The sequence below is a fragment of the Ranitomeya variabilis genome, chromosome 7 (genome assembly GCF_051348905.1).
Source record: "Ranitomeya variabilis isolate aRanVar5 chromosome 7, aRanVar5.hap1, whole genome shotgun sequence".
Taxonomy (NCBI): domain Eukaryota; kingdom Metazoa; phylum Chordata; class Amphibia; order Anura; family Dendrobatidae; genus Ranitomeya; species Ranitomeya variabilis.
Window position 1 is genome coordinate 182,882,576 of NC_135238.1, and position 141,822 is coordinate 183,024,397.

Consider the following 141,822-nt stretch of genomic DNA (forward strand, 5'->3'; position numbering starts at 1 on the left):
GGTAAACTGTGAACCAGGCCGAAAGAAGCAAGGCCATGCTTGTCTCTGTCAGTGGATAATGGGGTGCTGGATTTTGCAGAAATGACCATAATTAAGGCGTTTCCATTGTCCATCTATTGTAGGTGTAAAATGAGCCATATGAAAAGAAATCCCCACTCCTGCCATAACCGTTTTGAGTGGGTGCCACTGGCAGGGACCATCTCCAAGTGGCCCCCTGACAATTATCGCCCAACATCCTATGGGAAACGATGGTCACGCCAGTCCTTTGGTTACAGCTACGCACCCCTCCATCTGGAGCATCTTGGAAGCTGCATGTGCAGTGTAGGGACTTGATCGTACCCTCAAAAATTAGAGAAGGGGTGGCCCTTCTGGGCCCTTTTGACAGATTTTTGAGGATTCCTCTCTAGGCCGCACAGCAAAGCTCTGAAAACACCCTACAATTGCAGCCAGTTTACAACTCCAGTCATTTGGCATTGAATGTGGCACTGTGCTTCCAAGCTAATTAGGTGAACTATTGCTAGGCCCAGCATGTGTCATTTGCACTCCAAAAACACATCACCCCCTCTGCTATGGCGAGCAAAAGTATTTTACTGCACGGACCTCAACCCCGTTTCTAAAAGTGCAAAAAAGTCTCCCCTTCCCCACGAAGCCCCCCTCAGCACTGTCTCTCTGGAATCCCAAATCTCAGCCGGTCGAGGGGGGTCTTAACATTTGTGGGAGAGTCTGTGCTCCCACCACCTGAAATATCTAGTGCCTATGTCAGTCAACCACGGAGATATAAGCGTTTATCTCACTATGAGGAATCCCATTCATTTAGGACTTTGAAATATTTTTACCACTCGCAGAGTTAGATCCGGGTAAGAAACGGCTAGGTCCCACGTTTCTTACCCAGAAAATGACATTTTCTTTGTAGGGGGGAGTTCACGGTCCCGGCCTCGTTTCTCTGGAACCACAAGTCGCAGCGATGCGCTTTTGGTGTCTTTTTAAAGGGCAGACCCTGGGCTTTCTTCCACGAAAAGAACTTGTGCGCAGGACCTACGACCGCCGAGCGGTGACCCCCAGAGTTTTGGCATGTTTTTTCTCATAGACATGCATTGGGAGCGATTTGATGGGGGGTCCCTGTTTGGGGCCAATATCTCTGGAATCCCAAGTCTCAGCCGGTCGAGAGGGGTCTTAACATTTGTGGGAGAGTCTGTGCTCCCACCACCTGAAATATCTAGTGCCTATGTCAGTCAACCACGGAGATATAAGCGTTTATCTCCCTATGAGGAATCCCATTCATTTAGGACTTTGAAATATTTTTACCACTTGCAGAGTTAGATCCGGGTAAGAAACGGCTAGGTCCCACGTTTCTTACCCAGAAAATGACATTTTCTTTGTAGGGGGGAGTTCACGGTCCCGGCCTCGTTTCTCCGGAACCACAAGTCGCAGCGATGCGCTTTTGGTGTCTTTTTAAAGGGCAGACCCTGGGCTTTCTTCCACGAAAAGAACTTGTGCGCAGGACCTACGACCGCCGAGCGGTGACCCCCAGAGTTTTGGCATGTTTTTTCTCATAGACATGCATTGGGAGCGATTTGATGGGGGGTCCCTGTTTGGGGCCAATATCTCTGGAATCCCAAGTCTCAGCCGGTCGAGGGGGGTCTTAACATTTGTGGGAGAGTCTGTGCTCCCACCACCTGAAATATCTAGTGCCTATGTCAGTCAACCACGGAGAAATAAGCGTTTGTCTCCCTATGAGGAATCCCATTAATTTAGGACTTTGAAATATTTTTACCACTCGCAGAGTGAGATCCGGGTAAGAAACGGCTAGGTCCCACGTTTCTTACCCAGAAAATGACATTTTCTTTGTAGGGGGGAGTTCACGGTCAAGGCCTCGTTTCTCCGGAACCACAAGTCGCAGCTATGCGCTTTTGGTGTCTTTTTAAAGGGCAGACCCTGGGCTTTCTTCCACGAAAAGAACTTGTGCGCAGGACCTACGACCGCCGAGCGGTGACCCCCAGAGTTTTGGCATGTTTTTTCTCATAGACATGCATTGGGAGCGATTTGATGGGGGGTCCCTGTTTGGGGCCAATATCTCTGGAATCCCAAGTCTCAGCCGGTCGATAGGGGTCTTAACATTTGTGGGAGAGTCTGTGCTCCCACCACCTGAAATATCTAGTGCCTATGTCAGTCAACCACGGAGATATAAGCGTTTATCTCCCTATGAGGAATCCCATTCATTTAGGACTTTGAAATATTTTTACCACTCGCAGAGTTAGATCCGGGTAAGAAACGGCTAGGCCCCACGTTTCTTACCCAGAAAACGACATTTTCTTTGAAGGGGGGAGTTCACGGTCCCAGCCTCATTTCTCCGGAACCACAAGTCGCAGCGATGAGCTTTTGGTGTCTTTTTAAAGGGCAGACCCTGGGCTTTCTTCCACGAAAAGAACTTGTGCGCAGGACCTACGTCCGCTGAGCGGTGACCCTTGAAGTTTTGGCATCTTTTTTCTCATAGACATGCATTGGGAGCGATTTGATGGGGGGTCCCTGTTTGGGGCCAATATCTCTGGAATCCCAAGTCTCAGCCGGTCGAGGGGGTCTTAACATTTGTGGGAGAGTCTGTGCTCCCACTACCTGAAATATCTAGTGCATATGTCAGTCAACCACAGAGAAATAAGCGTTTGTCTCCCTATGAGGAATCCCATTCATTTAGGACTTTGAAATATTTTTACCACTTGCAGAGTTAGATCCGGGTAAGAAACGGCTAGGTCCCACGTTTCTTACCCAGAAAATGACATTTTCTTTGTAGGGGGGAGTTCACGGTCCCGGCCTCATTTCTCCGGAACCACAAGTCGCAGCGATGCGCTTTTGGTGTCTTTTTAAAGGGCAGACCCTGGGCTTTCTTCCACGAAAAGAACTTGTGCGCAGGACCTACGTCCGCCGAGCGGTGACCCCCAGAGTTTTGGCATGTTTTTTTCTCATAGACATGCATTGGGAGCGATTTGATGGGGGGTCCCTGTTTGGGGCCAATATCTCTGGAATCCCAAGTCTCAGCCGGTCGAGGGGGGTCTTAACATTTGTGGGAGAGTCTGTGCTCCCACCACCTGAAATATCTAGTGCCTATGTCAGTCAACCACGGAGATATAAGCGTTTATCTCCCTATGAGGAATGCCATTCATTTAGGACTTTGAAATATTTTTACCACTCGCAGAGTGAGATCCGGGTAAGAAACGGCTAGGTCCCACGTTTCTTACCCAAAAAACAGCCGTGTCATTTTCATTGAAGGGGAGCTCACGATCCTGGCCTCGTTTCTCCGGAACCACAAGTCGCAGCGACGCGCTTTTGGTGTCTTTATAAAGGGCAGACCCTGGGCTTTCTTCCACGAAAAGAACTTGTGCGCAGGACCTACGACCGCCGAGCGGTGACCCCCAGAGTTTTGGCATGTTTTTTCTCATAGACATGCATTGGGAGCGATTTGATGGGGGGTCCCTGTTTGGGGCCAATATCTCTGGAATCCCAAGTCTCAGCCGGTCGAGGGGGGTCTTAACATTTGTGGGAGAGTCTGTGCTCCCACCACCTGAAATATCTAGCGCCTATGTCAGTCAACCACGGAGATATAAGCGTTTATCTCCCTATGAGGAATCCCATTCATTTAGGACTTTGAAATATTTTTACCACTCGCAGAGTTAGATCCGGGTAAGAAACGGCTAGGCCCCACGTTTCTTACCCAGAAAACGACATTTTCTTTGAAGGGGGCAGTTCACGGTCCCGGCCTCATTTCTCCGGAACCACAAGTCGCAGCGATGAGCTTTTGGTGTCTTTTTAAAGGGCAGACCCTGGGCTTTCTTCCACGAAAAGAATTTGTGCGCAGGACCTACGTCCGCCGAGCGGTGACCCTTGAAGTTTTGGCATCTTTTTTCTCATAGACATGCATTGGGAGCGATTTGATGGGGGGTCCCTGTTTGGTGCCAATATCTCTGGAATCCCAAGTCTCAGCCGGTCGAGGGGGTCTTAACATTTGTGGGAGAGTCTGTGCTCCCACTACCTGAAATATCTAGTGCATATGTCAGTCAACCACAGAGAAATAAGCGTTTGTCTCCCTATGAGGAATCCCATTCATTTAGGACTTTGAAATATTTTTACTACTCGCAGAGTGAGATCCGGGTAAGAAACGGCTAGGTCCCATGTTTCTTACCCAGAAAACGACATTTTCTTTGAAGGGGGGAGCTCACGATCCCGGCCTCGTTTCTCCGGAACCACAAGTCGCAGCGATGTGCTTTTGGTGTCTTTATAAAGGGCAGACCCTGGGCTTTCTTCCACAAAAAAAAACTTGTGCGCAGGTCCTACGACCGCCGAGGGGTGACCCCCAGAGTTTTGGCATGTTTTTTCTCATAGACATGCATTGGGAGCGATTTGATGGGGGGGGTCCCTGTTTGGGGCCAATATCTCTGGAATCCCAAATCTCAGCCGGTCGAGGGGGGTCTTATCATTTGTGGGAGAGTCTGTGCTCCCACTACCTGAAATATCTAGTGCATATGTCAGTCAACCACAGAGAAATAAGCGTTTGTCTCCCTATGAGGAATCCCATTCATTTAGGACTTTGAAATATTTTTACTACTCGCAGAGTGAGATCCGGGTAAGAAACGGCTAGGTCCCACGTTTCTTACCCAGAAAACGACATTTTCTTTGAAGGGGGGAGCTCACGATCCCGGCCTCGTTTCTCCGGAACCACAAGTCACAGCGATGTGCTTTTGGTGTCTTTATAAAGGGCAGACCCTGGGCTTTCTTCCACGAAAACAACTTGTGCGCAGGACCTACGACCGCCGAGGGGTGACCCCCAGAGTTTTGGCATGTTTTTTCTCATAGACATGCATTGTGAGCGATTTGATGGGGGGTCCCAGTTTGGGGCCAATATCTCTGGAATCCCAAATCTCAGCCGGTCGAGGGGTGTCTTAACATTTGTGGGAGAGTCTGTGCTCCCAACACCTGAAATATCTAGTGCATATGTCAGTCAACCACGGAGAAATAAGCGTTTGTCTCCCTATGAGGAATCCCGTCCATTTAGGACTTTGAAATATTTTTACCACTCGCAGAGTGAGATCCGGGTAAGACACGGCTAGGTCCCACGTTTCTTACCCAAAAAACATCCGTGTCATTGTCATTGAAACGGAGCTCACGCTCCCGGCCTCGTTTCTCCGGAACCACAAGTCGCAGCGGTGCGCTTTTGGTATATTTTTAAAGGGCAGACCATGGGCTTTCTTCCACGAAAAGAACTTGTGCGCAGGTCCTACGCCGCCGAGCGGTGACCCTCGGAGTTTTGGCATGTTTTTTCTCATAGACATACATTGGGAGTGATTTGATGGGGGGGTCCCTGTTTGGGGCCAATACCTCTGGATTCCCAAGTCTCAGCCGGTCGAGGGGGGTCTTTCCATTTGTGGGAGAGTCTGTGCTCCCACCACCTCAAATATCTAGTGCCTATGTCAGTCAACCACGGCAATATAAGCGCTTGTCTCCCTATGAGGAATCCCAATCATTTAGGACTTAGATTTTTTTTCACCCTCGTTTAAAGCCGAGTAACAAAATGGTGTAGGGGGAATGAGATTTCTCTTATTGTTGATAAATGTGTTTTTTTTTGCACCTGATTGTGTGAGTTCTATTTTATTACATCACTATGAAGGTCACTGCCCACTTATAAAGCACTGAAATTGAGAAAATTAGATATGCACGGTCCCCGAATTCCTTAGCTTAGGTATTGTTGTCACTGATAGAGGGTAGGCCTGATAAAGGTGAGGTGGATTTTTAGTCTGGTGCTGGTTCTGGCCAGGATGCAAATTGCAAAGCTGTACAAACAACGGTTTATCTCCAAGAGCAGGCCAAGGCAACATATATCACTATTCTGAAAGCTCAATATGATGAAGGTGATTGTTTTTATTTATGTAATCAAGCTTGATGAGGTAACCATAAAGCCAGCATGACCCCAGGTAGACAGTAGACTCCTGTTGACAATGCAGAAACATATATGGTGCAACTTCTTAAACGTCAGCATGATTATATATTTTTGTAAAGCTGTGTATTGGACATCACAATTACATATATCCAGCAATTATGGTAAACTGTGAACCAGGCCGAAAGAAGCAAGGCCATGCTTGTCTCTGTCGGTGGATAATGGGGTGCTGGATTTTGCAGAAATGACCATAATTAAGGCGTTTCCATTGTCCATCTATTATAGGTGTAAAATGAGCCATGTGAAAAGAAATCTCCACTCCTACCATAACCTTTTTGAGTGAGTACCACTGGCAGGGACCATCTCCAAGTGGCCCCCCGACAATTATCGCCCAACATCCTATGGGAAACGATGGTCATGCCAGTCCTTTGGTTACAGCTACGCACCCCTCCATCTGGAGCATCTTGGAAGCTGCATGTGCAGTGTAGGGACTTGATTGTACCCTCAAAAATTAGAGTAGGGGTGGCCCTTCTGGGCCCTTTTGACAGATTTTTGAGGATTCCTCTCTAGGCCGCACAGTAAAGCTCTGAAAACACCCTACAATTGCAGCCAGTTTACAACTCCAGTCATTTGGCATTGAATGTGGCACTGTGCTTTCAAGCTGATTAGGTGAACTATTGCAAGCCCCAGCATATGCCATTTGCTCTCAAAAAACACATCACCCCCTCTGCTATGGCCAGCAAAAGTATTTTACTGCACGGACCTCAACCCCGTTTCTAAAAGTGCAAAAAAGTCTACCCTTCCCCACGAAGCCCCCTCAGCACTGTCTCTCTGGAATCCCAAATCTCAGCCGGTCGAGGGGGGTCTTAACATTTGTGGGAGAGTCTGTGCTCCCACCACCTGAAATATCTAGTGCCTATGTCAGTCAACCACGAAGAAATAAGCGTTTGTCTCCCTATGAGGAATCCCATTCATTTAGGACTTTGAAATATTTTTACCACTCGCAGAGTGAGATCCGGGTAAGAGATGGCTAGGTCCCACGTTTCTTACCCAGAAAACAACATTTTCTTTGAAGGGGGGAGTTCACGGTCCCGGCCTCGTTTCTCCGGAACCACAAGTCGCAGCGACACGCTTTTGATGTCTTTATAAAGGGCAGACCCTGCGCTTTCTTCCATGAAAATAACTTGTGCGCAGGGCCTACGTCCGCCGAGCGGTGACCCCCAGAGTTTTGGCATGTTTTTTCTCATAGACATGCATTGGGAGCGATTTGATGGGGGGTCCCTGTTTGGGGCCAATATCTCTGGAATCCCAAGTCTCAGCCGGTCGAGGGGGGTCTTAACATTTGTGGGAGAGTCTGTGCTCCCACCACCTGAAATATCTAGTGCCTATGTCAGTCAACCACGGAGATATAAGCGTTTATCTCCCTATGAGGAATCCCATTCATTTAGGACTTTGAAATATTTTTACCACTTGCAGAGTTAGATCCGGGTAAGAAACGGCTAGGTCCCACGTTTCTTACCCAGAAAACAACATTTTCTTTGAAGGGGGGAGTTCACGGTCCCGGCCTCATTTCTCCGGAACCACAAGTCGCAGCGATGCGCTTTTGGTGTCTTTTTAAAGGGCAGACCCTGGGCTTTCCGCCACGAAAATAACTTGTGCGCAGGACCTAAGACCGCCGAGCGGTGACCCCCAGAGTTTTGGCATGTTTTTTCTCATAGACATGCATTGGGAGCGATTTGATGGGGGGGTCCCGGTTTGGGGCCAATATCTCTGCAATCCCAAGTCTCAGCCAGTCGAGGGGGGTCTTAACATTTGTGGGAGAGTCTGTGCTCCCACCACCTGAAATATCAAGTGCCTATGTCAGTCAACCACGGAGAAATAAGCGTATGTCTCCCTATGAGGAATCCCATTCATTTAGGACTTTGAAATATTTTTACCACTCGCAGAGTCAGATCCGGGTAAGAAACGGCTAGGTCCCACGTTTCTTACCCAGAAAACAGCCGTGTCATTTTCATTGAAGGGGAGCTCACGATCCTGGCCTCGTTTCTCCGGAACCACAAGTCGCAGCGACGCGCTTTTAGTGTCTTTATAAAGGGCAGACCCTGGGCTTTCTTCCACGAAAAGAACTTGTGCGCAGGACCTACGACCGCCGAGCGGTGACCCCCAGAGTTTTGGCATGTTTTTTCTCATAGACATGCATTGGGAGCGATTTGATGGGGGGTCCCTGTTTGGGGCCAATATCTCTGGAATCCCAAGTCTCAGCCGGTCGAGGGGGGTCTTAACATTTGTGGGAGAGTCTGTGCTCCCACCACCTGAAATATCTAGTGCCTATGTCAGTCAACCACGGAGATATAAGCGTTTATCTCCCTATGAGGAATCCCATTCATTTAGGACTTTGAAATATTTTTACCACTTGCAGAGTTAGATTCGGGTAAGAAACGGCTAGGTCCCACGTTTCTTACCCAGAAAATGACATTTTCTTTGTAGGGGGGAGTTCACGGTCCCGGCCTCATTTCTCCGGAACCACAAGTCGCAGCGATGCGCTTTTGGTGTCGTTTTAAAGGGCAGACCCTGGGCTTTATTCCACGAAAAGAACTTGTGCGCAGGACCTACGTCCGCCGAGCGGTGACCCTTGAAGTTTTGGCATGTTTTTTCTCATAGACATGCATTGGGAGCGATTTGATGGGGGGTCCCTGTTTGGGGCCAATATCTCTGGAATCCCAAGTCTCAGCCGGTCGAGGGGGGTCTTAACATTTGTGGGAGAGTCTGTGCTCCCACCACCTGAAATATCTAGTGCCTATGTCAGTCAACCACGGAGAAATAAGCGTTTGTCTCCCTATGAGGAATCCCATTCATTTAGGACTTTGAAATATTTTTACCACTCGCAGAGTTAGATCCGGGTAAGAAACGGCTAGGTCCCACGTTTCTTACCCAGAAAATGACATTTTCTTTGTAGGGGGGAGTTCACGGTCCCGGACTCATTTCTCCGGAACCACAAGTCGCAGCAATGCGCTTTTGGTGTCTTTTTAAAGGGCAGACCCTGGGCTTTCTTCCACGAAAAGAATTTGTGCGCAGGACCTACGTCCACCAAGCAGTGACCCTTGGAGTTTTGGCATCTTTTTTCTCATAGACATGCATTGGGAGCGATTTGATGGGGGGGGTCCCTGTTTGGGGCCAATATCTCTGGAATCCCAAGTCTCAGCCAGTCGAGAGGGGTCTTAACATTTGTGGGAGAGTCTGTGCTCCCACCACCTGAAATATCTAGTGCCTATGTCAGTCAACCACGGAGATATAAGCGTTTATCTCCCTATGAGGAATCCCATTCATTTAGGACTTTGAAATATTTTTACCACTCGCAGAGTTAGATCCGGGTAAGAAACGGCTAGGTCCCACGTTTCTTACCCAGAAAATGACATTTTCTTTGTAGGGGGGAGTTCACGGTCCCGGCCTCATTTCTCCGGAACCACAAGTCGCAGCGATGCGCTTTTGGTGTCTTTTTAAAGGGCAGACCCTGGGCTTTCTTCCACGAAAAGAACTTGTGCGCAGGACCTACATCCACCGAGCGGTGACCCCCAGAGTTTTGGCATGTTTTTTCTCATAGACATGCATTGGGAGCGATTTGATGGGGGGTCCCTGTTTGGGGCCAATATCTCTGGAATCCCAAGTCTCAGCCGGTCTAGGGGGGTCTTAACCCCTTCATGACCCAGCCTATTTTGACCTTAATGACCTGGCTGTTTTTTGCAATTCTGACCAGTGTCCCTTTATGAGGTAATAACTTACGTGGTACTGTAAACGTGATGGAAAACTGCTACGAATCTGCAGCGACCAATCCGCTGCGGATCCGCAGCCAAATCTGCACCATGTGCACATAGCCTAATTCTAACCCTAATTCCAACCCTAGCCCTAATTCTAACCCTAACTCTAACACTAATTGTAATCCTAATCCTAATTCTAACCCTAATTCTAACCCTAACCCTAAGTGCAACCCTATCCCTAAGTGCAACCCTAAGTGCAGCCCTAAGTGCAGCCCTATCCCTAAGTGCAGCCCTATCCCTAAGTGCAGCCCTATCCCTAAGTGCAACACTAAGTGCAACCCTATCCCTAAGTGCAACCCTATCCCTAAGTACAACCCTAAGTGCAACCCTATCCCTAAGTGCAACCCTAAGTGCAACCCTATCCCTAAGTGCAACCCTAAGTGCATCCCTAAGTGCAACACTATCCCTAAGTGCAACCCTATCCCTAAGTGCAACCCTAAGTGCAACCTTAAGTGCAACCCTAAGTGCAACCCTAGGTGCAACCCTAAGTGCATCCCTAAGTGCAACCCTATCCCTAAGTGCAACCCTAAGTGCATCCCTAAGTGCATCCCTAAGTGCAACCCTAAGTGCATCCCTAAGTGCATCCCTAAGTGCAACCCTATCCCTAAGTGCAACCCTAAGTGCAACCCTATCCCTAAGTGCAACCCTAAGTACAACCGTAAAAGCAACCCTATCCCTAAGTGCAACCCTAAGTGCATCCCTAAGTGCAACACTATCCCTAAGTGCAACCCTAAGTGCAACCCTAAGTGCATCCCTAAAAGCATCCCTAAGTGCATCCCTAAGTGCAACCCTAAGTGCATCCCTAAGTGCAACCCTATCCCTAAGTGCAACCCTAAGTGCAACCCTAAGTGCAACCCTAAGTGCAACCCTAAGTGCATCCCTAAGTGCAACCTTAAGTGCAACCCTAAGTGCAACCCTAAGTGCATCCCTAAGTACAACACTAAGAGCAACCCTAAGTGCATCCCTAAGTGCAACCCTATCCCTAAGTGCAACCCTAAGTGCAACCCTAAGTGCATCCCTAAGTGCATCCCTAAGTGCATCCCTAAGTGCAACCCTATCCCTAAGTGCAACCCTATCCCTAAGTGCAACCCTAAGTGCAACCGTAAGTGCAACCCTATCCCTAAGTGCAACCCTAAGTGCATCCCTAAGTGCAACACTATCCCTAAGTGCAACACTATCCCTAAGTGCAACCCTAAGTGCAACCCTAAGTGCATCCCTAAAAGCATCCCTAAGTGCATCCCTAAGTGCAACCCTAAGTGCATCCCTAAGTGCAACCCTATCCCTAAGTGCAACCCTAAGTGCAACCCTAAGTGCATCCCTAAGTGCATCCCTAAGTGCAACCCTAAGTGCATCCTTAAGTGCATCCCTAAGTGCATCCCTTAGTGCAACCCTATCCCTAAGTGCAACCCTATCCCTAAGTGCAACCCTAAGTGCAACCGTAAGTGCAACCCTATCCCTAAGTGCAACCCTAAGTGCATCCCTAAGTGCAACACTATCCCTAAGTTCAACCCTAAGTGCAACCATAAGTGCATTCCTAAGTGCATCCCTAAGTGCATCCCTAAGTGCAACCCTAAGTGCATACATAAGTGCAACCCTAAGTGCAACCCTAACCCTACCCCTACACCCTAACCCTACCCCTAACCCTACCCCTAATCCTAACAGAAAAACAAAAATAAATTTATTTTCAGTATTTTATTATTGGCCCTACCTATGGGGGTGATAAGGGGGGGGGGGTTATTTACTATTTTTTTTTATTTTGATCGCTGTGATAGAACCTATCGCAGCGATCAAAATGTGCAAAGAACGAATCTGCCGGCTGGCAGATTCGGCCGGCGCAGTGCGCATGCGCCCGCCATTTTCCAAGATGGCGGCGCCCATGCGAGAAGACCGAGGACACCGGGAGGGACACCGGGACTAGGAAAGTATGGGGGGGTGCGATCGGACAGCGGGGGGGGGGCAGAGGGGAGGGCGGGGGAGGGTCCGATGGGAGAGGAAGGCGCTTAGGACAGGACGGAGGGGTACGGAACACTGACGGTGGGGTGGGCAGATCGGGGTCTCCAGCCATGGCAGATGCTATTGCAGCATCGGCCATGGTTGGATTGTAATATTTCACCATTTTCATAGGTGAAATATTACAAATTGCTCTGATTGGCTGTTGCACTTTCAAAAGCCAATCAGAGCGATCGTAGCCACGGGGGGGCGAAGCCACCCCCCTGGGCTAAAGTACCACTCCCCCTGTCCCTGCGTGTCGGGTGAAATTGGAGTTAAACCTTTCACCCGGCCTGCAGGGACGCGATCATTCTGTGACACAGCATATGCGTCACAGGTCGGATTGGCACCGACTTTCATGACGCATACGCTGTGTCACAGGTCAGGAAGGGGTTAATGATGCCCTATGTCGGGCTGCCCAGTGCTAACTATAATGCATCCTGCAAGTTTGATGATTTTTTACTCTGGAGCTGGATTTTCTTCTTACTTACTTAGCAGAGGACGTTGGGCGGTGATGTTTTCCTTGCTCGGATGTTTCTGTGGACTTTTATGGATTTGCTGATGGGGGTGAGCTGAAACACAACTTTCTTTACTGTTCATAATAATTACGCTACATTGAACTTAATAGAGAAAATGTTTTATTGACAAATTGTTTCAGACAATGGTAAAAGGGGTTAACGGAGTTTTCCCACGAATAAAGTTAATTTTAATCAATAGATTTTGGAATAGTAATAATAATAATAATAATAATAATAATAATTTCCACAATTGGATGTGTTTATAAAGCTGTGATAAGGCCAGCTTTTTGCATGTCACACTGGTCACTGCTGCATTTTGTTATATAGTCTACGCACTAGCTGTCCAGCCAAGGAAGATCTGCTCCTTCCCCAAATTGATTTCTTCTGACTCCATAGTCAAACAGCAGCTCTGTCCCTGGCTTGATATCTTTTAAAGCTGCAAAGAGGATTACCGGGTCCTTGCCGTCAAGGCATCTAGCTTCTGGTTTTAGATTGTTCATTTTTGCAGAATGATTTATAATTCTCCCAAAAGTAGATGGCCGATTTTGGTGCACTGGCAAGGCTCCTCAGTTGCATTAATGCACATCCACTTCTGTTGGAACTGAAAAAAGTACATATAACAGTCTCCATCATTAATTGTCTTTTGAACCTCTTCTGCTGCCTTTGCGTCCATGAGAACTCCGTGGTAATCGCACACAATGTCTCCCTTTTTAAACCCATGAGTTGTCATTAGCTTCCTGCCGCCCCTCTTGTGGTCCGCTGTAATCACCAGTCCTCTCCATTCCTGCGATGTAACCATATCTATAATGTACTTGCTGTCATCGGCTTCTTTTCTAGATTCGGGCTTCTTCCAAGCTTGGCTGACATGGTCTAGTCGTGGGAGGTTATTTTTCCACCCCTGACTTTCTATATAGGCTGCCACCTCATCCTTTTTAGGCCTATGCCTGAAGTGCCCTGCAAGGGGAAAAAAAATTGCATTACATTATTAATAACACATTTGTGCAGACTGGCCTACCGCCTCAACGCATTAACCTAACTATCCCTGTGTGGCCCATTCACAAACCGTAAACCATAACCAGGTTCCTCGCATCATGTTCTCATACACTTTATGCAGTTAATACTCTGTGTCTGTACTGTACTTAGGCTGATAACTGGTTCATGCAGCTTTACATGAACACCCGAGCCTTACACTATGGCCGGTCCAAATAACTAAAGCAATTGTTACCATCCACCTCTCATGTCTCCCCTTTTCCTATAGATTGTAAGCTTGTGAGCAGCAGGGCCCTCACTCCTCCTGGTATCTGTTTTCATCTGTGGTTATTGTTATGCTTTAATGTCTATTGTCTGTACAAGTGCCCTCTATAATGTAAAGTGCTGCAGAATATGTCGGGGCTATATAAATAAAATTATTATTATTATTATTAAGGTTGCTTTGACAAGGCTGCAGTTTTCCAAGACACCCTTTCCTGGTTTTATGCAGACATATAATTACCATTAAAATGAATATATCAGAACTCACCTGCAACATCTGCAACTCTTAGTTGATATTGGCTCCTCCTCCACTTTTCCTGGCAATACTTTGCATTATTCTTGGTTATGCCTTTACATATGCTTAACTTTGGAACAGTGTTATTCAAAAGAACAGGACATATTTCAATCAATTTCTGATAGCAGCTCTCTTTTTCCCAGCTGCCAGATGCCTCATTGCCAGATTCCTCACTGCTAGATTCCTCGCTGCTAGATTCTTCGTTGCTGTCTTTTTCCTCTGTTGTGCTCCTCTTTCTCTTCACCACTGGAGATCTATGAAGTTAAGGACAAGTAATTTACCATAAACTCACTACGTTGGTGTCCAAGTTGACCATGTGTCCAAAAATTGGTTACCAATCGTGTATTTTAGTCCATAATTACTTAAAGGAGGAACTCCAGTGAAAACAAGTTATCCCCTATCCGTATCTTTCAGATCCCCGTTCTGGTGATTGGTGGGGGTCCCAGTGGCAGGAAAACCACCAATCAGCAAGTTGTGCCCTATCAAGTTAAGGGCTAACTTGTCTCCACCGGAGTTCCACTTTACATGTAGTGCAATGAAACATGGCATGTGAGGCTGCCTGCAGAGAAGGTTAGGGCTCTTACCCTGCCGTTTCAGTTTCTTGTTCGGTATCTTCGTTAACCGTGATCAATATGAGCATTCCGCTCACCAAGTATGGCAAATCTTTTTTCACACTTTTCCTTTTGCGATATTGCACATACCCCCTCACATTTTCCCTTTTGGCCTTTGGAAGTTCATCCAGCGCCCACCTGTCAAACGCATCCATTGCAGCCTTCCAGGACAGTTGGGGCAGTTGATAACTGAGGGAAAACAGGAATTTTGTATTGGTAAATGCATGGTAGATCCTACAGTAAAAAGCAGATTGTTATTCCCACCGCTGGCATACCTTGAAAAAAGCCGACCCAAGTCTCTGCTTGAGTTCTTTATAGGTTGGCCTTTGGTGGACAAAAGGAACTGGGGCACCGTTTCTTTTGTCATTTTTTGCAGGTTTGGCCTTATGTGCATAAAATATACTTGGAAATTCTGTGAAAATTAAGACATCGTGTTAAAGGGGTACTCCGGTCATGGTAGAGCATTGCTTCCTCTTTGCAGGAACAGCACTCCGTCTGATCTGCAGTTGTGTGGTATTACAAATTAGTGCTATTGACCTCAATAGGGTTAAGCTGCAAATATAACACATACTCACAAATCAGAAGGGGCACTGTTTTTAGAAGGAGGCAAACAATACGGTGCTCTATATAATTTATATAACTTTAAAAAGCCTCACCTGCTCATCCTCATCATCCAATATAATTAGATCCTCCTCTGTTTTTATGATACACAGCCTCTGTCCATCTGACATCTCATAGGGCTGCCTCTCAAGCCATTCTTTGGTCTAGAAGACAAGGTAGATAACAAATGGCATAAGGGTCCCAATACACAGACTATCAGGTGATTTGCTGTCCCCGATGGCTGTTAAGTGCCGTGAGTGATAAGTTTGCCGGGAGCCTTTACACATGGCGACTTAGCGGTAGTGAGATCACATAAAATCCAAAAACTGCATACTCACCGGCCTACTATGTCCTGGTCATTCTCCATCCAACCTCCACACCTTCTGTTCAGTCACCCATCCCTCTGTCACCACCAGCAGCTGTGATTTTCTTCTTCTTGAGGGAATCTCAAACTTCTTAGCTGCATTGAAGTCACATGATCAGGGTGTGCGTGTGATGTCACACTCCTACATTGATCACGTGACTGTAAATTAGCTGTAAAGTCTGAAAGTGCCACAAGGAGAGGAAGATCCCAGTGGCTGCCGGTGACCCTAAGGGATGGGGGACTGAACAGAAGATTCAGCAGGTGGATGGAGGGTGCGAGTATGCCCACTTCCTACAGAAGCTCCACGTAATGGCATAGTGGTTTAGAGACCTCTTATATCATTACACGGAGCAAGTTTCCAATGGGCAGCGACGATTTTTCAGCCATTATAAAAATCTTACCTTCAGGTTTTGGGGAACAGATGGTTTACGGAGGTGTTTGAGGATGAGCAGTGCCTCCAGATAATACACAGCCAGGGTTTGGTGCCTTTCACTCAGCTGTATCCCCGAGCTTGCCTGCTCAAAGATGGTTTTTACTTGGGGTTTTGCCAGTTGGAGGACCTTCTGACATGAGATGAAGGTAGGGGGTTCATGTTTCAAACTGTGGGTGATAAAAAAGTAGGCATGGAAGTATAAAGTTTGTTTTCAAGGAAGGAGTAGAGGAGCTTAAGTAAAACTACCATGGCAGCATTAATCACTGAAAATTATAACTACTGTTAAGTTCAATATCTAAAGCAAATCTCTATAGGAAACATTAAGTCTAGACCTTATGTGATAATCTATGTGACTTTCCCATCTCTCCGATGCATTTCCTACCAACATCATTGTATACGCTCAGAGCATAGCTGTGCTATTAGCGTGCTACTTACGGCCTTTTTCTGCTCTTAGCGGCCTTCTGGTTTGCCTTCCGCTCTATTTTCTTTAACCCTTCTAAAAATGGACCAACAGCTGTTTTACTTTCTTCATCGAGTTTGTTTGGGCAGTCCTCTGATGATAAAAAGCAAATAAACTGCTTTATATGCCCAAGGTATTTTTTTATTGTATTTCCAGTTGTGTCTGAAACCAAAAACTTGTTGAAATATTCCTCGCTCTTTTCAAAACTTTTAAGAAAGTTGGCAGACACATCACTTGGGTCCAAATAGAATAAAAATTTTGCGACATGGTCCATCTGTGAATAAACATAAATATCCATTAGTGTATACATGTCAAACACGAGGCCCCTTTCACACCTGTGAATGCGCTACCCACAAATTTGCTCCGCACTCAACTGTGAATGCTGTGTGAATTTGCTGGTGCAGTTTTTATTCACATGTACTTGTGACTATGTGGAGAATATTATACAGCTTTTGTCTATAATTGTGCCATTTCCCACCATTATCAGACATGCGCAATAACCTATTCACAAGTGCATGCTTGCCAATACATTTTTGATAGTGTGAATGGACCCATTGAAATCGAGGAGTCCTTCACGCGTATGAATTCAGACGCAGCAAATTTGCTTTGAAATTCAGAAGTGTGAAAAGTTCTGTAGGTAAAATCTGCTGTGGCCTCCAATAAAATGACTTTAGGCCCCGTCTCACATAGCGAGATCGCTAGCGAGATCGCTGCTGAGTCACAAGTTTTGTGACGCAACAGCGACCTCAGTAGCGATCTCGCTAAGTGTGACACGTACCAGCGATCAGGCCCCTGCTGCGAGATCGCTGGTCGTGTCGGAATGGCCTGGACCTTTTTTTGGTCGTTGAGGTCCCGCTGACATCGCTGAATCGGTGTGTGTGACACCGATCCAGCGATGTCTTCACTGGTAACCAGGGTAAACATCGGGTTACTAAGCGCAGGGCCGCGCTTAGTAACCCGATGTTTACCCTGGTTACCAGTGTAAATGTAAAAAAGAAAAAACAGTACATACTCACCATCTGTTGCCCGTCAGGTCCCTTGGCGTCTGCTTCCTGCTCTGACTGCCGCCGTAAAGTGAGAGCACAGCAGTGACTTCACTGCTGTGCTCTCACTGTACGGCGGCTCAGTCAGAGCAGGAAGCAGACGGCAAGGGACCTGACGGGCAACGGATGGTGAGTATGTAGTGTTTGTTTTTTTTGGTAACCAGGGTAAACATCGGGTTACTAAGCGCGGCCCTGCGCTTAGTAACCCGATGTTTACCCTGGTTACCCGGGTGCTGCAGGGGGACTTCGGCATCGTTGAAGACAGTTTCAACGATGCCGAAGTCGTTCCCCTGATCGTTGGTCGCTGGAGAGAGCGGTCTGTGTGACAGCTCCCCAGCGACCACACAGCGACACAACAGCGACGCTGCAGCGATCAGCATCGTTGTCTGTATCGCTGCAGCGTCGCTGTGTGAGACGGGGCCTTTTGACATACCTGCATTAGGGTTTGAATGTGTAAATAAACTATCAAACACAGGTAGACTAATAGAAAACTACACTTACCATCGCACTGATGCTTGCCTGACCAAACTCCTTACTCAAAAAGTTTCCGAAGCTTTGCAAGAGGGGGTGATCCAAATTATGTTTTTTATAGACCCCAGCAATAGCCAGTCTCCTACGCTGTGGGGTGTCGGAGCTCGGCCTGAAATGTTAGGGCACATGTTACAACCAGCAGAACACCTATTAATATTCATGTGGCTACAATTAACATACTAGTAAATTAAACTTACGCAGCGTCTTCAGCAACATCCTCATCACAGATGCCCTCTGCATCACTTGGTAGCCTAAAGAGATGTTGAAAATTGCAAATCATTCATTTGTGCATACATACACGTGTTTGGCAGCATATCATGCGTTAAAGCAATTTCAATAACTTTTCATTCAGATTGTTTTATGTAACAAAAAAAGCACACTATTGTTTTAAAGTCAGGGAAAAAGGGATTGAGTTTTTGCACATACGGCCATTATTCCACAACTAACGGCTCAGGAATATATCAGCCGTGTGAAATCAGCTTAAGGCCGGTTTCATAGGTCAGTGTCTCCGGTACGTGTAGAGACAGTTTTCACGTACCGGAGACACACGTAGACCCACTCAAATGAATGGGTCTATGCACATGTCTGCGTGTTTTCACAGACCGTGTGTCCGTGTTGAAAACACATAGACATGTCCGTTTTTCTCTGTCAGCATGGTCCGCAAAGCGTCCCGCACACGTGCACACGTAAAACAGTGTGCCCTCTCCTCCGTGTGCACGTGCCTCCACAGGAGAGACAGCACTACAGTGAGCGCTGTCCCCTGCCTGTGGTGCTGAAGCCGTCATTCATCCCTTCTCCCGTGCTCGGCCGAGAGAAGCGCGAGCAGGAGAGAAGGGATGAAAGATCAAGTTTCTTCTTCTTCTTCTTCTGTTTTATTTTTTTTTTTTTAATTAAAGTTCAGGTTCCCCTAACAGGTTTCTGTCCATCCTCTGTTTAAAGGCTTCCATTGAAAGAGGACTCACTACCTGCCATCAATTAAGTCTTCAAATAAATGCTGAATCAGAAAAATGTGGCACTTCTGGTATTGGTTGGGTTCTCTGGTAGGCACCAAATCCCTGAACAATAAAAATTGTAGCCAAGCACTCCACGGGTGATTAATATAAGACTTTATTGATAGCAGTCAAGTGTCAGATTCCAGTGAAAAACCAGTGTACGGGCATTTCTTGCATAGCGGTGGATGCCGCTGCTGCTTGCACGCCATTATCACAGGCTGTATTTTTCTAGGCACGATAATACTATTAAGACTGATGAAGGTCAAAGTTTACTGACCAAAACGTTTTGTAATTTTTTTTTTCCCACTGGATTCTGACACTTGACTGCTATCAATAAAATCTTAAATTATTCACCTATTTGAGTTCCTGGTTACAATGTTTAAATAAATGCTGGACATTCATATATTGAATAACATAGATTTCTTACCTTTCTGATGGCTTATCTGAGACGATACAGCCACGGTGTTCCAGAAAATCCACCAAAAATGACTGGGGATCTAAAAATCTGCTCTTCTTAAAATCAAGAGCGTCAAAAGATACAGTGCTCAATGAAGTGAGCAGCTTATATCTATTTTGCTTAGCCTCGTCCATGTAATTATCCAGCTCCTCTGATGAAGCAGTTTTTCTGCAAACCCGGTGGAGGTGATCCCGCAAATGTCTCTGAAGTTTAAAACAAAACTTGCAGAGCAGCTTGTTGATCTCCATCTTCCAGTAGATGCAAAAAAAATATTTGGTACAGCTGAATAATAGCAAGATGCTCCTTCAAGACCTGTAGCAAAGTGCCATATACGATAGCTGCTTATATGGAAACCTTCCACCCTCCACTCCTGTGCAAGATAAGGAACTGACTCACCTAACAGTCTGGGGCCACAAAATAATCTCTCTTAATTGCTGGGGGTCACCGTAACAGAGACAGACCCTAATCAGAGGACAATAAAACATTCACACTCCTTATCTGTGAACTGCTCCAGTATTTATGTCCACAAAAGTTTGTCCCCCTCTCCCACAATGATAGCTCTGCTTCAGGTCACTTGTCTTATCCATTGCATTATCTTTCTGCTATGTTGTGTATGCATACTGTATGTGATTCTTCATATTTTGTGTTATTCTATGCCTAATAATAATAATTAAGGCTGATGAAGAGACCTGTGTAGTCTCGAAAGCTTGCAATTTGTTACCATCTTTTCAGTTAGCCATTAAAAGGTATCAACCACTGAAGACTCAATTCTAAGGGTAAGTTCACACAGGGCGTTTTTGCTGCGTTTTTATATGAATTTTCAGATGATTTTTACAGTACCAGCAAAGCCTATGAGATTTCTGAAATCTCATGCACACACATTGGTTTTTTGTTTGATCAGTATTTTGTGCTTTGCTGCGTTTTTTTGGACATAGAGCATGTCACTTCTTTCAGCGTTTTTGCTGAGTTTTTTCCACCCAATGACTTGAATGGGTGTTGAAAAAAAGGCAGCAAAAACGCAGGTATCATTATTTGCTGCTGAAAATCCAAGGACATTAGCATGGACAAAGAGAAAAAAACGCACCAAAGACGCATCAAATACGGAACAAAAGCGCACCAAAACCCACATTTTTGAAGCAGCTTCTTTCCTGCCAAGATGATCAGGTTTTGCTGCAGAAAAAAAAAAAGCTGCAAAAACGTCCTGTGTCAACTTACCCTAAATGTTTCTGTACATTCAACAAAGCAGAAGATTTGAGAAAGGTGCCTTTCCCCCACACCAGGCTTTCTATAGAAATTGACAAGTGCCTCTGGTTGCAACAATGTTATATCACTAAATTGAAAAGATGATAAATTTAACAAAAATGAAAGCACTGCTGAGCAAGAGATTTCAAGTTTGTTTATTTAACCCCTGCAACATGTTGCCTTCATAGTAAAAACCTGCTGGCAGAGTACCTTTAAACAATGATATCTCCGTGACTGACCTACTCAGAAACTAAAGCCCCCGTCTCACATAGCGAGATCGCTAGCGAGATCGCTGCTGAGTCACAAGTTTTGTGACGCAACAGCGACCTCAGTAGCGATCTCGCTATGTGTGACAAATACTTTATTGTCTGCTTGATTCAATATCATTTCTTGTTCTATTTCTTTAAGGGGTGTGGTCTTAAACTTGAGTTACAGCACTGGCCATCCAGAGGAGGAAGCGGAGGTGAGAATTTGCCTATGGGGCATGTCTTCACTTGCTTTCACACTGCCCTTGAGGAAAGATGGCTGGGAGACAAAATGTAAGTGCATAAATCACTAACCCAGTTTTGATGTCTATTTGAAGGGCAGACCCTGGGCTTTCTTCCCCTAAAAGGGCTCGTTTTCAGTACTTACCAGTTACCACCACAGAGCCGTGACCCCACAGTTTGGGCATGTTTTTTCTCATAGACATGCATTGGAAGCTTTTGAATGGGGGGGGGGTCCCTGTTTTGGGCAAATCTCTCTGGAACCCCAAGTCGCAGCAGGGTGATGGGGGTCTTAAAATTTGTGGGAGACTCTGTACTCTAACCCTGTTAAAGACCTTGTGGCTGTGTGCATCAGCCACGGAGATATAATTGTGTAGCTCGCTATGAAGAATCCCATTCATTTAGGACTTATATGTTGATGAGCATGCTTCCTATAACTTATAGCACGGTTTACGGAGAGGCTTCACAATGGCACATGCTCTGATTGATGTACAATTCGAATTGACTCAGATTCCTTGTCCTTATTAAGATGTCTATTTTTTCTAGGATTCTGCAGAGTCTAATTATGACTTGTGTTGTGAGGAAGAGGTGTTTACCATCCAGGTAATGTCCTGCCCACATATTTATCCACGTTCCCATTTGTTCTCTATCCTCAATCACATTACTCTTTCTGTAGGTTACAAGTCGGCGTGTCTTCAGAATTCTGACAATAATAATCCATGCCCTGGAAAATCAGGATGAAGCAAGACAGATGTAAGTGTGGGTGCAGAGTCCTGTGAAAGTCCTTTTACAAGGGAGGATTTATCATGCTATCACCCACATCTAGCACCTCGATTGTCAATGAGATTTTAGCATCAGGCGCCTTTACACACAACCATTAAGCAACTGTCGCTCAGTAGTTGGTGATGAGCCACTAGTGTTCCAATTGTGCACAGCCACACACCGGACACTAAACGATGGTCCCTCACATCATGCAGGGTTGTTTTGTTCGACTGAGTTCATGCTCCGGCCAATATTTAATTAGCACTGTGAGGAGGTTTGTACCACACTCCGGTATATGACAGTTCACCACATATCATGTCCCGGAGCGTTGAAAGTGTTAAACACCTGAATGCTGCCACTGCTGCCCGAGGCTTCCTGCAGTACATCAGGACCTTTAAGGCCAGGATCACACATGCGAGAAATACGTCCGAGTGTTGCATGGTAATACCCAGCATTGCTGCAGTCACTCAGGAGCGGAGCGTGCGGCTCCACGTATTGCTATGCAGTCGCACTCTCCGCTCCTGAGTGACGGCGGCAATGCCGGGCATTACCATGCAAGACTCGGACGTATTTCTCACATGTGTGATTCTGGCCTAACACTCAGAAATCAGTTGATCTCCAACATCATTGAAGGTCCTGCAGGAAGCCTTGTTGAGCAGCGGTGTCGTTCAGGTGACTAAAGCCACCCTTTAATTAAAATTAAAAAAAAATAAAAAAAATGTGACCATGAACACTGAGCAACTTCTAGATCAGCCATCTTGGGCAGTAATACATGGATTTTGCTCTGAAGGTACACTGCGCCGAATACATTAAAGTTGTTCACTGACGGGCGGCAGGAGGTGGTAAGAGAGGTAATGAAGAAAACCAGTTGGCCAAAACCTTGCACATCTCCACAGCCAGGCTGTCTGCACTAGACCCTTCTGATTGCAGGCTCTGAGGCTCCCGGATAACAAAGGAGATAAGAGTTGGTGTGTGGAAACATTGCTGTGCAGAGGGGTAGACATTACATTTTTATAACATAAAATGGACAAATGCCACATAGCAAATTTTTGTACACCCCTCAACTCTTATCTCCATTGCCATCTTCTATTGTGATCTGACTCACAGCCTATAAGCATCTTCAATTATAGTATATGATGTATAATATTTTAGGAGGTGACAATGTCGCCGAGGTGCCATACCAGACACAATCACTATGCAGAATGCTGCACTGGGCAATATTGATCACATTTTTCTTTTCTCCCCAGCTTGGATACAGTTTCGCAAAGTGGGAATGATGAAGATGAAGAAATGCAGCTATGCGATCGCTGTAAAGCAGAGGAATAAGAGCAAATATATTTTTATTATGTTTGCTTCTCTAAATAAAATGTAGTTTGCTTTGGTTTTGTGCCCTTTTCTATACTATAGTGGTGATATATAAATATAATAAGTCCATATGGGTCAGCATGTGGCATTACAAAGTAAAGTAAACATAATATTTGCTGCAGTATATAGTACGATGTAAACCGATAAAGGTCCTTAGTGATGAGGTGACCAGAGGTTACTGAATGCTATTGTAGCCATGGTGTCCGATGAGGTTATTCTCATATGTGATGTCCTCGTCACATACCTGAAAAAGGAGATGAAAGTAGAGTGGTCCTGAATAATGTGACAGTGCATGCACTAAGGCTCATGCCTGGTCTTTCAGGCAACTCACTGGCAGCTATGTGATTCCAGCTAAAGTACTGAATGCCTAGTGGGGAGTGAGAGGTGCTATAAGGACAGAGCACCAGGAGGCCGTGAGTACAAAAATGGTGGCCTTACACATCCCAATACCATTAAGCGAGTCTTCTGCAGCACATATCTGGGGAGTTGCGGTAGATCTGTGACCATCTGTATGATGTACAGCAGCTTTCTGGCGTTCTCTGGGTGATTGCTGCACTTGGAGTGTGTCCCTATCATTGAGATGCAGGAGATGCCAATGCAGATGTGTTACATGTCTGGTGTAAGTTTATGGTCAAAAAAACAAACATCTTCTGTAGCCCACACACAACTACAACACAGTCAACCTAAATAACACTTTATTGAATTCAAAAGAAAGCTCAAACAGTTACAAATAATAATTTAAATAAGAGTATGTTTGCTCAGGCAAGTAATCCAGTGACACGGGATGTGCCTTATATATAACAGCTCAGATTCCTGTCCATAGTCACTTTGGCTCTGATGCCAACACTTCAGTTTTTTTTTCTCATCATTGCTGTTACGCCCTAGGCCTGCTTAGCAATTCTTTTAGTATAATAACAACAACATTATGTAATATAAATATATATATATATATATATAAATAATAGTTACGCTTTAACAATACAAACATGTAGAATAAAAACCATTAGTTTATTAAACAAAAACATTATAGAACAGAAAAATGCACATTGTTTAAACAACTAAATTTAACCTGCAAAAAAAGTCAGAATAGACTCAATTAAATGTTAATTCTAGTACTAGAAAAACAGCTGCCTCCTTACAAAAAACTGCCACTTCTGAACTGGCGTTAAATGTAGTCATGATGCTCAGCTCCAGTGAACTCAATAGAGCCGAGACCCAATGCCACACATTTCAGGAAGCTGTTTTTCTATTACTAGAATACCCACCAAAAACACAACCAAAACTGAACTTTAACTTTACAGTCGCTTCAGCATGACCACAGGGTTCATCCTCCAATCTGTCCTCTGCGATGTCCTTGGTTCTTCAGTCCTTTGAAGGAAAAATGAATAATGATATTACAACTGAAATACATGCATTAAAAAAAAAAACAACACACTTCTAGCATACTGGCACTTAGCCAAAATGCAATAATACTTAACACAAATGCTGCAAAGTGTCACTATGCTTTAGGTTTTTCAGAAACGTGTCCTGGCTATCACATTAAAGGGGAGCTCCGGGGGCAGGACTTTTTTTTCCAATGTAGCCCCCTATCCATAAGATAGGGGACAACTAACTGATCTGTGTGGGTCCTGCTGCTGGCACCTGCACCGATCATCAGCACTAGGCACATACATGACAGAGCTAGGAGCAGGAGCTGTGATCTCCGGCTTATCCTGTGATGTGCATGGGTCTACCATTATTTTCTATGAATACACGTCAATCTTGCATGGACAGTGCGAGTCCCAGCAGCGGGACCTGCGCCAATCAGCTAGTTATCCCCTATCCTATGAAATGAATAGGACTCAAGTCTGAAAAAAATATCCCACCTCCGAAGTTCCCCTTTCAGGGAACACACACACACCAGTTTGAGAGGCGAGTTTGACACTGCAGCCAATGTTCTCCTATGGAATGTTGAAATGACATAAAGGTGCACTTTTCAACGTTCCATACAATACAATTATCTGCAGTTTCAAACTCAGTGGCATGTGTAGCTGGTCTCTATAACTGCAGTGAGAATGTAATATAAATAGAAGTGTTCAATAATTACCTTGATGAGCTCCTTTCCCTTAACTGCTTCTGCCTCGATCGAGTTTCCATGTGAAAAGAAGGTATATGTGCCCTAAAATGAATACAATAGTATTAAAGCTGATAATGAGTGCATCCATTAGCTTACAAAAAAAAGGGGGGCGAAGCCAGCGCTGCTTATGGTCAGAACGCAGTACATAAAGTGCACATGTAGGTATTCATTTCTAACTGTATTTCAAAAACAGACATTTGGCAAACAATTGATCAATTCTTTGAGCCATCCGGCCACGTCAAGGCATACTCATAATGGGGCAGTCCTACTCTACGTATTTTATCTAAAAGCAAGACCGTATTAAGTGCAATCTGTACCTGAAGCATTACTGAGTAACTCCCATGGTGCCAGAAGGGGCAAGTACAGATAAAGGTTGACTAGGTCCAGATTGACATTTCAGGTCCAACCCACACCCCAGCACCACAGATAAAGCATGAGACAGGCCAAGGCACAGGTGCACAATCAAACAGAGCCTGGGGCAGGGCAGGGATGCTGCATGTGTGTACAGCAGCCTAGGTCAATCATAATGAACACAGAGAATGGCGCACATGGCCCAGCGCGCACGGCAACAGTGGTGGTCAACCACTAACCAATGTCTAGGCAAAAAAAAAGGGGGGGGGGGGAGAAGCCAGCGCTGCTTATGGTCAGAACGCAGTAATGGCACAGCGAATATAAAACACGTAGAGTAGGACTGCCCCATTATGAGAATGCCGTGACGTGGCGGGGTGGCTCAAAGAATTGATCAATTGTTTGCTAAATGTCTCTTTCTGAAATACAGTTAGAAATCAATATGTGCGTGTGCACTTTATGTACTGCGTTCCAGCCATAAGCAGCGCTGGCTTCTCCCCCCTTTTTTTTGCCATCTTTTAGCTTGGTACCATGGTACTGGAGTAAAGGTATATTCACCTTGCACTCGAATACTCTTCTTCATCACTATCAGAGTCAGCTGTCTGGTCTCTTCTTCCACTGCTGCTCTGTTCTGCAGCCCTTTAGGGGGAGTCGAGAAAAAAAAAACATTAGCGTTTGTCAAGTTTATTTCAAAGCAGGTATTATTTCCATTTCACAATAAAATACCTGGAGGTGCTGGCTGTGGGTTCTTGACTCTCCTCCCGTGCTTCCTTCAGTATGTTATAGGCATGGCAAATGTCATCCATGTTCTTCTCCCTATAGCTCCTGTCCGCTGTTATATTGGAATGTGCCAAATACCTGGCGACTAGACGTTGTTGCACATCTGTACATCTCGAGTTAGTCCAGGTTTCTAGCAGCTTCCTCACCATCTGGCTGGTGACTAGGGGGAGTTTATACCTTTAAAAAATAAATAAATAAATACAAACATATGACACTACATGTAGAGACTAAGATGCATGACTTTTAATAATCTTACTTCCTGTGGAAACGGTTCATATCGTTTGTTACGTTGTAAACCGCATGCCCTGTAGTCGACACAAAAAAAGGATCGTCCGGATTTTCGGTACTGCTCAGTACTGGTCGCACATATGTGAAATACACATTGAACCACTTGAAAGGCAAAAAAATAGAATTATGATGTGACTGAAAAACTCACATTCCAACTTTGCAGTAAGGAGACTGAGAAATCCTACCTCTTCTTCGGTTGGAGTCAATACAAAGCATGCCACTTGTTGTGTTGACGTCTTGTGTTCTTTGACCCCGATGACCACAAAGTTGTCTCCTTTATACTGATGTGCAACCCTCTCCTTCCACTCAGAAACCTACGAGTCAGGAGATGGGCAAGTTGAACAACAAGTGTCACTAAAGGCTACTTTCACACTAGCGTCGTACGACGCACGACGCAATGCGTCGTGCCGACGTACCGACGCATACTGTGAACAAAAAGGACAACAGGGGCAGCGGATGCAGTTTTTCAACGCATCTGCTGCCCCATTGTGAATTATGGGAGGAGGGGGCGGAGTTCCGGCAGCGCATGCGCAGTCGGAAATGGCGGACACGACGCACAAAAAAAGTTAAATGTAACTTTTTTTGTGCCGACGGTCCGCCAAAACAAGACGTGTGGCAATGCGTCGCTAATGCAACCCTATGGAGAAAAAACGCATCCTGTGGGCAACTTTGCAGGAGGCGTTTTTCTCCAAATTGACGCATTGCGACGTGCGTCGTACAACGAACAGGACAAGCTAGAGGAGGTGGTTACTTACACTCATGTGTTGCACTACTCCTGGTCTTTGTCCGTGCTTCAGCACTAGGAGGCACTCCAGGTAATTGAGGATTTGCAGTTGCTGTTCTTTCACTTTGCTCCCTGCACAAACCTTTCTGAGACACTTCAAAAAATCCCGTTTGGCGACATCCAGAATTTTTTGAGCCTCCGCTGCGGTCATTGTTAAAGTATTCAATGCTTTATATCTAAGAAAAAATTAAAACATATGAAGTGAGTTCATCTGAAAACCCGGAGGGGGATTAAGTATTTATTGTTAGGAAATATACACAAGTCATAATAGCTCATAACTCACCTTTTGCCAACAACCTCCTTTGAAATCCCTTTGGACAGCCTAGCCTGGATCTCTTTTGTCACCCCTTTGAATATTTTAAAGGCATCATATAATTCCCTGTTCTCATGTGCCAGATTGGTTGCCCTGAGTTGATGTTGTATGAATCTCTTCAGATGCTTTAAGTAGTTAAATATTGTCTGAGATGTTAGCTTCAAATCTTGTAGCTTGTTAAAAAAATCGACAGCCCTCTGGATGTTTAGCACAAAATTCAGGGTCACCTGCTCTGGGTCCATAAAGTACAGGAATCTGGCAACATTCTCTACTTCTTGCTTGTAATTTTGAACACGCAAGGTATTTTTTAAATGATCAGCAAACCTTTGCAAGATCGGATGAGTTAGAGAATGACGCTTATAAAGTCCTGCAGTCTTTATCTTTTTCCTGACATCCGTTGACCATTTTGTCTGCAGAATTCTATAATTTTGGAGGAAAGAACAGCAAGCAAACGTTGAGATATTTTAGAAACCATAAGAAGCCATGAAAATATATTACCCATAAACTAACTTCTGTGTTTGCGAATCCAAGGTACTGGGTCCCTCTTCATCCTCATTTTCCATTGCTGACGAGTCATCAGTTTCTTCTGCGAGATGCCCAGGTGCTTGTCCCGGGTCCGCACAGGTAGGTATGTCCGCAGAGGTAGGTATGTCCGCAGACACATCTTCGGAAGCCTCGACTTGATCAGCAATGTTGCTGTCACAGGATTGGCTGGAAGAGATTGTTAGCAGTTTATCATTTACAAGACATTAGAAGATGAAATAAAAAAGAATAAAAAAAAACTTGGGCACGTATCTTTCCTGTGTACATACACTGCAACAGGCACCAGGGGTGAGAGAATCAACATGCACAGCTGCATAAAGCTAAGAAAATCCCCCCCACCCCCAATTTATATACTCTGACCTCTCGCCAATCTCTCCGACTTGGATACTTCCGATACGCTCGTCGGTCTCCAATCTGTCATCAAAGTCTTCAGGATCCATAGGGGGTGGAGATCCCGCCACACCGTAGGGACTGACAGTTGGCGACTGATGGAGCATGCTGTAAAATGATAAACACACACTAAGACACATATACTTCCTGTGTATATACACCACAACAGGTACCAGGGGTGAGTGAGGCCAAGAGCACATATATATATATATATATATATATATATATATATATATATATATATATATATATATATATATATATATATATATATATATATATATATATATATATATATATATATATATATATATATATATATATATATATATTTATATATATTCTAACCTCAAGCTCTCTTGGAAATTGCGTTCTCTATCCATAGGGGCTGGAGATCCCTCCGTAGGTGCTTGCTCAGCACTGGTGGAAGGTGTCTGTGTCTCCACATCTCGGACAGTCCTGTAAATTATAAAAAGCCAATTGATTAGCAGACAAGTAGATATTCGAGGCATAGGTTGACAAAAGGGGAACATACCTTGGCTTGTTTAACACAAGGAATCCTCTATTCTCCAGAAAGGGAACCACATTCTCTAAGGACCCAAGAGACATTATGTCTTCATACTTGATGGTCCCTCCCTTGGATGCAATTTTCATCAGGTTCTGCCTCGCGGTTGCCAAAGTAGCTTTTCGCTGGTCATCCGTGTCAAACTTACCACACCGCCGCCTGAGATGTTTGGCGAGTATGGTTGTTACTCTGTGGCAGTTGGGACAGGTCATGGGCATCCTAGACAACCTATTAAACAAGAAATGCAAGGGTTGTAATGCAGTGTTGGAATTATAAAGGCTAAGTTACATTTGTGATGTGAATTTGCACCTTAACATTTGGTCTGAATTTACAGTCTACTAATGGCCACTCCTTCACTCTACCCAGGTCAAGGCACTCTCCATCTCCTCCTTCATAGCTGATCATGTGACCAGCAGCGCCAGGACTCGTGGAAAGTGCGGCAGCAGCAACATGTCCCCCTGCCCCTTGTTACAGAGTCCCTGATTCCTGCCTGCCCCTTCTGAGAGACAGCAGAGGTCCCTCCTGAGTATTTATACTTTTCTTTGCATTCACCTTTAATAGACATACATGTACCAGAACAGATGAGACCTACAAATTTGGATTAGAATTGCGATTACGGCCCTGCTTCTCCAGAACCGCAAGTCGCAGCAACCCAAGCCATAACAGTAAATTGGCTCCCTATGTAGAATGGCAGGAATTTGAAATTCTTACACCCTGAGTAATAAATGTGAGGAATGGGAGGCAACTACCCTGACTAGCTACAATATGTGGTTCCAGAGAAATTGACCCAAAACAGTGACACCACATACCAAAACACTTTCCAATGTTTCACCTTTAAAAGGGATTTTTCATCAGGTTTTTGCTACCTCATCTGAGAGCAGCATAATGTAGGCAGAGAGACTCTGAATTCAATGAGAAATCACTCAGATTGGCAGCTACGGCCGTTCTGACACAACTAAAGTTTTTATAAACAGAAAAGAAGCAGAATTGAAGAGCTGTCCCTCCCCCACATCAGGCTCTTAATAGAGAGATTTTTAGTGCAGACACAAGCACCTCTGGTCAGACACTTAAATCACTGTCAATAGCTGTAAGATAAAGATAACAAAAACACACATTGTAGAGAGACAGTGAGATCGGAAGTTTTCCAACCCCTGCAGCATGCTGCCTTCAGGTTACATGGCAAACACCTGCTAACAGTGTCCCTTCTGAGAGATGGCAGAGCTCCCTCTTGACAGACAGCGGATGTCACTCCTGACTACCTATAGTTTACTTTGCATTCACCTTTAGGCTATGTGCACATGTTGCATATTTGGGTGCAGAATTTTCTGCACAAAATCTGCATCTCCTGGCAGAAAACACAAGGGCAGATTTGATACGTTTTTCTTGCAGATTTGATGCGTTTTTTACCCCTGCAGATTTCTATGATGGAATGGGTGCAGAAACGCTGCAGAACTGCACAAAAGAAGTGACATGGTCCTTGATTTGAATCTGCTGCGTTTTCAGTGCAGATTTTTCCGCACCATTAGCACCACATTTTGTTTTGCCATTGATTTACATTGTACTGTAAATCACTGCAAGTGATTTATAGTACAATGTAAATCAAGGGCAAAAAAAAAAATGCTGTGCTAATGGTGCAGAAAAATGTGCACGGAAAACGCAGCAGATTCAAAAAAGGACCATGTCACTTATTTTGTGCCGTTTTGCACCCATTCCATTATAGAAATCTGCAGGGGGAAAAAAAGGAAGAAATCCGGACAAAAATCTGCAACGTGTGCATATACCAAAAAAGGCGCAGATTCTGACCTGCGTTTTCTGCCAAGAAATGAAGAACCTGCACAGAAAATTCCACAGTCAAATCTACAAAGTGTGCACATACCCTAAGACATACATTGATGTGTGCCAGAACAGAGTGTTTTCACACCACATGTGGACCCAGCCCAACACAAAAAAACTGTGATCACAGGAGAAAGTGGAAACAACTCATGCACAACTCATTAGGAAGATAAACATTGCTGGGGGTTTGCAATATACTTACTCTCTTGCTGATGAAGATGCCATTGTATCCACGTGTGTCAAGGCTTGAATGAGCTGCTTGTAAACTTCTCACAAAAAGGAACAAGTTCTAAAAATCTAGTGTGTACAAGCCTTTTTATTGCCCCCCATCTAGACTCCTCCCTCCAAGGAATCTCAGATTAGAAGTAGGCTGTGATTGGTTAATGACACATAAGGGCATGTTCTAGAAGAATCTATTCCATACAAGCTTTATCATTGGTCCCCCATTTATACTCCTCCCTTCAATGAATTAAAGGTGAAATGCTACATTGAATGGAGAATGACAAAAATTATGCAGAAACCAAGCATGCCGTTGTTTTCCTGGTGAAATTCTCTATACGATTGACATATCACACGCTTGGGGGTAAAAAAAAATTATACCCCCGTTCCTTGTCAAAATGGCCGACATTTTCACATTTTTGCTGGATAGCTCCGCAGCCTAAGCGCACAGCTATTAGCCATTTTAGGGGTTGAAAGCCAAGGAAATTCCCCAGATTTTAAGACCCGTTACGCCCGGCTGCGACTTGGAATTTCGGCATGTTTTTCTTATAGACAGCCATTAGATATCTCTGTGGCGGTGGCAAGCAGCCACAAGATCTTTCAGAGGGTTGAGAGCACAGAGTCTCCCCAACATTTTTCAAGCCCCCTCTTTTCCCTGGCACTTAGTTAGCAGAGAATAGTGTTCATTTTGCATGAAATGAAAATGAAATGCTGCATTGAATGGAGAACGACGAACATTATGCAGAAAACAAGCATGCCGTTATTTTTCTGGTGAAATTCTCTATAGGATTGACATATCACACGCTTGGGGGAAAAAAAAAAATACTCCCCGTTCCTTGCCAAAATGGCCGACATTTTCACATTTTTGCTGGATAGCTCCGCAGACTAAGCGCACAGCTATTAGCCATTTTAGGGGTTGAAAGCCAAGGAAATTCCCCAGATTTTAAGACCTGTTTCGCCCGGCTATGACGTGAAATTTTGTTTTTCTTATAGACAGCCATTAGATATTGATCGTATCTCCGTGGCGGTGGCACGCAGCCACAAGATCTTTCAGAGGGTGAGAGCACAGAGTCTCCCCAACATTTTATGACCCCCTTTTTTCCCTGGCACTTAGCAGGGAATAGCATTCATTTTGCTTGAAATGAAATCAAAATGCTACATTGAATGGAGAACGACAAACATTATGCAGAAAACAAGCATGCCGTTGTTTTCCTGGTGAAATTCTCTATACGATTGACATATCACACGCTTGGGGGTAAAAAAAAATTATACCCCCGTTCCTTGTCAAAATGGCCGACATTTTCACATTTTTGCTGGATAGCTCCGCAGCCTAAGCGCACAGCTATTAGCCATTTTAGGGGTTGAAAGCCAAGGAAATTCCCCAGATTTTAAGACCCGTTACGCCCGGCTGCGACTTGGAATTTCGGCATGTTTTTCTTATAGACAGCCATTAGATATCTCTGTGGCGGTGGCAAGCAGCCACAAGATCTTTCAGAGGGTTGAGAGCACAGAGTCTCCCCAACATTTTTCAAGCCCCCTCTTTTCCCTGGCACTTAGTTAGCAGAGAATAGTGTTCATTTTGCATGAAATGAAAATGAAATGCTGCATTGAATGGAGAACGACGAACATTATGCAGAAAACAAGCATGCCGTTATTTTTCTGGTGAAATTCTCTATACGATTGACATATCACACGCTTGGGGAAAAAAAAAAAATACTCCCCGTTCCTTGCCAAAATGGCCGACATTTTCACATTTTTGCTGGATAGCTCCGCAGACTAAGCGCACAGCTATTAGCCATTTTAGGGGTTGAAAGCCAAGGAAATTCCCCAGATTTTAAGACCTGTTTCGCCCGGCTATGACGTGAAATTTTGTTTTTCTTATAGACAGCCATTAGATATTGATCGTATCTCCGTGGCGGTGGCACGCAGCCACAAGATCTTTCAGAGGGTGAGAGCACAGAGTCTCCCCAACATTTTATGACCCCCTTTTTTCCCTGGCACTTAGCAGGGAATAGCATTCATTTTGCTTGAAATGAAATCAAAATGCTACATTGAATGGAGAACGACAAACATTATGCAGAAAACAAGCATGCCGTTGTTTTCCTGGTGAAATTCTCTATACGATTGACATATCACACGCTTGGGGGTAAAAAAAAATTATACCCCCGTTCCTTGTCAAAATGGCCGACATTTTCACATTTTTGCTGGATAGCTCCGCAGCCTAAGCGCACAGCTATTAGCCATTTTAGGGGTTGAAAGCCAAGGAAATTCCCCAGATTTTAAGACCCGTTACGCCCGGCTGCGACTTGGAATTTCGGCATGTTTTTCTTATAGACAGCCATTAGATATCTCTGTGGCGGTGGCAAGCAGCCACAAGATCTTTCAGAGGGTTGAGAGCACAGAGTCTCCCCAACATTTTTCAAGCCCCCTCTTTTCCCTGGCACTTAGTTAGCAGAGAATAGTGTTCATTTTGCATGAAATGAAAATGAAATGCTGCATTGAATGGAGAACGACGAACATTATGCAGAAAACAAGCATGCCGTTATTTTTCTGGTGAAATTCTCTATACGATTGACATATCACATGCTTGGGGGAAAAAAATTATACCCCCAAGTTCCCTGTCAAAATGGCCGACATTTTCATATTTTTTCCACAGCCTAAGCGCACAGACACTAGACATTTTAGGGGTTGAAAGCCAAGGAAGACCCTGGGCTCTCTTCCCCTTAAAGGGCTAGCGTGCAGGACCTACAAACACAGAGCGGTGACCCCCGGAGTTTTGGCATGTGTTTCTCATAGGCACGCATTTGAATCTTTTGGATGCATTGGTCCCTGTTTGGGGCCAATGTCTCTGGAATCCCAAGTCTCAGCTTGTCAAGGGGGGTCTTAAAATTTGTGGGAGAGTCTGTGCTCTCACCCTCTGAAAGATCTAGTGTCTGTATGCCACTGCCATGGAGATACGATCAATTTGCTCCCTATGAGGAATTCCATTCATTTAGGACTTTTTTTTCACCCTCGTTTAAAGTCGAGTAATAAAGTGGAGTAGGGGGAATGAGATTTTTGTTATGGTTCATGAATGTGTTTTTTTGCACCTGATTGTGTAAGTTCTATGTTATTACATTGCTATAAAGGTCACTGACCACTTTTAACGTACTAAAATTGAGAAAATTAGATGTGCACGGCCCCTGAATTCCTTAGCCTAGACATTGTCACTGATAGACGGTGTGCCTGGTAAAGGTGAGGTGGATTTTTAGTCTGGTGCTGAATCTGGCCAGGATGCATATTGCAAAGCTGTACAAACAATGGTTTATCTCCAAGAGCAGGCTAAGGCACCATATATCACTATTCTGAAAGCTCCACCTGATGAAGGTGATAGTTTTTGCTTATGTAATCAAGTTTGATAAGGGAACCATGAAGCCAGCATGACTAGTGACCCCAGGTAGACAGTAGACTCCTGTTGACAATGCAGAACCATATTTGATGTAACTTCTTAAATGCCAGCATGATTATATATTTTTGTAAAGCTGTGTATTGGACATCACAATTACATATATCCAGCAATTATGGTAAACTGTGAACCAGGCCGAAAGAAGCCTGGCCATGCTTGTCTCTGTCGGTGGATAATGGGGTGCTGGATTTTGCAGAAATGACCATAATTAAGGCGTTTCCATTGTCCATCTATTGTAGGTGTAAAATGAGCCATATGAAAAGAAATCCCCACTCCTGCCATAACCGTTTTGAGTGGGTACCATTGGCAGGGACCATCTCCAAGTGGCCCCCCGACAATTATCGCCCAACATCCTATGGGAAACGATGGTCACGCCAGTCCTTTGGTTACAGCTACGCACCCCTCCATCTGGAGCATCTTGGAAGCTGCATGTGCAGTGTAGGGACTTGATCGTACCCTCAAAAATTAGAGAAGGGGTGGCCCTTCTGGGCCCTTTTGACAGATTTTTGAGGATTCCTCTCTAGGCCGCACAGCAAAGCTCTGAAAACACCCTACAATTGCAGCCATTTTACAACTCCAGTCATTTGGCATTGAATGTGGCACTGTGCTTCCAAGCTAATTAGGTGAACTATTGCTAGGCCCAGCATGTGCCATTTGCACTCCAAAATACATCACCCCCTCTGCTATGGCCAGCAAAAGTATTTTACTGCACGGACCTCAACCCCGTTTCTAAAAGTGCAAAAAAGTCTCCCCTTCCCCACGAAGCCCCCCTCAGCACTGTCTCTCTGGAATCCCAAGTCTCAGCCGGTCGAGGGGGGTCTTAACATTTGTGGGAGAGTCTGTGCTCCCACCACCTGAAATATCTAGTGCCTATGTCAGTCAACCACGGAGATATAAGCGTTTGTCTCCCTATGAGGAATCCCATTCATTTAGGACTTTGAAATATTTTTACCACTCGCAGAGTTAGATCCGGGTAAGAAACGGCTAGGTCCCACGTTTCTTACCCAGAAAACGACATTTTCTTTGAAGGGGGGAGTTCACGGTCCCGGCCTCGTTTCTCCGGAACCACAAGTCACAGCAACGCGCTTTTGGTGTCTTTATAAAGGGCAGACCCTGGGCTTTCTTCCACAAAAATAACTTGTGCGCAGGACCTACGACCGCCGAGCTGTGACCCCCGGAGTTTTGGCATGTTTTTTCTCATAGACATGCATTGGAAGCGATTTGATGGGGGGGTCCCTGTTTGGGGCCAATATCTCTGGAATCCCAAGTCTCAGCCGGTCGAGGGGGGTCTTAACATTTGTGGGAGAGTCTGTGCTCCCACCACCTGAAATATCTAGTGCCTATGTCAGTCAACCACGGAGATATAAGCGTTTATCTCCCTATGAGGAATCCTATTCATTTAGGACTTTTTTTTCACCCTCGTTTAAAGTCGAGTAATAAAGTGGAGTAGGGGGAATGAGATTTTTGTTATGGTTCATTAATGTGTTTTTTTGCACCTGATTGTGTGAATTCTATGTTATTACATTGCTATAAAGGTCACTGACCACTTTTAATGTACTGAAATTGAGAAAATTAGATGTGCACGGCCCCTGAATTCCTTAGCCTAGGCATTGTCACTGATAGACGGTGTGCCTGATAAAGGTGAGGTGGATTTTTAGTCTGGTGCTGAATCTGGCCAGGATGCATATTGCAAAGCTGTACAAACAATGGTTTATCTCCAAGAGCAGGCTAAGGCACCATATATCACTATTCTGAAAGCTCCACCTGATGAAGGTGATAGATTTTGTTTATGTAATCAAGTTTGATGAGGTAACCATGAAGCCAGCATGACTAGTGACCCCAGGTAGACAGTAGACTCCTGTTGACAATGCAGAAACATATATGGTGTAACTTCTTAAATGCCAGCATGATTATATATTTTTGTAAAGCTGTGTATTGGGCATCACAATTACATATATCCAGCAATTATGGTAAACTGTGAACCAGGCCGAAAGAAGCAAGGCCATGCTTGTCTCTGTCGGTGGATAATGGGGTGCTGGATTTTGCAGAAATGACCATAATTAAGGCGTTTCAATTGTCCATCTATCATAGGTGTAAAATGAGCCATATGAAAAGAAATCCCCACTCCTGCCATAACCGTTTTGAGTGGGTACCATTGGCAGGGACCATCTCCAAGTGGCCCCCTGACAATTATCGCCCAACATCCTATGGGAAACGATGGTCATGCCAGTCCTTTGGTTACAGCTACGCACCCCTCCATCTGGAGCATCTTGGAAGCTGCATGTGCAGTGTAGGGACTTGATCGTACCCTCAAAAATTAGAGAAGGGGGGGCCCTTCTGGGCCCTTTTGACAGATTTTTGAGGATTCCTCTCTAGGCCGCACAGCAAAGCTATGAAAAAACCCTACAATTGCAGCCAGTTTACAACTGCAGTCATTTGGCATTGAATGTGGCACTGTGCTTCCAAGCTGATTAGGTGAACTATTGCAAGCCCCAGCATGTGCCATTTGCAATCAAAAAACACATCACCCCCTCTGCTATGGCCAGCAAAAGTATTTTACTGCACGGACCTCAACCCCGTTTCTAAAAGTGCAAAAAAGTCTCCCCTTCCCCACGAAGCCCCCCTCAGCACTGTCTCTCTGGAATCCCAAGTCTCAGCCGGTCGAGGGGGGTCTTAACATTTGTGGGAGAGTCTGTGCTCCCACCACCTGAAATATCTAGTGCCTATGTCAGTCAACCACGGAGATATAAGCGTTTATCTCCCTATGAGGAATCCCATTCATTTAGGACTTTGAAATATTTTTACCACTTGCAGACTTAGATCCGGGTAAGAAACGGCTAGGTCCCACGTTTCTTACCCAGAAAATGACATTTTCTTTTTAGGGGGGAGTTCACGGTCCCGGCCTCATTTCTCCGGAACCACAAGTCGCAGCGATGCGCTTTTGGTGTCCTTTTAAAGGGCAGACCCTGGGCTTTCTTCCACGAAAAGAACTTGTGCGCAGGACCTATGACCGCCGAGCGGTGACCCCCAGAGTTTTGGCATGTTTTTTCTCATAGACATGCATTGGGAGCGATTTGATGGGGGGTCCCTGTTTGGGGCCAATATCTCTGGAATCCCAAGTCTCAGCCGGTCGAGGGGGGTCTTAACATTTGTGGGAGAGTCTGTGCTCCCACCACCTGAAATATCTAGTGCCTATGTCAGTCAACCACGGAGAAATAAGCGTTTGTCTCCCTATGAGGAATCCCATTCATTTAGGACTTTGGAATATTTTTACCACTCGCAGAGTGAGATCCGGGTAAGAAACGGCTAGGTCCCACGTTTCTTACCCAGAAAATGACATTTTCTTTGAAGGGGGGAGTTCACGGTCCCGGCCTCATTTCTCCCGAACCACAAGTCACAGCAACGCGCTTTTGGTGTCTTTTTAAAGTGCAGACCATGGGCTTTCTTCCATGAAAACAACTTGTGCACAGGACCTACGACCGCCGAGCGGTGACCCCCAGAGTTTTGGCATGTTTTTTTCTCATAGACATGCATTGGGAGCGATTTGGTGGGGGGGGGCCCTGTTTGGGGCCAATGTCTCTGGATTCCCAAGTCTCAGCCGGTCGAGGGGGTCTTAACATTTGTGGGAGAGTCTGTGCTCCCACCACCTCAAATATCTAGTGCCTATGTCAGTCAACCACGGGGATATAAGCGCTTGTCTCCCTATGAGGAACCCCAATCATTTAGGACTTTGATTTTTTTTCACCCTCGTTTAAAGCCGAGTAATAAAATGGAATAGGGGGAATGAGATTTCTCTTATTGTTGATAAATGTGTTTTTTTTGCACCTGATTGTGTAAGTTCTATGTTATTACATTGCTATAAAGGTCACGGACCACTTTTAACGTACTGAAATTGAGAAAATTAGATGTGCATGGCCCCTGAATTCCTTAGCCTAGGCATTGTCACTGATAGACGGTGTGCCTGGTAAAGGTGAGGTGGATTTTTAGTCTGGTGCTGAATCTGGCCAGGATGCAAATTGCAAAGCTGTACAAACAATGGTTTATCTCCAAGAGCAGGCTAAAGGTACCTTCACACGAAACGACATTATAACGATATCGCTAGCGATCCGTGACGTTGCAGCGTCCTCGCTAGCGATATCGTTTCGTTTGACACGCAGCAGCGATCAGGATCCTGCTGTGATGTCGCTGGTCGCTGAATAAAGTCCAGAACTTTATTTGGTCGTCCGATCGCTGTGTATCGTTGTGTTTGAAAGCAAAAGCAACGATACCAGCGATATTTTACACTGGTAACCAGGGTAAACATCGGGTTACTAAGCGCAGGGCCGCGCTTAGTTACCCGATGTTTACCCTGGTTACTAGCGTAAAATGTAAAAAAAACAAACAGCACATACTCACATTGCGTCCCCTGCAGTCTGCTTCCTCCTCTGACTCAGCGCCGCAAAGTGAAAGTGAAAGCAGCACAGCGGTGACGTCACCGCTCTGCTCTCACTGTACGGCGCTCAGTCAGTCAGGAAGTGGATGCAGGGGGACGTGAATGTAAGTATGTGCTGTTTGTTTTTTTTAGATTTTACGCTGGTAACCAGGGTAAACATCGGGTTACTAAGCGCGGCCCTGCGCTTAGTTACCCGATGTTTACCCTGGTTACCAGGGGACCTCGGCATAGTTGATCGCTGGAGAGCGGTCTGTGTGACAGCTCTCCAGCGACCAAACAGCGACGCTGCAGCGATCGACATCGTTGTCGCTATCGCTGCAGCGTCGCTTCGTGTGAAGGTACCTTAAGGCACCATATATCACTATTCTGAAAGCTCCACCTGATGAAGGTGATAGTTTTTGCTTATGTAATCAAGTTTGATAAGGGAACCATGAAGCCAGCATGACTAGTGACCCCAGGTAGACAGTAGACTCCTGTTGACAATGCAGAACCATATTTGATGTAACTTCTTAAATGCCAGCATGATTATATATTTTTGTAAAGCTGTGTATTGGACATCACAATTACATATATCCAGCAATTATGGTAAACTGTGAACCAGGCCGAAAGAAGCAAGGCCATGCTTGTCTCTGTCGGTGGATAATGGGGTGCTGGATTTTGCAGAAATGACCATAATTAAGGCTTTTCCATTGTCCATCTATTGTAGGTGTAAAATGAGCCATATGAAAAGAAATCCCCACTCCTGCCATAACCGTTTTGAGTGGGTGCCACTGGCAGGGACCATCTCCAAGTGGCCCCCCGACAATTATCGCCCAACATCCTATGGGAAACGATGGTCACGCCAGTCCTTTGGTTACAGCTACGCACCCCTCCATCTGGAGCATCTTGGAAGCTGCATGTGCAGTGTAGGGACTTGATCGTACCCTCAAAAATTAGAGAAGGGGTGGCCCTTCTGGGCCCTTTTGACAGATTTTTGAGGATTCCTCTCTAGGCCGCACAGCAAAGCTCTGAAAACACCCTACAATTGCAGCCAGTTTACAACTCCAGTCATTTGACATTGAATGTGGCACTGTGCTTCCAAGCTAATTAGGTGAACTATTGCAAGCCCCAGCATATGCCATTTGCACTCCAAAAACACATCACCCCCTCTGCTATGGCCAGCAAAAGTATTTTACTGCACGGACCTCAACCCCGTTTCTAAAAGTGCAAAAAAGTCTCCCCTTCCCCACGAAGCCCCCCTCAGCACTGTCTCTCTGGAATCCCAAATCTCAGCCGGTCGAGGGGGGTCTTAACATTTGTGGGAGAGTCTGTGCTCCCACCACCTGAAATATCTAGTGCCTATGTCAGTCAACCACGGAGAAATAAGCGTTTGTCTCCCTATGAGGAATCCCATTCATTTAGGACTTTGAAATATTTTTACCACTCGCAGAGTTAGATCCGGGTAAGAAACGGCTAGGTCCCACGTTTCTTACCCAGAAAACAACATTTTCTTTGAAGGGGGGAGTTCACGGTCCCGGCCTCATTTCTCCGGAACCACAAGTCGCAGTGACACGCTTTTGGTGTCTTTATAAAGGGCAGACCCTGGGCTTTCTTCCACAAAAATAACTTGTGCGCAGGACCTACGACCGCCTAGCGGTGACCCCCAGAGTTTTGGCATGTTTTTTCTCATAGACATGCATTGGGAGCGATTTGATGGGGGGTCCCTGTTTGGGGCCAATATCTCTGGAATCCCAAATCTCAGCCGGTCGAGGGGGGTCTTAACATTTGTGGGAGAGTCTGTGCTCCCACCACCTGAAATATCAAGTGCCTATGTCAGTCAACCAGGGAGAAATAAGCGTATGTCTCCCTATGAGGAATCCCATTCATTTAGGACTTTGAAATATTTTTACCACTCGCAGAGTGAGATCCGGGTAAGAAACGGCTAGGTCCCACGTTTCTTACCCAAAAAACAGCCGTGTCATTTTCATTGAAGGGGAGCTCACGATCCTGGCCTCGTTTCTCCGGAACCACAAGTCGCAGCGATGCGCTTTTGGTGTCTTTATAAAGGGCAGACCCTGGGCTTTCTTCCACGAAAATAACTTGTGCGCAGGACCTACGACCGCCGAGCGGTGACCCCCAGAGTTTTGGCATGTTTTTTCTCATAGACATGCATTGGGAGCAATTTGATGGGGGGTCCCTGTTTGGGGCCAATATCTCTGGAATCCCAAGTCTCAGCCGGTCGAGGGGGGTCTTAACATTTGTGGGAGAGTCTGTGCTCCCACCACCTGAAATATCTAGTGCCTATGTCAGTCAACCACGGAGATATAAGCGTTTATCTCCCTATGAGGAATCCCATTCATTTAGGACTTTGAAATATTTTTACCACTTGCAGAGTTAGATCCGGGTAAGAGACGGCTAGGTCCCACGTTTCTTACCCAGAAAACGACATTTTCTTTGAAGGGGGAGCCAACGGTCCCGGCCTCGTTTCCCTGGAACGACAAGTCGCAGCAACGCACTTTTGGTGTCTTTTTAAAGGGCAGACCCTGGGCTTTCTTCCACGAAAAGAATTTGTGCGCAGGAACTACGTCCGCCAAGCAGTGACCCTTGGAGTTTTGGCATCTTTTTTCTCATAGACATGCATTGGGAGCGATTTGATGGGGGGGTCCCTGTTTGGGGCCAATATCTCTGGAATCCCAAGTCTCAGCCAGTCGAGAGGGGTCTTAACATTTGTGGGAGAGTCTGTGCTCCCACCACCTGAAATATCTAGTGCCTATGTCAGTCAACCACGGAGATATAAGCGTTTATCTCCCTATGAGGAATCCCATTCATTTAGGACTTTGAAATATTTTTACCACTCGCAGAGTTAGATCCGGGTAAGAAACGGCTAGGTCCCACGTTTCTTACCCAGAAAACGACATTTTCTTTGAAGGGGGAGCCAACGGTCCCGGCCTCGTTTCCCTGGAACGACAAGTCGCAGCAACGCACTTTTGGTGTCTTTTTAAAGGGCAGACCCTGGGCTTTCTTCCCGAAAAGGGCTGGAGGAGGGTGTCAAGGGCTGGAGGTGGCTGTCAAGGGCTGGAGGTGGCTTTCAATGGGCTGGAGGAGGCTGTCAGGGGATGGAAGAGGATGTCAGGACATGGAAGAGGCTGTCAGGACATGGAAGAGGCTGTCAGGACATGGAAGAGGCTATCTGGGGATGGAAGAGGCTATCTGGGGATGGAAGAGGCTATCTGGGGATGGAAGAGGCTATCTGGGGATGGAAGAGGCTATCTGGGGATGGAAGAGGCTGTCAGGGGCAGCAGCAGGCTGTCTGGGGATGGAGGAGGCTGTCAGGGGCAGGAGGAGGCTGTCAGGGGATGGAGGAGGCTGTCTGGGGATGGAGGAGGCTGTCTGGGGATGGAGGAGGCTGTCTGGGGATGGAGGAGGCTGTCAGGGGCAAGAGGAGGCTGTCAGGGGCAGGAGGAGGCTGTCAGGGGCAGGAGGAGGCTGTCTGGGGCAGGAGGAGGCGCTCAGGGGCAAGAGGAGGCTGTCTGGGAATGGAGGAGGCTGTCTGGGGATGGAGGAGGCTGTCTGGGGATGGAGGAGGCTGTCTGGGGATGGAGGAGGCTGTCAGACGCTACATATGGCAAATGCAAGGTAAACCCGATTCCCGTCCCACCTGTGGGACTCCGGTCCCTCTTGCGGGACGAAACTCGGGTTTACCTTGCATTTGTCATAAGTAGTGTCTCAGAGGCTGGAGAGGGTGTCAGGGGCAGGAGGAGGCTGTCAGGGGCAGGAGGAGGCTGTCAGGGGCAGGAGGAGGCTGTCAGGGGCAGGAGAAGGCTGTCAGGGCATGGAGGAGGCTGTCAGGGGAAGGAGGAGGCTGTCAGGGGAAGGAGGAGGACGTCAGGGGCAAGAGGAGGCTGTCTGGGGATGGAGGAGGCTGTCTGGGGATGGAGGAGGCTGTCTGGGGATGGAGGAGGCTGTCTGGGGATGGAGGAGGCTGTCAGGGGCAGGAGGAGGCTGTCAGGGGCAGGAGGAGGCTGTCTGGGGATGGAGGAGGCTGTCTGGGGATGGAGGAGGCTGTCTGGGGATGGAGGAGGCTGTCTGGGGATGGAGGAGGCTGTCAGGGGCAGGAGGAGGCTGTCAGGGGCAGGAGGAGGCTGTCATGGGCAGGAGGAGGCTGTCAGGGCATGGAGGAGGCTGTCAGGGGAAGGAGGAGGCTGTCAGGGGCAGGAGGAGGCTGTCAGGGGCAAGAGGAGGCTGTCTGGGGCAGGAGGAGGCTCTCAGGGGCAAGAGGAGGCTGTCTGGGGATGGAGGAGGCTGTCTGGGGATGGAGGAGGCTGTCTGGGGATGGAGGAGGCTGTCAGACGCTACATATGGCAAATGCAAGGTAAACCCGATTCCCGTCCCACCTGTGGGACTCCGGTCCCTCTTGCGGGACGAAACTCGGGTTTACCTTGCATTTGTCATAAGTAGTGTCTCAGAGGCTGGAGAGGGTGTCAGGGGCAGGAGGAGGCTGTCAGGGGCAGGAAGAGGCTGTCAGGGGCAGGAAGAGGCTGTCAGGGGCAGGAGGAGGCTGTCAGGGGCAGGAGGAGGCTGTCTGGGGATGGAGGAGGCTGTCTGGGGATGGAGGAGGATGTCTGGGGATGGAAGAGGCTGTCTGGGGATGGAGGAGGCTGTCTGGGGACGGAGGAGGCTGTCTGGGGACGGAGGAGGCTGTCTGGGGACGGAGGAGGCTGTCTGGGGACGGAGGAGGCTGTCTGGGGACGGAGGAGGCTGTCTGGGGACGGAGGAGGCTGTCTGGGGACGGAGGAGGCTGTCTGGGGATGGAGGAGGCTGTCTAGGGATGGAGGAGGCTGTCAGGGGAAGGAGGAGGCTGTCAGGGGCAGGAGGAGGCTGTCTGGGGATGGAGGAGGCTGTCTGGGGATGGAGGAGGCTGTCTGGGGATGGAGGAGGCTGTCTGGGGATGGAGGAGGCTGTCAGGGCATGGAGGAGGCTGTCAGGGGAAGGAGGAGGCTGTCAGGGGCAGGAGGAGGCTGTCAGGGGCAGGAGGAGGCTGTCAGGGGCAGGAGGAGGCTGTCTGGGGATGGAGGAGGCTGTCAGGGGATGGAGGAGGCTGTCAGGGGATGGAGGAGGCTGTCTGGGGATGGAGGAGGCTGTCTGGGGATGGAGGAGGCTGTCAGCGGCTGGAGGAGGCTGTCAGACGCTACATATGGCAAATGCAAGGTAAACCCGATTCCCGTCCCACCTGTGGGACTCCGGTCCCTCTTGCGGGACGAAACTCGGGTTTACCTTGCATTTGTCATAAGTAGTGTCTCAGAGGCTGGAGAGGGTGTCAGGGGCAGGAGGAGGCTGTCAGGGGCAGGAGGAGGCTGTCATGGGCAGGAGGAGGCTGTCAGGGGCAGGAGGAGGCTGTCAGGGGCAGGAGGAGGCTGTCTGGGGCAGGAGGAGGCTGTCTGGGGCAGGAGCAGGCTGTCAGGGGCAGGAGCAGGCTGTCAGGGGCAGGAGCAGGCTGTCAGGGGCAGGAGCAGGCTGTCAGGGGCAGGAGCAGGCTGTCAGGGGCAGGAGCAGGCTGTCTGGGGATGGAGGAGGCTGTCAGGGGCAGGAGGAGGCTGTCTGGGGATGGAGGAGGTTGTCTGGGGATGGAGGAGGCTGTCAGGGGCAGGAGGAGGCTGTCAGGGGCAGGAGGAGGCTGTCAGGGGAAGGAGGAGGCTGTCAGGGGCAGGAGGAGGCTGTCAGGGGCAGGAGGAGGCTGTCAGGGGAAGGAGGAGGCTGTCAGGGGAAGGAGGAGGCTGTCAGGGGAAGGAGGAGGCTGTCTGGGGATGGAGGAGGCTGTCTGGGGATGGAGGAGGCTGTCTGGGGATGGAGGAGGCTGTCAGGGGAAGGAGGAGGCTGTCAGGGGCAGGAGGAGGCTGTCTGGGGATGGAGGAGGCTGTCTGGGGATGGAGGAGGCTGTCTGGGGATGGAGGAGGCTGTCTGGGGATGGAGGAGGCTGTCTGGGGATGGAGGAGGCTGTCTGGGGATGGAGGAGGCTGTCTGGGGATGGAGGAGGCTGTCTGGGGATGGAGGAGGCTGTCTGGGGATGGAGGAGGCTGTCTGGGGATGGAGGAGGCTGTCTGGGGATGGAGGAGGCTGTCTGGGGATGGAGGAGGCTGTCATGGGCAGGAGGAGGCTGTCATGGGCAGGAGGAGGCTGTCATGGGCAGGAGGAGGCTGTCAGGGCATGGAGGAGGCTGTCAGGGGAAGGAGGAGGCTGTCAGGGGCAGGAGGAGGCTGTCAGGGGCAAGAAGAGGCTGTCTGGGGCAGGAGGAGGCTCTCGGGCAAGAGGAGGCTGTCTGGGGATGGAGGAGGCTGTCTGGGGATGGAGGAGGCTGTCTGGGGATGGAGGAGGCTGTCTGGGGATGGAGGAGGCTGTCTGGGGATGGAGGAGGCTGTCTGGGGATGGAGGAGGCTGTCTGGGGATGGAGGAGGCTGTCAGGGCATGGAGGAGGCTGTCAGGGGATGGAGGAGGCTGTCTGGGGATGGAGGAGGCTGTCAGCGGCTGGAGGAGGCTGTCAGACGCTACATATGGCAAATGCAAGGTAAACCCGATTCCCGTCCCACCTGTGGGACTCCGGTCCCTCTTGCGGGACGAAACTCGGGTTTACCTTGCATTTGTCATAAGTAGTGTCTCAGAGGCTGGAGAGGGTGTCAGGGGCAGGAGGAGGCTGTCAGGGGCAGGAGGAGGCTGTCAGGGGCAGGAGGAGGCTGTCTGGGGCAGGAGGAGGCTGTCAGGGGAAGGAGCAGGCTGTCAGGGGCAGGAGGAGGCTGTCTGGGGATGGAGGAGGCTGTCTGGGGACGGAGGAGGCTGTCTGGGGACGGAGGAGGCTGTCTGGGGACGGAGGAGGCTGTCTGGGGACGGAGGAGGCTGTCTGGGGACGGAGGAGGCTGTCTGGGGACGGAGGAGGCTGTCTGGGGACGGAGGAGGCTGTCTGGGGACGGAGGAGGCTGTCTGGGGATGGAGGAAGCTGTCTGGGGATGGAGGAGGCTGTCAGGGGATGGAGGAGGCTGTCTGGGGATGGAGGAGGCTGTCAGGGGCAGGAGGAGGCTGTCAGGGGCAGGAGGAGGCTGTCTGGGGATGGAGGAGGCTGTCAGGGGCAGGAGGAGGCTGTCTGGGGATGGATGAAGCTGTCTGGGGATGGAGGAGGCTGTCTGGGGATGGAGGAGGCTGTCTGGGGATGGAGGAGGCTGTCTGGGGATGGAGGAGGCTGTCTGGGGATGGAGGAGGCTGTCTGGGGATGGAGGAGGCTGTCTGGGGATGGAGGAGGCTGTCAGGGGCAGGAGGAGGCTGTCAGGGGCAGCAGGAGGCTGTCTGGGGATGGATGAAGCTGTCTGGGGATGGAGGAGGCTGTCTGGGGATGGAGGAGGCTGTCTGGGGATGGAGGAGGCTGTCTGGGGATGGAGGAGGCTGTCAGGGCATGGAGGAGGCTGTCAGGGCATGGAGGAGGCTGTCAGGGGCAGGAGGAGGCTGTCAGGGGCAGGAGGAGGCTGTCTGGGGATGGAGGAGGCTGTCAGGGGATGGAGGAGGCTGTCAGGGGATGGAGGAGGCTGTCTGGGGATGGAGGAGGCTGTCTGGGGATGGAGGAGGCTGTCAGCGGCTGGAGGAGGCTGTCAGACGCTACATATGGCAAATGCAAGGTAAACCCGATTCCCGTCCCACCTGTGGGACTCCGGTCCCTCTTGCGGGACGAAACTCGGGTTTACCTTGCATTTGTCATAAGTAGTGTCTCAGAGGCTGGAGAGGGTGTCAGGGGCAGGAGGAGGCTGTCAGGGGCAGGAGGAGGCTGTCAGGGGCAGGAGGAGGCTGTCAGGGGCAGGAGGAGGCTGTCTGGGGCAGGAGGAGGCTGTCTGGGGCAGGAGGAGGCTGTCAGGGGCAGGAGCAGGCTGTCAGGGGCAGGAGCAGGCTGTCAGGGGCAGGAGCAGGCTGTCAGGGGCAGGAGCAGGCTGTCAGGGGCAGGAGCAGGCTGTCAGGGGCAGGAGCAGGCTGTCTGGGGATGGAGGAGGCTGTCAGGGGCAGGAGGAGGCTGTCTGGGGATGGAGGAGGCTGTCTGGGGATGGAGGAGGCTGTCATGGGCAGGAGGAGGATGTCATGGGCAGGAGGAGGCTGTCATGGGCAGGAGGAGGCTGTCAGGGCATGGAGGAGGCTGTCAGGGGCAGGAGGAGGCTGTCATGGGCAGGAGGAGGCTGTCAGGGGCAGGAGGAGGCTGTCAGGGGCAGGAGGAGGCTGTCAGGGGCAGGAGGAGGCTCTCAGGGGCAAGAGGAGGCTGTCTGGGGATGGAGGAGGCTGTCTGGGGATGGAGGAGGCTGTCTGGGGATGGAGGAGGCTGTCTGGGGATGGAGGAAGCTGTCTGGGGATGGAGGAGGCTGTCTGGGGATGGAGGAGGCTGTCTGGGGATGGAGGAGGCTGTCAGGGCATGGAGGAGGCTGTCAGGGCATGGAGGAGGCTGTCAGGGGCAGGAGGAGGCTGTCTGGGGATGGAGGAGGCTGTCTGGGGATGGAGGAGGCTGTCTGGGGATGGAGGAGGCTGTCAGGGGCAAGAGGAGGCTGTCTGGGGATGGAGGAGGTTGTCTGGGGATGGAGGAGGCTGTCAGGGGCAGGAGGAGGCTGTCAGGGGAAGGAGGAGGCTGTCAGGGGCAGGAGGAGGCTGTCAGGGGAAGGAGGAGGCTGTCAGGGGAAGGAGGAGGCTGTCTGGGGATGGAGGAGGCTGTCTGGGGATGGAGGAGGCTGTCTGGGGATGGAGGAGGCTGTCAGGGCATGGAGGAGGCTGTCAGGGGAAGGAGGAGGCTGTCAGGGGCAGGAGGAGGCTGTCTGGGGATGGAGGAGGCTGTCTGGGGATGGAGGAGGCTGTCTGGGGATGGAGGAGGTTGTCTGGGGATGGAGGAGGCTGTCTGGGGATGGAGGAGGCTGTCTGGGGATGGAGGAGGCTGTCTGGGGATGGAGGAGGCTGTCATGGGCAGGAGGAGGCTGTCATGGGCAGGAGGAGGCTGTCATGGGCAGGAGGAGGCTGTCATGGGCAGGAGGAGGCTGTCAGGGCATGGAGGAGGCTGTCAGGGGAAGGAGGAGGCTGTCAGGGGCAGGAGGAGGCTGTCAGGGGCAAGAAGAGGCTGTCTGGGGCAGGAGGAGGCTCTCGGGCAAGAGGAGGCTGTCTGGGGATGGAGGAGGCTGTCTGGGGATGGAGGAGGCTGTCAGTGGCTGGAGGAGGCTGTCAGACGCTACATATGGCAAATGCAAGGTAAACCCGATTCCCGTCCCACCTGTGGGACTCCGGTCCCTCTTGCGGGACGAAACTCGGGTTTACCTTGCATTTGTCATAAGTAGTGTCTCAGAGGCTGGAGAGGGTGTCAGGGGCAGGAGGAGGCTGTCAGGGGCAGGAGGAGGCTGTCAGGGGCAGGAGGAGGCTGTCAGGGGCAGGAGGAGGCTGTCAGGGGCAGGAGGAGGCTGTCAGGGGCAGGAGGAGGCTGTCAGGGGCAGGAGGAGGCTGTCAGGGGCAGGAGGAGACTGTCAGGGGCAGGAGCAGGCTGTCAGGGGCAGGAGCAGGCTGTCTGGGGATGGAGGAGGCTGTCAGGGGCAGGAGGACACTGTCAGGGGCAGGAGGACGCTGTCTGGGGATGGAGGAGGCTGTCTGGGGATGGAGGAGGCTGTCTGGGGATGGAGGAGGCTGTCTGGGGATGGAGGAGGCTGTCTGGGGATGGAGGAGGCTGTCTGGGGATGGAGGAGGCTGTCTGGGGATGGAGGAGGCTGTCATGGGCAGGAGGAGGCTGTCATGGGCAGGAGGAGGCTGTCAGGGCATGGAGGAAGCTGTCAGGGGAAGGAGGAGGCTGTCAGGGGCAGGAGGAGGCTGTCAGGGGCAAGATGCGGCTGTCTGGGGCAGGAGGAGGCTCTCAGGGGCAAGAGGAGGCTGTATGGGGATGGAGGAGGCTGTCTGGGGATGGAGGAGGCTGTCTGGGGATGGAGGAGGCTGTCTGGGGATGGAGGAGGCTGTCAGACGCTACATATGGCAAATGCAAGGTAAACCCGATTCCCGTCCCACCTGTGGGACTCCGGTCCCTCTTGCGGGACGAAACTCGGGTTTACCTTGCATTTGTCATAAGTAGTGTCTCAGAGGCTGGAGAGGGTGTCAGGGGCAGGAGGAGGCTGTCAGGGGCAGGAGGAGGCTGTCAGGGGCAGGAGGAGGCTGTCTGGGGCAGGAGGAGGCTGTCTGGGGCAGGAGGAGGCTGTCTGGGGCAGGAGGAGGCTGTCTGGGGCAGGAGGAGGCTGTCTGGGGCAGGAGCAGGCTGTCTGGGGCAGGAGCAGGCTGTCTGGGGCAGGAGCAGGCTGTCAGGGGCAGGAGCAGGCTGTCAGGGGCAGGAGGAGGCTGTCAGGGGCAGGAGGAGGCTGTCAGGGGATGGAGGAGGCTGTATGGGGATGGAGGAGGCTGTCTGGGGATGGAGGAGGCTGTCTGGGGATGGAGGAGGCTGTCAGGGGCAGGAGGAGGCTGTCAGGGGCAGGAGGAGGCTGTCTGGGGCAGGAGGAGGCTGTCAGGGGCAGGAGGAGGCTGTCAGGGGCAGGAGGAGGCTGTCAGGGGCAGCAGCAGGCTGTCTGGGGATGGAGGAGGCTGTCAGGGGATGGAGGAGGCTGTCAGGGGCAAGAGGAGGCTGTCAGGGGATGGAGGAGGCTGTCTGGGGATGGAGGAGGCTGTCTGGGGATGGAGGAGGCTGTCTGGGGATGGAGGAGGCTGTCTGGGGATGGAGGAGGCTGTCTGGGGATGGAGGAGGCTGTCAGGGGCAGGAGGAGGCTGTCTGGGGATGGAGGAGGCTGTCAGGGCATGGAGGAGGCTGTCAGGGGAAGGAGGACGCTGTCAGGGGAAGGAGGAGGCTGTCAGGGGCAAGAGGAGGCTGTCAGGGGCAAGAGGAGGCTGTCAGGGGCAAGAGGAGGCTGTCTGGGGATGGAGGAGGCTGTCTGGGGATGGAGGAGGCTGTCTGGGGATGGAGGAGGCTGTCTGGGGATGGAGGAGGCTGTCAGGGGCAGGAGCAGGCTGTCTGGGGATGGAGGAGGCTGTCTGGGGATGGAGGAGGCTGTCTGGGGATGGAGGAGGCTGTCTGGGGATGGAGGAGGCTGTCTGGGGATGGAGGAGGCTGTCAGGGGCAGGAGGAGGCTGTCTGGGGATGGAGGAGGCTGTCTGGGGATGGAGGAGGCTGTCAGGGGCAGGAGGAGGCTGTCTGGGGCAGGAGGAGGCTGTCTGGGGATGGAGGAGGCTGTCTGGGGATGGAGGAGGCTGTCGGGGGCAGGAGGAGGCTGTCATGGGCAGGAGGAGGCTGTCATGGGCAGGAGGAGGCTGTCGGGGCATGGAGGAGGCTGTCTGGGGATGGAGGAGGCTGTCAGCGGCTGGAGGAGGCTGTCAGACGCTACATATGGCAAATGCAAGGTAAACCCGATTCCCGTCCCACCTGTGGGACTCCGGTCCCTCTTGCGGGACGAAACTCGGGTTTACCTTGCATTTGTCATAAGTAGTGTCTCAGAGGCTGGAGAGGCTGTCAGGGGCAGGAGGAGGCTGTCAGGGGCAGGAGGAGGCTGTCTGGGGCAGGAGGAGGCTGTCTGGGGCAGGAGGAGGCTGTCAGGGGCAGGAGGAGGCTGTCTGGGGATGGAGGAGGCTGTCTGGGGATGGAGGAGGCTGTCTGGGGATGGAGGAGGCTGTCAGGGGAAGGAGGAGGCTGTCAGGGGCAGGAGGAGGCTGTCAGGGGCAGGAGGAGGCTGTCAGGGGCAGGAGGAGGCTGTCAGGGGATGGAGGAGGCTGTCTGGGGATGGAGGAGGCTGTCTGGGGATGGAGGAGGCTGTCTGGGGATGGAGGAGGCTGTCTGGGGATGGAGGAGGCTGTCTGGGGATGGAGGAGGCTGTCTGGGGATGGAGGAGGCTGTCAGGGGAAGGAGGAGGCTGTCAGGGGCAGGAGGAGGCTGTCAGGGGCAAGAGGAGGCTGTCTGGGGATGGAGGAGGCTGTCTGGGGATGGAGGAGGCTGTCTGGGGATGGAGGAGGCTGTCTGGGGATGGAGGAGGCTGTCTGGGGATGGAGGAGGCTGTCTGGGGATGGAGGAGGCTGTCTGGGGATGGAGGAGGCTGTCTGGGGATGGAGGAGGCTGTCTGGGGATGGAGGAGGCTGTCTGGGGATGGAGGAGGCTGTCAGGGGCAGGAGGAGGCTGTCAGGGGCAGGAGGAGGCTGTCATGGGCAGGAGGAGGCTGTCATGGGCAGGAGGAGGCTGTCATGGGCAGGAGGAGGCTGTCAGGGCATGGAGGAGGCTGTCTGGGCATGGAGGAGGCTGTCTGGGCATGGAGGAGGCTGTCTGGGCATGGAGGAGGCTGTCTGGGCATGGAGGAGGCTGTCTGGGCATGGAGGAGGCTGTCTGGGGATGGAGGAGGCTGTCTGGGGATGGAGGAGGCTGTCTGGGGATGGAGGAGGCTGTCTGGGGATGGAGGAGGCTGTCTGGGGATGGAGGAGGCTGTCAGGGGCAAGAGGAGGCTGTCAGGGGCAAGAGGAGGCTGTCAGGGGCAAGAGGAGGCTGTCAGGGGCAGGAGGAGGCTGTCAGGGGCAGGAGGAGGCTGTCAGGGGCAGGAGGAGGCTGTCTGGGGCAGGAGGAGGCTGTCTGGGGCAGGAGGAGGCTGTCTGGGGCAGGAGGAGGCTGTCTGGGGCAGGAGGAGGCTGTCTGGGGCAGGAGGAGGCTGTCTGGGGCAGGAGGAGGCTGTCTGGGGCAGGAGGAGGCTGTCAGGGGCAGGAGGAGGCTGTCAGGGGCAGGAGGAGGCTGTCAGGGGCAGGAGGAGGCTGTCAGGGGCAGGAGCAGGCTGTCAGGGGCAGGAGCAGGCTGTCTGGGGATGGAGGAGGCTGTCTGGGGCAGGAGGAGGCTGTCTGGGGCAGGAGGAGGCTGTCAGGGGCAGGAGCAGGCTGTCAGGGGCAGGAGGAGGCTGTCAGGGGCAGGAGGAGGCTGTCAGGGGCAGGAGGAGGCTGTCTGGGGCAGGAGGAGGCTGTCAGGGGAAGGAGGAGGCTGTCAGGGCATGGAGGAAGCTGTCAGGGGAAGGAGGAGGCTGTCAGGGGCAGGAGGAGGCTGTCAGGGGCAAGATGAGGCTGTCTGGGGCAGGAGGAGGCTCTCAGGGGCAAGAGGAGGCTGTATGGGGATGGAGGAGGCTGTCTGGGGATGGAGGAGGCTGTCTGGGGATGGAGGAGGCTGTCAGTGGCTGGAGGAGGCTGTCAGACGCTACATATGGCAAATGCAAGGTAAACCCGATTCCCGTCCCACCTGTGGGACTCCGGTCCCTCTTGCGGGACGAAACTCGGGTTTACCTTGCATTTGTCATAAGTAGTGTCTCAGAGGCTGGAGAGGGTGTCAGGGGCAGGAGGAGGCTGTCAGGGGCAGGAGGAGGCTGTCAGGGGCAGGAGGAGGCTGTCTGGGGATGGAGGAGGCTGTCAGGGGCAGGAGGAGGCTGTCTGGGGATGGAGGAGGCTGTCTGGGGATGGAGGAGGCTGTCTGGGGATGGAGGAGGCTGTCTGGGGATGGAGGAGGCTGTCTGGGGATGGAGGAGGCTGTCAGGGGAAGGAGGAGGCTGTCAGGGCATGGAGGAAGCTGTCAGGGGAAGGAGGAGGCTGTCTGGGGCAGGAGGAGGCTGTCAGGGGCAGGAGGAGGCTGTCTGGGGATGGAGGAGGCTGTCTGGGGATGGAGGAGGCTGTCTGGGGATGGAGGAGGCTGTCTGGGGATGGAGGAGGCTGTCAGTGGCTGGAGGAGGCTGTCAGGGGCAGGAGGAGGCTGTCAGGGGCAGGAGGAGGCTGTCAGGGGCAGGAGGAGGCTGTCAGGGGCAGGAGGAGGCTGTCAGGGGCAGGAGGAGGCTGTCAGGGGCAGGAGGAGGCTGTCTGGGGCAGGAGCAGGCTGTCAGGGGCAGGAGCAGGCTGTCAGGGGCAGGAGCAGGCTGTCTGGGGATGGATGAGGCTGTCTGGGGCAGGAGGAGGCTGTCTGGGGCAGGAGGAGGCTGTCAGGGGCAGGAGCAGGCTGTCAGGGGCAGGAGGAGGCTGTCAGGGGCAGGAGGAGGCTGTCAGGGGCAGGAGGAGGCTGTCAGGGGCAGGAGGAGGCTGTCTGGGGCAGGAGGAGGCTGTCAGGGGAAGGAGCAGGCTGTCAGGGGCAGGAGCAGGCTGTCAGGGGCAGGAGGAGGCTGTCTGGGGATGGAGGAGGCTGTCTGGGGATGGAGGAGGCTGTCTGGGGATGGAGGAGGCTGTCTGGGGATGGAGGAGGCTGTCTGGGGATGGAGGAGGCTGTCTGGGGATGGAGGAGGCTGTCTGGGGATGGAGGAGGCTGTCATGGGCAGGAGGAGGCTGTCAGGGCATGGAGGAAGCTGTCAGGGGAAGGAGGAGGCTGTCAGCGGCAGGAGGAGGCTGTCAGGGGCAAGATGAGGCTGTCTGGGGATGGAGGAGGCTGTCAGGGGCAGGAGGAGGCTGTCTGGGGATGGAGGAGGCTGTCTGGGGATGGAGGAGGCTGTCTGGGGATGGAGGAGGCTGTCTGGGGATGGAGGAGGCTGTCTGGGGATGGAGGAGGCTGTCTGGGGATGGAGGAGGCTGTCTGGGGATGGAGGAGGCTGTCAGGGGCAGGAGGAGGCTGTCAGGGGCAGGAGGAGGCTGTCATGGGCAGGAGGAGGCTGTCATGGGCAGGAGGAGGCTGTCATGGGCAGGAGGAGGCTGTCAGGGCATGGAGGAGGCTGTCTGGGCATGGAGGAGGCTGTCTGGGCATGGAGGAGGCTGTCTGGGCATGGAGGAGGCTGTCTGGGCATGGAGGAGGCTGTCTGGGCATGGAGGAGGCTGTCTGGGGCAGGAGGAGGCTGTCAGGGGCAGGAGGAGGCTGTCAGGGGCAGGAGGAGGCTGTCAGGGGCAGGAGGAGGCTGTCTGGGGATGGAGGAGGCTGTCTGGGGATGGAGGAGGCTGTCTGGGGATGGAGGAGGCTGTCTGGGGATGGAGGAGGCTGTCTGGGGATGGAGGAGGCTGTCAGGGGAAGGAGGAGGCTGTCAGGGGAAGGAGGAGGCTGTCAGGGGCAGGAGGAGGCTGTCAGGGGCAGGAGGAGGCTGTCAGGGGCAGGAGGAGGCTGTCAGGGGCAGGAGGAGGCTGTCTGGGGATGGAGGAGGCTGTCTGGGGATGGAGGAGGCTGTCTGGGGATGGAGGAGGCTGTCTGGGGATGGAGGAGGCTGTCTGGGGATGGAGGAGGCTGTCTGGGGATGGAGGAGGCTGTCTGGGGATGGAGGAGGCTGTCAGGGGAAGGAGGAGGCTGTCAGGGGCAAGAGGAGGCTGTCAGGGGCAAGAGGAGGCTGTCTGGGGATGGAGGAGGCTGTCTGGGGATGGAGGAGGCTGTCTGGGGATGGAGGAGGCTGTCTGGGGATGGAGGAGGCTGTCTGGGGATGGAGGAGGCTGTCTGGGGATGGAGGAGGCTGTCTGGGGATGGAGGAGGCTGTCTGGGGATGGAGGAGGCTGTCTGGGGATGGAGGAGGCTGTCTGGGGATGGAGGAGGCTGTCTGGGGATGGAGGAGGCTGTCTGGGGATGGAGGAGGCTGTCTGGGGATGGAGGAGGCTGTCTGGGGATGGAGGAGGCTGTCTGGGGATGGAGGAGGCTGTCTGGGGATGGAGGAGGCTGTCAGGGGCAGGAGGAGGCTGTCAGGGGCAGGAGGAGGCTGTCATGGGCAGGAGGAGGCTGTCATGGGCAGGAGGAGGCTGTCATGGGCAGGAGGAGGCTGTCATGGGCAGGAGGAGGCTGTCATGGGCAGGAGGAGGCTGTCAGGGCATGGAGGAGGCTGTCTGGGGATGGAGGAGGCTGTCTGGGGATGGAGGAGGCTGTCTGGGGATGGAGGAGGCTGTCTGGGGATGGAGGAGGCTGTCTGGGGATGGAGGAGGCTGTCAGGGGCAGGAGGAGGCTGTCAGGGGCAGGAGGAGGCTGTCATGGGCAGGAGGAGGCTGTCATGGGCAGGAGGAGGCTGTCATGGGCAGGAGGAGGCTGTCATGGGCAGGAGGAGGCTGTCATGGGCAGGAGGAGGCTGTCAGGGCATGGAGGAGGCTGTCAGGGCATGGAGGAGGCTGTCTGGGCATGGAGGAGGCTGTCTGGGCATGGAGGAGGCTGTCTGGGCATGGAGGAGGCTGTCTGGGCATGGAGGAGGCTGTCTGGGCATGGAGGAGGCTGTCTGGGCATGGAGGAGGCTGTCTGGGGCAGGAGGAGGCTGTCCGGGGATGGAGGAGGCTGTCCGGGGATGGAGGAGGCTGTCTGGGGATGGAGGAGGCTGTCTGGGGATGGAGGAGGCTGTCAGGGGCAAGAGGAGGCTGTCAGGGGCAAGAGGAGGCTGTCAGGGGCAAGAGGAGGATGTCAGGGGCAAGAGGAGGCTGTCAGGGGCAAGAGGAGGCTGTCTGGGGATGGAGGAGGCTGTCTGGGGATGGAGGAGGCTGTCTGGGGATGGAGGAGGCTGTCTGGGGATGGAGGAGGCTGTCTGGGGATGGAGGAGGCTGTCTGGGGATGGAGGAGGCTGTCTGGGGATGGAGGAGGCTGTCTGGGGATGGAGGAGGCTGTCTGGGGATGGAGGAGGCTGTCTGGGGATGGAGGAGGCTGTCTGGGGATGGAGGAGGCTGTCTGGGGATGGAGGAGGCTGTCTGGGGATGGAGGAGGCTGTCTGGGGATGGAGGAGGCTGTCTGGGGATGGAGGAGGCTGTCTGGGGATGGAGGAGGCTGTCTGGGGATGGAGGAGGCTGTCATGGGCAGGAGGAGGCTGTCAGGGCATGGAGGAAGCTGTCAGGGGAAGGAGGAGGCTGTCAGGGGCAGGAGGAGGCTGTCAGGGGCAAGATGAGGCTGTCTGGGGCAGGAGGAGGCTCTCAGAGGCAAGAGGAGGCTGTATGGGGATGGAGGAGGCTGTCTGGGGATGGAGGAGGCTGTCTGGGGATGGAGGAGGCTGTCAGTGGCTGGAGGAGGCTGTCAGACGCTACATATGGCAAATGCAAGGTAAACCCGATTCCCGTCCCACCTGTGGGACTCCGGTCCCTCTTGCGGGACGAAACTCGGGTTTACCTTGCATTTGTCATAAGTAGTGTCTCAGAGGCTGGAGAGGGTGTCAGGGGCAGGAGGAGGCTGTCAGGGGCAGGAGGAGGCTGTCAGGGGCAGGAGGAGGCTGTCAGGGGCAGGAGGAGGCTGTCAGGGGCAGGAGGAGGCTGTCTGGGGCAGGAGGAGGCTGTCTGGGGCAGGAGGAGGCTGTCTGGGGCAGGAGGAGGCTGTCAGGGGCAGGAGGAGGCTGTCAGGGGCAGGAGGAGGCTGTCAGGGGCAGGAGGAGGCTGTCAGGGGCAGGAGCAGGCTGTCAGGGGCAGGAGCAGGCTGTCAGGGGCAGGAGGAGGCTGTCAGGGGCAGGATGAGGCTGTCTGGGGCAGGAGGAGGCTGTCAGGGGAAGGAGGAGGCTGTCAGGGCATGGAGGAAGCTGTCAGGGGAAGGAGGAGGCTGTCAGGGGCAGGAGGAGGCTGTCAGGGGCAAGATGAGGCTGTCTGGGGCAGGAGGAGGCTCTCAGAGGCAAGAGGAGGCTGTATGGGGATGGAGGAGGCTGTCTGGGGATGGAGGAGGCTGTCTGGGGATGGAGGAGGCTGTCAGCGGCTGGAGGAGGCTGTCAGGGGCAGGAGGAGGCTGTCAGGGGCAGGAGGAGGCTGTCAGGGGCAGGAGGAGGCTGTCAGGGGCAGGAGGATGCTGTCAGGGGCAGGAGGAGGCTGTCAGGGGCAGGAGGAGGCTGTCAGGGGCAGGAGGAGGCTGTCAGGGGCAGGAGCAGGCTGTCAGGGGCAGGAGGAGGCTGTCAGGGGCAGGAGGAGGCTGTCAGGGGCAGGAGGAGGCTGTCTGGGGCAGGAGGAGGCTGTCAGGGGCAGGAGCAGGCTGTCAGGGGCAGGAGCAGGCTGTCTGGGGATGGACGAGGCTTTCTGGGGCAGGAGGAGGCTGTCTGGGGCAGGAGGAGGCTGTCAGGGGCAGGAGCAGGCTGTCAGGGGCAGGAGGAGGCTGTCAGGGGCAGGAGGAGGCTGTCAGGGGCAGGAGGAGGCTGTCAGGGGCAGGAGGAGGCTGTCTGGGGCAGGAGGAGGCTGTCAGGGGAAGGAGCAGGCTGTCAGGGGCAGGAGGAGGCTGTCTGGGGATGGAGGAGGCTGTCTGGGGATGGAGGAGGCTGTCTGGGGATGGAGGAGGCTGTCTGGGGATGGAGGAGGCTGTCAGGGGAAGGAGGAGGCTGTCTGGGGATGGAGGAGGCTGTCAGGGGCAGGAGGAGGCTGTCAGGGGCAGGAGGAGGCTGTCAGGGGCAGGAGGAGGCTGTCAGGGGCAGGAGCAGGCTGTCAGGGGCAGGAGGAGGCTGTCAGGGGCAGGAGGAGGCTGTCAGGGGCAGGAGGAGGCTGTCTGGGGCAGGAGGAGGCTGTCAGGGGCAGGAGCAGGCTGTCAGGGGCAGGAGCAGGCTGTCTGGGGATGGACGAGGCTGTCTGGGGCAGGAGGAGGCTGTCTGGGGATGGAGGAGGCTGTCTGGGGATGGAGGAGGCTGTCTGGGGATGGAGGAGGCTGTCTGGGGATGGAGGAGGCTGTCTGGGGATGGAGGAGGCTGTCTGGGGATGGAGGAGGCTGTCTGGGGATGGAGGAGGCTGTCTGGGGATGGAGGAGGCTGTCATGGGCAGGAGGAGGCTGTCATGGGCAGGAGGAGGCTGTCAGGGCATGGAGGAAGCTGTCAGGGGAAGGAGGAGGCTGTCAGGGGCAGGAGGAGGCTGTCAGGGGCAAGATGAGGCTGTCTGGGGCAGGAGGAGGCTCTCAGGGGCAAAAGGAGGCTGTATGGGGATGGAGGAGGCTGTCTGGGGATGGAGGAGGCTGTCTGGGGATGGAGGAGGCTGTCAGTGGCTGGAGGAGGCTGTCAGACGCTACATATGGCAAATGCAAGGTAAACCCGATTCCCGTCCCACCTGTGGGACTCCGGTCCCTCTTGCGGGACGAAACTCGGGTTTACCTTGCATTTGTCATAAGTAGTGTCTCAGAGGCTGGAGAGGGTGTCAGGGGCAGGAGGAGGCTGTCAGGGGCAGGAGGAGGCTGTCAGGGGCAGGAGGAGGCTGTCAGGGGCAGGAGCAGGCTGTCAGGGGCAGGAGGAGGCTGTCAGGGGCAGGAGGAGGCTGTCTGGGGATGGAGGAGGCTGTCAGGGGCAGGAGGAGGCTGTCAGGGGCAGGAGGAAGCTGTCAGGGGAAGGAGGAGGCTGTCAGGGCATGGAGGAAGCTGTCAGGGGAAGGAGGAGGCTGTCAGGGGCAGGAGGAGGCTGTCAGGGGCAAGATAAGGCTGTCTGGGGCAGGAGGAGGCTGTATGGGGATGGAGGAGGCTGTCTGGGGATGGAGGAGGCTGTCTGGGGATGGAGGAGGCTGTCAGTGGCTGGAGGAGGCTTTCAGGGGCAGGAGGAGGCTGTCAGGGGCAGGAGGAGGCTGTCAGGGGCAGGAGGAGGCTGTCAGGGGCAGGAGGATGCTGTCAGGGGCAGGAGGAGGCTGTCAGGGGCAGGAGGAGGCTGTCAGGGGCAGGAGGAGGCTGTCAGGGGCAGGAGCAGGCTGTCAGGGGCAGGAGGAGGCTGTCAGGGGCAGGAGGAGGCTGTCAGGGGCAGGAGGAGGCTGTCTGGGGCAGGAGGAGGCTGTCAGGGGCAGGAGCAGGCTGTCAGGGGCAGGAGCAGGCTGTCTGGGGATGGACGAGGCTGTCTGGGGCAGGAGGAGGCTGTCTGGGGATGGAGGAGGCTGTCAGGGGCAGGAGGAGGCTGTCAGGGGCAGGAGCAGGCTGTCAGGGGCAGGAGGAGGCTGTCAGGGGCAGGAGGAGGCTGTCAGGGGCAGGAGGAGGCTGTCTGGGGCAGGAGGAGGCTGTCAGGGGAAGGAGCAGGCTGTCAGGGGCAGGAGGAGGCTGTCTGGGGATGGAGGAGGCTGTCTGGGGATGGAGGAGGCTGTCTGGGGATGGAGGAGGCTGTCTGGGGATGGAGGAGGCTGTCTGGGGATGGAGGAGGCTGTCTGGGGATGGAGGAGGCTGTCTGGGGATGGAGGAGGCTGTCTCGGGATGGAGGAGGCTGTCTCGGGATGGAGGAGGCTGTCTGGGGATGGAGGAGGCTGTCTGGGGATGGAGGAGGCTGTCTGGGGATGGAGGAGGCTGTCAGGGGAAGGAGGAGGCTGTCAGGGGCAGGAGGAGGCTGTCAGGGGCAAGAGGAGGCTGTCTGGGGATGGAGGAGGCTGTCTGGGGATGGAGGAGGCTGTCTGGGGATGGAGGAGGCTGTCTGGGGATGGAGGAGGCTGTCTGGGGATGGATGAGGCTGTCTGGGGATGGAGGAGGCTGTCTGGGGATGGAGGAGGCTGTCAGGGGAAGGAGGAGGCTGTCTGGGGATGGAGGAGGCTGTCTGGGGATGGAGGAGGCTGTCAGGGGCAAGAGGAGGCTGTCAGGGGCAAGAGGAGGCTGTCAGGGGCAAGAGGAGGCTGTCAGGGGCAAGAGGAGGCTGTCAGGGGCAAGAGGAGGCTGTCTGGGGATGGAGGAGGCTGTCTGGGGATGGAGGAGGCTGTCTGGGGATGGAGGAGGCTGTCTGGGGATGGAGGAGGCTGTCTGGGGATGGAGGAGGCTGTCTGGGGATGGAGGAGGCTGTCTGGGGATGGAGGAGGCTGTCTGGGGATGGAGGAGGCTGTCTGGGGATGGAGGAGGCTGTCTGGGGATGGAGGAGGCTGTCTGGGGATGGAGGAGGCTGTCTGGGGATGGAGGAGGCTGTCATGGGCAGGAGGAGGCTGTCATGGGCAGGAGGAGGCTGTCAGGGCATGGAGGAAGCTGTCAGGGGAAGGAGGAGGCTGTCAGCGGCAGGAGGAGGCTGTCAGGGGCAAGATGAGGCTGTCTGGGGCAGGAGGAGGCTCTCAGGGGCAAGAGGAGGCTGTATGGGGATGGAGGAGGCTGTCTGGGGATGGAGGAGGCTGTCTGGGGATGGAGGAGGCTGTCAGTGGCTGGAGGAGGCTGTCAGACGCTACATATGGCAAATGCAAGGTAAACCCGATTCCCGTCCCACCTGTGGGACTCCGGTCCCTCTTGCGGGACGAAACTCGGGTTTACCTTGCATTTGTCATAAGTAGTGTCTCAGAGGCTGGAGAGGGTGTCAGGGGCAGGAGGAGGCTGTCAGGGGCAGGAGGAGGCTGTCAGGGGCAGGAGGAGGCTGTCAGGGGCAGGAGGAGGCTGTCAGGGGCAGGAGGAGGCTGTCAGGGGCAGGAGGAGGCTGTCTGGGGCAGGAGGAGGCTGTCTGGGGCAGGAGGAGGCTGTCTGGGGCAGGAGGAGGCTGTCAGGGGCAGGAGGAGGCTGTCAGGGGCAGGAGGAGGCTGTCAGGGGCAGGAGGAGGCTGTCAGGGGCAGGAGCAGGCTGTCAGGGGCAGAAGCAGGCTGTCTGGGGATGGAGGAGGCTGTCTGGGGCAGGAGGAGGCTGTCTGGGGCAGGAGGAGGCTGTCAGGGGCAGGAGCAGGCTGTCAGGGGCAGGAGGAGGCTGTCAGGGGCAGGAGGAGGCTGTCTGGGGCAGGAGGAGGCTGTCTGGGGCAGGAGGAGACTGTCAGGGGAAGGAGCAGGCTGTCAGGGGCAGGAGCAGGCTGTCAGGGGCAGGAGGAGGCTGTCAGGGGCAGGAGGAGGCTGTCTGGGGATGGAGGAGGCTGTCAGGGGCAGGAGGAGGCTGTCAGGGGCAAGAGGAGGCTCTCAGGGGCAAGAGGAGGCTGTCTGGGGATGGAGGAGGCTGTCTGGGGATGGAGGAGGCTGTCTGGGGATGGAGGAGGCTGTCTGGGGATGGAGGAGGCTGTCTGGGGATGGAGGAGGCTGTCTGGGGATGGAGGAGGCTGTCTGGGGATGGAGGAGGCTGTCTGGGGATGGAGGAGGCTGTCTGGGGATGAAGGAGGCTGTCTGGGGATGGAGGAGGCTGTCGGGGGCAGGAGGAGGCTGTCATGGGCAGGAGGAGGCTGTCAGACGCTACATATGGCAAATGCAAGGTAAACCCGATTCCCGTCCCACCTGTGGGACTCCGGTCCCTCTTGCGGGACGAAACTCGGGTTTACCTTGCATTTGTCATAAGTAGTGTCTCAGAGGCTGGAGAGGGTGTCAGGGGCAGGAGGAGGCTGTCAGGGGCAGGAGGAGGCTGTCTGGGGATGGAGGAGGCTGTCAGGGGCAGGAGGAGGCTGTCAGGGGCAGGAGGAAGCTGTCAGGGGAAGGAGGAGGCTGTCAGGGCATGGAGGAAGCTGTCAGGGGAAGGAGGAGGCTGTCAGGGGCAGGAGGAGGCTGTCAGGGGCAAGATAAGGCTGTCTGGGGCAGGAGGAGGCTGTATGGGGATGGAGGAGGCTGTCTGGGGATGGAGGAGGCTGTCTGGGGATGGAGGAGGCTGTCAGTGGCTGGAGGAGGCTTTCAGGGGCAGGAGGAGGCTGTCAGGGGCAGGAGGAGGCTGTCAGGGGCAGGAGGAGGCTGTCAGGGGCAGGAGGAGGCTGTCAGGGGCAGGAGGATGCTGTCAGGGGCAGGAGGAGGCTGTCAGGGGCAGGAGGAGGCTGTCAGGGGCAGGAGCAGGCTGTCAGGGGCAGGAGGAGGCTGTCAGGGGCAGGAGGAGGCTGTCAGGGGCAGGAGGAGGCTGTCAGGGGCAGGAGGAGGCTGTCTGGGGCAGGAGGAGGCTGTCAGGGGGAGGAGCAGGCTGTCAGGGGCAGGAGCAGGCTGTCTGGGGATGGACGAGGCTGTCTGGGGCAGGAGGAGGCTGTCTGGGGCAGGAGGAGGCTGTCAGGGGCAGGAGGAGGCTGTCAGGGGCAGGAGCAGGCTGTCAGGGGCAGGAGGAGGCTGTCAGGGGCAGGAGGAGGCTGTCAGGGGAAGGAGCAGGCTGTCAGGGGCAGGAGGAGGCTGTCAGGGGAAGGAGCAGGCTGTCAGGGGCAGGAGGAGGCTGTCTGGGGATGGAGGAGGCTGTCTGGGGATGGAGGAGGCTGTCTGGGGATGGAGGAGGCTGTCTGGGGATGGAGGAGGCTGTCTGGGGCAGGAGGAGGCTGTCATGGGCAGGAGGAGGCTGTCAGGGCATGGAGGAGGCTGTCAGGGGCAGGAGGAGGCTGTCAGGGGCAGGAGGAGGCTGTCAGGGGCAGGAGGAGGCTGTCTGGGGCAGGAGGAGGCTGTCTGGGGATGGAGGAGGCTGTCTGGGGATGGAGGAGGCTGTCTGGGGATGGAGGAGGCTGTCTGGGGATGGAGGAGGCTGTCTCGGGATGGAGGAGGCTGTCTCGGGATGGAGGAGGCTGTCTGGGGATGGAGGAGGCTGTCTGGGGATGGAGGAGGCTGTCTGGGGATGGAGGAGGCTGTCAGGGGAAGGAGGAGGCTGTCAGGGGCAGGAGGAGGCTGTCAGGGGCAAGAGGAGGCTGTCTGGGGATGGAGGAGGCTGTCTGGGGATGGAGGAGGCTGTCTGGGGATGGAGGAGGCTGTCTGGGGATGGAGGAGGCTGTCTGGGGATGGAGGAGGCTGTCTGGGGATGGAGGAGGCTGTCTGGGGATGGAGGAGGCTGTCTGGGGATGGAGGAGGCTGTCTGGGGATGGAGGAGGCTGTCATGGGCAGGAGGAGGCTGTCATGGGCAGGAGGAGGCTGTCAGGGCATGGAGGAAGCTGTCAGGGGAAGGAGGAGGCTGTCAGCGGCAGGAGGAGGCTGTCAGGGGCAAGATGAGGCTGTCTGGGGCAGGAGGAGGCTCTCAGGGGCAAGAGGAGGCTGTATGGGGATGGAGGAGGCTGTCTGGGGATGGAGGAGGCTGTCTGGGGATGGAGGAGGCTGTCAGTGGCTGGAGGAGGCTGTCAGACGCTACATATGGCAAATGCAAGGTAAACCCGATTCCCGTCCCACCTGTGGGACTCCGGTCCCTCTTGCGGGACGAAACTCGGGTTTACCTTGCATTTGTCATAAGTAGTGTCTCAGAGGCTGGAGAGGGTGTCAGGGGCAGGAGGAGGCTGTCAGGGGCAGGAGGAGGCTGTCAGGGGCAGGAGGAGGCTGTCAGGGGCAGGAGGAGGCTGTCAGGGGCAGGAGGAGGCTGTCAGGGGCAGGAGGAGGCTGTCTGGGGCAGGAGGAGGCTGTCAGGGGCAGGAGGAGGCTGTCAGGGGCAGGAGGAGGCTGTCAGGGGCAGGAGGAGGCTGTCAGGGGCAGGAGGAGGCTGTCAGGGGCAGGAGCAGGCTGTCAGGGGCAGAAGCAGGCTGTCTGGGGATGGAGGAGGCTGTCTGGGGCAGGAGGAGGCTGTCTGGGGCAGGAGGAGGCTGTCAGGGGCAGGAGCAGGCTGTCAGGGGCAGGAGCAGGCTGTCAGGGGCAGGAGGAGGCTGTCAGGGGCAGGAGGAGGCTGTCTGGGGATGGAGGAGGCTGTCAGGGGCAGGAGGAGGCTGTCAGGGGCAAGAGGAGGCTCTCAGGGGCAAGAGGAGGCTGTCTGGGGATGGAGGAGGCTGTCTGGGGATGGAGGAGGCTGTCTGGGGATGGAGGAGGCTGTCTGGGGATGGAGGAGGCTGTCTGGGGATGGAGGAGGCTGTCTGGGGATGGAGGAGGCTGTCTGGGGATGGAGGAGGCTGTCTGGGGATGGAGGAGGCTGTCTGGGGATGGAGGAGGCTGTCTGGGGATGGAGGAGGCTGTCTGGGGATGGAGGAGGCTGTCTGGGGATGGAGGAGGCTGTCTGGGGATGGAGGAGGCTGTCTGGGGATGAAGGAGGCTGTCTGGGGATGGAGGAGGCTGTCGGGGGCAGGAGGAGGCTGTCATGGGCAGGAGGAGGCTGTCAGACGCTACATATGGCAAATGCAAGGTAAACCCGATTCCCGTCCCACCTGTGGGACTCCGGTCCCTCTTGCGGGACGAAACTCGGGTTTACCTTGCATTTGTCATAAGTAGTGTCTCAGAGGCTGGAGAGGGTGTCAGGGGCAGGAGGAGGCTGTCAGGGGCAGGAGGAGGCTGTCAGGGGCAGGAGGAGGCTGTCAGGGGCAGGAGGAGGCTGTCAGGGGCAGGAGGAGGCTGTCAGGGGCAGGAGGAGGCTGTCAGGGGCAGGAGGAGGCTGTCAGGGGCAGGAGGAGGCTGTCAGGGGCAGGAGGAGGCTGTCAGGGGCAGGAGGAGGCTGTCAGGGGCAGGAGGAGGCTGTCAGGGGCAGGAGGAGGCTGTCAGGGGCAGGAGGAGGCTGTCAGGGGCAGGAGGAGGCTGTCAGGGGCAGGAGGAGGCTGTCAGGGGCAGGAGGAGGCTGTCTGGGGCAGGAGGAGGCTGTCAGGGGCAGGAGGAGGCTGTCAGGGGCAGGAGGAGGCTGTCAGGGGCAGGAGGAGGCTGTCAGGGGCAGGAGGAGGCTGTCAGGGGCAGGAGGAGGCTGTCAGGGGCAGGAGGAGGCTGTCAGGGGCAGGAGGAGGCTGTCAAGGGCAGGAGGAGGCTGTCAAGGGCAGGAGGAGGCTGTCAAGGGCAGGAGGAGGCTGTCATGGGCAGGAGGAGGCTGTCAGGGCATGGAGGAGGCTGTCAGGGGCAGGAGGAGGCTGTCAGGGGCAGGAGGAGGCTGTCAGGGGCAGGAGGAGGCTGTCAGGGGCAGGAGGAGGCTGTCAGGGGCAGGATGAGGCTGTCATGGGCAGGAGGAGGCTGTCAAGGGCAGGAGGAGGCTGTCATGGGCAGGAGGAGGCTGTCAAGGGCAGGAGGAGGCTGTCAAGGGCAGGAGGAGGCTGTCATGGGCAGGAGGAGGCTGTCAGGGCATGGAGGAGGCTGTCAGAGGAAGGAGGAGGCTGTCAGGGGCAGGAGGAGGCTGTCAGGGGCAAGAGGAGGCTGTCAGGGGCAGGAGGAGGCTCTCAGGGGCAAGAGGAGGCTGTCTGGGGATGGAGGAGGCTGTCTGGGGATGGAGGAGGCTGTCAGGGGCAAGAGGAGGCTGTCAGGGGCAGGAGGAGGCTCTCAGGGGCAAGAGGAGGCTGTCTGGGGATGGAGGAGGCTGTCTGGGGATGGAGGAGGCTGTCTGGGGATGGAGGAGGCTGTCAGGGGCAGGAGGAGGCTGTCTGTGGCAAGAGGAGGCTCTCAGGGGCAAGAGGAGGCTGTCTGGGGATGGAGGAGGCTGTCTGGGGATGGAGGAGGCTGCCTGGGGATGGAGGAGGCTGCCTGGGGATGGAGGAGGCTGCCGGGGGATGGAGGAGGCTGCCTGTGGATGGAGGAGGCTGCCTGGGGATGGAGGAGGGTGCCAGGGGATGGAGGAGGCTGTCTGGGGATGGAGGAGGCTGCCTGGGGATGGAGGAGGCTGCCTGGGGATGGAGGAGGCTGCCTGGGGATGGAGGAGGCTGCCTGGGGATGGAGGAGGGTGTCAGGGGCTGGAGGAGGGTCTCAAGGGCTGGAGGAGGGTCACTGAGGGCCTGGGGTGGCAAAGCTTGTGGCGTGCTGCAGGAGCCAATAAAGGGGGCAGAGTGAGTATGTGGGCCTGGTATGGTGCTGTAGAGGCTGTGTGGCACTGACGGGAAGCTGGCCCAGAGTGGCAGAGAATGCTGGCCCAGAGTGGCAGAGAATGCTGGCCCAGAGTGGCTGGGGATGCTGGCCCAGAGTAGCAGGGGATGCAGACCCTGGGTGCCAGAGAATGCAGACCCTGGGTGCCAGAGAATGCAGACCCTGGGTGCCAGAGAATGCAGACCCTGGGTGCCACAGAATGCAGACCCTGGGTGCCACAGAATGCAGACCCTGGGTGCCACAGAATGCAGACCCTGGGTGCCACAGAATGCAGACCCTGGGTGCCACAGAATGCAGACCCTGGGTGCCACAGAATGCAGACCCTGGGTGCCACAGAATGCAGACCCTGGGTGCCACAGAATGCAGACCCTGGGTGCCACAGAATGCAGACCCTGGGTGCCACAGAATGCAGACCCTGGGTGCCACAGAATGCAGACCCTGGGTGCCACAGAATGCAGACCCTGGGTGCCACAGAATGCAGACCCTGGGTGCCACAGAATGCAGACCCTGGGTGCCACAGAATGCAGACCCTGGGTGCCACAGAATGCAGACCCTGGGTGCCACAGAATGCAGACCCTGGGTGCCACAGAATGCAGACCCTGGGTGCCACAGAATGCAGACCCTAGGTGCCACAGAATGCAGACCCTGGGTGCCACAGAATGCAGACCCTGGGTGCCACAGAATGCAGACCCTGGGTGCCACAGAATGCAGACCCTGGGTGCCACAGAATGCAGACCCTGGGTGCCACAGAATGCAGACCCTGGGTGCCACAGAATGCAGACCCTGGGTGCCACAGAATGCAGACCCTGGGTGCCACAGAATGCAGACCCTGGGTGCCACAGAATGCAGACCCTGGGTGCCACAGAATGCAGACCCTGGGTGCCACAGAATGCAGACCCTGGGTGCCACAGAATGCAGACCCTGGGTGCCACAGAATGCAGACCCTGGGTGCCACAGAATGCAGACCCTGGGTGCCACAGAATGCAGACCCTGGGTGCCACAGAATGCAGACCCTGGGTGCCACAGAATGCAGACCCTGGGTGCCACAGAATGCAGACCCTGGGTGCCACAGAAGGCAGACCCTGGGTGCCACAGAAGGCAGACCCTGGGTGCCACAGAAGGCAGACCCTGGGTGCCACAGAAGGCAGACCCTGGGTGCCACAGAAGGCAGACCCTGGGTGCCAGAGAAGGCAGACCCTGGGTGCCAGAGAAGGCAGACCCTGGGTGCCAGAGAACGCAGACCCTGGGTGCCAGAGAACGCAGACCCTGGGTGCCAGAGAACGCAGACCCTGGGTGCCAGAGAACGCAGACCCTGGGTGCCAGAGAACGCAGACCCTGGGTGCCAGAGAACGCAGACCCTGGGTGGCAGAGAACGCAGACCCTGGGTGGCAGAGAACGCAGACCCTGGGTGGCAGAGAACGCAGACCCTGGGTGCCAGAGTACGCAGACCCTGGGTGCCAGAGAACGCAGACCCTGGGTGGCAGAGAACGCAGACCCTGGGAGGCAGAGAACGCAGACCCTGGGTGGCAGAGAACGCAGACCCAGGGTGGCAGAGAACGCAGACCCTGGGTGGCAGAGAACGCAGACCCTGGGTGCCAGAGTACGCAGACCCTGGGTGCCAGAGAACGCAGACCCTGGGTGGCAGAGAACGCAGACCCTGGGAGGCAGAGAACGCAGACCCTGGGTGGCAGAGAACGCAGACCCTGGGAGGCAGAGAACGCAGACCCTGGGTGGCAGAGAACGCAGACCCTGGGTGGCAGAGAACGCAGACCCTGGGTGGCAGAGAACGCTGACCCTGGGTGGCAGAGAACGCTGACTCTGGGTGGCAGAGAACGCTGACTCTGGGTGGCAGAGAACGCTGACTCTGGGTGGCAGAGAACGCTGACCCTGGGTGGCAGAGAACGCTGACCCTGGGCAGCAGAGAACGCTGACCCTGGGCAGCAGAGAACGCTGACTCTGGGTGGCAGAGAATGCTGGCTCTGAGGGGCTGTGAATATTGGCTCTGAGGGGCTGTGGATTGGTGTAGAGGGGCTGTGTGGTGATGTAGAGGCCTACAGAGCCACACAGCCCCCTGGTGTGACTTCCCGAGTGCCATGACAGCTGACTGTATATACATGTATACACATACATGTATGTACATGTGCCATGACCAATCCTTAGACCATACATACATGGATTGTCACTTACCCAAACCGAGGATGAAGAGGCTTAGCTGCTCCACATGATGATGATGGAGGCCGGAGAGCAGTGTTCCTCCATAGCGATGTCGTTCATTAAGGAAACTTGGTGTCCTTGTCCCGCCAGTTCTTGAGCCAATGTCCACGATGCCTTGTTACCTATTGGAAAAAAAAAAAGGGAAAAAAAGGAAATTATTGAATTTTGACATTATTTTTATTCTAAGCCCTATTATTTCTACTGGTACATTAACCCCTTGTTCCACGAGCGTATATTCCCAGCAGACACACAGCGAGCGGGCGACTGTCCCAAGTGTTACCTACTGAGAGACAGGGAAAGAAAGAACAATAATTAATAAGGGAAATATTGCATTCATAATTAGTGTTCACAGCAAAGTGACTGAGCTCAGCTCCCCCTAACCCTCCCCTACCCCACAGGGAACGCCTGTACCCCGCCATGCCCCCCACAGCTGACCCTATACATTGTCCTCACCTCCCCCTGCAGGGACCCAGCCTCCCCGCAGTGCCCCCCACAGCTGACCCCATACACTCTGCTCAGCTCACCGTCCCCATCCAGGGACAGCCTGTCTCCCCCACAGTGCCCCCCCATACACTGTGCTCAGCTCACTGTCCCCCTCCAGGGATAGTCTGTCTCCCCCGCAGTGTTCCCCCATACACGGAGGAGGGTGTCAGTGGCTGGAGGAGGGTGTCAGTGGCTGGAGGAGGGTGTCAGTGGCTGGAGGAGGGTGTCAGTGGCTGGAGGAGGGTGTCAGTGGCTGGAGGAGGGTGTCAGTGGCTGGAGGAGGGTGTCAGTGGCTGGAGGAGGGTGTCAGTGGCTGGAGGAGGGTGTCAGTGGCTGGAGGAGGGTGTCAGTGGCTGGAGGAGGGTGTCAGTGGCTGGAGGAGGGTGTCAGTGGCTGGAGGAGGGTGTCAGTGGCTGGAGGAGGGTGTCAGTGGCTGGAGGAGGGTGTCAGTGGCTGGAGGAGGGTGTCAGTGGCTGGAGGAGGGTGTCAGTGGCTGGAGGAGGGTGTCAGTGGCTGGAGGAGGGTGTCAGTGGCTGGAGGAGGGTGTCAGTGGCTGGAGGAGGGTGTCAGTGGCTGGAGGAGGGTGTCAGTGGCTGGAGGAGGGTGTCAGTGGCTGGAGGAGGGTGTCAGGGGATGGAGGAGGGTGTCAGGGGATGGAGGAGGGTGTCAGGGGATGGAGGAGGGTGTCTGGGGATGGAGGAGGGTGTCTGGGGATGGAGGAGGGTGTCTGGGGATGGAGGAGGGTGTCTGGGGATGGAGGAGGCTGTAAGGGGATGGAGGAGGCTGTAAGGGGATGGAGGAGGCTGTCTGGGGATGGAGGAGGCTGTAAGGGGATGGAGGAGGGTCTCAAGGGCTGGAGGAGGGTCACTGAGGGCCTGGGGTGGCAGAGCTTGTGGCGTGCTGCAGGAGCCAATAAAGGGGGCAGAGTGAGTATGTGGGCCTGGTATGGTGCTGTAGAGGCTGTGTGGCACTGACGGGAAGCTGGCCCAGAGTGCCAGAGAATGCAGACCCTGGGTGCCAGAGAATGCAGACCCTGGGTGCCAGAGAATGCAGACCCTGGGTGCCAGAGAATGCAGACCCTGGGTGCCAGAGAATGCAGACCCTGGGTGCCAGAGAATGCAGACCCTGGGTGCCAGAGAATGCAGACCCTGGGTGCCAGAGAATGCAGACCCTGGGTGCCACAGAATGCAGACCCTGGGTGCCACAGAATGCAGACCCTGGGTGCCACAGAATGCAGACCCTGGGTGCCACAGAATGCAGACCCTGGGTGCCACAGAATGCAGACCCTGGGTGCCACAGAATGCAGACCCTGGGTGCCAGAGAATGCAGACCCTGAGTGCCACAGAATGCAGACCCTGGGTGCCACAGAATGCAGACCCTGGGTGCCACAGAACGCAGACCCTGGGTGCCACAGAACGCAGACCCTGGGTGGCAGAGAACGCTGACTCTGGGTGGCAGAGAAAGCTGACTCTGGGTGGCAGAGAATGCTGGCTCTGAGGGGCTGTGGATTGGTGTAGAGGGGCTGTGTGGTGATGTAGAGGCCTACAGAGCCACACAGCCCCCTGGTGTGACTTCCCGAGTGCCATGACAGCTGACTGTATATACATGTATACACATACATGTATGTACATGTGCCATGACCGCTCCTTAGACCATACATACATGGATTGTCACTTACCCAAACCGAGGATGAAGAGGCTTAGCTGCTCCACATGATGATGGAGGCCGGAGAGCAGTGTTCCTCCATAGCGATGTCACCCGTTAGGGAAACTTGGTGTCCTTGTCCCGCCAGTTCTTGAGCCAGTGTCCACGATGCCTTGTTACCTATTTGAAAAAAAAAAGGAAATTATTGAATTTTTAAATAATTTTTATTCTAAGCCCTATAAATTCTACTGGTACATTAACCCCTTCTTCCATGAGCGTATATTCCCAGCAGACACATAGCAAGCGGGCGACTGTCCCAAGAGCTTCCTGTGGGTGACGCTCTGTTACCTACTGAGAGACAGGGAAATAAAAAATAATAATTAATAAGGGAAATATTGTATTTTATAATTAGTGTTCATAGCAGTAACAACACAGCCCTCCTAACCCTCCCCTGACCCCACAGGGACTGCCTGTACCCCCGCCATGCCCCTCACAGTTGACCCCATATGCTGAGCTCTGCTCCCCCTCCCCCTTCCCCTCCAGAAACAGCCTGTGGGAGGCCGTGAGAGCCTATCATCGGTGGGAGGCCGTGAGAGCCTATCATCGGTCGGAGGCCGTGAGAGCCTATCATCGGTCGGAGGCCGTGAGAGCCTATCATCGGTCGGAGGCCGTGAGAGCCTATCATCGGTGGGAGGCCGTGAGAGCCTATCATCGGTGGGAGGCCGTGAGAGCCTATCATCGGTGGGAGGCCGTGAGAGCCTATCATCGGTGGGAGGCCGTGAGAGCCTATCATCGGTGGGAGGCCGTGAGAGCCTATCATCGGTGGGAGGCCGTGAGAGCCTATCATCGGTGGGAGGCCGTGAGAGCCTATCATCGGTGGGAGGCCGTGAGAGCCTATCATCGGTGGGAGGCCGTGAGAGCCTGTCATCGGTGGGAGGCCGTGAGAGCCTGTCATCGGTGGGAGGCCGTGAAAGCCTGTCATCGGTGGGAGGCCGTGAGAGCCTGTCATCGGTGGGAGGCCGTGAGAGCCTGTCATCGGTGGGAGGCCGTGAGAGCCTGTCATCGGTGGGAGGCCGTGAGAGCCTGTCATCGGTGGGAGGCCGTGAGAGCCTGTCATCGGTGGGAGGCCGTGAGAGCCTGTCATCGGTGGGAGGCCGTGAGAGCCTGTCATCGGTGGGAGGCCGTGAGAGCCTGTCATCGGTGGGAGGCCGTGAGAGCCTGTCATCGGTGGGAGGCCGTGAGAGCCTGTCATCGGTGGGAGGCCGTGAGAGCCTGTCATCGGTGGGAGGCCGTGAGAGCCTGTCATCGGTGGGAGGCCGTGAGAGCCTGTCATCGGTGGGAGGCCGTGAGAGCCTATCATCGGTGGGAGGCCGTGAGAGCCTATCATCGGTGGGAGGCCGTGAGAGCCTATCATCGGTGGGAGGCCGTGAGAGCCTATCATCGGTGGGAGGCCGTGAGAGCCTATCATCGGTGGGAGGCCGTGAGAGCCTGTCATCGGTGGGAGGCCGTGAGAGCCTGTCATCGGTGGGAGGCCGTGAGAGCCTGTCATCGGTGGGAGGCCGTGAGAGCCTGTCATCGGTGGGAGGCCGTGAGAGCCTGTCATCGGTCGGAGGCCGTGAGAGCCTGTCATCGGTCGGAGGCCGTGAGAGCCTGTCATCGGTCGGAGGCCGTGAGAGCCTGTCATCGGTCGGAGGCCGTGAGAGCCTATTGGAGGCCGTGAGCGCCAGTCGGAGGCTGTGGGAGGCCGTGAGCGCCGGTTGGAGGCCGTGAGAGCCTATCATCGGTGGGAGGCCGTGAGAGCCTATCATCGGTGGGAGGCCGTGAGAGCCTATCATCGGTGGGAGGCCGTGAGAGCCTATCATCGGTGGGAGGCCGTGAGAGCCTATCATCGGTGGGAGGCCGTGAGAGCCTATCATCGGTGGGAGGCCGTGAGAGCCTATCATCGGTGGGAGGCCGTGAGAGCCTATCATCGGTGGGAGGCCGTGAGAGCCTATCATCGGTGGGAGGCCGTGAGAGCCTATCATCGGTGGGAGGCCGTGAGAGCCTATCATCGGTGGGAGGCCGTGAGAGCCTATCATCGGTGGGAGGCCGTGAGAGCCTATCATCGGTGGGAGGCCGTGAGAGCCTATCATCGGTGGGAGGCCGTGAGAGCCTATCATCGGTGGGAGGCCGTGAGAGCCTATCATCGGTGGGAGGCCGTGAGAGCCTGTCATCGGTGGGAGGCCGTGAGAGCCTGTCATCGGTGGGAGGCCGTGAGAGCCTGTCATCGGTGGGAGGCCGTGAGAGCCTGTCATCGGTGGGAGGCCGTGAGAGCCTGTCATCGGTGGGAGGCCGTGAGAGCCTGTCATCGGTGGGAGGCCGTGAGAGCCTGTCATCGGTGGGAGGCCGTGAGAGCCTGTCATCGGTCGGAGGCCGTGAGAGCCTGTCATCGGTCGGAGGCCGTGAGAGCCTGTCATCGGTCGGAGGCCGTGAGAGCCTGTCATCGGTCGGAGGCCGTGAGAGCCTATTGGAGGCCGTGAGCGCCAGTCGGAGGCTGTGGGAGGCCGTGAGCGCCGGTTGGAGGCCGTGAGAGCCTATCATCGGTGGGAGGCCGTGAGAGCCTATCATCGGTGGGAGGCCGTGAGAGCCTATCATCGGTGGGAGGCCGTGAGAGCCTATCATCGGTGGGAGGCCGTGAGAGCCTATCATCGGTGGGAGGCCGTGAGAGCCTATCATCGGTGGGAGGCCGTGAGAGCCTATCATCGGTGGGAGGCCGTGAGAGCCTATCATCGGTGGGAGGCCGTGAGAGCCTATCATCGGTGGGAGGCCGTGAGAGCCTATCATCGGTGGGAGGCCGTGAGAGCCTATCATCGGTGGGAGGCCGTGAGAGCCTATCATCGGTGGGAGGCCGTGAGAGCCTATCATCGGTGGGAGGCCGTGAGAGCCTATCATCGGTGGGAGGCCGTGAGAGCCTGTCATCGGTGGGAGGCCGTGAGAGCCTGTCATCGGTGGGAGGCCGTGAGAGCCTGTCATCGGTGGGAGGCCGTGAGAGCCTGTCATCGGTGGGAGGCCGTGAGAGCCTGTCATCGGTGGGAGGCCGTGAGAGCCTGTCATCGGTCGGAGGCCGTGAGAGCCTGTCATCGGTCGGAGGCCGTGAGAGCCTGTCATCGGTCGGAGGCCGTGAGAGCCTGTCATCGGTCGGAGGCCGTGAGAGCCTGTCATCGGTCGGAGGCCGTGAGAGCCTATTGGAGGCCGTGAGCGCCAGTCGGAGGCTGTGGGAGGCCGTGAGCGCCGGTTGGAGGCCGTGAGAGCCTATCATCGGTGGGAGGCCGTGAGAGCCTATCATCGGTGGGAGGCCGTGAGAGCCTATCATCGGTGGGAGGCCGTGAGAGCCTATCATCGGTGGGAGGCCGTGAGAGCCTATCATCGGTGGGAGGCCGTGAGAGCCTATCATCGGTGGGAGGCCGTGAGAGCCTATCATCGGTGGGAGGCCGTGAGAGCCTATCATCGGTGGGAGGCCGTGAGAGCCTATCATCGGTGGGAGGCCGTGAGAGCCTATCATCGGTGGGAGGCCGTGAGAGCCTATCATCGGTGGGAGGCCGTGAGAGCCTATCATCGGTGGGAGGCCGTGAGAGCCTATCATCGGTGGGAGGCCGTGAGAGCCTATCATCGGTGGGAGGCCGTGAGAGCCTATCATCGGTGGGAGGCCGTGAGAGCCTATCATCGGTGGGAGGCCGTGAGAGCCTATCATCGGTGGGAGGCCGTGAGAGCCTATCATCGGTGGGAGGCCGTGAGAGCCTATCATCGGTGGGAGGCCGTGAGAGCCTATCATCGGTGGGAGGCCGTGAGAGCCTATCATCGGTGGGAGGCCGTGAGAGCCTACTGTGCTCAGCTCACCGTCCCCTTCCAGGGACAGCCTGTCTCCCCCCGCAGTGCCCCCCCATACACTGAGCTCAGCTCACCGTCCCCCTCCAGGGACAGCCTGTCTTCCCCCGCAGTGCCCCCCCATACTGAGCTCAGCTCACCGTCCCCTTCCAGGGACAGCCTGTCTCCCCCCGCAGTGCCCCCCCATACACTGTGCTCAGCTCACCGTCCCCCTCCAGGGACAGCCTGTCTCCCCCCGCAGTGCCCCCCCATACACTGTGCTCAGCTCACCGTCCCCCTCCAGGGACAGCCTGTCTTCCCCCGCAGTGCCCCCCCCCATACTGAGCTCAGCTCACCGTCCCCTTCCAGGGACAGCCTGTCTTCCCCCACAGTGCCCCCCCATACTGTGCTCAGCTCACCGTCCCCTTCCAGGGACAGCCTGTCTCCCCCCCGCAGTGCCCCCCCATACACTGTGCTCAGCTCACCGTCCCCCTCCAGGGACAGCCTGTCTTCCCTCGCAGTGCCCCCCCATACTGTGCTCAGCTTACCGTCCCCTTCCAGGGACAGCCTGTCTTCCCCCGGCGGGCCCCCCCCATACTGAGCTCAGCTCACCGTCCCCTTCCAGGCACAGCCTGTCTCCCCCCGCAGTGCCCCCCCATACACTGTGCTCAGCTCACCGTCCCCCTCCAGGGACAGCCTGTCTTCCCCCGCAGTGCCCCCCCATACTGAGCTCAGCTCACCGTCCCCTTCCAGGGACAGCCTGTCTCCCCCCGCAGTGCCCCCCCATACACTGTTCTCAGCTCACCGTCCCCCTCCAGGGACAGCCTGTCTTCCCCCGCAGTGCCCCCCCCCCATACTGAGCTCAGCTCACCGTCCCCTTCCAGGGACAGCCTGTCTCCCCCCGCAGTGCCCCCCCATACACTGTTCTCAGCTCACCGTCCCCCTCCAGGGACAGCCTGTCTTCCCCCGCAGTGCCCCTCCATACTGTGCTCAGCTCACCGTCCCCTTCCAGGGACAGCCTGTCTCCCCCCGCAGTGCCCCCCCCCCATACTGAGCTCAGCTCACCGTCCCCTTCCAGGGACAGCCTGTCTCCCCCCGCAGTGCCCCCCCCCCATACTGAGCTCAGCTCACCGTCCCCTTCCAGGGACAGCCTGTCTTCCCCCGCAGTGCCCCCCCCCCATACTGAGCTCAGCTCACCGTCCCCTTCCAGGGACAGCCTGTCTCCCCCCGCAGTGCCCCCCCATACACTGGCTCAGCTCACCGTCCCCCTCCGGGGACAGCCTGTCTTCCCCCGCAGTGCCCCCCCATACTGTGCTCAGCTCACCGTCCCCTTCCAGGGACAGCCTGTCTCCCCCCGCAGTGCCCCCCATACACTGAGCTCAGCTCACCGTCCCCCTCCAGGGACAGCCTGTCTTCCCACCCAGTGCCCCCCCATACTGAGCTCAGCTCACCGTCCCCTTCCAGGGACAGCCTGTCTCCCCCCGCAGTGCCCCCCCATACACTGTGCTCAGCTCACCGTCCCCCTCCAGGGACAGCCTGTCTCCCCCCGCAGTGCCCCCCCATACACTGTGCTCAGCTCACCGTCCCCCTCCAGGGACAGCCTGTCTTCCCCCGCAGTGCCCCCCCATATACTTCGCTCAGCTCACCGTCCCCTTCCAGGGACAGCCTGTCTTCCCCCGCAGTGCCCCCCCCATACACTGTGCTCAGCTCACCGTCCCCTTCCAGGGACAGCCTGTCTCCCCCCGCAGTGCCCCCCCATACACTGAGCTCAGCTCACCGTCCCCCTCCAGGGACAGCCTGTCTTCCCCCGCAGTGCCCCCCCATACTCTGCTCAGCTCACCGTCCCCTTCCAGGGACAGCCTGTCTCCCCCCGCAGTGCCCCCCCATACACTGTGCTCAGCTCACCGTCCCCCTCCAGGGACAGCCTGTCTTCCCCCGCAGTGCCCCCCCATACTGTGCTCAGCTCACCGTCCCCTTCCAGGGACAGCCTGTCTTTCCCCGCAGTGCCCCCCCATACTGTGCTCAGCTCACCGTCCCCTTCCAGGGACAGCCTGTCTTCCCCCGCAGTGCCCCCCCATACTGTGCTCAGCTCACCGTCCCCTTCCAGGGACAGCCTGTCTCCCCCCGCAGTGCCCCCCCATACAATGTGCTCAGCTCACCGTCCCCCTCCAGGGACAGCCTGTCTTCCCCCGCAGTGCCCCCCCATACTGTGCTCAGCTCACCGTCCCCTTCCAGGGACAGCCTGTCTTCCCCCGCAGTGCCCCCCCATACTGTGCTCAGCTCACCGTCACCTTCCAGGGACAGCCTGTCTTCCCCCGCAGTTCCCCCCCATACTGTGCTCAGCTCACCGTCCCCTTCCAGGGACAGCCTGTCTCCCCCCGCAGTGCCCCCCCATACACTGTGCTCAGCTCACCGTCCCCCTCCAGGGACAGCCTGTCTTCCCCCGCAGTGCCCCCCCCATACTGAGCTCAGCTCACCGTCCCCTTCCAGGGACAGCCTGTCTTCCCCCGCAGTGCCCCCCCATACTGAGCTCAGCTCACCGTCCCCTTCCAGGGACAGCCTGTCTTCCCCCGCAGTGCCCCCCCATACTGAGCTCAGCTCACCGTCCCCTTCCAGGGACAGTCTGTCTCCCCCCGCAGTGCCCCCCCATACACTGGCTCAGCTCACCGTCCCCCTCCAGGGACAGCCTGTCTTCCCCCGCAGTGCCCCCCCATACTGTGCTCAGCTCACCGTCCCCTTCCAGGGACAGCCTGTCTTCCCCCGCAGTGCCCCCCCATACTGTGCTCAGCTCACCGTCCCCTTCCAGGGACAGCCTGTCTCCCCCCGCAGTGCCCCCCATACACTGAGCTCAGCTCACCGTCCCCCTCCAGGGACAGCCTGTCTTCCCACCCAGTGCCCCCCCATACTGAGCTCAGCTCACCGTCCCCTTCCAGGGACAGCCTGTCTCCCCCCGCAGTGCCCCCCCATACACTGTGCTCAGCTCACCGTCCCCCTCCAGGGACAGCCTGTCTTCCCCCGCAGTGCCCCCCCATACTGTGCTCAGCTCACCGTCCCCTTCCAGGGACAGCCTGTCTTTCCCCGCAGTGCCCCCCCATACTGTGCTCAGCTCACCGTCCCCTTCCAGGGACAGCCTGTCTTCCCCCGCAGTGCCCCCCCATACTGTGCTCAGCTCACCGTCCCCTTCCAGGGACAACCTGTCTCCCCCCGCAGTGCCCCCCCATACACTGTGCTCAGCTCACCGTCCCCCTCCAGGGACAGCCTGTCTTCCCCCGCAGTGCCCCCCCATACTGTGCTCAGCTCACCGTCCCCTTCCAGGGACAGCCTGTCTTCCCCCGCAGTGCCCCCCATACTGTGCTCAGTTCACCGTCCCCTTCCAGGGACAGCCTGTCTTCCCCCGCAGTTCCCCCCCATACTGTGCTCAGCTCACCGTCCCCTTCCAGGGACAGCCTGTCTCCCCCCGCAGTGCCCCCCCATACACTGTGCTCAGCTCACCGTCCCCCTCCAGGGACAGCCTGTCTTCCCCCGCAGTGCCCCCCCCCATACTGAGCTCAGCTCACCGTCCCCTTCCAGGGACAGCCTGTCTCCCCCCGCAGTGCCCCCCCATACACTGTGCTCAGCTCACCGTCCCCCTCCAGGGACAGCCTGTCTTCCCCCGCAGTGCCCCCCCATACTGAGCTCAGCTCACCGTCCCCTTCCAGGGACAGTCTGTCTCCCCCCGCAGTGCCCCCCCATACACTGGCTCAGCTCACCGTCCCCCTCCAGGGACAGCCTGTCTTCCCCCGCAGTGCCCCCCCATACTGTGCTCAGCTCACCGTCCCCTTCCAGGGACAGCCTGTCTTCCCCCGCAGTGCCCCCCCATACTGTGCTCAGCTCACCGTCCCCTTCCAGGGACAGCCTGTCTCCCCCCGCAGTGCCCCCCCATACACTGAGCTCAGCTCAGCTCACCGTCCCCCTCCAGGGACAGCCTGTCTTCCCCCGCAGTGCCCCCCCATACTGTGCTCAGCTCACCGTCCCCTTCCAGGGACAGCCTGTCTTTCCCCGCAGTGCCCCCCCATACTGTGCTCAGCTCACCGTCCCCTTCCAGGGACAGCCTGTCTTCCCCCGCAGTGCCCCCCCATACTGTGCTCAGCTCACCGTCCCCTTCCAGGGACAACCTGTCTCCCCCCGCAGTGCCCCCCCATACACTGTGCTCAGCTCACCGTCCCCCTCCAGGGAAAGCCTGTCTTCCCCCGCAGTGCCCCCCCATACTGTGCTCAGCTCACCGTCCCCTTCCAGGGACAGCCTGTCTTCCCCCGCAGTGCCCCCCATACTGTGCTCAGTTCACCGTCCCCTTCCAGGGACAGCCTGTCTTCCCCCGCAGTTCCCCCCCATACTGTGCTCAGCTCACCGTCCCCTTCCAGGGACAGCCTGTCTCCCCCCGCAGTGCCCCCCCATACACTGTGCTCAGCTCACCGTCCCCCTCCAGGGACAGCCTGTCTTCCCCCGCAGTGCCCCCCCCATACTGAGCTCAGCTCACCGTCCCCTTCCAGGGACAGCCTGTCTCCCCCCGCAGTGCCCCCCCATACACTGTGCTCAGCTCACCGTCCCCCTCCAGGGACAGCCTGTCTTCCCCCGCAGTGCCCCCCCATACTGTGCTCAGCTCACCGTCCCCTTCCAGGGACAGCCTGTCTCCCCCCGCAGTGCCCCCCCATACACTGAGCTCAGCTCACCGTCCCCCTCCAGGGACAGCCTGTCTTCCCCCGCAGTGCCCCCCCATACTGTGCTCAGCTCACCGTCCCCTTCCAGGGACAGCCTGTCTCCCCCCGCAGTGCCCCCCCATACACTGTGCTCAGCTCACCGTCCCCCTCCAGGGACAGCCTGTCTTCCCCCGCAGTGCCCCCCCATACTGTGCTCAGCTCACCGTCCCCTTCCAGGGACAGCCTGTCTTCCCCCGCAGTGCCCCCCCATACTGTGCTCAGCTCACCGTCCCCTTCCAGGGACAACCTGTCTCCCCCCGCAGTGCCCCCCCATACACTGTGCTCAGCTCACCGTCCCCCTCCAGGGACAGCCTGTCTTCCCCCGCAGTGCCCCCCCATACTGTGCTCAGCTCACCGTCCCCTTCCAGGGACAGCCTGTCTTCCCCCGCAGTGCCCCCCCATACTGTGCTCAGCTCACCGTCCCCTTCCAGGGGCAGCCTGTCTTCCCCCGCAGTTCCCCCCCATACTGTGCTCAGCTCACCGTCCCCTTCCAGGGACAGCCTGTCTCCCCCCGCAGTGCCCCCCCATACACTGTGCTCAGCTCACCGTCCCCCTCCAGGGACAGCCTGTCTTCCCCCGCAGTGCCCCCCCATACTGAGCTCAGCTCACCGTCCCCTTCCAGGGACAGCCTGTCTCCCCCCGCAGTGCCCCCCCATACACTGTGCTCAGCTCACCGTCCCCCTCCAGGGACAGCCTGTCTTCCCCCGCAGTGCCCCCCCATACTGTGCTCAGCTTACCGTCCCCTTCCAGGGACAGCCTGTCTTCCCCCGAAGTGCCCCCCCATACTCTCTCAGCTCACCGTCCCCTTCCAGGGACAGCCTGTCTCCCCCCGCAGTGCCCCCCCATACACTGTGCTCAGCTCACCGTCCCCCTCCAGGGACAGCCTGTCTTCCCCCGCAGTGCCCCCCCATACTGTGCTCAGCTCACCGTCCCCTTCCAGGGACAGCCTGTCTCCCCCCGCAGTGCCCCCCCATACACTGTGCTCAGCTCACCGTCCCCCTCCAGGGACAGCCTGTCTTCCCCCGCAGTGCCCCCCCATACACTGTGCTCAGCTCACCGTCCCCTTCCAGGGACAGCCTGTCTTCCCCCGCAGTGCCCCCCCATACTGTGCTCAGCTCACCATCCCCTTCCAGGGACAGCCTGTCTTCCCCCGCAGTGCCCCCCCCATACACTGTGCTCAGCTCACCGTCCCCTTCCAGGGACAGCCTGTCTCCCCCGCAGTGCCCCCCTACAGCTGACCCCATACAGACATGCAGCGGTGGTGCCGATACGGGCTCATACTTACCGGCCGGCAGCTCCAAGCTTCAAATCTGGCGCTCACAGGTCACGTCATTGTTGCTTCCGTCATACCGGGAAAGCAGCGGGCGGGCTCGGCGCCATGTCACACAGAGAGCCCGGCCGCCCCTCCCCCGCTTCACTTTACAGCCGGGCAGAAGATGTGTTTAGTGTGCTGCAGCCGCACGGAGCTGACTCCGCCCCCCGAGCCTTCACTACAGGGGACGAGTCACAGGCAGCCCGGCGTGTCACAGGAGTCCTCCCCCTTCCACTGTGTACACATACCGGCAAGTGAGTTCCGGGTTCTGGCCGCACAGCTGCGACCCCGCCCACCGGCCAGACAGTGCTGAGGAGGGGGATGAGTGACAAGCTCCTCACACACCGCCCCTCCCCCGCCACTGTCCGCCGTAACAGCGCAATGCCGGGGAATGAATGAGCCCCAGGAGCGCAGCACTGGCCCCGCCCACCACTGGCCCTGACCCCGCCCACCCTGCACCACACAGCGGAGCACGGGGGAGAGCGATGAGCCCCGGGGGCACACGGCGCTGACTCCGCCCACCGTGCACCGCACAACGGAGCACAGGGGGGCATCTATGAGCCCCGGGGGCACACGGCGCTGATCCCGCCCACCCCGCCCCACACACAGTAAAAGCCGGGAGATGTATGAGCCCCGGAGGCACGCAGCGCTGACTCCGCCCACCGCACAGCGCTGACTCCGCCCACCCTGCGCCACACACCGGAGCACAGGGGGGGGAGATCTATGAGTCCCGGGGGCACACGGCGATGTCCCCGCACCACACAGTAAAAGCCGGGGGGAGATGTATGAGCCCCCCGGCCGTTATGCACTGACCCCCCCCCCACACACACAGCATGGGGGATGACCGATAAGCCATATGACGGTAACCCCGCCCCCTCCTTACACGGTCCCGTTGTAGGCATTCGGACCGGTTTTTAACGATTTTTTTCGGACGGTCAGCCTCCGGGGGGCGCCCTGATCCTAACGCGCACGCTTTCAACTTCGTCTGCGACGAAAAAGTCGCCGTGACCCCTGTTTTCGGGGTGTTTTTTCATCGCAGAGGAATTTAAACGTGTGCGCTAGTATCAGCTCAGGATTCCTCAGCTTTTCCCGCAAAAAACGCATGCGTTTTTTATGCGATATTGCGATTTTTTGCACACTGACCCCTCCCCCCGCCAACCACGGCCCCGTCCTAGTCATTTGCAGCAGTTTATAACCATTTTTTTGCGGTCAGCCTCCGAGGGGCGCCCTGATCCTAACGCGCACGCTTTCAACTTCGTCTGCGATGAAAAAGTCGCCGTGACCCCGGTTTTCGGGGTGTTTTTTCATCGCAGAGGAATTTAAACGCGCGTGTCAGTATCGGCTAAGAGCTCCTCAGATTTCCCCCCAAAAAAAACGCACGCGTGCGGGCTGAAAGTAAGAAACGACAAAAAAAACCGCACACACGATGTCTTATTGCGCTTAGTGCGGTGAGATTTGGGTAAGAAACGTGGAGAACCGCAGTTTCTTACCCAAAACTAGACAGGCAAACAGCACTGAAGGGGAGCCAGGGTCACCGGGCTCTTCGGTGGAGCGCCGCTGCCATCCAGTGGCCGGTCGGCCTTTAAAAAACAGAATGATGACACCTGGTGTTCACTGCGGTACTGCAGTTAAACCTCTAGACCCAGTTCTGGGTAAAGTGCGGATGGGGGGCGGGAAAAGGGGTGGAGAGCTCTAATTCTGGGTAATCTGCGGATTTTTCGACATCGTCCGATTCGCCCGCAATTTTTTTGGGCGGTTCGCGGGGCGGCTGGGAGCCCCCCGGAGGCGCTTAAAGCTCGTTCCCCGGGCGCGCGCTCGACGCAGCGGCAAAAATACAAAAGATCGCGCCGCCGGCCCGAGACCGGAGACGCGCCTCGGGGGCGCCCCCGGCGGTCTGGGGAGCCGGTCGGACCCCGCCCCCGCGGACCCCGCCGGCGCAGCAAGGTCAAGCTGTTGAGGCTTTTCTTCAGAGCCAGGTACCGCTTTTGGATCTCTGTAGTACTAAGTCTGAGTGGTGGGAGATCTTCAAGAAAAGGGTGGCGGGGTTCTTCCATCAGCTCTCGAGCCTCAGAAGCCTGACCAGGCATCGCTTGTATCAGGACCTGAGGAGGAAACTCGAGCAGCTCGTCTCGACTGGAGGTGACCGAGAGGAAATCTCCAGAGTGAAATCTTTACTCAAGGGGTGTCAGTACGATAGGCACGCATCTTTAGTTTTTGAGAGGGACTTCGGGAAGTACCGCTCGCCCGACCCTTACAGAAACTGTAAGATGTCAGTGAGTTGTAAGGTGGTGACAGGACTGATCGATAGTACGGGTTCCCTGAACAGATCCAAATCAGGGATCCTGGAGGTGGTCAGGTCCTTTTACTCACGCCTCTTGAGGAAGAGGGATCTGGATCGAGATGGGATGTCGGCTTTCCTGGCTGAAACTGTTCCTGAGCCAGGAGATGACCCCTCTCATGTTTTGGCCGAGGTAATCAGGGAAGAGGAAGTGAGACTGGCCATTGATGGGCTCCGGCCCAAAAAATCGCCAGGTCCGGATGGCTTAACATCCGAGTTTTACAAGACTTTTAGGGACTCCTTGGTCCCCCTCTTGACTGAGGTGTTTAATGAGTGCCTCTCCTCGGGTGCTCTTCCCAGTTCAATGAGGAAGTCGGCCCTGATTATCTTGTCAAAGGGTAAGGACTCGTCCCGTATCGAGAATTGGCGTCCCATAGCGCTCCTCGATACGGACCGAAAGATTCTGGCAAAGGTGTTGTTTAATCGGCTGGTGAAGTTTGCACCCCGGCTCCTTTCGGGGGCTCAGCACTGTTCTGTTCCAGGCCGCAGTACTTTTAGTGCTGTGCTCGGTGTCCGAGAGGCAGTGGAGCAGGGCATTGCGGGTCGCTGGAAGGGGTACTTGCTGTCCTTAGACCAGGCAAAGGCTTTTGACCGGGTGGATCATGAGTACCTCTGGTCTGTCCTTCTGAGGTATGGTCTGCCGGGGAGGTTTGTCAATTGGTTAAAGACCTTGTATGAGGGGGCTGAGACTTTCCCGCTCGTGAACGGTTGGGTTGGTCACTCTTTTGAGGTGAGCTCCGTGGTCCGTCAGGGCTGTCCTCTGAGCCCACTTTTATACGTGTTCGCGATCGATCCCTTCTTAAGGAGGGTAGATCGTGGACCGTTGGTGGGAGTCGGGATGGACTGGGCAGAGCCGGGGGCCACTCTGAGGGTGGTAGCGTACGCCGATGATGTCTCCCTTTTTGTATCCTCGAGAGAGGAGGCGGATTGGGTCATGTCTGAGGTCGTGCGCTACTCGGAGGCATCCGGGTCCATGATCAACCGGGAAAAGTGCGAGAGTCTCTGGCTGGGAGGGGGAGATCCAAGTTTTGATCTCCCGGACACCCTTCCAGGGCCCCAGTCCTCCGCTAAGATCTTAGGCATCAATTTTGGCCCAGGGGACTATCCCCAACAAAATTGGGAAGGCAGGCTCAAGATTGCCGCCCAGAAGGCGGACCAGTGGAAGGGTTGGTCTTTAACCCTGAGGGAAAGGGTCAGCTTGGCCAAGGGTTATTTGCTTCCTTTGTTAATTTACTTGGGCAGTGTCTGCATCTTGCCGGAATCTCTCTGGACGCGGGTCTATAGCCTGTTCTTCCAACTATTATGGGGGAACAGGCTTAACCTAATCAAGAGGGAGGTCACGTACCGCACGAGGAGACTAGGTGGGTTGGGTATGGTCAACCCAGTGGTGTTCTTAGTGAACACCTTTCTTAAGACCAACATTGCCAACATCTGGACAGAGAGGGCTCCTCCGTGGGTATTCTCCTGCAGGGGATGGTTTCGGCCTTTCTTCCAGGAATGGGAGACAGGAGGGCAGGTGAAGGACCTACGAACACCACATGGACATCTCCCGGCTTATGCTACCCCGGCTCTGAAGGTGATCCGCCGGTGGGGTCTGGGAATGTGGGAAATCAGGACCATGTCGAGGAAATCCCTTGACAGTAGGGTCCTGTTGACCCATTTCCAGAAGCCCCTGGTGCTCAGAGATTGCCCAGGCCGGGATCTGGAGGGGGGGCTCGGGTTGTTAAATTCTTCACGGATCCCCTCGAAGTTTTGGGACTTGGCCTGGCGCTGCTTCCACGGGAGGCTGTATGTGAGGGACAATCTGAAGTACAGGAACTCTGATGATCGGGGTTGTCCCCGTGAAGAGTGTGGCGACATGCTGGAAAGCATGGAGCACTTCCTCCTTCAGTGTCCCTTTAATGCAGGGGTCTATAACCGGGTGGGTGCTTCCATAGGCTGGCCTAGGCTGGCATCCCTTTCCTATCCGGAGTGGGATTATGGGGCATTCAGATCCCTTGGTGGCCGAGATCGGGGCACTTTATTCCTAGTTAGTGTAGTTGTTAGGTTCTACACCTGGAATGCACGGTGCCTAGTTTCAATACAGCATAAAACCCTCCCCCGGGTGAGGTGGTTAGTAACATCTTGGGTGACCTGGGTAAGGTGCGCTCTTTGGAGTTCGGGAGGCTGGGTGCGAGGAGGGCCTCTTGGCTTTGGAGGGGTCTCTCCTTTTAATACGTACCCGAGGGAAAGCTTGGTTTGAGTGATTAGGGAAAGCTTCCTAGGATTTGGGAGGCCGGGTATGAGGAGGGCCTCTTCACTTTGGAGGGGTCTCTCTTTTTACTCTAGGGACAGACTGGTTGTGTGATTGGGATAGGGAGAGATAAGGTGGTGTGGGGTGTTGAGGGACAGTTATTTAGGGATAGATAGGGGCAGGGAGGGACAGTATTAGGGATAGGTAGATAGTTAGCATTGTTAAGTTAGGTAGAATAGGGATAGGTAGGGGCAGGTAGGGATAGTTAGGGTCAGCTTTTTGAGGGACAGCCTTAGTTGGGTAGGGACAGGGTGTTTGTGTTGGTGTTAGGGTCAGGGCCTCTCCAGACTCCTTTCCCGGTGGTGGGCTGATGTGTGGCACGATTAGCTTTTTGTTTTGTTTCTGGTGAAAATATATGGATTTTGGGCTTGCAGGTGCTGAACTTGGGCCTTACAGGTTTCAGTTATTGTTTTGTTTCGTGATATGATGGTATAACATATTGATGCTAGTTATGTTCTGTAAAGTGTTGCTGTTTATTTGTTTGATACCATGTGTGTAATTTTTCTTGTGTTTTTGTGCTTTATGTGTGCATAGTTAGTATGATGTGGGGGGGTGTAGTTTAGGTTGGGTGGGGGGTGTATGTTGGGGGTTGTAAAGGGGCATATGGACCCTGGAAAACATTTTGAGAAAATTATAAGTGTATGAACTTACATGGACCCGTAGTGTTTGTAAAACGGAAAAAAAAGGAAGAAAAAAAAAAAATTTTGTTTTGCGTTATAAGGGCATGAACTTACATGGACCTGTGGTGTTTTGTAAAAGGCATGGACTAATCATGGACCTATGATTGCAGTGCGGGTGGCGGGAAAAAAGAAAAAAAAAAAAAAAAAGTGTTTTGTGTATATATTAGGGTTAAGTTGTATATATTAGGATTAAACTTAGTTTTTGCGGCCAGTGAGGCCATCTATTCTTTTGGGCAGTATGGGCCAGACTTTTATTTTTTCCTTTTTGAGTATGAATGGGGGAGGTGTGAATGTGGATGAGTGGGTTTAAATTAATGTTTTCTTTTTATTTTCTTTTAGAGTATGCATAGGGAGGTTCCTGCTGGGGGTCCTTTTCAAGCTGAATAAGTTTTAAAGGACGCAAGCATTGTTTATGGACAATAGTCTAATGGACATCTTCAAGGCTGGTTTTTAAGTTAATTTTGTTTTGTTTCCCCATTTTATGATTATTTATTTGATGTTGTTTTGTATATGTTTTTTGTACTTTAATAAAAAAAAGAGTTCCTGAAGGAACTACAGATAGTGCTTTGGAATGGTGCCCTGGTTGCCCCTGCAAGACTTTCACACTTGGGTGCCCCTCAGGCGCTGGTTTGGTAGTTGTAGCCCCTCAGGGTTGAGGCCACTCTGGGTCCGATTTGGTGGTCGGGTCACTCTGGGTCCGATTTGGCGGGCGGGGGGGCACTCTGGGTCCGATTTGGCGGGCGGGGGGGCACTCTGGGTCGGATTTGGCGGGCGGGGGGGGCACTCGGGGTCCGATTTGGCGGGCGGGGGGGCACTCGGGGTCCGAATTTTGGGCGGGGGCACTGGGTCCGATTAGATGGGCGGGGTCACTCAGGTTTGATGGGCGGGGGCACTGGGTCCGATTTGGTGGGCGGGGGCACTGGGTCCGATTTGGTGGGCGGGGGCACCTCAGGGACCGATTAGATGGGCGATTTGGTGAGCGGGGCAATAATTATAATAAGAATACAGATAGTGCTTTGGAATTGTGCTGTGCTATCACTTTAAGAGCTGATATTATCTGGCAAAACTGTGCTGGTGTGGTCATGTACAGTTCGTAGGCGTTGGCATAGTAACTGGGCCTGACTGCGCATATCAATGAGCTAATCAGCCAGGTGGCAGTTACATTTCAAATTGCCTCAGAAACCCGGCCATTATAACCTATGGGAAAATTTCCCTATTAAAATGCATTACAATGAGGGGGAAAAAAAATTTCAAACGCAAATTGCGCCAAAACTACTAATCCGATCGACACGAAAAATACTTAGCACACCTCTTGGGGACGCTGGCTTCGAAATGACGCCTCACTGGAGTCTGAGTGAAGCGGTTCGGGCCGCATTACGTGCGGACTGAATAATAATAATAATAAGGAGAAGAAGTTATCCACGATCGGATTACAATATAGTGCTTTGTTCCAAAGCACTATAATAATAAGAAGTTATCCACGATCGGATTACAATATAGTGCTTTGTTCCAAAGCACTATAAAAATAAAACTGTTCTGTATCCATATACACATACACTATGTATGTAGCAACTGCGGCCTCCATATATCATGCCCTATTCTCCCTATCAGCTGCTAGGAATATTTCTGGAGAATCTATGCCGATTACTCACTTTCCACCGGATTTTTCGTTTTTTGGGGGTTTTTTTGTAATCCAAAAGCAGCAAAACTGACAATTCCATAAGTGTTGGGTCCGGAATAAGGAAAAGAAAAAAAAAAAAAAAAAAAAAGGACAAAAAAAGGGTATAATAAAACAGCATGACGGCGCTCAGTCGAGGATCATGGCGGACAAGGCATTGAGATCCCTCATGTACGGATGTGCGGACAGGATCTGGTTGATTTTCTCCCCTTGTTGGGATTCAGGAAATATTTTTAGGAGCGAGTCTTTTAGCAATAATGTCTCCTGAGGAGTCCTCTTTGGGGGGACGACGGCCTGCGGGCACAGGATGTTCTGGATGGTTGGACTGAATGTGGGTTTTTTGTCTATGGGTAGGAAACCTCTGGGACGGGAGTGATCGATGCCTGTTGGGAAATTCCCAGAAACGGAGATGTCATTGCTGGGAAAAAACACTCCGCTGTCCGATGGGCGAGGAGTGAGAGGGTAAACTCTGGGGAAAGGGGAGAGAACAAACAAGTTGTGTCAGTACAACATATAGAAATAAGGAAACATATACACCCCATCCCGATTCTGCCCTAAATCCTAAGAGTGCGGAGACTGTAAGGCCACGTTCACACTTTGCGGCCTGTTCTGCGGGTTAATCCCGCAGCGGAATTGATAAATCTGCAGGGCAAAACCGCTGCGGTTATCCCAGCAGATTTATCGCGGTTTGTTCTGCGGTTTCTGCTGCGGGATTACTCCTATACTATTGATGCTGCATATGCAGCAATATGCACATCAATAGTAATGTAAAAAATAATAAAAATTGGCTATACTCACCCTCTGACGTCGCGATCTCCTCAGTGCTGCAGGCGGCTGTGCCGACAAGGAACTTCGTGACGTCACGGTCATGTGACCGCGGCGTCATCACGGTCATGTGACCGCGACGTCACCACAGGTCCTGCAAGCACAGCAACTGAGACCGGACGCCGCGGGCAGCGCTGAGAGGTGAGTATGTCAAGGTGAAAATATCATATACACTGTATGTGTCACACTTGCTAGTGTCTCAGCCGTTATTGGTTTGTCTGTGGTCTCTTTGGGTCCGGGAGGTGACCGATCGAGTGGTGAGATCGAACGCGATCCTGTGCCACGCTCTGAACCAGCAACTGAGAGACGTCGCATCCTGTGCGATCTCTGTACACCACACCTCCTTTACCGGTCATTGCACTCCATTCAACCATCCTACCCGTGACTATTGTCTAGTAGTGAAGTGGACTGAAAGATTGAGCCAGTTGTAGATTGTGGGGCAGCTTACAGAAAGGGATAGGAGACGCAGCCTCTGTGATATTGTACTAACCGGTAATTAAGACGTCCCAAGTCAGGGACCACCAGAATTTTGAGTACAAATAGGTAATTAAGACGTCCCGGAACGGGACCACCAGAAACAGGTAATTAAGACGCTCCGTACGGGACCACCAGAATTTTTGTGGAGGGCTCTCACTAGGAGACCGCCTCCCGACTGTTTGGGATATCGTGGCAGGATAGTCTGTTAATCACTGTGTTCAGGTTAGGGACAGGAAACATTGAGCGCGAGGCTCTTTTCCTAGTACGTCGAACGTGAGGCTCCGTACTGTGGAACACAGTGTTGAAGATCGCTGCCAGTGGCCTACTGCAGGAGGCCATAGTATCCTGGGAGCCAAGCTGCGTATCTTAAAGTAGAAGTCCGTGCCCCACAAGTTAGATGAGGATGCTGTGGAAGTCAAGACAATGGTTACGGGAGGGCAAGAGACAGTCAAGAAGCTTATCTGCGAGTTGCGCGGAGCTTAAAGAACAAAGGATGAAAATAGGTTGGTGGAGAATCGGAGAATATAGAGCCCGTATTTGGTTATAAAATGCCTTTGAACTGTGATCTTACAGATTGTAAAATGGCCGCCGTGCCACTGGTGATGAAAATGCAGTCTCAGCCAGCGCCCTGTAATGGCGGCGGAAAGAGATTTCCAGAAGCATAGGTGTGTCCTGTTTGTGTTGTGCAGAATCCAACCTGGGTGGAGACCTGTCTTGTGTGTGCGTACGGACCGTCCTTGGGGCTCCGTCCAGACCACGGAGGATTATAGGAAAGTTTTGTAGAAATTAAGTCTGAAAACTGCCGTAATTTGTTACTTTGTAGAGGATACGGAGCTTTGTATCAGTGCTATGTAGTGTAGGGAAGGGGGGCAAACATCTGGGCTCTTGCTCTCCCTTCAGCGGTGAAGAATGCAGTGGAAGTTCTTATCTCCGTGTTACTAGAAGGGAGGGGCTGTGTGAACCCCTGCGCGACCTGCCTGCAATTCTTCCCCTCGGTGCTGTGGGCTAGAGGGGGGGGGGGGGGGGGGGTGCGGGCCATGTATTGCATTCCAAAGTTTTCTTTGTCCTTGGTTTAGTCAAAAGAATTTAGCCCAGCAGAAAAGACAGGGGTTAAATCACTAGCCGTAGTAGTTCTTGCTCGCTCACTGGCCCCCACCGTTGCAGCTGCGAGATCAGTGTTTCTTATCTCTATGTAACAGACTCCAACTCCAGTTCTCCCACCTTATATGAATTCAGTCCCCTACTCAAATATTTCTTTTAACCCTATGTCTCCAGACTGCCTTGCAGACAGAGCTCATCTATGCAGGATATGTTATAGGTGTGCTGACTCAGCTTCATGGAGACAAACAGAGACCTGTTGCTTATTACAGCGGCCACCTGGATAAAGTGGCGAGAGAAAGCCCTCCTGTGTTCGAGCTGTGTTGTCTGTCCAGCTGTTGCTACACAAATCTTCAGAGATTGTTTTGGATCACCCACTGATGGTCCACACCCCACCCGGCCAACCCCCTGTGTACCGGCTGGTACAAGATCTACAGGCATTTAATGCAGTTACTGTTCCAGAAACTCCGGTGGTGCCTAAGCCACATACTCTTTTGTCCCAGATATCTCAGGATGCTGCTTGGTTCATAGTTATCGATCTTGCCAATGCTTCTTCAGCATTCCATTACACCCAGATTGCCAGTTCTGTTTGCATTCATTTATCAGGGATGACAATTGACGTGGACAGTTATGCCAAAGGGGGGCCAGTCATAGCCCAAGAGTGTCAGGTCTACCTTGCCGTTTATGGCCCCTTGCATCCAGGAGAGGCTATGGCCACCCCACACGATGTATATAGTATCCCTAATCAGGTACAACCTAGCCACATGTCCATGGCTAGACAGCTGCGACTTCAGTGTGCTATTCTCATGCCTACTAATGTGATTTTGAAAAGGTGCACTGTCCTGAACCCCGCTACTTTTCTCCTAGTTCCCCTGGATCCAAAGGGGGGAGGAGTAGGTGACATGAGCAAGGACACTTTTTTTCTTTCTAGAATGGATCCAGAGGAACAAGATTAGGTTTCCAAATTATATGATTGTCTAGAATTGATGTCTCAGGAAACGGCTGGTCTCTAGTGTGCCTATTCTAATGCTGATTTTGAGCTTTTTGTAGATGGATCCCGTCACCAAGATGACCGAGGACGCTACTGTACCAGATATGCTGTGGTCTCAGAACATGAGGTAATCAAGGCAGAGTCAATGCCAGCTCATATGTCTGCACAAGAAGCAGAAGCTCAAGGCGCTTACAGAAGCGTGCAAACTAGCAGAAGGTAAGACTGTAAATATCTACACTGATTCCAGGTATGCTTTTGGCATTATACACGATTATGGGCCTATCTGGAGAGCCAGGGCTTTCCTGACAGCAAATGGCCACCCCTTTAAACGTGCTGAGGCAGTCCAGCAACTTATGAATGCACTACAGTTTCCCACCCAAGCAGGCAGGCATCATAAAGGTAAAGGCACATAGCAAAGGCACTGATGGACGGACAAAAGGGTAACGCACTGGCAGACCAGGTTGCGAAGAAAGCAGCAAGCACTCCTGTAGCCTCTCAAGTACATCACCTAGACACCCCACCATCTCCACTTGTGTTGAAAGACATCTTAGCCCGGTTACAAGAACAGGCAAGTAAGGAGGAGAAAAATAGGTGGCAAAAGATAGGGGCTTGCTCTGATACCGTTACTGGACTATGGGGGAGGGGTAAAAAGGTCTGCCTACCACAGGTACTGTACCCAATGATGGCACAGGTTCTGCACGGGAATGTGCACCACTCGAAGACGGCCATGTGTGACACCCTACAGAAACAATGGATTGCCCCCGGGTTTTCCACCTGCGCAGAAAGGCAGGTACAGAGCTGCATGATATGTGCCACACATAATCAGAGTAGGACAGTGAAAACCCCATCCAAACACACTCCCCGGCCCCTTTAACCAATTCCAGAGACTGCAGAATGATTATATTCAGTTACCCAGGGTAGGGACGTATGAGTATGTGTTGGTCTGCATTGATTTATTTTCAGGTTGGCCAGAAGCCTACCCAGTTGCCAAAGCTACGGCTAGGACAACGGCGAAGAAACTGATGGCTGAGATCATATGCAGGTATGGAGTTCCTGAAGTCATTGAAAGCGATCGGAGTTCCTATTTTACTGGAGAGATCATGTCAGAGGTAATGGCAGCACTGGGGGTAAGTCAAGCATTGCATACTCCATCCACAGAGTAGTGGAAAAGTGGAGAGACTAAATGGAACTCTTAAGCTTAAAATCCAGAAGGCAATGGCAGAGACTGGTAAACCACGGACAGAATGCCTTCCTCTAGCTTTATTTTCAGTAAGATATACCTCAAACAGGAGGACAGGACTGTCACCGTATGAGATTCTGTTTGGCAGGGGCCCCAATTTTGAATGTTTCTTTCCACAACAGTTGCAGCTCAAGTACCGGGACTTGACTAGCTATGTGCAGGCCTTACATGGACACCTTGCCAGAGTGCATTTAACCGTTTTCAGTTCTTTTCCAGACCCAGACAAGGTTCCTGGACACCATCCCTTTGTGCCAGGAGACCTGGTGTATGTGAAAAAGTTTGTGCGCAGAGATTGTCTCCAGCCGAGATTTGAAGGACCTCACACAGTGATCCTGGTCACCCCCACTGCAGTAAAACTTGAAGGAAAGAGCACCTGGATCCACGCCTCACACTGTAAAAGAGACCGAACCAGTGTTTAGTCACAAAAGTGACTGAAGGGAAATGTTGCTGTTGTTTTTGATCCTGGAACTGAGGGCTATCCTCGCCCCTACCTCTTCGGCCCCTATTGTAAATATAAGAATTCTGGTCCCACTATTCTCTGGGGAAACCGGACAGCCCCGGCAAATATCTGGCGATTTGATTTTTGTGATGTAGTCAAGTGCCCCGAGACTGAACGGGTTGTAGAGGGGATCATCCAGTTTAATATGTGTGTTACCAGAAATGACAACGATAATTGTTATTATTGGACTGATGCCGCCTGGAATACGGGGGATGATTGGGGATATAAACCTAGTGAAGCCATGTTCTCTAAGGATAGGACGGGTAGGATTCTCCGTGAGAAAATGCATCTAACAGCCCTTCTGCAACCACTTAGAGGCTGTAAATGGGGTAGAAGTCGTCACCCCCTCCTCCTAAATCTTGAAAACCCCCAATCTGCTGATCTGCAGACGTTTGTACTAGGAAGGCATTTTAATTATGTATTTAATAGTGGATGCCATGGGTATTTAGGCCATGTACAGCTCCAGGATATTAGCTCTAGACCAACCATGACCCCTGTTACCAGTACAGCTAAAACAAGCCCAGGTGAGCGTTTGAAAAATGTAGTCAATGAAGTGATCCCCATTCCAGGTCTCAGTTGGCGAGAGGTTTTCTCCATAGAAACACAAACAGCCCCAAGGAAAAACCTATGGTTAGAATGGGTGAGATACAATGTAAGAGTCCAGAATATCTCTGTAGGATGTATTGCTTGTGCTGCTGCGAATACACATCTGTACACACATGCATTGCTTTTCCTGATGACAACACCATTGTCTGTGTCATGAATCTGTTGAAAGGTCTGAAGTCCACTGATTGCCCAGATTATGTCCCACTATTTCATAAGGAACCTAAACTAAAGGTCCCAGGAGAAGTAACCGTATTAGCTGACAATTACACCTGTTATAAATCCCACGACACCACAGGTACACCAGTAGGGATCTTCAAGACAGGTTTCTGCAAGGAGAACAGTTTCTTAGATACTGATTTGCTAATTAAACATACACAATATATGTACACCAAAGATACCTGATGAACCTACCAGAAAGAGGAGAAGTCTCGATCAGCTCCATATGAGTTATGAAGAAGATCCACTAGTATATATTGATGCCATTGGAGTGCCAAGGGGGGTGCCTGACCAATTTAAAGCCCAGAACCAGATTTATGCCGGCATTGCTTCTATAATCCCACAGGTGCAGATTAATAAAAATGTTGAATGGATCAATAATATATATATTACAGAGAACAAAGATTTGTTAATTATAGCTGTGATGCCTTTCAGGATATAGTTGAGGACTTGGGCCCTAACACTTGTATGACTCGTGCTGCAACCCGACCTAAGAGAATTACACTGAATCCTGTCCAGACAAGATCACATGTAGTGATATAAGAAGCTGACACAGGATTGTGGTTGGCGGATAGTGGGGACATTAACTTTTAGGAGTAGGCTGACAGTAATCCTTTTGGGAAGGAGCTGTAGACCAGCATGTCATGTCACTCCCCACCACCAGAGAACCAACCACATCAGGTAGGGTAAGACAGATACAGGAGTATTATCCCTGGAGGCCCTCTGACTAGCTAGCTATGCAAAAATAATTGGCTGACCCTGAGAACCAACCTTTCTCATTCTACAGACAAATAATGACCATATGATGGACATATTAAGTGCACCTAGGCAGGCCTAGGTAGTTAGTGAGCACAAAAACAGGTGACGTGCTAGGACGCAAATTAAGATTTTCTACAGATGTGACAAAGGAGAGAGTGTAGAGCTATACTTTGGACGGTTACAGCGGAAATGGGAAGACATGGAGTACAGTCCCATAAACCCACTTGATGTTAGAGTATTGGTAAATACATTCATTGACGGTATGACCAAAGATATACGAGACAAAATATATACAGCCAGACCTGAATGGCGAAATGTAGATCCGAAAGACCTGAAGGTTTCTAAAGAAGTTGAACAAATTAGGACAATAAGACGACGTGTCGTGTATGCTGGAGCAGACACATTTTTCTTCTCCAATTGGTTAGGTGGTATCAAGGGATTCCTTCAATAAGTTTGTTTAGTACTGATTGCCCTCCTCATAATTGAATCGATAATCCTCTGTTGTGTTATTCCTTTGTACAAAAAGATTATTGCCAAAGCAACTCCGACTGACACCTTTCTCAATCAAGAAGAAGACCCACCAGAGTACAATGGTACTGATCCAGGGGAGATCCCTAAGTACATTCCTCTCAAGAGAGTAGACAGAACCCCCCCATTCTCAGATGATGCCAAGAGATTTAGTTTAGGGACAGTGGGAGAACTCCATGTGAGGTTAGTGAAGGGTTCAGTTGCCTGGAGGCCTCTCGCTAGGGGAGAGCTTCTGAGGTGTCTGGATGAAGAAATCCACCTCCCCTTTTCCCATCACATGGACAGTCTCGAAGGATCCTTCTTTAAGGGAAAAACTTAGTGTTTAGGGGGGATTGTCAAGGTGAAAATATATATCTTTATACTCTTTTTGTACTGCTATACTTTTATACTGTGAAACAATAAGTTTTTCCTATTTGCTAGCTAAAGCAAATGTAATTGTATTTAAAGATGGCCGCCAGAGTTCAGTTTCGTTTCCCTTTAGTGTCTGGAGACATAACTTTCATTTCTTCAGAATCGAAACTCAGGAATGTGAAGAAAGGGAGGATTCACCAGAAGACGTCAGGACAAATCAGGAAGACTGGATGCTAGCTTAAACCCCGCCCAATGCACGCCTTCCCCTAACACTCAATATAGTATTGTGTATTGTAGAATAAAGCCAGTTGGTGTGACCGCTGCAGACATGTGTGGATGCACGGGGCATTAACTAAGTTTGAACCAGCTACCTGTCTGATTTATTCTTATCCGGTACCAGATGCCCTGCACACATATTAATTTGGAATGACTGGTGAAGGAAGGGTATATTGTCGTTTTACGACCCCGACAAGTATAGCATTATTTTTTATTTTAATTCTTTTTTTTACACCAAAATATGGTTCCCAGGGCCTGGAGGAGAGTCTCCTCTCCTCCACCCCGGGTACCATCGGCACATTATCCGCTTAACTTCCCGCAAATTGGGCACAGCCCCATGCGGAAAGTGAGTGGATCAATGCATTTCTATGGGTGCAGAATCGCTGCGATTCTGCACCAAGAAGTGACATGCTCCTTTTTTTCCGCAGAAAAGCCGTGCGGCTTTTTCCGCGGAAATCCGCAGCGTGGGCACAGCGGGTTTTGTTTTCCATAGGGTAACATTGTACTGTACCCTGCATGGAAAACTGCTGCGGATCCGCAGTGTCAAATCCGCTGCGGATCCGCGGCAAAACCCGCAAAGTGTGAACATAGCCTAAGGCCGAGAGTGGAAATGACGGAGGAATCGGCTGCAGCAAAATCCGCATTGGAGCACAGTGCCATCTGCAAAAAGCGCAGAGATGATTGGAGACCAGAAATAAACCAGAGCCAAAAAAATAAATAAAAGCCCTATTTGGCTGAAAAGCTTTTAATGTGCTTTTAATATTTTTAATAAACAAGACACAAACACAGAGGAGGACAGGGGCGCTTTGATGGGCAGGTGTGTCAGTCTGCTGGTCCCAGTATAGTAACCGCACTGGAGGTCGTCAGTAATTATAAGGTATGTGCCTCCGCATCACCCTGAAAAATCAAATCAAGGCACAAAATAGAGAGTCTTGGAAGTTTACCTTTTAATTCCTCATCCTACGAATGGAGGGTAAAAGGACACGTGGAGACATGGCGAGACCTCTCACCTGTGCTCGGTCCTTGCTGAGGAAATTATCCAGGTTTGGGCCATGTCGTCCCAGTGGGTCATCCGGGATCATGAAAATGTCGCCAACAAATATAAACTGTAATAATCTGAAGAGATAGAAAAAACACGAAACTGAGAAATCTGCGGAGTCCACACCGAGCCACTAGCGTCCGGTAAGGGCACAGGACCGGGCACGGTCTGGCAGGTATTGTGCACCTATCCCACGCCTTGTGAATGTGTACAATATCTGCTGATCACGCTCGGATCCTCTGCCCACCCGCCTCTGGGTGCAGAGTGAGCAGAGGAGGTATAACCCTGACTGCAGCAGAGGTAACACTGTGCAGGATCTGCAGCACGGAGGCGGCGGAGCACTACATCCATTCTCAGGATCAGTAAGTGCTGACGTATCCGATCAATATCCCACCAATTACTGAAATGAAAAAATCACGGATCTCCGCACCCAGAGAACAAGGAGCACCGACCTTTCCTTTATAATCTTGGTCCATGCCAGAGATTCCACCACAAACTCTCGGAGATTGTCATTTGTGACTATGATCCCTCCCGTCTTTTCAGCCAAGTGCAGCAGGAACCTGCAGGACAAGAAGAAATAGAGTTTACCCCGGAGCCGAACATCGCACGTCATACCCGAGACCCTAACGTGCGGATATCTAATGCACGGCTGCAGGAGGATGATTAGTTAGTACGGGGCAACGAGACGACGCCATGGGGGGAGAGGTACGTGCCGACGCCATGAGGGTGGGGGGAGAGATACGTGCCCATGCCACGAGGGTGGGGGAGAGATAAGTGCCAACGCCACGGGGGTGGGAGGAGAGATACGTGCCGACGCCATGGGGGTGGGAGGAGAGATACGTGCCGACGCCACGGGGGTGGGAGGAGAGATACGTGCCGACGCCACGAGGGTGGGGGGAGAGATACGTGCCGACGCCAAGAGGGTGGGGGGAGAGATACGTGCCGACGCCAAGAGGGTGGGAGGAAACATACGTGCCGACGCCACGGGGGTGGGGGGAGAGATACGTGCCGACGCCATGAGGGTGGGGGGAGAGATACGTGCCGACGCCACGAGGGTGTGGGGAGAGATACGTGCCAACGCCACGAGTGTGGGGGGAAACATACGTGCCAATGCCATGGGGGTGGGGGGAGAGATACGTGCGAAGACCTACACACCTGTCATCGTGAGAGCAGATTTGGGAGCCCAGCATGGTCCTTGAGGGGGTGAACGATAGGATTCCCAGCTCTTCCAGCTGCTGGAGGAAGTGCTGCTCTGTAGAAATGTAGAAAGGGAAACACAATGGTCATGTGTTAGTACGGCTGCAATTAAAGGGGCCATCCACGATTTATATACTGACAACCTATTGAAGGTAAAGGGCTGGGCTGCAGTTCCTGAGAATAGCCACTACACAGTGTATGGCGCTGTTGTGTTCACCATCTACATCCAGGAACTGCAATCGGGTGATTGGTCGAAATGTCAGACCATGGACCCCCCACTACCTTTGTACTGAAGACCACTGGAAGGAAGTAGGGGTGGAGGGGTGCAGAGTGTCTCGCACAGCTTATTCTGCTTTCCTTCCACACATGCACGCTCACTGGAGTGTGTACCGGGTGTACACATCTGGGGCTGTAATGAAGAAAGAGCTCACAGACCTTACACACACATCAGTGACATGTGACGGCACCCGTTACCTGTAATGTTGGGGTCTCGCTTCGTCCTCCAGTGAGGAACAAACACTGTTATATTCCGGTGTCCTTTATTCCAGAAATATTCTACGGCGATCGCGATTCCCCGACAGGAAAAGAACTTACGTAACCCGTGACTGCAAGAAGTAGAAAGTGTGAGACAACACCGACCCCATAATCAGGTCACCACGGGACAATCATCAATCTGGACAATCATGGGCTCATAGATAGCACCCGGATAATACGGCACAGGACGTAACCCAGTATCAGTGCAGGGTCAGGAATGTACAGTGGGTACGGAAAGTATTCAGACCCCTTTATATTTTTCACTCTGTTTCATTGCAGCCATTTGGTAAATTAAAAAAAAGTTAATTTTTTCTCATTAATGTACATTCTGCACCCCATCTTAACTGAAAAAACAAAACAAAAAAAAATGTAGTAATTTTTGCAAAATTATTAAAAAAGAAAAACTGATATATTACAGCGATGGCGAGAGCGAGCCACCGCCGCCCCAATGACGACGTCTATCCACAGAAGTTTTGGTTTCAGTATTTCTCAGGTTTCTATATGCGGAGGCTCCGTCTCCTCAGACAGGGTCACGTTCTTTCTTGTATTGGGACTCACTAAACGCTTTACTGGTCTTCAATGTGTTGTGATGGGAGTACAGTCATTACACAGCCGGCGGAGAGGAGGGAAGCGCTGACTCTGTACTCACGAGTTTCTATTATGTGAGTCATCCTGTCCACCTTCCAATACAAGAGCCCCGAAAAAAAAGTGCGGTGACATTCAGCAGCACCCAGAGAGCGCCCCGTGGCCAAAATCCGGCTGCACCCCAAGAAAGCACCGCTGCCACATCCGGCTGCACCCCAAGAGCACCCCACTGCCACATCCAATGGCACCCCAAGAAAGAACCACATGCCACATCCAGCAGCAGCCCAACGGCGCCCCGCTGCTACACCCGGCTGCACCCCAAAAGCACCCCGCTGCCACACCCGGCTGCACCCCAAAAGCACCCCGCTGCCACACCCGGCTGCACCCCAAAAGCGCCCCACTGCCACACCCTACTGCACCCCGCTGCCAAACCCGGCTGCACCCCAAAAGTGCCCCGCTGCCACACCCTGCTGCATCCCCAAAAATCGCCCTGCTACCACACCCCAAAAGCGCCCCGCTGCCACATCCGGCTGCACCCCAAAAGCGCCCCCGCTGCCACATCCGGCTGCACCCCAAGAGCGCCCCACTCCCACATCCGTCTGCACCCTAAGAGCTCCCCGCTTCCACATCCGGCTGCACCCTAAGAGCACCCCGCTGCCACGTCCAGCTGCACCCTAAGAGCTCCCAGCTTCCACATCAGGCTGCACCTTAAGAGCTCCCAGCTTCCACATCAGGCTGCACCCCAAGAGCTCCCCCCCACCCAGCTGCACCCCAAGAGCGCCCCACTGCCACCTCCGGCTGCACCCTAAGAGCGCCCCACTTCCACATCCGGCTGCACCCCAACAGCACCCCGCTTCCACATCCAACTGCACCCTAAGAGCACCCTGCTGCCAAATCCGCCACCGCCCTGAGTGTACCCCGCTGCCACATCCCGTGACATCCTGAGAGTGCCCTGTTGCAACATCCTGTGGTGTCCTGAATGCGCCCCACTGCGACATCCGGTGGGACCCCGAGAAAGCATCGCATACATCTGGCAGTGTCCTGAGTGTGGTGTCCTGCGACATCCAGCAGCGCCCCGAGAGAGACCCGCTGCAACATCAGGCGACATCTTACATCTGATACACAATACGGGTATTTCGTGCTAAAAGCTTACCAAGTTGCTTTTGTTATTTTTAAGTTTTGGCGCAGATACTTAAAAAAATTGGTGTAATAAGTCGCATAAAACACTGATAAATTTTCTGCCCAAATTTAAGACAAAGATATGTCACAATAAAAACAAAATCCTGGGTGCACAGGACAGGAATATAACGAGCGCTGCTCCAGCCCCGCACAGGAATATAACGAGCGCTGCTCCAGCCCCGCACAGGAATATAACGAGCGCTGCTCCAGCCCCGCACAGGAATATAACGAGCGCTGCTCCAGCCTCGCACAGGAATATAACGAGCGCTGCTCCAGCCACGCACAGGAATATAACGAGCGCTGCTCCAGCCCCGCACAGGAATATAAGAAGTGCTGCTCCTGCATTGCACAGTAATATAACGAGCGCTGCTCCTGCATTGCACAGTAATATAATGAGTACTGCTCCTGCATTGCACAATAATATAACGAACGCTGCTCCTGCACAGTAATATAATGAGCGCTGCTCCTGACATGCACTGTAATTCACCCACCAGTCTGGTAACAAGCACTGACCTGAAAGCGACGTTGCTCCCATCGATGATTATGTGTTTCAGGTCCACTCTCCCCGGCTCATTTTTTAGCTCCAGCCTATAGGGGGTCTTGATGGAGTTGAGGTATATCTGCTCCCCGGTCACCGGCGGGTTGTACTTGTCTGGTCTCACAGATGCCGAGGGCTTCACGTCACTCTGCACAGGTTTCGGTGGATGGGTAGAATTGAAGCATTTTATGGGAATCTGTTTTGTTACCTGCGGCCATGGGAGGACGTTGGAAGGTCCCGGTGTGTCTGGGAATACAATGATATTATTCCTTGGAGGGCTGGAGGCACCTCTTGCAACAAAAGTAAAATTCTTTGGTAAACTACCTTCCGTTCCTGATACTTGAGTCTGAAGTCTTTGAGTAGCTGTTGGGTTGTTCTTCATGACGTTCCCCAAGTCCTCATTGCCGGCTGTGCGTGTCCTGACCAGATCCTCCATCACCTCCTGCCTCAGCTTTGATGCATTACCGTCTTTAGCATTTTGCCGTCTCTCAATATTTGCCGTCGGCACCTTGTTGCTTTCTTTTTCTATCTCATCAAGAAGTTTTAAGATGTCCTCGGACTGCCCCAGCTCACGGATAACCTTCTCAACCACCTCCTTGGAATATCCCATCTTCTTGAAAAAGTTTACAAGGATCTTGTACTCGGATTCGGAGCTCATGGGATCGTATTCGTACATGTCGATCAACGAGTCTTCGCTAGAGTCAGTCATCAGATCTAAGATGGGCAAGTTGGTAGTAGCGACGCTGGCACTTGAGACGGGACCGTCTTTCTGGATGCAGTCTAAGGAGAACGGCTTCTTTGGACATCGATCTTCATTCTCGGAGCATCGCCTCTTTTTGGACAATCTGTCCTGTTGGGTGAGCGACATGAGTGCGGGATGAGCTGCTGTCTCGGGTACACTGGAAAACACAGAATCCAGCTGGCTGGTCAACTCCGTTACGGGGGCCCGAGGTATTTTTCTAGATGCCGGCCGTGAAGTGAAAGTAGAGCACAGCGGTGACGTCACCGCTGTGCTCTGCTTTCACTTTACGGCCGGCAGTCAGTCAGTGCGGGAAGCAGATGGCGAGGGACCTGACGGACACCAGAATGTGAGTATGTACTGTTTTTTTTTTTTTTACATTTACAATGGTAACCAGGGTAAACATCGGGTTACTAAGCGCGGCCCTGCGCTTAGTAACCCGATGTTTACCCCGGTTACAAGCGAACGCATCGTTGGATCAGTGTCACACACACCGCTCCAGCGATGACAGCGGGAGATCCAGCGACGAAAGAAAGTTCCAAACGATCTGGGACACAGCGATATCGTATGGATATCGCTGGAACGTCACGGATCGTGCCGTCGTAGCGACAAAAGTGCCACTGTGAGACGGTACCCTAAGTCCCAAGACCCCTAATCTGTCCGACACCGCCATCCAACCCCCCCCCAGACTCCTCTCTGCCCAACCCCCCCCCCCCCCATGTCCAAATAGTAACGGTCCGCTGAATGAAACTCAAAGACGGCAGAAGTAGATGTTGGCTGCGCTCATATGTCTTTGTTTTCCATCTTTACAGGTACTTAAGGGGAGGTGCGTTCTCAGCCCTGGATGACAGCGCCGCGTGTCACCGTACACAGGAATCCGAGCCTCTGCACCTGACATACAGGTTTGGTGAGACTCCAGCTTCCTCCGTGGGGAATTACGTCTTTAAGACATTCTGACACATGACGCAGAGAAGCTGCGGCTCTGCGACGACTGCTCATCATTTTATGGGGAATTTACAGTAATTTGCTGACACCTGAATGGGTTTTCTGTCAACAAAATAAGGCAGTTCTTGAAGTCGTCGTCTCCTCAAGACATCCCCCCATTAGTGACCCCTCTCCGAGCCAGCACTGCTGAGTAATGTGCCGTGAACCCGGCCCACACACATAGGACAGAAAGGGAGAAAGTCCCACATCAGTACCAGCATCACCCGCAACAACCAGTAGAGCTGTGCTCGGTCTACAATGAAGGGGACTGAACACGGACCCTACACCAAATTACTGGCAGGGAGACTGATTAGGAGTCGGACCCCAAGGACGCTACGAGCGTGCACAGACACCGTCAGACTTTCCCTGCTCCTTTCCCTGTCTGCACCGCACCTTGGCTTTGTGCACCGCTTGTCTTTTCCCTTTAAGTTGCAGCCAGATGCGTCCGGGGTTCTTTCCATTTCCTTGTTCTTCATAGTTAAATTTCTCCAAAGACCCGAGAACGGTGAATATCAACGGGAATAACATACGCACCCGGCAGCGGCTCCGCTGCAATGAGTAGAACTGTTCTCCAGGGGCGGTGAATTTGTCCACCACATCTGCGCCGGGGGTCTCATCTTCTGCCCTGCTCTGCGCGGCCACGTCATCCATCCCTGGTGTTATGATCAGTCCGGAATGGTGCTCATTGTAGACGCTGCGGACCTGCGAGAAGAGATAGAAAACAAACATCAGATTACTCGATCACCAGGAGCCAATCATTACTTGTACAGTGGACAGGTGTGAGGGTACAGCACAAACCACAAACACCGCTGTAACCAGAGGGGGCGCACTGGGGTCCAGGGACAATATGACACCCCGTGAGTGAAAAGTGAACCCAGAAACATCTAATGTTGGGAGAAAACAAGGTAAGGGGCGATTTGCCTTTTCAGAAGGAAATTCCTACTGACTAAGCAGATTCATGGCACACTGTAACAAGGCTGTCACATGCGCTGTCGGCAGAGGTGTCAGACAAAATAGGTGCAGGTAGCGTCAGTAGAATAATCTGCATTATCTCATCCCCTAAACAATATTATGTCAAATAACAAATGAATAATGAAGATGACACCGGAGTGTACAACAACGAGGACACAACGTGCACTGAGAGCTCCACTAGAGGTGAAACACGAGCGTAATAACTGTGAGGGGTGGTATACAGGAGGGTAGTGACGGTGGGGGGCAGTAAACAGCACGGTAGTGACGGAGGGGGGCAGTATACAGCAGGGTAGTGACGGTGGGGGGCAGTATACAGGATGGTAGTGACGGTGGGGGGCAGTATACAGCAGGGTAGTGACGGTGGGGGGGCAGTATACAGCAGGGTAGTGACGGTGGGGGGGCAGTATACAGCAGGGTAGTGACGGTGGGGGGGCAGTATACAGGAGGGCAGTGAAGGTGGGGCACAGTATACAGCAGGGTAGTGACGGTGGGGGGCAGTATACAGCAGGGTAGTGACGGTGGAGGGCAGTATACAGCAGGGTAGTGACGGTGAGCGGGCAGTATACAGGAGGGCAGTGAAGGTGGGGCGCAGTATACAGCAGGGTAATGACGGGGGGAGCAGTATACAGCAGGGTGGTGATGGTAGGGGGCAGTATACTGCAGGGTAGTGACTGTGGAGGGCAGTATACAGCAGGGTAGTGACGGTGGGGGGCAGTATACAGCAGGGTAGTGACTGGGTAGAGGCTAAATCCAAGTCGGCTAAAGGACCTCTGCCCATGTGACCGGAAGGGGCGGTGCCTCTTCCTCCATAGAACAGACAGAGCAGACACGAGGAAGCTGTGGATATCATGGCGGGATTTCGTGCAGGGTTTGGATTTGGAGTGTTTTGTGCAGGATTTGCCTCTTCCTCCATAGAGCAGAGCAGACAGGAGGCGGCTGTGGATGTCATGGCTGGATTTCGAGGATTTTTGTGCAAGATTTGGGGTATTATGGGGGTCATTCTCCAAAGTCATAGATCAGGTAAGTGGGAGTCTGCCTGCAGAAAATGGGGTGATGTTGCTTGCATGGGGCTGCCTGGAGAGAATGGGGTGATGTTGCTTGCATGGGTCTGCCTGGGGAGAATGGGGTGGTGCTGCTTGCATGGGGCTGCCTGGGGGAGAATGGGGTGGTGCTGCTTGCATGGGGCTGCCTGGGGGAGAATGGGGTGGTGCTGCTTGCATGGGGCTGCCTGGGGGAGAATGGGGTGGTGATGCTTGCATGGGGCTGCCTGGGGAGAATGGGGTGGTGATGCTTGCATGGGGCTGCCTGGGGAGAATGGGGTGGTGCTGCTTGCATGGGGCTGCCTGGGGAGAATGGGGTGGTGCTGCTTGCATGGGGCTGCCTGGGGAGAATGGGGTGGTGTTGCTTGCATGGGGCTGCCTGGGGAGAATGGGGTGGTGCTGCTTGCATGGGGCTGCCTGGGGATAATGGGGTGATGCTTGCATGGGGCTGCCTGGGGAGAATGGGGTGATGTTGCTTGCATGGGTCTGCCTGGGGAGAATGGGGTGGTGATGCTTGCATGGGGCTGCCTGGGGAGAATGGGGTGGTGTTGCTTGCATGGGGCTGCTGGGGAGAATGGGGTGGTGTTGCTTGCATGGGGCTGCCTGGGGAGAATGGGGTGGTGTTGCTTGCATGGGGCTGCCTGGGGATAATGGGGTGGTGATGCTTGCATGGGGCTGCCTGGGGAGAATGGGGTGGTGATGCTTGCATGGGGCTGCCTGGGGAGAATGGGGTGGTGATGCTTGCATGGGGCTGCCTGGGGAGAATGGGGTGGTGATGCTTGCATGGGGCTGCCTGGGGAGAATGGGGTGGTGATGCTTGCATGGGGCTGCCTGGGGAGAATGGGGTGGTGATGCTTGCATGGGGCTGCCTGGGGAGAATGGGGTGGTGATGCTTGCATGGGGCTGCCTGGGGAGAATGGGGGGGTGATGCTTGCATGGGGCTGCCTGGGGAGAATGGGGGGATGTTGCTTGCATGGGGCTGCCTGGGGAGAATGGGGGGGATGTTGCTTGCATGGGGCTGCCTGGGGAGAATGGGGGGATGTTGCTTGCATGAGTCTGCCTGGGGAGAATGGGGTGGTGCTGCTTGCATGGGGCTGCCTGGGGGAGAATGGGGTGGTGCTGCTTGCATGGGGCTGCCTGGGGGAGAATAGGGTGGTGCTGCTTGCATGGGGCTGCCTGGGGGAGAATAGGGTGGTGCTGCTTGCATGGGGCTGCCTTGGGGAGAATGGGGTGGTGATGCTTGCATGGGGCTGCCTGGGGAGAATGGGGTGGTGATGCTTGCATGGGGCTGCCTGGGTGAGAATGGGGTGGTGCTGCTTGCATGGGGCTGCCTGGGGGAGAATGGGGTGGTGCTGCTTGCATGGGGCTGCCTGGGGAGGTGATGCTTGCATGGGGCTGCCTGGGGAGAATGGGGGGGGGTGATGCTTGCATGGGGCTGCCTGGGGAGAATGGGGGGGGTGTTGCTTGCATGGGGCTGCCTGGGGAGAATGGGGGGGGATGTTGCTTGCATGGGGCTGCCTGGGGAGAATGGGGGGATGTTGCTTGCATGGGTCTGCCTGGGGAGAATCGGGTGGTGGTGCTTGCATGGGGCTGCCTGGGGAGAATCGGGTGGTGGTGCTTGCATGGGGCTGCATGTGCATGCTGGACGGGGGGGGGGGGTCCGCCTGGGGAGAAGGGGGAGATGTTGTTTGCATGGGACTGCGTGCTGGAGGGGCCTGCCTGGGGAAAGGTGACTGCATGCTGGGGGTCTCAGTGGGAAGGGGGTCATGTTTCTTGCTAGTGGGGCTGGGTGTCTGTTGTGAAGGGGGGCTGCAGGTCTCTGGGGAAGAGAGGCTGTGTGCTGGAGTCTCTGTTAGGAAGGGGGTCATGTTGCCTGCATGGGGGATCTGCGTGCAGGGGGGTCTACCTGCAGAATGGGGCTGATGCTACTCGCATGGGTCTATGTGGTGTGGGGGGCTGATGTCACGTGCTGTGCAGGTCAGTGTGTGTGATGTCACTTGCGGTGGGGGGTGCAGGGAAGTATAGTGCTACGTGTGTGGGGGCGAACAGGGGAGGGGATGAATGATGATGGAGATCTGAGGGATTGATATTACTTGGCATGAGAATCTCTGCCTGATGGTGAGGAGTCGGTCCTGTTAATATTATTAATATTATTGGGGACACATGCTGTCAGGTTGATGACTGACCTATGACCTCTGGGAGCGAAACAGCTTTACAACAATGTCTCCAGATCCCTGGCTTTATTCTCCCCTCGCACGCTGTGCTGCTCAGTATTAGCCCGATGACCACTGGTGTCAGCCACTACTTGTATCCAGTTTTCTGCATGATTTTTTTTTCTGTTTTATTCTAGGTATTCTGACTTTTCCCCATCCTGTGCCCCCCCCCCCCCCCCCCAGAGCAGTGACCTCCCTGCAGATGTCGTTACATCACTGGACTTCTTTTCACCAAGTGGAATGGCGGTGCCTCACCTCCTGCCTCAGCTTTGATGCATTACCGTCTTTAGCATTTTGCCGTCTCTCAATATTTGCCGTCGGCACCTTGTTGCTTTCTTTTTCTATCTCATCAAGAAGTTTTAAGATGTCCTCGGACTGCCCCAGCTCACGGATAACCTTCTCAACCACCTCCTTGGAATATCCCATCTTCTTGAAAAAGTTTACAAGGATCTTGTACTCGGATTCGGAGCTCATGGGATCGTATTCGTACATGTCGATCAACGAGTCTTCGCTAGAGTCAGTCATCAGATCTAAGATGGGCAAGTTGGTAGTAGCGACGCTGGCACTTGAGACGGGACCGTCTTTCTGGATGCAGTCTAAGGAGAACGGCTTCTTTGGACATCGATCTTCATTCTCGGAGCATCGCCTCTTTTTGGACAATCTGTCCTGTTGGGTGAGCGACATGAGTGCGGGATGAGCTGCTGTCTCGGGTACACTGGAAAACACAGAATCCAGCTGGCTGGTCAACTCCGTTACGGGGGCCCGAGGTATTTTTCTAGATGCCGGCCGTGAAGTGAAAGTAGAGCACAGCGGTGACGTCACCGCTGTGCTCTGCTTTCACTTTACGGCCGGCAGTCAGTCAGTGCGGGAAGCAGATGGCGAGGGACCTGACGGACACCAGAATGTGAGTATGTACTGTTTTTTTTTTTTTTTACATTTACGATGGTAACCAGGGTAAACATCGGGTTACTAAGCGCGGCCCTGCGCTTAGTAACCCGATGTTTACCCCGGTTACAAGCGAACGCATCGTTGGATCAGTGTCACACACACCGCTCCAGCGATGACAGCGGGAGATCCAGCGACGAAATAAAGTTCCAAACGATCTGGGACACAGCGATATCGTATGGATATCGCTGGAACGTCACGGATCGTGCCGTCGTAGCGACAAAAGTGCCACTGTGAGACGGTACCCTAAGTCCCAAGACCCCTAATCTGTCCGACACCGCCATCCAACCCCCCCCCCAGACTCCTCTCTGCACAACCCCCCCCCCCCCCCCCCCCCCCATGTCCAAATAGTAACGGTCCGCTGAATGAAACTCAAAGACGGCAGAAGTAGATGTTGGCTGCGCTCATATGTCTTTGTTTTCCATCTTTACAGGTACTTAAGGGGAGGTGCGTTCTCAGCCCTGGATGACAGCGCCGCGTGTCACCGTACACAGGAATCCGAGCCTCTGCACCTGACATACAGGTTTGGTGAGACTCCAGCTTCCTCCGTGGGGAATTACATCTTTAAGACATTCTGACACATGACGCAGAGAAGCTGCGGCTCTGCGACGACTGCTCATCATTTTATGGGGAATTTACAGTAATTTGCTGACACCTGAATGGGTTTTCTGCCAACAAAATAAGGCAGTTCTTGAAGTCGTCGTCTCCTCAAGACATCCCCCCATTAGTGACCCCTCTCCGAGCCAGCACTGCTGAGTAATGTGCCGTGAACCCGGCCCACACACATAGGACAGAAAGGGAGAAAGTCCCACATCAGTACCAGCATCACCCACAACAACCAGTAGAGCTGTGCTCGGTCTACAATGAAGGGGACTGAACACGGACCCTACACCAAATTACTGGCAGGGAGACTGATTAGGAGTCGGACCCCAAGGACGCTACGAGCGTGCACAGACACCGTCAGACTTTCCCTGCTCCTTTCCCTGTCTGCACCGCACCTTGGCTTTGTGCACCGCTTGTCTTTTCCCTTTAAGTTGCAGCCAGATGCGTCCGGGGTTCTTTCCATTTCCTTGTTCTTCATAGTTAAATTTCTCCAAAGACCCGAGAACGGTGAATATCAACGGGAATAACATACGCACCCGGCAGCGGCTCCGCTGCAATGAGTAGAACTGTTCTCCAGGGGCGGTGAATTTGTCCACCACATCTGCGCCGGGGGTCTCATCTTCTGCCCTGCTCTGCGCGGCCACGTCATCCATCCCTGGTGTTATGATCAGTCCGGAATGGTGCTCATTGTAGACGCTGCGGACCTGCGAGAAGAGATAGAAAACAAACATCAGATTACTCGATCACCAGGAGCCAATCATTACTTGTACAGTGGACAGGTGTGAGGGTACAGCACAAACCACAAACACCGCTGTAACCAGAGGGGGCGCACTGGGGTCCAGGGACAATATGACACCCCGTGAGTGAAAAGTGAACCCAGAAACATCTAATGTTGGGAGAAAACAAGGTAAGGGGCGATTTGCCTTTTCAGAAGGAAATTCCTACTGACTAAGCAGATTCATGGCACACTGTAACAAGGCTGTCACATGCGCTGTCGGCAGAGGTGTCAGACAAAATAGGTGCAGGTAGCGTCAGTAGAATAATCTGCATTATCTCATCCCCTAAACAATATTATGTCAAATAACAAATGAATAATGAAGATGACACCGGAGTGTACAACAACGAGGACACAACGTGCACTGAGAGCTCCACTAGAGGTGAAACACGAGCGTAATAACTGTGAGGGGTGGTATACAGGAGGGTAGTGACGGTGGGGGGCAGTAAACAGCACGGTAGTGACGGAGGGGGGCAGTATACAGCAGGGTAGTGACGGTGGGGGGCAGTATACAGGATGGTAGTGACGGTGGGGGGCAGTATACAGCAGGGTAGTGACGGTGGGGGGGCAGTATACAGCAGGGTAGTGACGGTGGGGGGGCAGTATACAGCAGGGTAGTGACGGTGGGGGGGGCAGTATACAGGAGGGCAGTGAAGGTGGGGCACAGTATACAGCAGGGTAGTGACGGTGGGGGGCAGTATACAGCAGGGTAGTGACGGTGGAGGACAGTATACAGCAGGGTAGTGACGGTGAGCGGGCAGTATACAGGAGGGCAGTGAAGGTGGGGCGCAGTATACAGCAGGGTAATGACGGGGGGAGCAGTATACAGCAGGGTGGTGATGGTAGGGGGCAGTATACTGCAGGGTAGTGACTGTGGAGGGCAGTATACAGCAGGGTAGTGACGGTGGGGGGCAGTATACAGCAGGGTAGTGACTGGGTAGAGGCTAAATCCAAGTCGGCTAAAGGACCTCTGCCCATGTGACCGGAAGGGGCGATAGAACAGACAGAGCAGACACGAGGAAGCTGTGGATATCATGGCGGGATTTCGTGCAGGGTTTGGATTTGGAGTGTTTTGTGCAGGATTTGCCTCTTCCTCCATAGAGCAGAGCAGACAGGAGGCGGCTGTGGATGTCATGGCTGGATTTCGAGGATTTTTGTGCAAGATTTGGGGTATTATGGGGGTCATTCTCCAAAGTCATAGATCAGGTAAGTGGGAGTCTGCCTGCAGAAAATGGGGTGATGTTGCTTGCATGGGGCTGCCTGGAGAGAATGGGGTGATGTTGCTTGCATGGGTCTGCCTGGGGAGAATGGGGTGGTGCTGCTTGCATGGGGCTGCCTGGGGGAGAATGGGGTGGTGCTGCTTGCATGGGGCTGCCTGGGGGAGAATGGGGTGGTGCTGCTTGCATGGGGCTGCCTGGGGGAGAATGGGGTGGTGATGCTTGCATGGGGCTGCCTGGGGAGAATGGGGTGGTGATGCTTGCATGGGGCTGCCTGGGGAGAATGGGGTGGTGCTGCTTGCATGGGGCTGCCTGGGGAGAATGGGGTGGTGATGCTTGCATGGGGCTGCCTGGGGAGAATGGGGTGGTGTTGCTTGCATGGGGCTGCCTGGGGAGAATGGGGTGGTGCTGCTTGCATGGGGCTGCCTGGGGAGAATGGGGTGGTGCTGCTTGCATGGGGCTGCCTGGGGAAGAATGGGGTGATGCTTGCATGGGGCTGCCTGGGGAGAATGGGGTGAGGTTGCTTGCATGGGTCTGCCTGGGGAGAATGGGGTGGTGATGCTTGCATGGGGTTGCCTGGGGAGAATGGGGTGGTGTTGCTTGCATGGGGCTGCTGGGGAGAATGGGGTGGTGTTGCTTGCATGGGGCTGCCTGGGGAGAATGGGGTGGTGATGCTTGCATGGGGCTGCCTGGGGAGAATGGGGTGGTGATGCTTGCATGGGGCTGCCTGGGGAGAATGGGGTGGTGATGCTTGCATGGGGCTGCCTGGGGAGAATGGGGTGGTGATGCTTGCATGGGGCTGCCTGGGGAGAATGGGGTGGTGATGCTTGCATGGGGCTGCCTGGGGAGAATGGGGTGGTGATGCTTGCATGGGGCTGCCTGGGGAGAATGGGGTGGTGATGCTTGCATGGGGCTGCCTGGGGTGGTGATGCTTGCATGGGGCTGCCTGGGGAGAATGGGGTGGTGATGCTTGCATGGGGCTGCCTGGGGAGAATGGGGTGGTGATGCTTGCATGGGGCTGCCTGGGGAGAATGGGGGGGTGATGCTTGCATGGGGCTGCCTGGGGAGAATGGGGGGATGTTGCTTGCATGGGGCTGCCTGGGGAGAATGGGGGGGATGTTGCTTGCATGGGGCTGCCTGGGGAGAATGGGGGGATGTTGCTTGCATGAGTCTGCCTGGGGAGAATGGGGTGGTGCTGCTTGCATGGGGCTGCTTGGGGGAGAATGGGGTGGTGCTGCTTGCATGGGGCTGCCTGGGGGAGAATAGGGTGGTGCTGCTTGCATGGGGCTGCCTTGGGGAGAATGGGGTGGTGCTGCTTGCATGGGGCTGCCTGGGGAGAATGGGGTGGTGATGCTTGCATGGGGCTGCCTGGGGAGAATGGGGTGGTGATGCTTGCATGGGGCGGTGCTGCTTGCATGGGGCTGCCTGGGGAGAATGGGGTGGTGCTGCTTGCATGGGGCTGCCTGGGGAGGTGATGCTTGCATGGGGCTGCCTGGGGAGAATGGGGTGGTGTTGCTTGCATGGGGCTGCCTGGGGAGAATGGGGGGGGTGATGCTTGCATGGGGCTGCCTGGGGAGAATGGGGGGGATGTTGCTTGCATGGGGCTGCCTGGGGAGAATGGGGGGATGTTGCTTGCATGGGTCTGCCTGGGGAGAATCGGGTGGTGGTGCTTGCATGGGGCTGCCTGGGGAGAATCGGGTGGTGGTGCTTGCATGGGGCTGCATGTGCATGCTGGACGGGGGGGGGGGTCCGCCTGGGGAGAAGGGGGAGATGTTGTTTGCATGGGACTGCGTGCTGGAGGGGCCTGCCTGGGGAAAGGTGACTGCATGCTGGGGGTCTCAGTGGGAAGGGGGTCATGTTTCTTGCTAGTGGGGCTGGGTGTCTGTTGTGAAGGGGGGCTGCAGGTCTCTGGGGAAGAGAGGCTGTGTGCTGGAGTCTCTGTTAGGAAGGGGGTCATGTTGCCTGCATGGGGGATCTGCGTGCAGGGGGGTCTACCTGCAGAATGGGGCTGATGCTACTCGCATGGGTCTATGTGGTGTGGGGGGCTGATGGCACGTGCTGTGCAGGTCAGTGTGTGTGATGTCACTTGCGGTGGGGGGTGCAGGGAAGTATAGTGCTACGTGTGTGGGGGCGAACAGGGGAGGGGATGAATGATGATGGAGATCTGAGGGATTGATATTACTTGGCATGAGAATCTCTGCCTGATGGTGAGGAGTCGGTCCTGTCAATATTATTAATATTATTGGGGACACATGCTGTCAGGTTGATGACTGACCTATGACCTCTGGGAGCGAAACAGCTTCACAACAATGTCTCCAGATCCCTGGCTTTATTCTCCCCTCGCACGCTGTGCTGCTCAGTATTAGCCCGATGGCCACTGGTGTCAGCCACTACTTGTATCCAGTTTTCTGCATGATTTTTTTTTCTGTTTTATTCTAGGTATTCTGACTTTTCCCCATCCTGTGCCCCCCCCCCCCCCCCCAGAGCAGTGACCTCCCTGCAGATGTCGTTACATCACTGGACTTCTTTTCACCAAGTGGAATGGCGGTGCCCCCACAATCCATGTGAGGACCCAAAGGGATGACACTGTGTGCATCTGATAATGTCAGATAGATGAGTATAATTACTTTAAAAAAAACAAAAAATAAACCCTTTTTCTCGATTTTCTCGCGCCCTGTCTCCCCGCTCTCGCGCCCTGTCTCCCCGCTCTCGCGCCCTGTCTCCCCGCTCTATAGATAAGCCCACCAGCATCAGGGGCTTATCTACAGCATTCTGTAATGCTGTAGTTAAGCCTCCAATGTATCCTAAAAGATGAGAAAAAGAGGTTATATTATACTCAAGCGGGCGGTCTGATCCAAGTCGCGGTCCGGTCCTGGGCCTCCCATCTTGATAGGATGACTTCCTCTTCTTGTCTTCACACTGCGGTGCGCAGGCGCCGGAAAAGGTCAGAGAGGCCTGGGGCCTGCACACTGCAGTACTTTGTGCTGGAGCCGCAGCGTGAAGACACGAAGAGGACATCATCCGATGAAGATAGGAGGCGCCAGACCGGGCCGCGATGCCCATCGGACAGGACTGGGACTGTCCCTGGGTGAGTATAATATAACCTCTTTTTCTAATTTTTAAGGATACATCGGGGGCTTATCTACAGCATTACAGAATGCTGGAGATAAGCCCCTGATGCTGGTGGGCTTAGCTCGCCCTCGATTTTGGGGGTGACAGGTTGCCTTTAAGCACCACAATACAATTTTTGCAGCTAAAGCACAGGGGACTTTGGTACAAAATGTGTTTTTCTTTTTTATAATTAATCTGTCTTTAATGTTTAATTCATTGTTTTAATTTCTAAAACTCTTTATTATTGATTTGTATGTATGCATACTTTTATATTTCTCTTTTTTTTTTATTTCTAACTATTTGACTTGTAATAAACTTGTTTGACAGCTATGAGTTGAAATTTCATTTCCTTGCGGATTTACATTCTATGGGGAAGAGACAAAAGGTCGGGGGTGCAGCAGCTCGGGTGGTGGTGAGGCGGCAGAATGGTTATTGCAGGCTGTTGGCTTTCCTGAAGAGGTGGGTTTTCAGGTTCCGTCTGAAGGATCCAAGGGTGGTGGATAATTGGACGTGTTGAGGCGTGGAATTCGAGAGGATGGGGGACATTGGGGAGAAATCTTGGAGGCGGTTGTGTGAGGAATGAATAAGTGTGGAGGAGAGTAGGAGGTCTTGGGAGGATCGAAGATTACGTGAGGGAAGATATTGGGAGATTAGTTCAGAGATATAAGGAGGGGACAGGTTGTGGATGGCTTTGTAGATCAGTTTTAGTAGTTTGAACTGGATTCGATGTGGAATTGGGAGTCAGTGGAGAAATTTGCAGAGGGGAGAAACGGGAGTAGAGAGGTGGATTAGCCGGGCAACATAGTTAAAGACAGACTGGAGTGGTGCAAGAGAGTTAGCGGGGAGGCCGCAGAGGAGGATGTTGCAATAGTCGAGGTGAGAGATAAGGGCATGCTCAAGCATTTTAGTAGATTGAGGGCAGAGGAAGGGACGGATTCTGGCAATATGTTTGAGTTGGAGGCGGCAGGAGGTGGCAAGAGTTTGGACGTGCGGTTTGATGGACAGGGCAGAGTCGAGAGTTACCGTGAGGTAGCGGATTTCAGGTGTGGGAGAGAACGTGATTCTGCTTACCATAATAGATAGATCAGGTAGGGGAGATTGGCATTGTCTACATTGAGTTTTAGGAAGCGAGAGGTGAAGGAGGATATGGCTGATAGACACTTCGGGATTCTGGACACCGGAGAGGTGACATCTGGGCCAGAGAGGTAGATCTGAGTGTCATCAGCATACAGGTGATACTGGAAGCCATGGGACTTTGAGTTATCCTAGGCCAAGGGTATAGATGGAAAAAATTAGGGTCCCCAGGACAGAGCCTTGAGGGACTCCAACAGAGAGAGGGCGGAATGAGCCAATACAGTCTGCTGTGCCTGCCCAACGACCGCAGAGTTGCCCAGATCATACCCCTACTGATTACTGGGTGGCCACCCTGCTGCATCCCTGCTGCAAAGTACCATTATTACTTCCGTCACTGGAGCGGGATGGCAAAATGTGTGAATACGAGCACATGCTGGTAGGGGCACTACTGACGGCATTCCCACCTGACAGAAGAAACACAAGGCAGAGGAGGAGGAAGTCGCCAACGCAGCTGGGGCACCACCTCAGAAGGGAGCGTTAACATGGCTAAAATGTGAAAAAAATTCATCAGCATGACACATCATCCAGCACCACCATCTGATACGGTCTATACAACCAGGTGCCAGCGTTATAACAACATGGTGGAAGAGTACATGTCTAAGTTGGGTCTGCCCATTTAACTTCTTGGTTTCCAAACTGGACACATGGCCTAGGCTTGTACTTTTTGACTTGGAAGTGCCAGCATGCCCCGTTGCAAGTGTAATGTTGGAACATGTGTTAATCACAGCAGGGGATATCACACATAGGCGCATCCACCTGTCCAAAGCCAACATAAGCACTCTCGCATTCATTAAAAGAAACCAGGAGTGGAGTCCACAGGACTTTTCTGTACCTCTGGCAAACCAGACAAATGTACCATCTGCACCCAGACATTGTTATATTTTATTTGCCATTTGTTTTATTTTGGGGCCTTACCAAAAAGGAAGAGAAATAAAATCCACAAAAATAATGTTGGATACCATCAGACCTGCCTCTTCCACCTACACTGCAATGTCCACCTCCTGCTAGTCCACCTACACCACCTCCTCCTCCACTAGGACATCCGACTACTGTATCTACATTGTTCTTTTTTATTTTATATTATGTTCTTCTAAGTGCTGTCCCTAGAAGAAAAAAAAAACAAACTTGGATACCTCATCCCCTGCCTCTTCCACCTTCATCGCCACATTCGCCTCAAGCTCCTCCACCTACTACACCTCCTACATTTGGACCTATGCCTCTTTTTTCAAGATTATTATTATTACTTTTTATTCTCTGTTGTTCCATTTTTCACCTTTACCGCTTACTACCCCCATTTTACAGCACGAAAGTTCGAGACCACATTGGCTGTGAGCTGGTCTCATTATGCTGGGAAGGGCCCAATAAACATTTACCTTTTCAGCCTATTAATCAGTGAACAGCTCTCTGCTTTTTCTTAGCTGGTTATTAAAAAATGGGTGGACTCACCCAAAAAATTAATTGGGCCCCCTCCATTTTTAATAACCAGCTAAGGCAAAACAGACCGCTAAGGGCTGATGTTAAATAGCTGTGAAGGTCCATGGATATTGGCCCCTACCAACACTAATAAGACTAGTCCTCAGCTGCACGAGAAATGGAGCATCCTGATTGCTTTTGTGCAGTGGCAATTGGGGTAATATATACAGCTCTGGCCAAAATTAAGAACCCACCACATCAAAACCCTGTCATGGGCAGCCCATTCTCCAGACCTGAACCCAATTGGAAAACTTGGAATGTAATCAAGAGGATGATGGATAGTCACAAGCCATCAAACAAAGAAGAACTGCTTACATTTTTGCGCCAGAAGCAGTGTGAAACACTGCTGGAAAGCATGCCAAGATGCATGTAAGCTGTGATTAAAAATTATGGTTATTACACAAAATATTAATTTCTGAATAGTGATGGGCGAGCACTAAAATGCTCGGGTGCTCGTTGCTCGGGTCGGGCAAATTGGAATTCTCAGGTACTCGGCCAGAACAGCGAACCCAATATAAGTCTACGTGAGACCAGAGTATTTTTACTGCGATCCCCCCGGGGGTCCTTTTAATTTCTAAAAACATCTGAAAATGATGGAAACACTGCTCAAAAGACACAGGAACATCATGGGGATAAGCCCTAGAAGCATTCCTGACTCCTAGTTCACAGCCTTAGGGTATGTTTCCACATTCAGGAAACGCTGCGTTTTTCCGCAGCGTCAAAAACGCAGCGTCCAGATGTTACAGCATAGTGGATGGGATTTTATGAAATCCAGACTGCACTATGTGTGAAAAAACGCATGAGTTTTTGCCGCGAAAACGCATGCGTTGTGCGTTTTTTCAAAACGCTGCATGTTGCTACTATGAGCAAAACACGCAGGTACACCGCAGGTGACCTGCCAGTGACCTCAGGTGCAGTTTTGGTCAGGATTTTACTTGCATAAAATCCTGACCAAAGCCTGATGCAATCCTGAACGTGGAAACATACCCTTAGGCCGGTTTCACACTTGCGTTGGTAGCAGCTGCGGACTTCCTCCGTGAAGCTCCGCCGCTAGCTCTGCCTATTTCTGCATGCGGCCGGCATGCAGCCTGTATACCTATATTTGACATTAGGTACGCAGGTCGTGCTGCAGTATGCGGATGCTTCCGCATGCGTCGTTTTGACGATGCAGAGAAGAAAAATTGCTACAAGCTGCGTCCTACGCTGGTCTCCGCATCGTCAAAACGACGCATGCGGCAACATCTGCATACTGCGGCACGACCTGCGTACCTAATGTTAAATATATACAAAAAAAGTGAAAACAGCACAAGCTCACCGACGGGTGCCAGGCCTTCCAGGCAGGACAGTCCACTTATCCACCCAAGTATCAGAGATTAGAAAAAGGAAGGCAGCACTCCAATATTTGTAAAGGTGAAAAAAGCTGTGACGTTTATTTCAGACCCACATCTTCATACGACGTTTCGGCTCACACTGAGCCTTTCTCAAGCAGTGGGAGGTTACAATTCATATGCTTATATACATGTGATTCACAATTATTTGCATACCATATAGCCATAAAAGTGTTTGCAGTGTTAATTAAAAGTTAATTCATTTCATAAGTGTTTGTTTGATATATAAAGTGCATTGTGCTAAGGTGCTGTTTATGGACTGTTTAGACTCCATTAATCCTCCAATCATTTACTTCCAACTTATTACCTTCTCCTATAACCAGATATTGCCATAATGCTTCATATTTACCGGTATCATTAAGGTTTTTAGCGCTTACCCCACCAAATGAACGAGACCCACATGGAGGACTGCATGGACGCCAGTCTCGGCGTTCCCTATACTCTACTGCGCATGTCTGAATATTAACTTCCTGGTGTGCGAGTCAGTGAGATTGCGCCTGCGCATAGGTGCCTTGTCAGTGCCGCTCCACCATCTTAGTTGTGGCATTCCACTTCATGTTGCTTATTATTTAGCGCTTCTGCGCTGGGCACTATATTTGCCACACTGCACCAACCTGTACGTTAATGATGGTATTAATAGCATTGGTCTAATAATTTTTATTACTTATATGGTTCACTCTTGGCTAGCAGGAAAATACCTTATTCAGGCTATCTCCCACTGCCAATGAGCCTCTGCACTGATCCATGTCCTTCTCAGGTCACATGACCACCGCAGCAGGACCCATATGAGTGTATAACTAAAAAATGAGTATTCCTTAGACCAAATTAGTTGAAATTTATTTTATTGACGCCATATTTGTATATTATTCTCATTTCAATCTCACTGGCCAGCAGACCAAGACATTTTTTATATATATGATAAATTACCAAAAATTATACCATATTTTTTGTTTTTTTTTATTTTTTTATTTATTATGTCCTCCTCTGTGGATTTCTTCCATATATCAGTAGGGCAGGGGCCTTTTTGTTGAGGATGGAGTCGTATCTAAAATTACAAACAAAACACTTAGTAAAAATGAAATAATAGAACAGTCCACATTCCATATATTCCATATATATCCAACAGTGTAAAGACACCAAATTTGAAGAACACATAATTTTAAGACTTTTTTCCATATTAATGAATTTTAAACTCTACATTTAGGCCTCTTGGCTTCAGTGTGTCCAACTCATAAATCCAACGCAGTTCCAATTTTTTCAATAGGTATGCTCTATCCCCCCCTCTCCTTTGGACAGGGACTCTGTCTATGATTCTAAATTTCAAGTCCTTTTCCGTGTGGTTAAAGTCCAAGAAGTGTTTTGAGACTGGCAAGTCCTGTCTTTTCTTTCTTATCGTATGCCTATGATTATTCATACGCGTTTTAAGCTCACACGTTGTCTCCCCAATATACCACAGTTTGCAAGGGCATTCCAATAGGTAGATGACATAGTCTGAGTCACATGTGACATATTCCTCAATAGTATATTGTTTATTTGTTACTGGGTGGCTAAACTTAGATCCCTTTATCATATGTTTGCAGTTCACGCATGATAGACACGGGAAGCTACCATGCTGTTTTGCACCTGTTATTGTGGTTTGACCAACAGCCTTTAGAGGGCCAATATCCGATTTAACTATCTGGTCTTTAAGATTTTTACTTCTCCGATATGAGAAGAGTGGAGGTTCTCTAAATTCTTTAATTTTTGGAAGGCACTTTCCCAGCATACTCCAATGTCTCCTAATCACCTCAGCAATGGGCCCACTTTCCTCCGTATATGTTGTGACAAATGGTATTCTTTTTAACACTTTTTTTGCTGTACTGTTTTTAAGCAACTCCCTTCTATTTCTTTTTAGGGTATTGTCTTTTACTCTATTTAACAATTCCTTCGGATATCCTCTCTCCAAAAATTTTTTTGTTAAGCCATCTATTACTTCCTCAATCTCATTTTCATTTTTGACAATTCTACGCACCCTCAACAGTTGGCTAAGAGGAATTGATCTCACCATACTGCGAGGGTGTTGGCTATCAAATACCAAGAGGTTATTCCTGTCTGTCTCTTTAACGAACAGGGTTGTTGTCAACTCCCCATTCTCTTGCTTTATCAGTACATCTAAAAATTGTATACTGGACTTTGAAGAGGTTAGTGTAAACTTAATTGTTTCATCAATTTCATTTAGATACTCATGGAACGTGTTGAGTTCTTTCTCTGTACCTGTCCATAGGAGGAAGATGTCGTCTATGTATCGCCACCACACCAACACATGTTGGAAGTGGTGGGACACATAGACGAGATCCTCCTCCAGTACACTCATTACAAGATTAGCATAAGCGGGGGCCATACTGGCCCCCATTGCTGTTCCGCGTTGTTGCGCATAAAATGTATCACCAAAGAGGAAATAGCTACGCCTCAAAATAATTTCCAATAATTTTAGTATAATTTCTTTACCATCCACAGATATTTCAATTGTATTTAGCTTCTTTTCTATTGCTTTCAACCCAGATTGGTGTGTTATTGATGTATATAGAGAGATGACATCATAAGATGCCATAATCACCTCCCCTTTTAATTTCACGTTTTCCAATTTGTTTAAAAAATGTGTTGTGTCTTGGATGTAAGATTTGCTTTCTTTGGCTATCGGATTGAGGATTCTATCAAGAAATGTTCCTAACCCACTGAACACTGAGTCCACCCCCGACACTATAGGGCGTCCCGGGGGGTCCCTCAGTGACTTATGGATTTTTGGTGTAGTATATAGTACTGGCGTTCTAGGAAATTTAACATATAAATAATCCATAAGTTCTTGATCAATTATTTTTTTATTAACTGCATCTTCTAGGCAATTCTTGATTTCCGCCATAATGCTGAATTTAGGGTCCCCCTCTAGTTTTTGATACACTTTTTCGTCTTGCAATTGGCTGTTAATTTCTGCTATATATTTATGCCTGTCCATGATGACGACCGCACCACCCTTATCTGCAGGTTTAATGATGAGGTCGCCATCATGGACAAGTTCCTGCAACGCTTTAGATTCCTCAACAGTCATATTGGGATGTTTAAATTTTTTTATTCCCCCTTTTCTTATTTCCTCAATCTCCTCTCTTACAGCTTTTTCAAAAGCATTAATCACTGCTGAATTAACGGGCGGCGTAAATTCACTACGTTTTTTAAGTTCCAAAGATCTAGAATTAAATTCACTTTCCCCCTCCATGGTTTTTGTATCCTTATTCTGAAACCACTCCTTTAATTTTATGGATCTAAAAAACCTCTCCAAATCTATTTGTAAATTGAACCAATTGGTATGTGCACATGGAGAGAAAGATAGTCCCTTGCTCAGGATAGAGACCTGTGCTGGGGAGAGTACCTTGTCAGAAATGTTGATTACGAGGTCTGCTCCCGCTTCTTGTTGGCTGCCTGTCTCTGGGGCTGTGATCTGTTTTTCTCCGGTTTTCTTTTGTTCCCGGTGGTGCCGCTTGCCTCCTCTCCTCTTACGTTTGATGCTCCTTCTTGTGTCTTTTCCTGGTCTATAAGAAAAATCAACATTATATATCTGCCCAGTTCTTTCATCACCATATCGATTTTGCCCATGGCCACCTTTCTTTTTCCATATGGGTTTGTTATTTTCTCTCTGCCATGTATAAATATTCCCTGCTTCATAATCTTCTAAATCTCTATTCCACTTTTTCCTTTTGATTTCTTCCAAATCATTACGTAATTTAATACTTTCTTTCTCAACTTTTTCTTTAAAAATATTCCATTCTTCAATTGTTATTAATAATTTAATCTTGCATTCAAATCCTTCTATATTCTGTTGTAATTTCTTGATTTCTTCTTGCAAAAATTCAATGTTTAACAGGATAGTGTCCATGGCATACTTATTGGATAACATAACAAAACGTGCACAGTATATAGCGTTACTTTGAAATAAATTTGGGCGTATACTTGATCTCAAGCCTCTTGGAATTTTACCTTCTTTATAATATTGGCCTAAGGTTATCATATGTAACTGCAAATTAATCATACGTTTGACATCACTTTCATACTTGCGTTTAAGTTCTAATGTAGATGGTGTTTGGCTTGAGATCAAGTATACGGAATAAATATAAATGGAATATTTTTAAAGAAAAAGTTGAGAAAGAAAGTATTAAATTACGTAATGATTTGGAAGAAATCAAAAGGAAAAAGTGGAATAGAGATTTAGAAGATTATGAAGCAGGGAATATTTATACATGGCAGAGAGAAAATAACAAACCCATATGGAAAAAGAAAGGTGGCCATGGGCAAAATCGATATGGTGATGAAAGAACTGGGCAGATATATAATGTTGATTTTTCTTATAGACCAGGAAAAGACACAAGAAGGAGCATCAAACGTAAGAGGAGAGGAGGCAAGCGGCACCACCGGGAACAAAAGAAAACCGGAGAAAAACAGATCACAGCCCCAGAGACAGGCAGCCAACAAGAAGCGGGAGCAGACCTCGTAATCAATATTTCTGACAAGGTACTCTCCCCAGCACAGGTCTCTATCCTGAGCAAGGGACTATCTTTCTCTCCATGTGCACATACCAATTGGTTCAATTTACAAATAGATTTGGAGAGGTTTTTTAGATCCATAAAATTAAAGGAGTGGTTTCAGAATAAGGATACAAAAACCATGGAGGGGGAAAGTGAATTTAATTCTAGATCTTTGGAACTTAAAAAACGTAGTGAATTTACGCCGCCCGTTAATTCAGCAGTGATTAATGCTTTTGAAAAAGCTGTAAGAGAGGAGATTGAGGAAATAAGAAAAGGGGGAATAAAAAAATTTAAACATCCCAATATGACTGTTGAGGAATCTAAAGCGTTGCAGGAACTTGTCCATGATGGCGACCTCATCATTAAACCTGCAGATAAGGGTGGTGCGGTCGTCATCATGGACAGGCATAAATATATAGCAGAAATTAACAGCCAATTGCAAGACGAAAAAGTGTATCAAAAACTAGAGGGGGACCCTAAATTCAGCATTATGGCGGAAATCAAGAATTGCCTAGAAGATGCAGTTAATAAAAAAATAATTGATCAAGAACTTATGGATTATTTATATGTTAAATTTCCTAGAACGCCAGTACTATATACTACACCAAAAATCCATAAGTCACTGAGGGACCCCCCGGGACGCCCTATAGTGTCGGGGGTGGACTCAGTGTTCAGTGGGTTAGGAACATTTCTTGATAGAATCCTCAATCCGATAGCCAAAGAAAGCAAATCTTACATCCAAGACACAACACATTTTTTAAACAAATTGGAAAACGTGAAATTAAAAGGGGAGGTGATTATGGCATCTTATGATGTCATCTCTCTATATACATCAATAACACACCAATCTGGGTTGAAAGCAATAGAAAAGAAGCTAAATACAATTGAAATATCTGTGGATGGTAAAGAAATTATACTAAAATTATTGGAAATTATTTTGAGGCGTAGCTATTTCCTCTTTGGTGATACATTTTATGCGCAACAACGCGGAACAGAAATGGGGGCCAGTATGGCCCCCGCTTATGCTAATCTTGTAATGAGTGTACTGGAGGAGGATCTCGTCTATGTGTCCCACCACTTCCAACATGTGTTGGTGTGGTGGCGATACATAGACGACATCTTCCTCCTATGGACAGGTACAGAGAAAGAACTCAACACGTTCCATGAGTATCTAAATGAAATTGATGAAACAATTAAGTTTACACTAACCTCTTCAAAGTCCAGTATACAATTTTTAGATGTACTGATAAAGCAAGAGAATGGGGAGTTGACAACAACCCTGTTCGTTAAAGAGACAGACAGGAATAACCTCTTGGTATTTGAAAGCCAACACCCTCGCAGTATGGTGAGATCAATTCCTCTTAGCCAACTGTTGAGGGTGCGTAGAATTGTCAAAAATGAAAATGAGATTGAGGAAGTAATAGATGGCTTAACAAAAAAATTTTTGGAGAGAGGATATCCGAAGGAATTGTTAAATAGAGTAAAAGACAATACCCTAAAAAGAAATAGAAGGGAGTTGCTTAAAAACAGTACAGCAAAAAAAGTGTTAAAAAGAATACCATTTGTCACAACATATACGGAGGAAAGTGGGCCCATTGCTGAGGTGATTAGGAGACATTGGAGTATGCTGGGAAAGTGCCTTCCAAAAATTAAAGAATTTAGAGAACCTCCACTCTTCTCATATCGGAGAAGTAAAAATCTTAAAGACCAGATAGTTAAATCGGATATTGGCCCTCTAAAGGCTGTTGGTCAAACCACAATAACAGGTGCAAAACAGCATGGTAGCTTCCCGTGTCTATCATGCGTGAACTGCAAACATATGATAAAGGGATCTAAGTTTAGCCACCCAGTAACAAATAAACAATATACTATTGAGGAATATGTCACATGTGACTCAGACTATGTCATCTACCTATTGGAATGCCCTTGCAAACTGTGGTATATTGGGGAGACAACGTGTGAGCTTAAAACGCGTATGAATAATCATAGGCATACGATAAGAAAGAAAAGACAGGACTTGCCAGTCTCAAAACACTTCTTGGACTTTAACCACACGGAAAAGGACTTGAAATTTAGAATCATAGACAGAGTCCCTGTCCAAAGGAGAGGGGGGGATAGAGCATACCTATTGAAAAAATTGGAACTGCGTTGGATTTATGAGTTGGACACACTGAAGCCAAGAGGCCTAAATGTAGAGTTTAAAATTCATTAATATGGAAAAAAGTCTTAAAATTATGTGTTCTTCAAATTTGGTGTCTTTACACTGTTGGATATATATGGAATATATGGAATGTGGACTGTTCTATTATTTCATTTTTACTAAGTGTTTTGTTTGTAATTTTAGATACGACTCCATCCTCAACAAAAAGGCCCCTGCCCTACTGATATATGGAAGAAATCCACAGAGGAGGACATAATAAATAAAAAAATAAAAAAAACAAAAAATATGGTATAATTTTTGGTAATTTATCATATATATAAAAAATGTCTTGGTCTGCTAGCCAGTGAGATTGAAATGAGAATAATATACAAATATGGCGTCAATAAAATAAATTTCAACTAATTTGGTCTAAGGAATACTCATTTTTTAGTTATACACTCATATGGGTCCTGCTGCGGTGGTCATGTGACCTGAGAAGGACATGGATCAGTGCAGAGGCTCATTGGCAGTGGGAGATAGCCTGAATAAGGTATTTTCCTGCTAGCCAAGAGTGAACCATATAAGTAATAAAAATTATTAGACCAATGCTATTAATACCATCATTAACGTACAGGTTGGTGCAGTGTGGCAAATATAGTGCCCAGCGCAGAAGCGCTAAATAATAAGCAACATGAAGTGGAATGCCACAACTAAGATGGTGGAGCGGCACTGACAAGGCACCTATGCGCAGGCGCAATCTCACTGACTCGCACACCAGGAAGTTAATATTCAGACATGCGCAGTAGAGTATAGGGAACGCCGAGACTGGCGTCCATGCAGTCCTCCATGTGGGTCTCGTTCATTTGGTGGGGTAAGCGCTAAAAACCTTAATGATACCGGTAAATATGAAGCATTATGGCAATATCTGGTTATAGGAGAAGGTAATAAGTTGGAAGTAAATGATTGGAGGATTAATGGAGTCTAAACAGTCCATAAACAGCACCTTAGCACAATGCACTTTATATATCAAACAAACACTTATGAAATGAATTAACTTTTAATTAACACTGCAAACACTTTTATGGCTATATGGTATGCAAATAATTGTGAATCACATGTACATAAGCATATGAATTGTAACCTCCCACTGCTTGAGAAAGGCTCAGTGTGAGCCGAAACGTCGTATGAAGATGTGGGTCTGAAATAAACGTCACAGCTTTTTTCACCTTTACAAATATTGGAGTGCTGCCTTCCTTTTTCTAATCTCTAATGTTAAATATAGGTACACAGGCTGCATACCGGCCGCATGCAGAAATAGGCGGAGCTAGCAGCGGAGGGCGGGGCTTCAAGGAGGAAGTCCGCAGCCCTCCGCAGCTGCTACCAATGCAAGTGTGAAACCGGCCTTAATCATTTTTTTCCGAGATTCATGCCATTTTTCCCGGTGCCACAAAAACCACATTAAAAACGAAACCAAAACAGGTTTTGCTGCGAAATATGTCAAGGTACATCCTTTGTAGGTTAACCACTTGCCTGTAAGGCCAAATATTTAACCCCAGACCGAAAATTTCCTCTCCCTCTTAGGCTTAGTTCAGACGCAGCGTTTTTGAAGCGTTTTTCAACTTTAACATTGCTTTCAACCACTACAAATGCATTCACTGGGAAATGTCAAAAATACTTTTCAAAATTGATTTTACAATTGCAAGGTAAGGATGCATTCCAACTAGCGCTGGGGTCCGCCAGGAGGTGATCCGTAATGGATCTGACCTCCTGGTGACCCCAGCTAAGGCTGGCAGAATCCTGGAGTTACCAGGAGGTCAGATCCATTATGGATACCCTTCTGGCGAACCCCAGCGCTACTGGGAACACAGCCTAAGATGTGTATATTTCAAAACATAATTATGTGCATAAAACAACAAAAAAGTAAGTAAATGGGCACGCCAAATATAGGCATTTTATATGCAATTTTTTTATGAAAACATTTTTTGGTTGTAGCAAACTTGGTGCAGGAATATTTATTTGTAACTTTACATATTCCCCCGACAATTCTCGCATATTATTTTTTCGGCTGAATGTTCCTTGCATACATTTTGTCCGCAAGTAGAACAGAAACGCTCCGATTTTCTTTCCTTCTTTGCTGGACAAACATAGCAGCGCTGTCATGCAGAATCCACACTCTTCCCAGTAATAGCAGAGTCATAAAAGTTCTTCCCCAGCAACAATACAGACAAAAAGATTGAGTATCACATGTAAACCTAGTACAGGCCTAAAAGGCCCCAGGAGCGTGAATATGGGGTAGTCCCAAAAAAAGGTTGTTATACCGAAATGTCTGTAACATAAAAATATATGACTAACTGGAAATTACTAACAACTATATACCTGAGGATTACCTAGATTTTCAAAATTCTAACTAAAGTACTTTTACAGAAAATAGAAAACAGGGTTAAACTGAGATATCATGGAGTCATCAGACAAGTGGCCATAAACCACTAGAATATAAAAGCCACAAGGAATTAGACCAAACCACCACAGGCAGAGTTTCAGTAAACCTTAATGTTTTACAATGACAAACAGCAAACATATAGAGGCTTCGAACTGTTTCTGAAGTGAGAAAACAAACATTTATCAAGATTGTGTCACTATGAGCATTGTCTGTCACATCTGTAAATGTTTTACAAGAAATGCAGCTATGTGATTGTCTGAATGCATTCGGTATACAGTATTTAAATCTTGTTTACAAATCGCCATTTGTACATTTGAGGCAGCCAAAGTTATGGCTCTCAAGGAGAGAAACTAATATAGTGGACAAAGAAATATTTGTAATAAACTACTGAGCCAAACTAACATCATTGCATTATCAAATTTATATGAAGTGTATTGTGTCCAATTTGCGCAACCAGGCAACACAAAAAGGAGCTTTTCCAGTGAGCTCTTTAAGGTACACAAATGTGAAGTGTTTGCCATCAAGGATCTGGTTTCACCAATGGGGGGTACCTTTTTTAAAAATATACTATTGCCATCACAGCCACCCATGCCCAAACTTTACGGGCCTATAACAATTCAAAGCATGTTCACCCAGGTCATGTCGTCGGAGATAAGGAAGAGACATTGCAGGAGACAGTTAAGAATTAGGGCCAATGTAGTGGTGTGGGTCTCTGAGACTTGTAATGCAGTGCATGATCTGCCAAACAATTCCCCAATGGGGGTACCTTTTTTAAAAGTACACTAGTGCCATCGCATGCCCCTAGCCCAAATATCAACGGCCTATAACAGTACTGAGCACGTCTACCCTGGTGATCTAGTGGCAGGAACATTTTAGATTGCAGGAGACCGAGTTAAGAAGTCGGCCCAATGGAATGTCATGCCCAATTCCCCAATGTGGGATCCTTTTTAAAAAAAATAAGAGAGTGCCATCACAGCCCCCTTGGCCAAAATGCACCGTACAGAGCACGTTCACCCTGGTGATCTACTGGCAGACACAGGATAGATTGCAGGCGACCGAGTTAAGAAGTAGGCCCAATGTAATGTCATGCCCAGTTCCCCAATGTGTTGTCCTTTTTTAAAAAAAAATAAGTGCCATCACAGCATCCTTGGCCAAAATGCACCGTACAGACCATGTTCACCCTGGTGATATATTGGTTCTGGATGAGGAGGATGAAGATAAGAACAAACAGACCAAATCTGTAAGCGTATACCCATGTGGGGTTGTGAAGAGGTGCATGAGAATACGCCTCCCCAAAAGAGAGAATGTATTTGAGGTTATGTTTCGCTGTTTTCACTTGGTGGTGTACAGAAGACTTTCCCAATCCAGGCCTTGTTCATTTTTATAAGAGTCAGCCTGTCAGCATTTTCAGTTGACAGGCGGATGCGCTTTTCTGTTATAATTCCACCAGCGGCACTAAAACCCCTCTCTGACAGAACGCTAGCAGCAGGGCAGGCCAGGACCTCCAAGGTGTAGAGAGCCAGTTCATGTCACGTGTCCAGCTTGGATACCCAATAATTCAAAGGCACATAGGAATCCCGGAGGATGTTTGTACGATCTGCAAGGTACTCCCTCACCATCTTCCCAAACATTGCACTTCTTGTGACAGCGCCCCTTGCCTCTGTGCCGCCACAATGGGAATGTCTGAGAAAACTGTCCCAGAACTTGGCCATTGTTCCCCTGCCTGAGCTGGATTGTACTTCTGTCTCTCTCTTGCTTGGAGTCCTTGGTTGTACAACAAACCCTTGACGTCTGCTGCCAGCGTTCTCACATGGGAATTTTCTAAGTAATTCCGCTACAAGGGCCCTGTGGTACTGCAAAATTTTAGCACACCTCTCTGCCTCAGGCAGAAGAGATTGAAAGTTCTCCTGGTAGCGTGGGTCTAGAAGTGTCACCAACCAGTAATGAGTGTCACCCAAAATTTTGATAATCCGAGGGTCACGTGAAATACAGTGCAACATAAAGTCAGCCATGCGTGCCAGACTGCTAACAGGCAAGACGTCCGTGTCCTCATCAACAGGACGCCTGATGATGCTGTCCTCATCCTCCTCCCTGTCCTCAGGTCATCCCCACTGAACAGAAGCTAATACAGATGTGTTTGTAGTACCATCTATAGCACATGAAAGTAGCTCCTGTTCTTCCTCCTCCTCCTCATTGCCTAACAATCCAGGTTGAGAAGACATGAGGCTGGGCTGAGTGTAATCTCCCTGTATGTTTCCTTGCTCCATGTCCTCGTGCTCCGCCTGCAATGCATCCTCTCTGATTGTGAGCAGATAGTTTTTCAGAATGCTGAGAAGCGGGATAGTGATGCTAATTATGGCATCATCACCACTCACCATCTTAGTGCAGTCCTCAAAGTTTTGGAGGATGTTACATATGTCTTACATCCATGTCCACTACTGAGGTCTTATGTGTGGAGTCTGATCTGAAATTCGATGGCCTTGTTGATGTTGGTAGTCAACAACGGCCCTCTTCTGCTCACAAATCCTTTCCTACATATGCAGCGTAGAGTTCCAGCGCGTGGGGATGGGGACATCATACAATAGTCGGTGAGCTGGAATCTGAAAACGCTGCTGAAGCATGGCAAGGGCGGCTGAAGCTGTAGCTGGCTTTCTAAAATGGTCAGACAGACGGCATACTTTCACTAGCAGATCCGGCAGCTCCGGGTAGCTTTTCAGAAATCGTTGAACCAAGAGGTTAAGCACATGGGCCAAGCAAGGTGTGTGTATGAGCTCACCTTGCCTCAGAGTAGCCATCAGGTTACGGCCATTGTCACACACGACCATGCCTGGCTGTAGGTTCAGTGGTGTCATCCAAACATCTGACTGCTTTTTCAGCGCTGTCCACAACTCTTCTGCATTGTGCGGTTTGTCACCTATGCAGATTAGCTTCAGCACAGCCTGTTGCCGCTTGACTGAGGCAGTGCTGCAGTGCTTCCAGTTTCTGACTGATGTGTTGACTTCAGAGATGGAGGATGAAGAGGAGGAGGTGCAGGAGCTGTAGACTGTGGGGGCAACCCTGATTGACATAGGGCCAGCAATCCTCAGCGTGGGGAGGAAGTGTTCCATCTCAAGGTCCAACTGGGTCCCGGCTTCCACTATGTTAACCCAGTGTGCCGTCATTGAGATGTACCGTCCCTGCCCACAAGCACTTGTCCACGTGTCCGTGGTTAGGTGGACTTTCCCGGTAACAGCATTGTTGAGGGCACGGGTAATGTTGTGGGACACATGCTGGTGTAATGCCGGTACGGCACACCGGTAGAAATAGTGGCGACTGGGGACCGAGTACCTTGGGACAACCGCCCCCATCAGGTTGCGGAATGCTTCTGTCTCAACAAGCCTAAAAGGCAGCATTTCTAGCACAAGCAGAAGAGAAATATTAGAATTGAGGACTGTGGCCTGTGGGGCGTTGGCTGGGTATTTCTGCTTGCGTTCCAAAGACTGGGTTATAGACAACTGAACGCTGTGCTGGGTCAAGGACGTGGACGGGCTTGCTGATGGTGCTGCTTGACTGTGGGCCACAACAGGTGCAGGGCTAGAGGCATCTTCACATGCACGGTGTACTTGGGATTGGCTTCTATGCAAAACAGTGGAAGAAGCAGTGGTGTGACCAGCAGGCAGTGGTCCTCGAGCCTGGGGGTTCGGCCCACAAAGTCAGGTGCTTTGCTTGCATGTGCCTGATCATGCTGGTGGTCAGGCTGGTTGTTTTACTACCCCTGCTGAAGCAGGCACGGCAGGTGCTGCAAATGGCCTGTTTAGGGTTATCGGCAGAGTCTTGAAAAAATAGCCAGACTCTGGAAGATCTCACAGGTGGAATGGCAACTTCACTCATGTTGGCGTTACAGGGAACGGATGCATGCCCTCTGTCTGTGGCCACCACACTGCTTCTTCCTGCCTGTTGAGGGATATGCCTCCTTCCCCATTTGTGCTGCTGTCCTCGCTACGCATGTCCTCCTGCCAGCTTGGGTCAGTTACTATGTCATCCACCACCTCGTCTTCCACATCTGCACTCTGATCCTCCTCCTGACTTTCTAGAAATTGTGTCTCATCATGGTCCACCTCTTGTGACACTTTCCCACCATTGCCTTCGTGTGACTGGGGCTGGTCAAAGCTTTGGGCAGCTCTACATGCGATCTCATCTTTCCCCACTTCAAGTTGACTGGGAGAGATTTCTGAATCTTGAAATGGAAAACTGAACAGCTCTTCAGAGTGTCCAAGTGTGGGATCAGTTGTCTCAGGGCACTCGGCATGGTGGGAGGAAGGAGGATCAGGGTGAGGAATATCCTGGCCTCACTCACGGCTACTCAGACTTGACTGTGTGGAAGACAAGGTGGTGGTGGCTAAGTGACTGGAAGCATTTTCCGCTATCCAGCCAACCACCGATACACACTGCTCTGGCTTCAATAGTTGTGTCCTGTGGTCCCCTAGAAACTGGGACAGGAATGTCGAGAGAGAAGATGTGGGTCTTTGTTGTTGCCCACTTTCACCTTGCCCATGGCCTCATCCTCTGGATGCACCATCAGCATCACATCCACTTCCCTGTCCCTTGCCCCTTGCCTTAACCATTTTAAATGGACTACTGCACTATTTCAAATGCTCAACACAAATGTCTTTATTAGTAGCGAAATAATATGTGATCAGTATGCCTGCAAATCTATGATTTTTCAAACCCAAACACCAGGCAGGCCTCAGCCTGACCTAACAGACTGTATTCAATTTTTTTAAGTTAATTCATGCAAAATAGTGCTGTATAGAATTTGAGTATCACACAGCCAAAAAATAAGTACACCGGTCTCCAATGCCCAAACTAGGAGCACAGAGATATATGACGGCTCTAACGGAAATACCACACTGGCAAATCTGTGGCCTTTGAATTTTTTGATACGAAATAGCGCCGTATAGAATTTGAGTATCACACAGTCAAAAAATAAGTACACAGGCCTCCAATGACCAAACATGGAGGACGCAGATATATGAGGCCTTTTTCAGTGAATTTAAAACACCAAAAAAAAGGGAGCACAAGGATCGCACAGACAACTATGCTACGTATGCCTGACAAACTATAACTTTTCAACAGGCCTCAGTCTGACAGAACAGACTGTATTTTTTTTTTTTTTTGGGGGGGGGGGGGATTTTTGGAAAAAAAAAAGGAGAAATAGGTATATAGACAGTAAAGAAGCTGCAGCAGCAGCAGGCGGTTATGGAGCTTTGGGAGGGATGCAGTGGGAGCAATGGACGTGGAGCGCCCCCACTGCCGCATGGCCGAGGGGCACCCGGTACCGGGCCTCTGAGTCTCTGTTCTGGGGTTGTCACGGTGGCTAGACCCGGTCCGTGACCCTGCTGAGGGGCGTCCAGTGAAAGGTGGTGGTAAATGGTGGTGATATTGCAGCGCAGTGTAGGTCGTAGTAAATAACGAGGACACCAGGTTGCAGTCTCTTTACCTCTTTACTGAAGGTTTTAGAGTCCTCAGTCCAGAGCGCTGTCAACAGGGCTGTTTGAGACCGGCCGGTCCAAAGGCACATCAGGAGTTCTCTTTACAGGTGGGAATCAGTGTCTCCCTTCTAGCGCTGTGTGTTGTAGTCCTTCCCTGCTGAGCTCCTGGGATAGTCCTCACAACTGATTCTGTCTGTCTCTGATGTTCGTTCTCTCTGTCCCCCAGGTGATATGGTAGGAAGCACCCGTATGATGGGGTAGGCCTGGAGTTCTTCCGGGACCCTAGAGTCGCCCCTCTCCTACAGCTGCCTCCGTTGTCTGCTTAGGTGATTTGTGTGAGACAGCCAACCTATAATTGGCTGTCCGGCCGTGGTTTGCAGTAGTACTTAGAGTCTCTTACTTGCTCGGCGTTCCGGCCACCGACTGTTTGCGCCTCAGAAGGATGTTGCCTCGGTCTAACAGCACGACTCCTTCTGGTCCTAATGCCTCTTTTCTGTATTCCCGTTGTTCACTCGTTAGTTCTGCTCTTAGGAGTCTGCCAGGATCCCATCCCTGACAGGTCCTCTCTCTAGCTCTTCCCAGTTACTTCTCTCTGTCTTCCTGTCCAACCCCCAGTTTTACCAGAGTGTGAGGAGTGGCCTATTAGATAGAACCACCCCCCCTGGTGGCCGGAGTGTGAAGTGTAGTGCGAGTGTTACCTGGTCAGAGAAACTCCTTTAGTGCAATCAGACATAACATCACTCCCCTTAGTGGCAGAGCGACATTACTGCAATGACCAGGACTCTGGGGCGCTGCAGACGCACATACAGTGCCTGCAGACCTTGCATTGATGTGGATATGCTGTGCCCTGCCTGCCTAGCGCTGCAATATCGGGACCCACAAATTAGCCCTACAAAGGACTTTTGGTTTCTGAGGAGTTGTGGATGTAAGAGTTGCAGGCCTACACTAACTCTAAAACCACGATTCTGACCCTATCTCGGCAGCAGCTCTCCCTATTCTTCGCTGAAACAGGAACAGCATGCGGCGAGCAGGGCGGCACAAGGTCTCTTATACTCGGGATGATGCTGTACGGCCAAGCCAGTCACTGCACGACCACAACAAAGATGGCTGCGGCGTTTCATGGCTTGGCAGACAATCCCTGCACCGTGATTGGGTCTCTTAAGTCCGCCAAAATTGCTGGGTGGAGACTGCAGTTACCGCTGAATAATACCGGAAATGCTCGCTGCTCGCCGAGTACACCGATACCTGGGCGAGTAACGAGTAGTGGCGAGCACTTTCACTCATCACTATTTCTGAACTCTTCCTGAATTAAAAAATTAGTACTGTTGTTTCTAAATGATTATGAACTTGTTTTCTTTGCATCATTTGAGGTCTGAAAGCACTGGGTTTTTTTTATTTTGACCATTTTTCTTTGTTAGAAAAAAATAATAAATTTATTGCTTGAAAATTCTGAGACATGTCAGAAGTTTATAGAATAAAAGAGCAATTTACATTTTACTCAAAAATATACCTATAAAGAGAAAAATCAGACAAACTGGACATTTTGCAGTGGTCTCTTCATTTTTGCCAGGGCTGTAAGTATAATTACAACTGTGATTTGTCAAAAATCACAGCTGACATCAAGCCCAGGGTTAGTAAAAGAGAGGTGTCTATGAAACACCCCGTTTACTAACACTGTAAGTAAAACTAAAGAAACACAGATTAAAAACATGTAATTAAAATATAAAAACAGACACCCTCTTTCACCCATTTACCCCCCAAAAAAACACCTGCAGGTTCAATGAGATCCACAAGGTCCAGCGTAATCCACATCGAGGTCCCAAGACGATCCCCTGCTCCAATACATACAGAAGCCATAGTGACATCATAAAACGTGACCCCTCCCCGTGTCCGCCGTACACACACTAAGGGTGGCATGGAAGCCGCCACCTGTGAGGTCACTGGAGATGACAGTTTGCGGTTATCACGGCACCCTCTGAGCTGTCACTTGAGGTGAAGTCAAGGAGCACAGTGACCGGCAATATGCATAACCTGGCGGAAACATTGTAGTAGGTTGGATTGCCGGACTGCCCCCTGCGTGACAGGGGCACTACAGTACGGATGTCCGACAGTGAACCGTGGAATCATCACAGTGCATCAGATTGGTGAATCACTGGTGGACTGCGTTGCCCACTAGACTTTGTTATATACAGCAAGCTAAAGCTAAGTGGGCAGAAGGACCTGGTGTTTTAGCTTACTAAGTCTGGTATTAAACCACTCCAAGGGACCTGGTCCTTTATCCCACTTGGATTTAGCTTTCTCACAGTGAGCAGGCTAAATCCAAGTTGGCAGAAGGACCTGGTCCTTTAGCCTGCTAGATTTAGTATTAAAACACTCACAGGGACCTGGTCCTTTACCCAAATGGGATTTACCTTTCTCACAGAGAGCAGGCTAAATCCAAGTCGGCAGAAGGACCTGGTCCTTTAGCCTGCTAGGTCTAGTATTAAAACACTCACAGGGACCTGGTCCTTTAGCCAGCTGGGATTTAGCTTTCTCACAGAGAGCAGGCTAAATCCAAGTCGGCAGAAGGACCTGGTCCATTTGGCCAATAATTATAGTATTAACCCCTTCACAACGCATGATGCAGTTACGTCATATATCATAGAAATATAAGAAAAAATATTGATTTTGCTCAATTAAAAAAATACACAAATTGGGACTTGACATGTTTAGAAATGTCTGACCAATCAAAATGTAAAATAATCTGATCAGTAAACGGCATAACGAGAAAAAACTCGAAACGCCATAATGACTTTTTTTGGTCGCCGCAACATTGCAATAAAATGAAATAAGAGGTGATCAAAACATGGTATCCGCGCCAAAATGGTATCAATAAGAACGTCCCGCCAAAATAAAAAAAATTCCCAACGGCGATGTGGATGGAAAAATAAGTTATGGGAAGGAAAAAAAAATTAAAAAACGGAAAATCGCCTGAGGGTTAAAACACTCCTAGGTGCATGCATGGAAAAAAATCTGTGGTTGTGTGATCTACAAAAATGATCACCAGTAAATAAAACGGGACGAGGATGAGATTGGCGCAGAATATTGTACACACTGGGATTACGGGGAAAATTTGTGTGTATAATTGTCACATATAAATAAATATGTAATCAGATGTCATATCCAGGCTGCGGCTCAATATTACTGCAAAAAAATCACATGACAGTATTCATATCTATCTATATACAATAAGGGTCCTTCTATCTGCTGGGATTTAGCATTCTTATATAGAGCAGGCTAAATCCCAGTCGGCTAAAGGACCTGGTCCCTCTGCCGACTGGGAAATAGCCCACTCTGTGTGAGAAAGCTAAATCCCAGTGCACAGAAGGACCTGGTCCTTTAGCCGACTGGGATTTAGCCACAACCGTAGTGACTGTGGAGGGCAGTGACGGTGGGGGGGGAGGTATACAGGGGAGCAGTATACAGCAGGCGTATATCCGTGTGTACACCACAGGCCCGGTCACGGATACTCACCGGTCCATGCAGCCGCCGGTGTCCGGACTCTGTTTTCTCGTCAGTCTCCGCAGCACAAACTGAAACTGAAACTGTCTCAGCCCAACAGTTCTCGTCCGAGGAAGCACTTCCGGGTTTGCGGGTCACCGATCCCGTCACTAGAGGCCGCACTGCCTCTTCCTCACAGCGGACGTTGTGCGGTCGGGCTCCGACAAGATGGCGGCGCTCAGTCGCAGATAACAGTGCTGTGCATAGTGCTGGTCCGTAACCTGTGGCTCTAAAACTACAACCCCCCATCACATAGCTCCCAACCGTCCCTCATTCTGCGGGATTGCCCCGGATTTGATGCTTTGTCCTGCTGTCCAGCGCCCGACGCGCTGATCCCGCATACAACACAGGAGAAGCTGCCGTCACGCCCCCTTGCGTTAGGCCACGCCCCTTCCCCATGTTCCTGAGTCTTACTCTTAGGGCTTCCTGCCTGTGGCATGAAGGAGGCGCTGCCAGCGCTGGGCACGGGGTCATGATCTGCTGGAGGAGGAAGACGAGGAGCTCTGCTGGATGTTGTGCAGGACGAGCAGGCACACCGACCCTCCTGCCCCTGTGTGCGGTGCCAGCAGGATAATGAGCTGGAGTGGGCGTGCTCAGTAGCCATGTGCTGCAGCAGGCTGCTTGTTGCTCTGCTTGTAAGGAAACTAGTTCTCACCGTGCAGAGAAATGTGTCCAGATTTACTGATCTGCACCTAATGAGGCTTTGTGCTGTCGCTGCCCCTCCATCACTGCCAGGGAAGCCAGACATGCCCTGGTGAGGGCACCCGCAGGTGAGCGCCATGCAGCACTGGCACAGGGCTCACACAGCCCCTTCTCTGGTGAGAAGCACGTGCCCTGGTGATGTGCTGCCTGTTATGTGTGGGGTCAGGAGGTGTTTACAGTGTGGATGTAGCCGAGCCATGTGTGTATGAAGTGTATGGAGCGGAGCCGTGTGTGTATGAGGTGTACGGAGCGGAGCCGTGTGTGTACGAGGTGTACGGAGCGGAGCCGTGTGTGTACGAGGTGTACGGAGCGGAGCCGTGTGTGTACGAGGTGTACGGAGCGGAGCCGTGTGTGTACGAGGTGTACGGAGCGGAGCCGTGTGTGTATGAGGTGTACGGAGCGGAGCTGAATGTGTGCGGAGCTGAGTGTGTACGAGTTGTACGGAGTGGAGCCGTGTCTGTACGAGGTGTACGGAGCAGAGCTGAATGTGTACGGAGCGAAGCTGAGTGTGTACGAGTTGTACGGAGCGGAGCCGTGTGTATACGAGTTGTACGGAGCGGAGCCGTGTGTATACGAGGTGTACGGAGCGGAGCCGTGTGTGTACGAGGTGTATGGAGCGGAGCCGTGTGTGTGTGTGGTGCATGGAGCGGAGCCATGTGTGTGTACGGAGCGGAGTGTGTACGAGTTGTACGGAGCGGAGCCGTGTGTATGAGGTGTACGGAGCGGAGCCGTGTGTATGAGGTGTACGGAGCGGAGCCGTGTGTATGAGGTGTACGGAGCGGAGCCGTGTGTATGAGGTGTACGGAGCGGAGCCGTGTGTATGAGGTGTACGGAGCGGAGCCGTGTGTATGAGGTGTACGGAGCGGAGCCGTGTGTATGAGGTGTACGGAGCGGAGCCGTGTGTATGAGGTGTACGGAGCGGAGCCGTGTGTATGAGGTGTACGGAGCGGAGCCGTGTGTGTATGAGGTGTACGGAGCGGAGCCGTGTGTGTATGAGGTGTACGGAGCGGAGCTGAATGTGTACGAGGTGTACAGAGCAGAGCTGAATGTGTACAAGGTGTACGGAGCGGAGCTGAGTGTATGAGGTGAGCGGAGCCGTGTATATGAGGTGTACAGAGCGGAGCCGTGTGTATGAGGTGTACGGAGCGGAGTCGTGTGTATGAGGTGTATGGAGCAGAGCTAAATGTGTACGAGGTGTACGAAGCGGAGCCGCGTGTGTACGAGGTGTATGGAGTAGAGCGTGTGTGTACGGAGCGCAGCCGCGTGTGTAGGAGTAGCTATGTGTGGCCATTATACGGTGCGAAGTGTCATGTGTGGCCATTATACAGTATGGAGCATCATGTGCAGTCATTATACAGTATGGCCAAATCCAAATTGAAGAAAAGGACAGCGCCACACCGGATAGTGAAAAGCAGCTCACATATTTATCCTGCCTCGTGCGGCAACGTTTCGGTCCAAAGACCTTTGTCATGCTTGACAAAGGTCTTTGGACCGAAACATTGCTGCAGGAGGCAGAATAAATATGTGAGCTGCTTTTCACTATCCGGTGTGGCGCTGTCCTTTTCTTCAAATTGGATTTGGTTGTTCTGTCTGGGATAGACCCCCTGGTGAGGACGTGCGCCCCGATGTCCATAGAGACTATATAATTATAGGGTGCGGCTTTACTGCTTTTTTTGAAATTATACAGTATGGAGCATCATGTGCAGTCATTATACAGTATGGAGCATCATGTGCGGTCATTATACAGTATGGAGCATCATGTGGGGCCATTATATAGTATGGAGCGTCATGTGTGGCCATTATATAGTATGGAGCGTCATGTGTGGCCATTATAATAGTATGGAGCGTCATGTATGGCCATTATACAGTATGGAGCATCATGTGGGGCTATTATACAGTATGGAGCATCATGTGTGGCCATTATACAGTATGGAGCACTGTGTGGCCATAGTTTTTTGTTTATAATTATTCTTTATGAAAGTGTGATCAGCAGTGCTAAATGGGTGTGATTGGGACGTGGATATGGGTGTGGCTAGTTATGAATGGGTGTGGTCAGAGGTGTGACCTAAAATTTGCCGCGGCGCGCAAAGCGCGCCGCAAGCTTTGTCCCTCTTTCCCATCTTCAAAAGTTGGGAGGTATGCCATCATGTCCTGTCCCCAGCATTGACATCAAGGCATTTCCCAGCTGCTGGATACGACAGATTGCAGACCAGTGCAGTGAAGAAGTACAATATGTTTCCAGTCATCACATGTAGAAACCTGTAACTGGAGAAACTCCTCCTTTTATCTGCTGGTGACTTTCCAATGCTTCATGTATCAAGAAAGCCACAGAGAATGACCCCCACATGTGGGACTTCTAACTGGGGCATGAGGCGCAGGACATGGGGGTAACGGCAGGAGCTTACATTTCTGACCCCCGATCTCCGCACAGCCCGGATCTGGGGCATGAGGCACAGGACGTGGGGGTAACGGCAGGAGCTTACATTTCTGACCCCCAATCTCCGCACAGCCCGGATCTGGGGCATGAGGCGCAGGACGTGGGGGTAACGGCAGGAGCTTACATTTCTGACCCCCGATCTCCGCACAGCCCGGATCTGGGGCATGAGGTGCAGGACGTGGGGGTAACGGCAGGAGCTTACATTTCTGACCCCCGATCTCCGCACAGCCCCAGAGGGGGTAACGGCAGGAGCTTACATTTCTGACCCCAGATCTCCGCACAGCCCGGATCTGGGGCATGAGGCGCAGGACGTGGGGGTAACGGCAGGAGATTGCACTTCTGACCCCCGATCTCCACACAGCCCGGATCTGGGGCATGAGGCGCAGGACATGGGGGTAACGGCAGGAGCTTACACTTCTGACCCCCAATCTCCGCACTGCCAGGATCTGGGGCATGAGGCGCAGGACGTGGGGGTAACGGCAGGAGCTTACATTTCTGCCCCCCGATCTCCGCACTGCCCGGATCTGGGGCATGAGGCTCAAAACATGGGGGTAACGGCAGGAGATTGCACTTCTGACCCCCGATCTCCACACAGCCCGGATCTGGGGCATGAGGCGCAGGACGTGGGGGTAACGGCAGGAGCTTACATTTCTGACCCCCGATCTCCGCACAGCCCGGATCTGGGGTGTCACGGTTCACACCGTGACTGTCAAGATCCCTTAGCTGCGGCCAGCAGATTGTCACGAAATCCACAGGGATTTCTGACCACTGCCACCAATATGTCCCGGATTAGGGTGACTTTAGACCAACAGACGGCTATCACATGTGCAGGGGGCTTATCTTATCCAGAACATGAAGAAACAGAAGTGGCACTCACCCGATGATGCTGTATAATAGTGTCCTTTATTCAGAGCATAAACTCACAGACATAATATGGAGAGGCGGCTGGTGAAGAGAGGGGTGCATGAGGAGGCAAGAGGACGACGGCCGTTTCGCGCCTGCGCGCTTCCACGGGTCCAGGACCCGTGGAAGTGCGTAGGCGCGAAACGGCCGTCGTCCTCTTGCCTCCTCATGCACCCCTCTCTTCACCAGCCGCCTCTCCATATTATGTCTGTGAGTTTATGCTCTAGGGTGATTAGTCGCCAGAAACGTTGCCTGCTATGTACTGGCTATTGGGCGCGCTGCAGCGATGCAATAACTACTCCCACTCAGGCAGGAACAATAATTATCAAGCCGCAGTCGCTGAAACAACCCCCAAAAGCCTGCACACGGTAAGCTGCCACCAGCTCCGATTAAACGGGTCCGGAGCTAACCCAAAACAGTAGCGTAATTTCCCTTCAAGAGACAGGGTACGTTTTTAGAGCATAAAGAACGAACTAGTATTGAATATTATACTCCAGAAAGGTTAGGCAGTGCTTTATCTAAATATTTTACAAAGATGTTACAAATGAGACAATTGCAAATATGTACAAGGTAATTATAAAAAACAGGGAATAACATGAGAAATACACTTACAGTTGTTCAGAGCATTGCAGGCAACCAGGCTAGGAGGGTTTCCATCTATCCCAGTGCATTAGCACTCGCAGTCAGGTCGCTTCAGGTAAAAACTCACAACTCCCCCCTGGAAGCCTGCCAGCAACTTTATAACCTACAGCCTGTGACCTCACAGAAAGGGTTGAGTTAGGATCGCCCTCCCCTTTCTTCAGTTTGAGTAAGGCAACCTTAAATTTGTCTAATTTCTATAACTTCGCTACAGCACATGTCATAAACGTACCATACCCAGCATACATCTCGTATTATCGTGGGCATTCCGATGAGATCAAATATGTCCTATTATTTACAGAGCAATCCCTACTTCTTCACCCGATGGAGTTAGACGCCCGTATTTAGAGTGATGCGTAGATCTACCGAGGGAGAATAAGAAGATATATCTACCATTTTCCTATCTTACATCGTCTGACTAATATCTTACAAAAATGGAACAAAGGACCGCATGGTTCTAGAGACTTAGAATCCAGTTCTTGTTGGAGGAAGCTTCTAACCTGGTCGTAAAAATTCCTTTAGGCAATAAAACGCTCTTCCCCCATGTACATTGGCAAGGCAGCTCTTGGCTGAGTGAAAGGGAAGGGGAGCTTTTTAGCCCACAGCTTGCTAGCAAGAGAAACTACTTATATGAGATTTCATACCATATCGTGACACCTCCCCCTTTTTGCGTGCGCTAGGGAGGTAGAACCCCATGGTATGCCTCCATGCGCACCTCAGTGGGTTCACCCTGGCGGGACAGTCCATCTGCATTCCCATGCTCTTTGCCCGCTTTGTGTTTAATGGTGAAGTCAAATTGCTGAAGGGCAAGGCTCCAGCGTAGCAACCTGCCGTTGGTTCCACACATGGTGCTTAGCCAGCGCAGAGGGTCGTGGTCGGTCACCACAGTGAAGGTGCGACCGTACAAGTAGGGCTGCAAGCGCTGCAGGGCCCAGACTATGGCCAGGCACTCCTTGTCGATGGTGGAGTAGGCCACTTCCCTCGGCAAAAGTTTCCGGCTCAGGTACAACACGGGGTGCTCTTGGTCCTCCGAGTCAACCTGGCTGAGCACAGCACCGAGGCCAAACTCGCTGGCGTCGGTCTGTACCAAGAACGGTCGACTGCTGTCGACTGCTTTCAACACAGGGGCGTTGCACAGTGCTGTTTTCAACACCTGGAAGGCCCCCTCACAGCCATCTGTCCAGTTGACGATGTGGGGTAGCTTCTTCCTGGTGAGGTCCGTCAAAGGTTTTGCCAGGCTACTATAGTGCTGCACAAAGCGCCTATAGTACCCTGCAGTGCCCAGGAAGGACATCACCTGTTTCTTGGTCCCAGGAGTGGGCCAGTTCACGATCATGCCCACTTTGTCAGGCTCTGGTTTCAGGGTGCCTCCACCTACCCGGTGCCCCAGGTAGTGGACCTCCCTCTTGCCCATCTGGCACTTTCCTGGCTTGATAGTCAGTCCTGCTTGGTGAATTCGCCTGAGCACCTCCTCGAGATGCTGCAGGTGCTCATCCCAGGAGGGACTGAAGATGGCAATGTCATCTAAGTACGCCACGGCGTACTTCTCCAGTCCCTGAAGCAGGAGATTGACCATCCGCTGGAAAGTGGCAGGGGCATTCTTCATGCCGAAGGGCATGACCGTGGACTCGTACAGTCCAAAGGGTGTGATAAAGGCGGACTTCTCCTGCGCCTCGGGGCTCAGGGGAATCTGCCAGTATCCGCGACTCAGATCCATTATTGTCAGGTATTTTGCGCCAGCTAACTTCTCCAGCAGCTCTTCGATGCGCAGCATTGGGTGCGCGTCAGAGGCTGCAATGGCGTTGAGCCCCCTGTAGTCCACGCAGAACCGGGTGGTCCGGTCCTTCTTTGGCACGAGAACTACAGGTGAGGCCCACGCGCTCTTTGACCGTCGAATCACCCCCAGCTGTAACATCTCATCGATCTCCTGGCGCATAATCTGCTGCACCTGGTCAGAGATTCGATAGGCTGTTCGCCGTAGTGGGGCGTGATTCCCAGTGCCCACCTCGTGGACGGCTAACTAAGTCCTTCCCGGCCGGTTGGAGAACACGACCCGGAAGGGTTCCAGTGTGGTTTGCAACTGCAACCGCTGTGGTTCATCTAGCGAGGCGCTCACCTCCACGTCCTCAATGGACCCATTGGCCTTGGCTTGGGCCAGCATGTCCAGGAGGGTGTCTTCCTCCCCTTCTTCGGGTGCGCTGCAGACCGGTAGGACGAAAGGTTCACGTTCGTGATGAGCCTTCATCATGTTGACGTGAAAGGCCTTTCGCCTACCCCGAGTGTGGTCAAGCATGACCACATAGGTGACCGGGTTGAGCTGTTGGTGGACGACGTACGGGCCCTCCCAGGCTGCCTGAAGCTTATCCGTTGGTACGGGAACCAGCACCCACACCTTTTGACCCACGTGGTAGGTCCGCTCCCGGGCGTTCTGGTCGTACCAGTGCTTCTGATCAGCCTGAGCCTGCGTCATGTTGTCATGCACCAACTGCGTCAAGGTCTGCATCTTGTCACGGAAGCGCATGACATACTCCACTATGGACATTTCAGAAGGGTTCGGCTCCTCTTCCCAGGATTCTCTTACCAACCCAAGGGGTCCCCGGACTCGCCTGCCTTACAGGAGCTCGAAGGGGG

General features: G+C 52.3%; 2 protein-coding genes across 13 annotated transcripts; both read right to left on the reverse strand.

Moving 5' to 3' along the window:
* Positions 1-23,814: 23,814 nt before the first annotated feature.
* On the reverse strand, positions 23,815-80,089 carry LOC143784313 (uncharacterized). 2 transcript variants are annotated; one of them, XM_077272441.1, is made up of 16 exons: positions 79,819-80,089; positions 70,210-70,305; positions 69,989-70,134; positions 67,801-68,110; positions 29,234-29,491; positions 29,047-29,157; positions 28,669-28,806; positions 28,276-28,476; positions 27,736-28,185; positions 27,424-27,628; positions 26,854-26,982; positions 26,637-26,770; positions 26,327-26,557; positions 26,159-26,239; positions 25,223-25,294; positions 23,815-24,504 (listed from the first exon to the last, which is right to left on the reverse strand). In XM_077272441.1, exons 5-16 carry the CDS (start codon positions 29,479-29,481, stop codon positions 24,432-24,434), a joined length of 2,073 nt encoding a protein of 690 aa, XP_077128556.1. In that variant the 5' UTR covers positions 29,482-29,491; positions 67,801-68,110; positions 69,989-70,134; positions 70,210-70,305; positions 79,819-80,089; the 3' UTR covers positions 23,815-24,431. The 2 variants fall into 2 exon arrangements, with proteins under 2 accessions (XP_077128556.1, XP_077128557.1); XM_077272442.1 differs by lacking the exon at positions 70,210-70,305.
* A 6,474-nt stretch (positions 80,090-86,563) lies between these two features.
* Positions 86,564-134,821, reverse strand: LOC143784314 (NEDD4-binding protein 1-like). Of its 11 annotated transcripts, none has more exons than XM_077272445.1 (11): positions 134,484-134,821; positions 107,805-107,972; positions 105,976-106,386; positions 102,030-102,197; positions 100,097-100,622; positions 99,748-100,018; positions 97,411-97,541; positions 96,895-96,991; positions 96,192-96,299; positions 95,711-95,816; positions 86,564-87,303 (listed from the first exon to the last, which is right to left on the reverse strand). In XM_077272445.1, exons 1-11 carry the CDS (start codon positions 134,757-134,759, stop codon positions 87,247-87,249), a joined length of 2,319 nt encoding a protein of 772 aa, XP_077128560.1. In that variant the 5' UTR covers positions 134,760-134,821; the 3' UTR covers positions 86,564-87,246. The 11 variants fall into 11 exon arrangements, with proteins under 11 accessions (XP_077128560.1, XP_077128561.1, XP_077128562.1 ...); XM_077272446.1 differs by lacking the exon at positions 86,564-87,303 and adding an exon at positions 95,419-95,597 and having other exon boundaries at positions 134,484-134,818; XM_077272447.1 differs by lacking the exon at positions 86,564-87,303 and adding an exon at positions 119,770-119,929 and having other exon boundaries at positions 95,645-95,816; positions 134,484-134,598.
* Positions 134,822-141,822: the final 7,001 nt, after the last annotated feature.

Bases quoted from the DNA above. Each gene is read 5' to 3' on its own strand.
- LOC143784314 (XM_077272443.1), bottom strand. From the start codon at position 134,759: ATGGGGGGTTGTAGTTTTAGAGCCACAGGTTACGGACCAGCACTATGC. The intron at 107,973-134,483 runs GTGAGTATCCGT...CTCTTCTCGCAG, and splicing joins ACCGGCGGCTGCATGGACCG to GTCCGCAGCGTCTACAATGA. The intron at 100,019-100,096 runs GTAGTTTACCAA...TTGTATTCCCAG, and splicing joins TCAAGTATCAGGAACGGAAG to ACACACCGGGACCTTCCAAC.
- LOC143784313 (XM_077272442.1), bottom strand. From the start codon at position 29,481: ATGCCCATGACCTGTCCCAACTGCCACAGAGTAACAACCATACTCGCC. The intron at 28,477-28,668 runs GTCAGAGTATAT...AATCTCTTCCAG, and splicing joins GTCGGAGAGATTGGCGAGAG to CCAATCCTGTGACAGCAACA. The intron at 24,505-25,222 runs GTAATTATTGAA...TTTCCTTCAAAG, and splicing joins AGGGAAAGGAGCTCATCAAG to GACTGAAGAACCAAGGACAT.